The sequence below is a fragment of the Lepus europaeus genome, chromosome 12 (genome assembly GCF_033115175.1).
Source record: "Lepus europaeus isolate LE1 chromosome 12, mLepTim1.pri, whole genome shotgun sequence".
NCBI classification, from domain to species: domain Eukaryota; kingdom Metazoa; phylum Chordata; class Mammalia; order Lagomorpha; family Leporidae; genus Lepus; species Lepus europaeus.
The window spans coordinates 23,335,265-23,479,443 of NC_084838.1; the positions used below are offsets into that span (position 1 = coordinate 23,335,265).

Below are 144,179 nucleotides of genomic sequence, written 5' to 3' on the forward strand. Positions count from 1 at the left end.
GTGCCTCTTTTTCCCTCTCAATTGGCAATTATCCTGTCCCCCACAGGGCTCCAGCCTGGACTCACACCAACTCTTCCACAGCTATATCACCAGGCAGCTTCAGTCTGGTGTCATGTCACTTTCCAGAGCTCACTCTGAGCTGCAGGGGTCCTGTGTTATGTCCATACTTGTGCTACATGTCCACGCTCTCCAGGTAGATCCATAGCATTCCTCTTCCTTCTGTGGAATTTCCACTGAAGTTTTCTCCTTAACTCTTCCCTGAGATTGCACTCTCTCCACCTTTTTTTTTTTTTCTTTCAACTATCTTCCCCTAGCCTAGAGTAGTAAGCTCCCTTCCTATTCCACTGTCTTGGAATTCCCCCGTCTTAGTAGTTAGCAAAAAGCATAGCTGTATTGTCTTTATATTTCCTTTATTTAAAAAGAAACTAACCAAGGTCATAGAGAAAGAAACTTTTCTACATTTTTTAACTTATCACAAGGGGGATACAAAACTCCAGTAGAGAAGAAAATGATAAAATTTTGATTTTATGAACTTATTAATACAAATAAATGTTAGAACAGATTCGGTGTTCAAGCAAAAGATTTATATGACACACCTAAAGAGAATGTATTCCTACAACATAGGAGTAGCTCAACACTTGGAGGTCAAATCACACAATTGCACATATTAACAGAAAAACTGGGGAAAAGCCCACAATCATCTGAAGAGATTAGAAATTCAACATTATTTCCTTATTAATAAAAGCCAAATGGAAGTATATATTTTAACATGATATAAGTGGTTGAAACATGTATTAGAAATTTAAGTAGTTACTATAAAAACTGCTTTATACAAAGTATTAAGAAAAGGGTACACTCAATTAAAAAATTAGACAAATCACAAATTTGTCCCAAAAACATTGAAAGAATGTTCAGTCTTATACTTTTTAAAGAAATATAAGCTACAAAATAAAAATGTTAAGCTATTTTATTGGCAATGAGTAAAATACTAAAATCCTCAACACTGGTGAGATTGAAAGAAATGAACTATCATATCTGGCTGAAAATTACACATGAGGATAAAGTAATTCAGGAAGGTGATTTTTCAATATATTAAAAAGTGCATATACTCTTTGATCTAGAAATATAATTTCTAGAAGTTATATCTAAAGAAATCACTTAAGACAGATTCTTATAAAGTGTAGCAGCAGATGATACATATTTTATTATGCAAAATAGAAATACATAAATGTCCTACAATAGAATAATAGTTATATAAATGATGATAAAATCATACAGTAGAATATTCAACTATCAAAAGTGATGTTGCATATGAATAGTTGATATGGAAATGTTTAATATATATTTATATACATAAATGATATATATTTATATGTGATAAAAGCAAGACTGGAAACAGTGTAAGTATATGATCTTGTTTTTGTTTAGAATTATCTATTTGTCTACCTCCCTATCTGAAAAAGGCTAGGAGAATATCATATTAATGTTAATTATCATTAGCTGGCATTTTCTTCAAAAAAAGGAAACTGTGTACATAGTTTCTCTTTCATGTACAGTACGATAAAAGTTTAATATGCTTTTTATAAACTGTCTTAATAAGAACATGAACACAATGGAAAATGTGTTGTAGACAATTACTGATAAAAAAATTTAAATGACCTAACATCAAGAATATTCATCACCATTAATAATATAAAAAATAAAACTAAACTGAGATTCTCTTTTTCTATGACCAAATAGACAAAGGGTATCTAAAAAGCAGAGAATTAATTATCTATTATAATTAGTGATTCCAGCTATGATAGCTCTTCCATAAGGCAGAGATGGAAACTATATTTCTAGAGATTGTGACAATACATAACAGAAGGCTTGACATTGTGGTTACCCTTTGACCCTGAAAGTTGCTTCCTCAGGATTTCCATAAACAGTGCATAATAGGTATGTGCAAACAGGACAATCATTTCAGTGTTGTTTGTGTGAATGACATTAGGAAAAAATCCCTCCATGTTCAAAAATAAAAGGTTGACTACAATTTTAGTATATCTATAAATTGGATACTATTCAGAAGTTAAATTGGATTTTTAGAATACTTAATGACATGGGTCAGGTCCATCATATGCTATAAAGGGAAAAGAAAATTCTTTTTCTGCTCCATTACAGTACTTGAGATGCACTTTTTTGGTTTCAGTGCTAAATACCCCAGGACTCTTGTTATGTTTGACTTTGACCACTTAGGATGACTTGCTGCTTTCTTAGCGATATCTACCCCAGCAGGTGATAACAGTGGTACTAGAAGAGTCTCTTTCTCATCTCCCTTTTTGAATTCATACAATGATTTTCCACCGGGGAAAATATTTTTAAAAGAACCGGTAAATAATATGTCCATATTCCTGGGGTGTGGAAAGTTAGGATGAGCACTAAGGAAATGAGTTGGGGATCTTAGCTTGAAAATGCAGTTATAACTCAAGAGACAATAAACATGCCACCTATTGGACATTTGGTTAAATTGACACTGCTAAAACATACTCTTTTTTTTTTTCTATTCATTAAAAAGACTTAAGAACATGGTAATGTAACTGATATAGTGTGCTCTTTGAAACTATATGTAAATTACAAATCATCTCCACTTAGTCATTGAGGTTCAGTGGTTTCCTCTATAACATACCAAAACATGACAGCATGCTGGCTAAGAACAAGGCCTTTTCCTGCTAATAATTGAGGGTTTACTGCTCTGTGCGCTTGAGGTCATTACAGAGTCTCTCTGTGTCTGTTCCCTCATCTAAAAAATGGGCATAAAGATAGTTTACAGGATGTTGTGAGGTTTAAGTTAATATTTTTAAGGCCTCAAATATACATGGTAAACTTCCAATAGATGCTAGCTGATATTATTATTTTTAAGATTTATTTATTTGAAAGATTTACACAGAGAAGGAGAAACAGAGAGAGAGAGAGGTCTTCCATCTGATGGTTCACTCCCCAGTTGGCCACAACAACTAGAGCTGTGCTGATCCTAAGCCAGGAGCTTCTTCTGGGTCTCCCATGCGGGTGCAGGGGCCCAAGGACTTGGACCATTTTCTATTGCTTTCCCAGGCCATAGCAGAGAGCTGGGTCAGAAGTGGAGCAGCCAAGACATGAACCGGCACCCACATGGGATGCAGGCACTGCAGGTGGTGGCTTTACCCACTATGCCTCAGGGCTGGCCCTGCTGATACTATAATTTTTGTAATTCCTATATGGGGGAATGGACAGCAGCTCTACTTATTTTGCTTCTCAATCGCCTTACATATTTAATGAAATTGAATGGCTTTCATGATATTGTTCACTCTGTCATTATATTTACATGCATTTCTCTGATTCTTTTGTTCTGGAATCTTCACTACCGCAGTGTTAAAAACACACAGAGATTCCTTGAGTCTGCAGCTATGAGGAAGAGATAGAAACGTAAGGGCGGTTACTGCCTGATTTCTGGGTCTTTCTTTGACAACAACACTTTATCAGCTGGGGAAAGCTGAAGACAACTTTGAGTTTTGTAGAGTGTAAGTGATACACATATGTGAAGCATTTAAAATACACCAAGACATCCTCAGTCAAGTTTGAGACTTGCTGGCGACCCTCCTCAGCTTTTCTGCCTGGTGACCAGTTAACCTTCTGTTTGGGATTCATGCTGCAGCCTTGTTTGTCTCCGGCTCTTGGGGTGACAGCATCCGTTTTGGAGTTGGAATCATGACTTGAAAGCACCGCTCAAGGTCTCACTCCTGTATTCCGTCCTTGTTTATGAATCGGAACCGTGAGCAAGTTCCTTGGTAGCATCCTCATGGTTCATGGCATCTGCTGAGGCCTTGAGGACAAGGTCCGCTGGGCAGGGACAGAGCTGTGGAGATGACGGGAAGCACTTGTCAGCAGGAGGATTCTAGGAAATGAAACTGATGGAATACCAGGGTTGAAGGAGAGGGCAAAGTCTAGGATAATTTCCACATTTGAGTCTTGGCTGCCTAGAGACACTGTGGACAAGGAATAGCAGGTTTTGCAGCAAAGATGCCAGGTTGTTGCAATAGGCGGCTCGGGGGATTTCCAGGAGTGTGTGCCAGCAGGCAGATGAAACTTCTTTCCAGAATGCAGACCATTTCTCCTTGGCTCAAAGTCCTAATGAGTTGGGACTCAAGTAAACCCGCTGTAGAGTAGACTCCTGCTGTCTCTTCCTGTTTGTCAGGAGAATTTGGGTTCCTGCTCTATCAGGAATAAACTATCATTTTAGTTGGACTTCCAAAAAATATATATTATGTGAGGCTCCCCCTGAGAAATCCTAAGCACCAGGAATATGAGTTCCAGAGATTAAAAAAAGTAAGATATAATCAGATGGGTTAATACATCATGTGGAAAGTTGCTAAGCAACACTATATTAATTCTATGGCAAATGAAATTAGCTTCTAAAAGGAAAAAAATGCCCGAATGCACAAAAACATCAATTTTGAAATAACTCAGAGACAGAAGAGCATCTGGTGAAGTCCCATACTGTAGGCCATGATGTAAGAGATTTGGTTGTCTGCGGTAGCAACATTAATGGATGGCAAATTTGAAGCATGTGGCATCAAAATTACATGTAAAAGAAATGGAAATATTTTGCCAAAGGGGTATATGTACATGTGTGTGTGTGTGTGTATGTATCTGCAATGTTATTTCAGAGTTATTTCTGCTAGAGTGTTTATTGTATGTGTGAAATAAATGGGAAAAAATGGGTAAATAATAAAAAAGAAAGACCTGAAAAGAGGAATAAATAAAGATTAAATCAAAGGAAAGACACCAGTAAAAGTTTCAAAGGAAAAGGAATTGATAAGACTCTAAAACATTTTTCAGAAAACCTTTTCCCCCCATAAAACCATAGGAATAAAATAATCAGGTTAAATTCATCACAAGTGCATACAGAAAAAACAAAACTTTCAAAGGAAGGTCAGGAAAGGAAACTAAAAATCGCAGTAAGATGACAGCCATGTTGATCCATCATTTTATTCCTTGGAAACTGTCAACGAAGTGTAACCACAACTTTGTAGAATACACATAAGTATAAAATTATGCATTCAATGCAAAAAAAAATAACAACAAAAAAATAGGATATCCACCTTTGGGTGGTGAGTAAATGAAGATTTTCTCCTTCTCTTTAGCTTTCTGTACTTGATTTAAACGCCATACACGAAGATACGCCACTTTTAGCATGGAAAAGGATCAACTTTATTAAAAACGAGGCTCTGAACCCTATTTTATCTTCAAACTGAGTACATCAGAGTTTCACGCTGCTGCCAGCTACTTCAGGAAGGGAACCGGATGACGCTCCTTCCCGTCCCTCGTGCGTTACAAACCTTTCCACGAGGAAGAAGCGTATCGCCTGTTACCTGACACACTTCCTATGCCTGTGTTTCCAACCACGCATTTCAATGGGCCTGGCTTCCACACCGGTCTGCACCGCTGTTTGTCTTCACTGGGCAACAAACATCAAGCTACTCATGTCCACTGTTTGTCCTCCCTTCTCTGGGTCTTGTTGGGCCTCCGTGGGGGACCCCTGTGGCTCACCGCGTCTGAGAGGAGACGGCAGTGTTTTAGGTCAGCACGCTGGGCCTCAGACCCTCACAGCCCCCTCTGCCCTCTCACACATGCGCTCCAGAATTCGGTGGATGCTGGTGAAACTGGGCCTGTCCGCAGGTAGCCTGCTCCAACACAGACGCATCAGGTTGTACAGCTCCAAGGGGCAGTTCTCAGGGCAGGAGAGGATGTTGCCGTCCCGCACGTAGTAGATGACCTCCTCATGGGCCATCCCATAGTAGGGCTGCAGGCCATAGGAGAAAATCTCCCACAGGACCACACCATAGGCCCACACGTCGGACTCAGTGGTGTAGCGGTTATAGAAGATGGACTCGGGGGGCATCCAGCGGATCGGGATGGCATCATTTTCGTTAGCTTTGTAGTAGTCCGCCGAGTAGATGTTCCTGGAGAGGCCAAAGTCCGCAATTTTCACCACCATGTTCTCACCCACCAGGCAGTTCCTGGTGGCCAAGTCCCGGTGGACGAACTTGCGTTCTGAGAGGTAAGCCATGCCGGCTGCCACCTGCCTGGCGATGCAGAGCTGTTCGGCGCACGAGAGGGGTGGCGGCCCAGGGCTGGAGACGGGAGCCCTCGCGGACAAGTCGCTGTGACTCAGGCTGCACACGGTGTGAGGCGACATGCTGCGCAGGAACTCATTGAGGTCGCCGTAGGCCATGTACTCGAAGAGCAGGCACATAGGCTTCCCCACGGCACACACACCTGCAGACGGAAAGAGCACCTGTTAGCCCTGGGTTCCAGCGTTTCGCAGTGGAAAGAACACTCCTGAAGCCAACGAAGGATCAGCAAACAGGGGGCCCTGTTTCTTTGTTGGCACCATACTGAAAACCTGACCCCATTTCTGTTTGCACGTCTCCAATCTACCTGTGAAAAGCCAGCTCATGTATCACTCTTCCTAGGTCAGCTCAGCTCCCGGCACTTCTAAATCAGATTTTCTTTTATGCTTTAACATGGCATCTTCCCTCCCATTTAATAATCATCCACTTATTGCGATTTCTCCCCAGTGTTTGAACGTTTTAGAAGGAGAGATTATGTTTTATTCTTTGTAGTCCCCACAACTGCCACAGGTCTGGCAAAGCAGATCAGTGGTGATGTTCACTGAGTGAATGTCTGGTTGGACAGTGATGGAATGGCTGTGTTTATGTTTACTTCTCAAAGATCGACCATAGGGAACCAGTATATGAAGTTTGGAAAGAATAACAAAGCCGATGCAAGATTTTTAGATGAAATATTTGTTACTTTAGTAAAACATCTTCATATTTAGATTTTCATGACTGATTTAACTCCACAAAGAAAAAAAATGTTCCTAGAGTCTTGAATTAAATGTTAGGAAAGCATTGGCCAATCTTGAAATCTTGCTATATTTGAAAGGAAAACTAAACTTTGTGCATTAGGTAAGAAGGCCAGAATTCCATATCACCATAAATAAACAGTAAACCTACTAGTTTTCTCTTTAAAAATTACAAGTCCCCATTTAAAATTGAAATAAATCTTGGTTTGTTCATTTGGGGGATAGATTTTTTTTTTAAATTTCAGTGACTTTATTAATTATTATACTTACAAAGTACTAAAGAGAAAATGAAAGAAATGTCTAACGGGTCATACTTAGAAATTTATTTTACAGAATCTTCTTGGATCATCTTTGGTTAACAGGGATTTTGTTTTTAACTGGCTTTACCCTTGTAATGCCAGTTGAATTGACTTAAAAAGAATTCTTATACAGGAGATAAAATAACAACAAATTTTTCTGAGAATTAAAAAAAATTTTGAATTGAGGTTATTAAGTGAAATGTTTATTTTCTTGATACAGAAAATATTGTATGGAAGTTATACTTTATGCTGGCTTTAACAATTGCATATACATGTATATATAATTTTTAATTATATGAGTGTATATTTATATAGAATAGCTCAAAATATTTTACATTTTGTCAGAATTCTAACCTTATTTATAGTTGGGATTTCAAAGTAGATTACAATTCTTAAGGGAAGGACTGTGTTTTCACCCTTATAACCTCAGCCTCATACTTCACATGACTCTTTCAGCCTTCAATATGTGTTGATGGATGGATTTAAGGATGAATGGATGAGTGACTGTCTAGATGGATATAAGAAAAATCTTATGCCTCATGCAAGCCATGTCTTTAAATTCAATTTGCCATCTTCAACAATCCACCTTGCCTCATTGTTCACCATTTTCTCAACTCCAAAATACAGAATAAATATTCTACAGTCTCTTTCCTATTTTACAAGTATGCATATTTCTGTATTTACATCCATTTTCTCCCATTTATGATGATCAAACAATTATATATCAGAATTTCAATACAAGGGAATCAACTTTTTTCAAATACAAACATGTTCAGTAAGTGCCTGGTATCCCAAATGTATAAAAATAAAGCATATTTATTTTATTGGAACTAATTTTATGAGTTTCCCCAATTTTACTTCCACTGCTTTCATCTCTTTCTTTTCATTTTTAAAGATTTATTTATTTATTTATTTATTTGAAAGGTAGAGATAGAGAGAGAGAAGGAGGGAAGAGAGATCTTCCATCTGCTGGTTTACTCCCCAAATGGCTGCAACAGCCAGGGCTGGGCTAAGCTAAAGCCAGGAGCCAGGAGTTTCTTGCAGGTCTCCTGCTTGGGTGCAGAGGCTCAAGTACTTGAGCCATCTTCTCTTGCTTTCCCAGGCCATAGCAGAGAGCTGGACTCAAACCAATGCCCATATGGGATGACAACAGTGAAGGTAGAGGCTTAATGTTCTATGCCACAGTGCCAGTCCCTGTTTTCATCTCTTTCAATTGGTGCATTAACTTCCAAGGAAAGTAGCAGAACTACATTCACATATACTTAAATAAAAAACAGAGCCTGTATTCACAGGATGTTGAAAAGGAATTTAGATATAGCATTTAGCAAATGGTAATATAAGCCTTATTTCTTGTTGAGCAATAAAAATAAGAGAAAATTCTTAGCAGTGACGTATAAACATGCTACCACAGTAATCATAAATTTGCAAATTTTGCATAGTTTGCATTTGAATCAATCCTAGGAATCCAGAGAACTTCCACTTTGACTATGACACTATCGGAATAAGATCAAAGTCAGCGAACTCTAAAGGCTTCCATAGCCATGGCAACTCATGACTAGAGCCTAGGGAGATTACTGACGCCATGAACAGGAGTGTCAAATTGTTAAGTCAGCAACAGGAGTCACTGTGTACTTACACCCCATGTGGGATCTGTCCTTAATGTGTTGTCTAATGTGAAGTGATGCTATAACTAGTACTGAAACAGTATTTTTATACTAAGAATACAGAGTCAACTTTTAAGAAATAAACACAATTCACGAAGAAGAAAATATCTGTTTGGTGCTCATTGCAGATCACTGGCAAAGCATTTTGGTTGTACAAAATTCAAAAAGCAGAAGTACTTACTTCTCTTCAGCATCTCTCTCACTTTAGCACTACACTTTCTAACCCGGTCTGTGAAACACATATCTCAAATCCAATGTGATGGGAGAGACTCGTATTTCCTCATGGATCTTCAGCACTTCCTGTTTTTATTTTCTAGCTCACAATGCTTGGATTAATGTATAAGACAGAGACTCCAAAGTGTGCTTTTGTGAAAGAGGAGTTTGTATTGGTTATAAACATCCATCAAACTGTATATCACTTATATTTAAAGGTTGGGAGAGAAATTAGGGTAGGGTTTTTTTTAATTTTTCAGTTACCAAAATTTGGGGGAGGAGGTGAGCCCAAGAAGAGTTATTTGGAGGAAGAATGTAAAGTAGTAACAAGGTGAGGACAGAATGGGCTCATTGGGTCTGGGGGGCGGGGGGAGGATAGGACGGTAGTCCAGGAGCCCTTGACAAAAACTAGGGTAGGAAAAAATCATGGAGAGGGACAGGTTCTAGAAATTTCACAGAGGACAGAATTCTATAGTGTCAAATCCTGTAAAACATTGATTAGGATGAAATTGGAGAAGTGGCTATTTTATTGAAATAAACTAATACATTTTTCTTGCTTATCTTGAAAAAGTATGCATCTGTTTAATGAACTAATGAATAAATGTATACTGACTATAAACATAAATAAGAAGGGTAGAGGGTCAAAAGCCCAAATCAGACTGCAGTGGGGTGAAGAATGAATAAATGGATGCTTAGGAGTGAGGAAGTGGATGAAATGTGGTTTTGTTTTTGTTTTTTTTTTTTTTTTGACAGGCAGAGTGGATAGTGAGAGAGAGAGACAGAGAGAAAGGTCTTCCTTTGCTGTTGGTTCACCTTCCAATGGCCGCTGCGGCTGGCGCACTGCGGCCAGTGCACCGCGCTGATCTGAAGCCAGGAGCCAGGTGCTTCTCCTGGTCTCCCATGTGGGTGCAGGGCCCAAGCACTTGGGCCATCCTCCACTGCCTTCCCGGGCCACAGCAGAGAGCTGGCCTGGAAAAGGGGCAACCGGGATAGAATCCGGCGCCCCAACCGGGACTAGAACCCGGTGTGCCGGCGCCGCAAGGGGGAGGATTAGCCTGTTGAGCCACGGCGCCGGCCTGAAATGTTTTCATGATAAATTGTTGACTACTGAAAAACTATAATTTATTTATTCAACAAATATTTGTAGAAAGTTACAACAAGTTAAACTATTCAGGACAGTATCATAATTCTTGACTTCAATATTCATATAGATTCTTTCTATTATTTTGACCTCTAACTCCCTTGGTTTCTTTTCTTTGCCCTCTACCTAAATCCAGACACCACTCTTATGGTCATATCCATGAGTTTATGATTCTGTATATTTATATGCCTCCCATAATGCACCTTTCAGTCATCCCACTTGTTCACCTTTTCCTTCTCTTCTGTACTCTGGTTCACTGCTTGCAGCACCCCAGCATCAAAAGTCCTTTGACCCACTGGAACTCCTGATTCATTGATCAAATTTCCATGATCCCTTACTCTCCTCCTGTTCTATGCTCCTTATACAACTTGAGGCCCTTGGTCTACCACCATAATCCCTCCTTGGATACACCCCTCTTTGTCCAAGTTTTGCTTTAACATGTTTGTGACAAAATGTGAATTATTGGGGCTGGCACTGTGGTGTAGTAGGCTAAGACTCCGCATGTGGTGCCGGCATCCCATATGGGTGCCTGCTTGTGTCCCAGCTGCCCCTCTTCTGATCTAGCTCTCTACTGGTAGCCTGGGAAAGCATAGGAAGATGCTCCAAGTGCTTGGGCCCCTTCACCTGTGTGGGGGACACAGAAGAAGCTCCTGGCTTCAGATCAGCACATCTCTGGTTGTTGCGGCCATTTGAGGAGTGAACCAGCAGATGGAAGACCTCTTTCTCTATCTCTCCCTCTCTAATTCTTATTAAATTCTGCCTAATTATTAAATTCCACTCCAAGTTGCTTGGTTGAGGCCTACATAGTCAGATTTGAATGAAAACACAAGCATGCTGCCCACTAAACTTGTGAACTCTAACTTCAAGGGGCCTCTTACTGTGCATGCCAGCCGCATTATATGTCCCTAGTCCATTTCATGCTTCATTTCTCTATACAGCCATTTCTTTTTTCTTTCCCTTCAAATCTGTAACACTAGTCTCAATCTCACTTTCAGATGATGATCCTGACTTCTGCTCCACAGAGAAAATTACATCGACCAAAAGAGATCTTTCATTTCCTATTGGGATCTATGCCCACTCTTTATTGTTACTGTGGCTGATCTGGATATTGTCTTAACAAAGGCTAATCCCTCCTCTGCTGCCTGGGCGCCAACCCCTCTCTTCTCCTCAAAGATGCTGTTTCCCCTTTTGGCTAACTCCCATCATCAGATTTTTCCTTAACTAGGTCATTCCCATTTGTTTATAAATATGCTGTTCCATATTCCCTATGAAAGAGAGTCTCCTTCTCCCCACTTTAGTTCTAGTCACGTTCTCAATACACTTTTACAGCAAAACAAATTGTCCTAATTTTTTTGTCCTCCCATGCTCTTTAGAGCTTACTTCCATTCACACTTGCTCCCAACATTCCTCAGAAACTTCTCTTGCCAGGGTTATCAACGAACCGCCATGTTTCTAAACCCAAGGTCATTGTGCAGTGCTTTTCTTCCTTGACTTACTGCTTGTAACATGCTCACCCTCACCTCTTTGGAACCCTTCACTCGGCTGCCAGAACACTCCACTCTCCTGATTTACCCCTATTGCATCGGTGGGTCTTTTGCAGTCTGTTTTGCTGTTCATCTCCTCATTCCCTCCCTAAATGTTGGAATGTTTCAGGGCTTTGTTCTTGGACTTCTCTTTCCTTTCTTTTTCTACCCTCAGTCATCTTTCCCCCCACCTCATGGACTTAAATCTAATGATCTCAGATGTATGTTTACATGTAGGTCATCTTCCCTGAACTCTAGGCCTCCATTTGTACCTGCCTTCCCTACTTCATCTGGATGTCAAAGAAGTATCTCAGATCAACATATCATAAAATTAACCCCATTGTCTCTAATAAACAAACCTGGTCTTCCAGAGTCTCTTCTAACTCTGTTCTTCCAACAGCACAGTTAGAACCTTTGCTTCCCTTCTTGACTCCTTTCTTGTTTGAACATCTCACAGTAGGTATATCAGCAAATGATTTTGCTCTACCTTCAGATTACACCAATCAGGACCCAATGTTTGCATTATCCCCACTTCCAGCACCCTGGTCCATGCTGCCTTCTCTTTCTTACCATTGCAACATCTGTTTGCTGACTCCTTGCTTTCATTACTTCCCTTCAGACTGTGCTCCAGAAACAGCTAGAAAAGTTCTGAAACAAGGTGATTCCCATCGTTTCAACTGACTTCCTGACTCAGATCCTCTCCTTGCTTCCCATTCTATTAGTCAAAGCCAAACATTTTAATAAGACCTTCAAGGATCTGCCCATCCGCTCCATGACCTCTCTGATCTCATCCATGACCGTCTGCCCCTCTTCCACTCTGCTCCAGCCACTTCATCTCCTTGCTATTCTTCAAGCAACCCTAAAAGCGTTCTTGCCCCAGGACCTTTGGAAATGATTTTAATTCTTCTTGGGTTTTATTTTGTCTAAGATATCCACATTGCGATTCCTTTACCTCTGCCAGGTCTTCATATGCATGTTACATTTTCACTAAAGCCTTCAAAAATTTTAGCTCACATTTCTAAAACATAACTGCTTTGATTTTTTAAAAAATTCTTTAGAATTTAATACCTAGGATACTTTATTTTCATGTTTCATTTTTATTACCTGTCTCCTCTAATAGAAGGTAAGATCTATGCCAACAGGGTTTGTTGAAAGTTTTGTTCACTGCTGTATAATTAGTACACACTAGGTATTTGTCAGTTATTTGTTGAATTGTGAATCTGAATAAATGGGAACACAAAAGTGAACAAAAAAGATATGAATCGCTGCCTTCATGGCATTCTAGCTAGAGAAGAAAGAGGAAAAACCAACAAGTCAATTGCATAGACTAGAAGATCTGATGAATTCTCTGAGGGAGAAGCAGAATCAGTGGTAGGTTCTTTATTCTTGAATTTCTTAAAGATGAGGACATTTTAGACACTTTTATAAACAGGAAAGAGGCAGCAAAGCCCGAAAAGTTGAAGTGATGGCATTTATAGAGGAGTGGGGCAGGCAGTTGGCACAATGGTTATTACACCATGTGGGATGCCTGTATTCCTTATCAGTTTATCTGAGATCCGGTCCCAGCTCTGCTCCCAATTCCAGCTTTCTTATGTGCACCCTGGGAGGCAACCGACAATGGCTCAAGTACTTGGGTCCTGTCACTCATGTGGGAGACCCAGATTGAGATCCAGGCTCTTAGCTGCAGGCATTTGGGGAGTGAACCAGTGTGGAAGATCCATCTGTCTCTCTCTCTTTTTTTTTTCTCTCTACCTTTCAAATAAAAAGGAACGGGCTAGCTGACCTCCTTTCTCTTCACACAAAATAATAAAGAACGTGAATGTCCTATAAGGTGGAGGAGAGGCTAACCTTGGAAAGAAATAGTGATATCTCATAGAACAAGTAATAAAGTAAAGAACATAAATAAGAGAAGTATAAAGGAAAAAAACAAATGTTAAATGGTCTGTTTTCTGATGAACTGAATTTGCTTACTTGCGTTTTCATACCTAAGAGCTTCACGATGTTAGGGTTGTCAAATTCAGCCATGAGGGCCGCCTCCCTCTGAAAGTCGGCCTGCATATCTGCCGAGGCTTCTTCTTTGAGCATCTTTACTGCCACCATGGTGAAAGGTTCATAGGGAAGTAAGCCAGGGGCCCTGGGAGACAAATGTTTTGAGAAACAAACCACAGGTCAGGAACATCAGACACATCTACCTTGTATCCACTTGCATTTGAATACATTCTCCCACTCACACAGCCTCTGCCAGAGGCACAGAACCACAGGAAGTGCACCATACTTAAAACTCTTGGATTCCAGCTCATAAGCATCACAGTGAGGGGCAGGAATTGTGGCACAGTGGGTTGAGCTGACCCTTGGTATACTGGCATCCCATACTGGAGTGCAGGTTTGTGTCCCAGCACCTCCACTTCTACTCTGGCTTCCGGTTAACGCACCCTGGGAGGCAGCAGATGATGGCTCAAGTGCTTGGGCCCCTGCACCCATGTGGGAGACATGGATTGAGTTCTAGGCTCTGGCTTCTGCCTGACCCAGCTCTGGCTGTTATGGGTATTTAGGCAGTGAACCAGTGGATAAAAGATATCTCTTCCTGTCTGTCTCTCTCTCTCTTCCTCTCTATTTCTCTCTCTTTCCCCTTTTCAAATAGATGAAAAATAAAATATACATTTAAAAAAAAATCATTGGATTTCTTTTCAACCTAAATTAAGTTTGGGACTGCATTGTGTATCAATTACAGGGAATCAAAAGCACACAGACCCAAAGGGGATTGCCATTGCCATCCTAATGCCTTATTCTTTGGCCAGAATCCAAATTCCTCAAAGTCAGGGATCATGACTTATTCATGTTTCTGTCTCCCTAGAGCCTCAAATGGTACCTTACATATCAATGGTTTCCAATATGTGTTAGTGTGTTAGATCTTCATTTTCATATAACTTCATACCAGGGTCAATTGTGTCTTGGCCAATAGCACTAAGTCAAAGTGACAACTGGTAATTAAAGCCAAATCCATGGTTTTTGGCCCCGTTATGTGTCTGTGGCATGGAATCCATGCAGAGAAGACATTTTATTCCAATTAACACAAAGGCAGTAAATGGGCTAGTATTGGCCCTAATAAATAATCGTATCTCAAACTCAGTGTTTTCTTTATTTTTGTGGTTTTTTTTCTTTTAAGTGTTGTTATTCAATGAATGTCTATATATGCCAGTTCTTAAATTAAAACACCAGGTAAAAGTAAGCTTTAAATGAAGTGGGGAATAGCAACAGAATATGGAAGAGGCAAATTTGAGAGTTATTTAAAAGCAATGAAAAATTATAATTAAAATATATGAAAAAGTTTTTTCTTTAAAGGAAAAATGATGGAGTTATTACTCATTTCTTATTATTTGAATAATATATAAATAAACATACATTTTGACCCACTATAAATTACTTTTACATGTGATAAATATATTTTCTACATATGCACTCTGTTTCCTGTAATAAGGGAAAATTATTAAGATTTATAGTATAGTATGGAGTACAAATAAGATTCATGTAAAGAATTAACTCATTGGATAATAACTATTACACATAGGATATATACATCAAGCCAATGGTCTGGTAACTATTTGGACAATATGCATTTCAATGGTGAGCATCATTTTTTCATGGGTAATTTTACCTTGCTTGAAAGACCCTTCCAAATGCCCCCTCTCCGATATCTCTCACATATTCAATGTTATTCCTTGGATACTCCAGGCTGAGTAATTTGGGATTCAGAAGGAGTGGCATCCTCTGGTACATGGGGTTGGGATGCAGTCTGTCTAGCAAGAGCTCGGAAGGCAGTGTGGTAAGGGTTACTGCTGCGGATTCTCTGCAGGTAAGACAGGCAAGTTCGTTAATGAGCTCAGGAACAGGCAAGAAGTTTATATTCAAACTGAGATTCCCAAAGACATTGTTTAGGAGTAAACATAACAAATTATACTATGGCAGCCAAAGATCCTTCTGCTTGACAGCAATAAAGTATTTTGTTTGGTCTAGAGTCAAAATGCACATTGCTCAGGAATTTTGTCAGTTTCAAACTGGCAGCCACAATGAGTCTGGGAGGGAAAATGGCTATCAGGAGTAGCCATCCCCCTCCCCTCAGCCCCCTGCCACTTACTGCTTAGATTTTTCTCTGCTGTGGAAAATTAATCTTAGGACATGTGATGCTATGCAAAAAGTCCCTGACATTTTCATAGATTAAAGTGGAGTACTTAATTTTGAAGCAAGGCTGTAGATATGTAGATTGGCAATGTTCATACCCCTAATTTCAATGTCAGAAATGTAGATTTTAAAATATTGCTCTGTGTAATTAGCGTAAAATAAGAGCTCACCTTTTCTTATTCTTCCATTCTTTTCTTCTTCGGCAGCAATAGAGAGTACTTATGGTGAGAAGCACAAATATGGCGAAGCTGGACATGATGGAGATTATTACAGTCATGGAGTAAGTAGGTGAGGCAGAGAAGGAAGAAGAGGAGGAGGAAGGCAAATTTGGAATGTCCACACTTGGCTTTGAGGATGTCATTGATGGGAATGCTGTAAGTAAACAATTATTCTTTTTATTCATTCTCAAACCTTTAAGGAGCTGTGGTTTTATATTCAAGAACCAGTAATTTAATATTAAATTATTTAGGTATTTGGGTCTCCCTGGTTATATATCTATGAAGTCTAATTGTAAGAATCCAACGAGTTCCAGTACAAGTAAAGCCAATTGATGGAATCATAAAGATTTAAAGATAAGAACGAGATAGACAATATTTTTTGCAAGGCAAAATCAGATCCTGGGTTAGTGTTCTTTATACTGCATCATATTGGTTATGACTTGATATCAATCATGGAAATTATTAAATAAAATATTTTCATGTAGTTATATTGAGGATTGTCTAAGGCTAAGCATTGTTTCTTGAAAGCAAGTCTGGATACATTAATATCAGTGTGGAATTCATAACAAAGAACATAAAATAAGGAAAGAAGGGTATATTATTATATAAGGGATATAATTCAACAAAGGTAATACATTAATATCTATATTTCAAATAATATGTTCACACATTTTTAAATTCTGTCTCTATATTAACTTCTACATGTGAGAGAAAACATGGCTTTTGCCTTTTTATGTCTGGCTTATTTCACTTTGTATAATAATCTCCAATTCTACCCACTTTATGGCAAATGTCAAGATTTCATCCCTTTTATGGTTGAATAATAATATTTGTGTATACAGACCACATTTTCGTTATCTATTCAATCACTGATGGACATCTAGGTTGATTCCACATCATTGGTATTCTGAATTGTGCGGTAATAAACCAATAAGTGTGGGAGTACAGGTATCTTTCGTTTGCAAATTAGTACAGCCATTATGAAAAATAGTATCCAAATACTGCAAGAATATCCACCATACGACCCCGCTATCTCTCTTCTGGGAAGATAGCCAAAGGAAATGAACTCAGCAGCTGATGGAGCTGAGCTTTCACGCATGTTTGCTGGCAGCTATCAAACAGAACACAAATAATGGAAAATGAAAAATGAAATACTAGGACACAAGTGAGCAGAATTTAATTCATTTAAAAGTTGGGCTCCTATCAAACTGTAATTTAAAAGGTCAGCACAATAGAAAGACAAGTAAAATCTGCAATCCTGCTGGGAACCGGAAGATTCCATACTCATTTCAGCCCGTACAGGGTGCAAAGTCCTCTGGATAGGCATTCATACAATCGGATTAAAATTCTACTTCAAATCCTCTTAATAGACTGAAGAAAGACAAAAATGTGAATACTAATTATTTTAATAATATAATAAACAGAATGTTTAATAGCTAAGAATGAATTTGTACCCTAAAAGCAGTGAATAAATATCTGGATTTTTCTTTTCAAATATTTGTGGAATTCTGACAGACATGGTATTATGTGAGGCCATACAGATAAATTTTTTTTCTTTCAAATCTGTTATTTCAAAAGCAAAAATTATGCAAATGTATGCTTTGATCAGAATGTAATAATAGGTTAAAAATTCAATACAATATTTTGCACAAAAAATCAGTAACATTTTAATTTAAAAAAAAAAAGGAGTAGCTGTAGCTAGAGATTAGAAAAAAAGTCTCCTAATAGTGTACATAAGATTTGCTAAAATTATGTTCAATGGTGAAGTGATGGTATTACCTCTTTCCTTTAGGTTAAAAAAGAAAGAAATGAACAGGTCATTTATCTCAAGATATTGAACAAGAAGCAATAACTACTGAAAAATAAAAGAAAATAGGTGATAAAGTCACAACCATATTCAAGCAGAAATTAACAAATTAGAATACATATACCACAAATGATAGAATTAAAACCAGACAAATGGTTGTACAAAGTGTTCTAATAAGTATAATTTTCATTTTAAAAATGAGAAAAGGCACAAACATAGAAAATTTTAAAATGACCAGTAAGTTATAACAGATTCAAAGGTTAGAAAAAAAACAAAACATGTAATATCAAACACAGTTACATTTTTAAATCTTTAGGAAGATGATACAACATACTAATTACCAAACTTGAGTAATTAGAAAATATGAATAGCACCACTAGCAGGAAATTAGTTTTAAAAGTCTTTATAGAATTATGAATACATTCGTTCAGTCTTGAAGCAGATAAAATTTTCCCATTTCATAATATGTTCCAGGAAGAGAAAAATCTCGCGATGTTAGCACAAAAGAAAAGTGCATACACAGATTATACAGCATGAATTTAAAAGATCCTAAACGACATACAAGAGGGCTTCAAAAAGCTCATGGGAAATGGAGTTAAAAGATGTTTGCATTGGTGCAAAAGTTTTGCAACCCATGTGTTATTTTCTCATAATATGCATTTTTAACAAACTGAGGACTTCTCTAGGCATCAATTTTGGTTTTTGACACTTAAATAAATGTTTCTTGCAATTGCATGTTCCATAAGCTGCTGGATATGCCCTTGTATTAGTCATTGACTGCAAAATAGTAAGAGAATAATAATGTAATCTAAAGGACTATATTAACGTAACATATTACAAGGTCAAAAGAAAGCCTTTATTGCAGCAGAAGCCTAAAGACATTCGAACTGGGACACTCGTGAAAGCAGACGTGACAGGGATGCTCATGTAAGACACATTAGTTCAGGAGTGGACACAGTGATTACGCCTGCATCATCAAGGGCTAAGCAAGCGGTTATGAAGCCTGCTCTGGCCAACCTGGTTCCTGCTGTAACTCCAGCAGGCATCTGGAACCGAGAGAACATCAGAGCAGCAGTAAACATCTATGCTGGACCAAGGGTACCGCACACCTCATTAGGTGCCACTGCAGTGGGGGATGAAATCACTTCCCAGGGTCCGGGTGCCTTTATGACTGGCTTGTAAGCTGCTCTGATTCTCTTTGGATTTAAATGTCCTTAGGTTTTCTAACCCAAGATGGATGCGGAAGGGAGGCTTAAATTGGAGAGCTATGCTTCGTGCTAATAATCAAGTAGGAGCAATCATGAAAAGAAATGTTTATTTTCTGTATCTGGATTTCACTAAGCAGTTCATTCCTTATATATAGCATGTGAGGGGCTATGATGTAATTTATAAGCTTGGTCATTCAATCTCACTAGTAAATGTAAGACCAATTTTTCTGAAAATATCATAAAATAGAATGTAGAGGCATGTTAAAAGAAACAACCTTAATGACTTAGTAAGATTTATTTGAAAAATGCAAAAGGTTACATATTTTGAACAAAAATTTTACCCTGTGGATCTAAATACTTCTCTCCTTCAGAATTATCTTGTTTTTCCCCAATTATTGCTTTGGATCTATTGCTCTGGTCTTCCCTAGAGCTGTGTCCATGATCTTGTTGGATCCAAATGACCAGTTTGGATCTCTATTGTCTTTGTTTTTCATCTGTTTTCCATTCCTCTCAATTTTATCTCCTTATACGCTTCCTCTGAACACAAGGGGACTTTATTCACTCACGTGTCCATATATTAATGCATTCATTAGATTAGTATTGATTGTTAGGTATCAGAAATACTGTAGGGTACTTGATAAGTCTTTGCTTGTCATGGGAAACGCATTAGTAAACTCATAATTAAAAATAAAATGTAGGCAGTGTTATAAGAGTAGTAAGAACGGGTACTCATGAACCTCCAGGGGTAGCACCAATCAATTTAGGCAGAGAATAAGTAACAGTAAGTTAAATGTAAATAGTGAGTAGCAAAAACCAGTTGAAGGTCTGTGTGTTTGTGTTGTCCCAAAGTCCATTTTAATTAATATGAAGTGAATGATGGCACAGCCCTTGTGAATGGGAACACTGGCCTTATAAAAGATATCTGAGAGAGCTCTGTTTCCCCTCTGCCATGTGAGGTTACAGTGAGAAGACAGACATGTCCATGAGAACCGCTGTGTCTACAGCAATGCCTGCTACAACTCCCGCACCTTGGTCTGTGACTGACTTGCCTCCGGAGTGTGAGAAATAAGTTTTTGTTGCTTATAACACCAGGTGGATGATATTTTGCTTTATAAGCCTGAACAGACTAAGACAAAGGTGTATGTATATGTGTGTGTGTGTGTGTGAGTTGGGGGTGGAGGGAATGGAGTGGAGTCAGGGTGGGAAAAGAGTGTTCTACAGAAAAGCGATAGCATGTATAAAGGTCTGAACCAAGCAATTGTGTTGCTTTCCTAAAAGGGCACTAAAAGTTTGTTGATTGAGTTGGGATGTATCAACAGGTAAGTCTGCAGATGCCACATTTAACTCACAAAAGGACTTGCATGCCAATTTAAATAATTTGGACTTTACCCTGCAGCAAATGCATCAATAGCTTTTTGCACGGAAAAAAAAAAAAATCTCTTGGCTGCAACTCTGACTTCATCGTATAAATATTCCCATCATGGCTGATTTCAGGCTGTTAAAGTCCTGACTATGGAGTCAGAAAGAGTTGTTCAGAATGACAGTATTATGGAGGATTCCCACCATACAGACACCAGAGATAGAAAGAAGATCTAAAAGTTTCTTTCTAGATGGGAACAAATTACTTACAAGAAAAATAACCAGACTCGTATTAAACTACTCATTTCCAAAACCAGAAGCTTCAAAGGAGCAAAATCACATTTGTAGACAAGAAATCTATATCCAGTTAATATATTTTTCAGCTATTCAGGTGAAAGGAAAATTATTAATGATATACAAGGCCTCATGACTCCATCACTCAGTATCTCTTCTAAGGAAATACATTCAGGGACTCTTAATAACAATTCAATCAGAAAGAGATTTTAAAATAAATATGAGGATTCATGGAAAATGGCACTAAAAGATAAGTTTATTTGGTTCAAAAAGCTTCTGAAATCCATGCATAGTTTTTTCCTAATATACATTTTCAAGAGCTTTTGGAAGAGCCCTCATACATATTAAATCTAAAGGGATAATAATGAAATGACTGTGAGTTTTGTCTAATTCTCTAAGAATCAACAGAAAATCATTCTGCATAGAGGCACCTCATAAAATTGGCGAGGTAAACAAGATAAAAGCCTTCACTGGAGGGTCTAAGATCCCTCATGGACTGGGGAAACAAGAGGAATAAATAGAGCACTGTAATCTGTTGAAAGAGTAAGTATCTGGCTTTCAGTTAACAGTGGAGAAGTAATTATCACAAAAAGTAAGGAAATGGAAAAAGAAAAAACGAAAAAGTAAAATGAAGAGAAAATGTAAAGTCAGTTGTTATACAGAATATTAACAGGGCTAAATCCTCCGATTAAATGAAAATGTGTGAGTACAGTAAAACCAGGTATATGTTGTTTATAGGAAAATGAAAATAATACAGATAAAGAGAATCCAGGTAAATGGAAATGCAAAGAAAGAAGAACTACCAATATTAATCCATCAAATTTAAGGTTAAAAGCATGACAATAGGAAGAATGACATTTTATGTTGGTTAATTCAAGAGGATAAAGTGCTATGAATCATTACAGCTCATAGAATATACCTGAAGCCAATTACTGAATGCAAAAGTTATAAAACAGAGAAGAAGAATTTGATAAAAACAATTATGAATTGGGTTCATCTAGTAGAAAATTATGTTAGGAAACAAAATCAAGTCAATCATGTGTGGATAGAAGAACTATTAAGGTCATGTGAGCATTAGCTAGCAAATAAATCAAGCCTTTATCAGAGAAAACAATGACTGCATGGGAATTCCAACCAGATTATAGAATTGTGTTCAATTCTAGACATTCCTGAAGCTTATTTACAACCAGTGAAGGGTAAACATAAAGATAAAGGTTATGGAAGTCAGGATCAAAAAAAGCTGAAAATTAGAGCTTTATAATGTGAAGAGGAGAAACGTATAGGGAATTAGGGTACTTGTCTCCAAGTATTTTAAGGGCTGTCTGATAGGTTGAAGGAGTTGAAGATCAGTTGTTGAAAGTTGTAAGACCAAAATTTATTTCTCTCTAGCTAAAATGTTTAATAACTGGGGAATCTACAGTGGGATGAAGGAATGAATTCAAGTAGGAAAGGGATATGTCTGTCAAAAATGTTGTAGAAAAGATTCTTTCATTGTGGGAGAGTTTAAACAATTGTTAAAGTTGTTTCCAACTCAACATTTACACACACACACACACACATACACACACAGTTTACAATTTCATCTGTGGAAAAAAAATGGTAGCTAATCCTGGAAAAATGAGTTTGGGACATAAAGTATATATTCTTCTAAATTTTGGCCTAATTAAAATCATTATGTAGCTTAGCTGATTTAAAATTTTAACAAAATTTTTGTCAACTGGACTTTCTTAAGAATAATCAATAGTAAGAGACTGCAAAAAGGTATAAGTAGGTATTCTAGAAAGAATCAGTTAAACAATTAGGGGAGCTTTACAGCATTTGAGGTTGGGGACATAAAAGAAATCGTGATAGAGCCACATCAGGTGAAACAGGTAAGAAACCACACTGTGAAGATACAGCCAGAATCAGACAGGTTTGGATTTAAATCCTGGCTCAACCCCTTTTTAGCCAGGTAACTTTAGGCAAGTTATTATTCTCCCCTTCTCAAGCTGACCTGGATGTAACAGGAGGATAGTCTGAGTTCCTGACTTCATGGAGCAGTGGGGGAGAACTGAGAGAGAAGATAAATAACTCAATAATCAGTTGGCCTGGACTTGGGTATATAGTCACTCACTTTCCATGCATGGGGAAAGAAAAAGTGAAAGGAGAAAAAGTCATTGAAAAGGATAGCCTCATTCCAACAATTAAACCAGATTATACGTATTTCCCATAGAAACTTTGAAAGAGGAGAAGACAGACTCACTGCTGTTTCTCTATTAAAATAATTGAAGTCTTACATAAGAAAGGAGTAGGGCAGTGCCTGCTTGGCAGATGGTTAATGTGAATACTAAATGTAAATATAGTGTACAGAAGGCATCCTATATGCAAAAAGATATTTTACTTCCACAAAAGCAGTTACAAAAACCAAAAAGTACTGAAATGCTAGTCTCTGTGTTCAAGTAAGAAGGAAATAATGCAAAGACAAAATGATCTTTAAAAAGTCTTTCATCACTCCTAAATAAACTAGTAATTTCCTTTGGCATTCACTCAGAAATCAGGAGACATAAAGAAATATGTGAGGATGTAGGCCACCCATTGAATTCAGGATGCTGTGCCTGATAATAACACCTTCTTTGCTCAACTAAAGGACTAGCGGCAATTTCTTTAAAAAACACTGCCCTTTAATGCAGTGAACACATGTTCAGCCATTATCTACCACATGTTCAGGTAAAACCACCAGTTTATGACAACTGCTGTTCATTTTCTTACATGTATCAAAGATTTCATAAAACTGTTTTTTTTGTTTTTTTGTTTTTTTGTTTTTTTTTTGGACAGGCAGAGTGGACAGTGAGAGAGAGACACAGAGAGAAAGGTCTTCCTTTGCTGTTGGTTCACCCTCCAATGGCCAGCTGGCGCGCTGTGGCCGGCGCACCGCGCTGATCCGCTGATCTGAAAGCCGGAGCCAGGTGCTTCTCCTGGTCTCCCATGGGGTGCAGGGCCCAAGCACTTGGGCCATCCTCCATTGCCCTCCCTGGCCACAGCAGAGAGCTGGCCTGGAAGAGGGGCAGCCAGGACAGAATCTGGCACCCCAACCGGGACTAGAACCCGGTGTGCCGGCGCCGCAAGGCAAAACTGTTTTTTAAAGACTAGGAAATTCGCTGTTGTAGCTAGTTTGTCCCTTTCAACATTTGTTTATCATCAGTCCTGGCCCAGCCCTGGCCGTTGCAGGAATTGGGGAAGTGAATCTGCTGTTGGAAAATCTTCCTCCCTCTGTCTCTCTCTGTTGCTCTGCCTTTCAAATGAAAATAAATAAAATGGAAACAAAATTTGTTTATCATCAGTATAAAATGCAGAAATGAGGATGCTTTCTAGTGTGCTTTGTTCCTAATTTAGGATTTAAGAGCAGTACCTTCGACACAGTAAATTCTCAATGCATGAATGAATTAGTGGGCAAACAATTGACGGCTAACAAAGATCAGTTATCAATTAAAAGTACAAACTAAATTTTGGAACCTCAAATGACAGAGAATTGACAAATTTCTTTTTCATTCCTTCAGTTTGGTGATAATTATTTGACAGATTCCCAGAATAATAGAGTTTTAGGGTTTTCTGTAACTAGGCGTGTTAAATACCTCCGAGTGAGTCACTTGGAACCAATAGCATTCTTAATTTTAATACTTTAAATCTTTGTCCTTTAAGTGAGCTGGTAAAATTAAGTCCTGGCACTTAGCCAAGTACAGAAGGGATTAGGCCTGGAATATATATCACAGGAAGTCAGTGCGACTTAAGCCTTAGAACACCATACCCGGAGGAAGTTAACAGACATGAAAAACTTTTCTAATATCATCCTGAGGATTTCCGCACTCCGCTGGGTTGAGGCATCTCCTGATACACGTTGGCTTCTAGGGAGCCTTCTGCAACACCCTTCTTGAATTCTGGGATGACCTTTTTAAAAGCATTTGATAATGATCCTATAAATGTTAGCCTGGAAGTTAGCAGTCTTAAAACAAAACACCTCTTTTCCAAAGAAGGAACTATTGTCACAAATGAAGACCATGGTCAGCTCAGTGAAGAAATACGGTATCTGCTTTCATCTATAAACAGACAATACAAGACCATGAATAGAATATTAAAAGGTGATATTACAAATTTGACTTATTTTGTAGACATGTATGGGATAAGACAGGACAACAAAATAGAGGTGGGAGATATTATTTGTGCAATTCATTAGTGTTCTCCATGGCCTAATAAAGCAGTAGTGAGGCTTTCAAAGACCTTCCTTCATGTTCTATCCTAGGTGAGCAGTGTGCAGAGTCCTGGAGAGGGGCCATTCATTTTCTCTGGGACATCATGAAGTAAGAGTGGAAATACGCATGCAGGAATCTAATTACATACACATAAGGTTCCGAGGGCATAAACAAAATTACTTACTTGTTAGGTTTTCTTTTTTATAATCTGAAGGGGAAAGGATAAAAATGTGTTTAAAGTGAGCATCCAGATATCTCATGTATTCTGTGAGAGAGTGCTAAGAAATGCAAGTTCTTGTTCAACTTTTTAATATGCAACTAGAAAACATTCTTTGCATTCAAATGTGAAAGAGCTGCAGCTTTGAAATTAAACCCGCTGTTAGGGATAACAATATAGCTGTTTACAAACGAAGTTCATTAGAGCAACACGCAGCAATTCAGTTTTGTGAGATCAGCATTTTCAAACATGTGGCTTATTTTTGCATGCTTCAAAATCTGCTTCAAGGGCTAAGAAAGAGGACTTTATTCCTTGATTACCACTCTTCGGACAACATATGAGATGTTTCTTAGCCATTCTGCTGCACATTCCAGAAAACACTCCAAGCCCTCATACAATCCCCTATGAAATAACGTCAGATCTCAAGCAGCAGTTAAAAGTGCTATTTTCGATCAAATGGAATACATCTTTATACTAACCTGGGCGATTAGGATAGCATTAGAATTCTGGGATTAGGTATCCAAGATAGAACTCAAAAAAAATATTAGCAATGTCTCGAAAATTAGGAGCTTGAAGTTCACACTCTAGTTTCTTCAAAATAAATTTCTCTTAACCCCAAAGTCTCGCGAGAACTCTATTACCTAAATACGGAAGTCGAGTACAGGCCCTGGCGTCCCAGTGCATGCTGGGAAGCTTGCCGCATTCTGGCTCGGAGAGCAGCTGCATCCCAGATCTGAAGAGTCCTCTGAGGGTCTTTTCCTCCATCGCCAGCCATTCTCTTGCACAGAAGAGCTCCTTTACTGCCACACAGTACTCTCTAAATAGTGTATGGAGAACAAAATTAGATGACTTACGGCACGTGAAAGCCACATTTGCAGCGGAGCTTCGATTCAGTTTCCAAAATATCAACACAGTACATTGTTTTTGCAAAAGCATTTTGTCAAGTTCCTCTTACTGTATGTGAGATTTTATGAAATATAGGCTATTAGTCTGTGTGATGACTGTTTTTTTTTAATACATAATTATTCTATTGTGGAAAAGGATTCTCATAGTTTAAAGATGGATTAGGAATGGCTGCCATGTCTTCTGGCAATTTCATGCCAAAATAACTACAAAGGTACCTAACAATTGCAGAGGAGTTAAAAACACACATAGTTGAAGTCACTCGTCATCGTCAATCAGAATCTAGCCTGGGGGATTTTTCTAGAATCTTGGAACTAATGGACAAGGCTTGAGGAATGGAATCTGTCCCTCTGAAAGCTTTGTCTTTCAAAACAGAGATGCACCAGCTTCCTGGCAGAGGACAGGAGGGCACCTGGGTCCTCACCCAGCCCTTACTCTGGAGAAGGGGAAGCCTGTCCCACAGCCACCTGTGCACCTACCTGGGCATTCCAGGGTAGTCTGTCTGTGAAGAGGAGCCTGTTGTGTCATCAACATGTAATGTTACAAATGAAGGAGCCAAAGAAACACTAATTATACTAGTTGGAATGTTATGAATCACTATTTGTTTGAGTTTGATAGAAAATAGGTCAAATTGCCTATTTTGAAATCTCAATGATTCCAAATGAAGCTAGGTAGTGGGATTCTTAATAAAAGGAAATGAAAGATAATAGCAGAAGTTAAAAATAATAAAAGCTGGTGTCCTCCATTCAATAGCTGAAGTGTTCAGAGAGGAAATTGCATGTGTACAGACATATATGTGTGTGGAGAACCATACAGATGCACACACATGCTACCGTGGTGTCTGAACACCTGCACTCCTGCTTTTCCAGGGGACCAGCATGGGTCGAGTGAGCCTACACAGCATGGAAGAGCTGTGCATATGAATGTTTGGGGTATAAGAGGGGTCATGAGTGCAACAATGGGATTTAGAATTTGGGGACAGCAGCAAGAGAAGGGGGCAGAGGGCAGCTTTTGAGAAGCTGAAGAATGTGAGGCCTGCTGCTTCTGCTGGTCCCACCCCTGCTTGCCCAAGCACGTCATTTTATATTCACAGCACAGTTAAACTGAGGGACGCAAGGAAAAAATATTCCGTATTCCATGTGCAGGAAGCAAATGCTCAGAAAAATGATTAGTTTTATTCTAAATGGAAGAGCACATGAGAGAGTGCTTCGGGGCTTGCTTTATTCTCATTGTCAGGCGTTAAAGTGTAGGCTCTATAACCCAGTTTCTGACAAGGAAAAAAATTCAGGGTGGAATGAAAAGTAGGTTAGTGTGAACAGGGTGGTAACTGGAGACAAGTAGGTTAATGTGAAGATGATAGTTAACTGGGGAAAATAAAGACCACAAAGCGAAGCCAAGAGTAGAAGATTTAATCTTCAGCCAAAATTGGGAAGAAGCGGCACTCTAAGGAGTAAGCAAAGATTCAGTTCCAGCCAACTGATCTTAGTGAATGCAGAAAGAATGGACCAGCAAATGAAAATGAGATCACGTGTGAGCCGAGGGGGAGGGGCAGGGAAGAAACCCAAAGTACAAAAAAATACTGCTTCCCAGCAAGAAAAGCTGAGCACAAACAAAACAGGAAATAATCAAAGGTGAACTGTAAGGAGATATTGTTGAGATGAAAAGAACAATGTTTAAAGCCTACTGTCCAGTATTTTTTATATTGTTTAATATCACTTGAAAGGAAATAATGGCAAGAGATCATCTCCAAGTAAGTTTTACAGAGACTTTCAGTCTCAACAAAGAAGGAAATGATTTTCCTATCATTCGCAAGAGAAAAAAAAAAAAAAAAACAACACTCTTGATAGAGAAGTAGAAGTCAGGACTGCTTTGTGATTCCTCTTCATTATAATACAGTAAACAATTTTTTTTATTAAGTGCATAGCACTTGAGGAGAATTGAGTGTAGCATAAGACTTAAATATTTAGTTAAAACTAAGTATGTAAGATGATGGAAGGCTTATTTTGCATGTAATGTAAAACACACTGATTCCAGACGAATGAGAACAAAGGATGGATGATCAAGAGAGAAATCAAACTTGTTTTCAAGAAAAAGACTTTTTACTAAACGGAGGACAGTGAGAATCAAGGATCAGTAACAGAGTTTATCCAAGTATTTGTTTATACATGATTATGATAGGAAATGTAAAATACTATAATATACTTATACATTATAATATCAAATGTAAAATACTAGTGTTCCTAAATCGGAGCACCTGCAAATAAATAGAATTGAATATTAATAATAATCTAGTTTATATTTCCAAATAAAGTTTCAAGGAGCAGGTGTGGAAGATTCAACACAATCACCCTAACATAATTAGGCCTATCCTGAATACCCCAGTTTTTAAATTGTAACCTTCTCCCCCCCACCCCCACCCCTTGGCCCTCCTGGCCTCCCCTACCATACAGCTCATTTTTTCTTTTCCCATGACATGTCACACCTTCTAAGGGTATATATACATTATTTGTTATGTAATTTAATCTATCCCAAGTGCCTAGAATAGTGCTTGGAGCCCAGTAGATCAATAAATATTTGTTAAATAAGCAAAATTCCTTGTCATTCATGAAAAGGGGCACACATTATCAAATGACTGTTAATAATTAGAAGACCACGGGCAACAGTATGCTTTTTAGAATCTCGTGAGGAGAAGTAGAATGTAGAACAGTTGGGGACCTCTGAACCACACTGAAGGATAAACACAAGCAGAAACTTGTAAAAAAGACATACTAGCCAGGCATAGAAGCACAAAACGAGAACATCTGAAGATCACTCTTACCAGTTATTAGCAAGAAGTTGAATGTTAGTTCAATTTTTATTGGAGCAAAAGCAGAAGTTGTCATAACCGCGAGGAAGTATCTTTAGAAAAACGGTTGTGAAAAAGTTTAATGCTTCAGTATTGAGCTATTGGATCAAGCGAGATTCACTAAAGAGCAGAAGAAATTGGCATCTTAATTACTGATGATAATAATATTTTCATAACATATACAAGTTTTGTATTTTAAGAGACTAAGTTTTTTGCAGTTATCAATTATATGGCAAATTAAAAAGCCTTCATAAAATACAAAAATACAAAAAGTTTTGGATGATGTTTTCTCTCTCCAATGGGAATGAAATATTTGGCTATAAGTGTTTTTAAAAGGAAAACACTTATCAAAATAAAAACCAGAATTAGAAGAAGAAAGCATAACACAAATGACTTAAAAATCTAGGAGAGATTATGCTATTCCAATAAACTTGAGTTCTCAAAGAAAGAGTTTTTTTTAAAATAAAAATAGTAAATTATTTTCAATCTTAAAATCTGTGGCTCATGCATGTAAACTGATCTAAGAAATAAATGTTGGAAAGTTAATGTACACATTTTGTGCTGAAGTACCAAAATAAAATTCAATTTTAATTACTGATAAAAATTCCTGCATTCAAAAACCTTTATTGGGGCTGGCGCCATGGCTCACTTGGTTAATCCTCCGCCTGCAGCGCCAGCATCCCGTATGGGCGCTGGGTTCTAGTCCCGGTTGGTCCTCTTCCAGTCCAGCTCTCTGCTGTGGCCCGGGAGGGCAGTGGAGGATGGCCCAGGTGCTTGGGCCCTGCACCCGCGTGGGAAACCAGGAAGAAAAACCTGGCTCCTGGCTTCGGATTGGCGCAGCACCGACCGTAGCAGCCATTTGGGGAGTGAACCAACGGAAGGAAGACCTTTCTCTCTGTCTCTCTCTCTCACTGTCTACCTCTGCCTGCCAAATAAAAAATAAAAATAAATTAAAAAGCCATTATTGATCTATTTTAGTGGCAAAGATAGATGTGAAGATAGGTCACTCCCAGCCACTGGCTCACTCCTTAAATGGCCAGTGACATTTAGTTGAGATCTCAATCCAGGTTTCCCCTCGCGGGTGGCAAGAATCCAATCGCTTTAGCCATCACCACTTCCTCAAGGGTCTACAATAACAGGAAGTTGGAGTTAGGAGCTGAAGCTGGGAATGGAACTCAAGTACTCATATGTGGGATGCAAGTGTCCTAACTGCTAGACTTAATTCTCAAGAACTCCAAATTTATAAATTTAATTAAAAAAGGAGAGATCCTAACTAAGAAAGAGGCATATATTGTTTATAGACCATATGATCTCTTACACAGGAACTACAAGAATATCAACCATGTATCTAATAGAAACTCTATAAAGTGGTTGATATATCTAAGTATAATAAAATACAATAACTTTGTTATGAATTAGCAATAAACTGTGAACTAATAAAATGGAAATTTTACCCTGTTTGTTGATAAGGAACAATGATTTACAGTTGAAGAATTACTTGATTCAGTAATTAGGAAGTATAGTATCAAACTAAATTAGAATAAGGATTGCCAGATTAGATTCTTTGGAGGTACTTTTGCCTGAATCTGGTATCTGACTTCTTGTTGTTAATGAGTGTGTAAACTTGAGTAATCTGAGATTTCTACAAGTTTCTTTTTGATACTGTAGTTGTCCAAATTAATTGGTTTAGAATTAAACCATACTAGGAGGAGCTTACCCCTCCCCATTCCCTCATGTAACTCTGTTTCCACCTCAGACACACAAATAAGTAAAAGCAACAATAAAGTGAAACAAGCTACTGTTCTGTGCAGCAAAATGATGAATATCAAAAAACAGTGCAGTATGTTTAGTGAAAGAAGTAGAGAGTTAAGCAGTACATCCTGTATGATGCCAAGAGTATGAAATTCAGGAACAAGCAAAACTAATCTAGTCAGAGAAACCATCAGCAGATGCCTCTGGGGAAAATGAGGAATTGGTTAGAGAAAGCGCAGGGGAACTTTATGGGTGGTGAAAAGCATTCCGTGATTTGAGTCTTGATTGGAGTAGTGGTTACAGAGCCATGTGCTGTTGTCAGATCTCTGAACTAGATGCTCAGAAGGGGTGCAGTTTACTGTATATATATTTATACTTCCATATGATGTTTTAAAATCTGATTGAAATGTTCACAAAATTATACAGCTCAACTCCAACATTTAAAAATTCCAAAGAAATTAGTAGTATTTTATTAAAATAAGTAACTAGAATGCCCACATTTTGTGGGCATTCTGACCTAGCGGGACAATTATATTGTAGTTAGTACTCCTGTTTCACAAGAGCAATGGTAATAAAACACAGAGTAATACACTTAGGGAGAAAGCCAGTTACGTGAGGGAGATCGGCAAGCTTTACTAACAGGCTTGAAGCCAGATCTGACTAGAAGGAATGGCATACCTTATGCCTGCATAGGAATGCTCAATGTAATTACAGCAATTCCCCTACAGTAATTCTAAAAACTTAGTATCATTACAATCAGATTCAAAATGGAATTTGCAGTCTAACATTGACAACATTTCAGGTATGTGGGGGTGAGACAATGGGTCTGCTCCGAGGGTAAATAAAAAAATTCAACTTTTTGCAAGGAAAACTTCCTTTCACAATCAGGGTGCACGTTTTCAAACATAGTGACAAAGGCAGATGCTAAAAACCCCACAAGAACGATTGGCCAAAAAATTAAAATAGCAAACTGTTTAAAAAGTGCCAAAAATAGCCGGCGCCGCGGCTCACTAGGCTAATCCTCCGCCTTGCGGCGCCGGCACACCGGGTTCTAGTCCCGGTCGGGGCACCGATCCTGTCCCGGTTGCCCCTCTTCCAGGCCAGCTCTCTGCTGTGGCCAGGGAGTGCAGTGGAGGATGGCCCAAGTGCTTGGGCCCTGCACCCCATGGGAGACCAGGAGAAACACCTGGCTCCTGGCTTCAGATCAGCGCAATGCGCCGGCCGCAGTGCGCAGGCCGCGGCGGCCATTGGAGGGTGAACCAACGGCAAAGGAAGACCTTTCTCTCTGTCTCTCTCTCACTGTCCACTCTGCCTGTCAAAAAAAAAAAAAAAAAAAAAAAAAAAGTGCCAAAAACAAAAACAAAACCTACACAAAATAATGTTTTCTGTTTTAGAGACACATGCAAAGTGCTTATAGATTAAGTAATCTAATGTGTGTGAGGTTCTTCAAAGTCAGCAGTCTGAGGATGGCATTTTGGGGGCCTGTGTAGGCAGGGATGAACTGAGATTCCCTTGGTTGATGAACTGAAAGCTGAGGGAAGGGTACATGCATATTCATTGTTCTATGATCTCTGTTTTTGTACACATATGAACATGTTCATAAAAAATCAATAGCCAATATTTTCAAAAATTAAATAGCCAAAACCAAAAGTTGCCTTCACACTGAGAAAACTAATTTACAAAACAAGTACTAAGCAAGTACTTACAATTTGGTTAGAAAAGAATGAACAATGCAAGGGAAAAAATGAGTAGACTGTAAACAGAAATTTTAAAAAGAAAGACCTAAAATCATCAAGTATATGCAAGATTTCTATACTGTGTATTTTGATTGTTTGCATACATTCTGTTTAAAATTCAGTGAAGTCAGGCGTGTGGGTTTTGTAATCAGAAAACCACAGTGACTACCACAAAAATGAGTAATATATTTATAATCTAATAATCTCTTCTCAGGCTTCTGTCCACAGTATGCAAGTATGATAGCTATTCTAACCCCACTGCATATTACATGGGTAGTGCTATTGGCAGGATTGACCGAATCGAAGGTCACATTCTTTCGCTGGTTTCCCTTTCTATTTTATTATAGCCAAATAAGCACTGCTTTGTAGTTAAAACTTTTTCATTATTAAGCAGTGCCTCTAACAGACAATGTTGGAAAAGACTACCAAGAAGCCCAAGCACCAGAAATTCATGTTACAGAAGTGACAGCAGAGGCAAGATTTCTTCAAATACTTGCCAGGGCGATTGAAACAATCAATATTTTCTGATTTCCAGGAAGATCTAATTTTACTTCCTCTTAACCCCTGTTTTCCCTACTTTTTTTTTTTTTTTTAACGCAATAGCTATGATTTCATTCTTCACTTTCCTGTCCTTCCTTCAATGCTGGAGTCCTTTGAGATTTTTAGATGCACCACATGATCACAATGCCATCATCTTAGGTGAAGCAAAATGCTATCACCCTTGAGGTATGGCCACACCCCAAGTTTGGTATCAAGCTGAGGAACAGAGCACCGTTGGTGCCCTTTCTGTAGTCCTTTTATGCTACACAGAGAGGGCCCTAAAATTATTTCAGGGTACATAGTTCCTGGCTTTATCACAAAAAGGTGAAGATAAGCTGTGTTGATAGTTTTCCTGTAGTTTAAGAGAAAATGTAGGAAGAAGGGTAGCCATGCAGTTTCTAACACAATCCATGCATGGATATACCCTTTATCCCATACAACTCTAGTGTACAGATGAGGAAACTTAAGTTTAGCCACGATCACATACAAAGCAGAGCTAACAGTATCTCAACTGTGTTCTCGCTCAAGAGCCAACTTAGGTTCTGCGTTTTATTTAAGAAGTTAGTAAAGGCAAAGCTACTTCTGTTGAACATGGGTTTATGAATTTTAATGTTTGAAGAATATGGGAGTTTAACAAAATACCTACTCATAACTTACTTTTCCCCCCCCCGAGAGTGTCAGAACTGAGAACATAGGATGAAATGAACTATTTTAAAATAATTTCCTGAAATGCATATCATGTTCTCATTTATTGGTAAATAATGCTGAATCACTTCAAGTAGTATCTGTGTTTTCTTTATCTTGGCTTACTAATGAGGTCCATGTTAGCTTAGTATTTCTCTTTTTATTTGATGAATCATTAAAATTTTAAATCTGATTTTAATATAATTATAAAAATAATAATGGACTATTATACCCTTTATGACATTTTCTAGAAATTCAGAGTGCTTATACTATAGGATATCATTGGCTTTTTACATGGGAGGAATTTTGTCTGAATAATTATAGCTTTTGCCTTAACAATTACATGTCACAACTTCTTTTGAAGACCCTTCCTGACTGCAGACAGCAACAAGGAATTTTCTCATTTACTTATTTTTGATATTTTACCTGCAAATGGGCGTAGGAGTAGGTACTACTCCGGGGTTGCACTCTTGGAAGATGTAGTTGCACAGCAAAGCCTCAGCAGCTGGCCGGCACAGTGGGCTCACTGCTTTCAGTTCATTCCAGGCAGTGTGAACCAGTAGCTCTTGGGCCTCCTCAGGGTCCGCGTAGGAGGTGTTGAAAAAAACAAGAGCATCTTTTGCCAGGACTGTGTTACACACCTCCCCTCTGTACTGGGCGCAGTAGCCTTGGTTATCTTTCTGTGGTTTACTGAAAGAAGCAATGAACAATGTTCCCATCACATGTCAGTTCTTGGCATTCATTCTGAGTTTTTTTTTCAGTTTCCACATCTGCATCACAGAAATAGGAGAAAAGTACTAGCAAATTGGTTGAAGGCTCCATCTGAATATTGTCTTCATTTCCAGCTGCAATTATGTCATCTCATTTAAATTTGCATAAATGTTGATATTGAGCCTTTCATTATCTTCACATAAAGCATTTAAAGTCAGAAAATTTAACAAATAGGAATTTATGGGAAATTTTTAAATTGTTAGGAGACCCCATTAATTACAAATCCTCATTGACTAAGCTTTAAAGCCAAATCTTTAAAATAAGATACAACAGTGACATTGCAGGAAACACATCTGTGCTTAAGAATAATATTTTGCAATATAGAATCGTCCTTTAATTCATATTAGCCTTTTAATAATTAGCTAACTTTAAAAAAAAAGATTTATTTATTTAAAAGTCAGAGAGATTTCTTTTGTCCACTGGTTTACTCCGCAGATGACTTAGATGGCCTGGGCTGGGCCAGGCCAAAGCTAGGAGCCAGGAGCTTCATCCAGGTCTCCCATGCATGTGCAGGGGCCCAAGCACTTGGGCCATCTTCTGCTGCTTTCCCAGGCCATAGCAGAGAGCTGGATCAGTAGAGCAGCCTTATGGGATGCCTGTCAGAGGCAGCAGCTTTACCCACTGTGCCACAACACCAGCCCCTAATTAATTAACATGACTTTTACTCAATCACATCATTTGTGGGAGATTCTCTCAATGAAGGCCTCGTAGAAGCAAACATGAAGGTCCCATGAAAATTTGTATGAGGGGAAAGTGAAAAAATACACAGAGAAATAGTTTATGATCCAGGCCGTTAGTGAACCCAGGCTGTGACAGTTCTGAGAAAGGTACCCACGAGGATGCCATGCTTTAAGATACTGAATAATAACCAGAAATAGCTCAAGCTGATTTGTAAAATGATCTTACATATTGGTATATGAGCTCAACAAAAGAGGATGGAGAAGAGCCTGGGGGGCCTTTTCACTTAGCAGAAGAAATGGCATCGTTTGTGTTTCTCAGCTGAGCGCTACTCATTCAGGTCCTGCAGTTATCTGATAACTCCTGGGGACTGCTGTTCTTCAGTTTTCCATGAATATTAAAAAATAAAACCACAATCATGTTTTTCCCTTAATTATACAGGAAAAATACATTTTGAAAAATGTTGGAAACTAAAAAAAAATACAAAAGAAAAATGAATGAAAATAGACCCAGAGATTAAGATTATTAACGTTAGATGAATAATCCCTCTCTCTGGATCTATACTGCTGCTTTGATAAAAGTCCTAGAAACTCTTGGGAACATCTTCAGTGTGGTTTCATACTATTTAACCCTCACTCAGTTTTGACCATTCACTACATAATGCAAAAGAAAAAAGGAGAAAACAGAATAGGTTTTAATAGCAGGTAGACAATCCTTTTAATTTTTGGTTTTTCTTCCTAATACCTTGATGACCCCTCCCTGGCTTATGAAAATACTTTCATTGTTGGGGGAAAAAAACATAGAAACAAAAAAGTTTATGATTAGTTTTAGTTTTCCGCATCACTGTGACGTTCTCTGGAGCAGTAAGAACTTGGCTTTGGTAGCAGATTGGATTATTTCCACAACCAAGCATATGAATTAAAAAGAATCATACAATGAATAACATATGTTATATATTTAGGAAAGACTTCTAAAAAGTTCATGGAAAAAATAGAATAAAATGATAAATCTATTTTGGTGCAAAAAATCGATATCCATGCATGTGAGAATTGTTTTAAAATCTCATGGAAAATGCATATCATGAAAAAAAAACCATTCATAGATTTAAACAATTTTTGCACCAAAATAGACTTATCTTTTAATTCTGTTTTCTCTGAACTTTTCAAAGTTCCCATATGTATGTAGATATGTATACGTCTATATATGATCTTTATAAATGTTTCTAAGACATCTTTATCTACATCTCTGTATCATTTATCTCATATCATCTAGCTATCTTCTATAGACTGCCTACTTAGTTTCAATGTTTCCACTGCTTCCTTTAAATTTTGCCCTCTTTTGCATAGATTTTAGGCAGTGATCCACTCTTAGAATAGATGGAAGAAAATTGGGCTATTGTGTTCCTCAGCCTCTTCCACCTATCACTTAAAAATTCCAAAAAGGAGCTCAGAGCAGGAACCAGGAGAATGAGATGAACACCAAGAATTCCCACGGGTGTCTCGTGCAGCCTTTTGCAAGCACTGTGCTCCCTCCCCGCCTAGCTGAAGTAGTGCTCATGCATGCAGGTCTCTGGACTGCTGGTGGGGCAATGCCAGGAGCAGCTGGTTCTGTTCTCATAGTGGGCAGAGGTCACAGGGCTCCATCCACAGAATGCTTGTTATTTTACACTGACCTGCCAGACTACCTTCTAAAATTGCTGCTTATTGCTGCCCATGGGGCCAGCTCCTCTCTTGCCTGTCACCAAACTAAACCTAGCTGACCCCTCTTTCTGTAAAGATCCCTTTTTTTTACAGGCAACATTTTACAGGGATGGTTGATCCCAAATCATCCTTTTAGTTTATTTTGTAATAGACACCTGTATATGGTCAAATGGAATATTTACATGATTCTCACTACACTTCTCAGTCCATTACTCTCTTGTTAGCATGTATAAATCACACTCAGTAAAACATCTTTAAAGGCTCTGCTCCAATTTCCATGAAGGGGATGTCTACTCTAGAACACACGGCTTTGTCCAAGGACATACACAGATTGCCATCTGGGTTATGGATCACCCCATTCCTCTAGGGAAACCCCATGCCGTTTCTCACCTGCATCTCTCTCTCAGGGAAGCCCACTGGATAGCTGGACCTCTCCTCCAGTACAGGCAAATCTAGAACAATTGCCTTATCTCTTCTTGAACTTTCCTAACAAAGGCAACCAACAGCTGAGGTTCTATGTCATTTGTAACCTTCAAAGGAAACTGAAAATGTTTTTATTCTTCCATGCCTAATGTCTTTCTATATGATCCATTCTCTAAGGCATAGGTCAGCAAATAAGATCCACAGAGCAAACTGTTGATAAAAATTCTTAGAGCAATACTGAGGTTCAGAAATAAACCAAGAATATTTTATACTCTTTTGAAAGATTAGAATGTGGTCAGTTATGACAAGTCACTATCACAGATGCTTAAAACTAGATTTTCCTTTTTTTTTTTTTGTATTTTTTTTTTGACAGGCAGAGTGGACAGTGAGAGAGAGAGACAGAGAGAAAGGTCTTCCTTTTTGCTGTTGGTTCACCCTCCAATGGCCGCTGTGGCCAGCACGCTGCAGCCAGTGCACTGCGCTGATCTGAAGCCAGGAGCCAGGTGCTTCTCCTGGTCTCCCATGCGGTGCAGGGCCCAAGCACTTGGGCCATCCTCCACTGCACTCCCGGGCCACAGCAGAGAGCTGGCCTGGAAGAGGGGCAACTGGGACAGAATCTGGTGCCCCAACCGGGACTAGAACCCGGTGTGCCGGCGCTGCAGGCAGAGGATTAGCCTATTGAGCTGCGGCGCTGGCCAAAACTAGATTTTCCTTAAAGGTACATCATGATTTTCACTGTTTCTCTGCAATATATTTCCATGTATTTTGTAAGTAATTTTTAAAGTACCTTTTTCTTTATTACCAATGAACAAAATTGTATATATTTATTGTATACAACATAATTTGAATAATCTATACATTGTGGAATGGCTACCTATGCTTTATGTTACATACTTATTTTTATATACTTATTTTTTGTGGTGATTTTAAGTTTTATATATAGTCAGTGAGCTAAGGATGGTTTTAAATTGTTGAAAAGGAAACAAAAGATATTTAATGACAAGTGAAAACTATGTGAAATTTAAACCTCAGGATTTATAATATAAATTTTGTTAGAACAGAACCAGGTTTTCTATTTATGCAGTGTGTGTGGCTGCTTTTGTGCTACAATAACAGAACTGAACAGTTGTAACAGGGATAGTGTGGCCCGCAAAGCCAAGGATATTTAGTATCTCACCCCTTGCAGAAAATGTTTGCTGTCCCGTGTTGTAAAGCACAGATCAAATGTCATTTTTCTCAAACGCCAAAGCCAATGTCCTCACCAAGGAGGATATGACCTCTTCTGAAAAATTTCATGTTTCTTTCAACTAAATTAATACCTACTTCTCATGTAAAATAAAGAGTTGTATAAACAAAGAACATTTTAAGATTTTGCACAATTTGAAAATTAAGCAAATACTTTTCATATTCTATATAACTGTACATATTTCAATCATAATCAGTATATATATATCACTGTAAATACAGTTTTGCAACCAATGTTTTCATTTAGCACATTATAAATGTTTGCCTTTGATACTGGTTAATTTTCAAGATCAGTTTTTGACCATTTGTATCAATTTCCCTCATTGGTAGGGAATAAATATATTGCTCACATGTTTCACTAATAAATCTATCTTGAATATTATTGCTCATAATTCTTACAACGTAGGACAGATTGCTAAAAGTGGACATATTCAGTCAACAGCTATAACCATTTTAAGGTTCATGATTAAAGCTGCAATATATTTTCTAGAAAGATTATAGCAATTTTCTTTCCACCATGAAAAATGGTTTGGGATTATTTTTTAATTAGTGTTTATTTAACCACATGTACTAATGAGTTTAAATTTTTTAACTTGGCTTTAGTTGCACATGAATCACCTGTTTCTGCCCTTTGAATCCATGAGCTTTCTTCCACTATTAAGTTGCCATGTGATTAATTTTCATATATGTGTTTCCTCTAGTAAAATATATATTCCTTTGAGGCCGGGAATATGTATAATTTGGTTTGTTTCTCTACTTTACAATATATAGTGCCAACAACAGAGTAATTACAATAGAGTAATTGACTTAAAAATGCACACACAAGGGTGTGAAGTCGTGCAGATGTTCCTTGGGGTGCCACATCCCACATTAGAATGCCTGGGGCTAAGCGGTGGTACAACTTCAGTTCCAGCTTTTCTGCTAAACCACATCACGGAAGGCAGCAGGTGACGGCTCCCGCTGGGTCCCTGTTATCAGCTTGGGAGACACAGATTGAATTCCAAGATCTTGGTTTGGCTTGGCCTTGCCATGGCTGGTATGGCCAGTTAGGGAGTGAACAGGTGGGTGGGAGAACTCTCTTCTCTGTCTACTGTCTCTGACTCTCTGCCTTTCTAATAAAAAAAAAAAAAATTAAACACACAGGGAGGACAGTTGTGCTGAATTCCATGTGAATGAAAGATGTTGCCTCTTCATTGGTGGCCTGCATTTTATTGTAACATTTACCATTTTCATATTGTATATCCCTTCAGCAGAAATTCGGCTTTATCATAGAATCCTTAAGGGTTAGTACTCTATTAGAACTGTGACAGTCATATAGATCAATAAGTATCCAACATATAAATAAATACATGAAACCTATATGAATTGGGAAAACATTGGGGAGAAACCAAATTTTCTTATGCAATGATTTTTTTTCATTCTATGGAATTTGAATGAATGGCTGGAGTTCTGGATTCTGCTGTATTACTGTAGCCCTTGATTAAGGAGGTCTAGTGTAGCAGTTATGTATTCTGCCTGAATTCAAATGGAGGGTTTGTAGCTTGCTAGTTGTCTCATCTTCAGGACTCTTGGTGTATCAAATTTATCATATAAAAAAACAAACATAATAATAGTTCTCCCTTTAAAGTCACTGAAATGTTAAAATGAGAAAATGATGCTCATAAATGTACTACAAACAGCTGGAGTTGTCATTACTACTATTCCTAATTAATACTTCTGAATTTCAGGTCTATCATTGGTTAAAATTAGAAATAGTTATAGTATTTCATAGTTTTTATGAAAGCCAATTCTAATAATTATTGCCAATGGAACACTGTCAGTTACAAAATGGCTTATTACAAGGTGATACTTTCTCATGTTCATGATAAAACTATGAGGGAGAGGTTGGGGGTCCTTTCTTTGTTCCATTTCCAACTGCATCATTTACTGGCTGTGTAAGCCACTTGAACCTTATGGTTCGAACAAACTTTCTTAGTTTCTTTTCTGTAAAATAGTGATGACAATGACACCTACTTCATAGGGACATCTTGAGGATGTCTTAGCACCATACCTGACATACAAGTACTAAACAGATGTTACCTATATCTCTCTTCATCATCATTATTATCTTGTAAGAGTGTCAAAAGGATTATAAAGTTTCTGAAAGTTTACAGTGCTCAGCAAATAAGAGACAATAAATGGCATGTCAAATAAAAAACACAACAAAGCAATAGATTAGTATAACAGTATCTTACCTCCATTCTATTACAGGTAAAGAAGTTCCCACAGGAAATCAAATTAAAAAAGAAAAGAAAAAAAAAAGTTAGTGCCTTTTCATCTTGTGATTTGACAAGACAGTTTGGTACTGCTAACATCTCAGTTTCTAAAAAAATGTCTCTGCTTCCACTCTCTATCAGATATGGCATTGGCAGGCAGATTTGGAGATTAGGAAAACACTGTCTTCAGGAACTGTCAGTCGTGGGCATCATTATCAGCTCCTTTGCAAACTGAATTGATCATGGAGTTTATCAAGCAAGGCAGCTTCTCAGCTCAGAATTCTTCTCCATTAGCTACCAGGACACTTTGTCTTAAGGCACCAAGATGAGTCAGTGCAAGAAGGGAGATGGTAAAGGATAAATTAGAAAATTGTTATTCTCATAGACTGAGCTGACTTCAAGGGCTTGTAAACTGTGCAGTCAGCAGGATCCTAAGCTCTGAAGGGCCAGTGCTTAGTTTAATGTTCTGCTCTTACTGTCATAAAATACTTAGTATTTTTAAACAAGGGACCTTGCATTTTTATTTTGCAGTGGGCCCTACAAATTTTGTAGCTGGTTATGCCATCCAAGGTGAAAACTCAGGGTTCTGAGGAGACTCCCAGTAGGGATGCTCCATCTCAGACTTTCCCAAGACATGAGAGCCCTTGGAAGGGTGAACTATGGCCAGCATTTCTGCATTATTTCGTCTTATATTTGTATGCAAAATTTGGAACTTCACAATATTTTCCAGGCTATATGGTTTATTTCCTCTTTGTCCTCCAAAATCCCCATTATAAAAGGAAAAAATAAAACTTATGTATGGTCTAAAACCAATTTACTGCATGAGAACTTCTCTGAATGTCAAGGTCCACCTCCTTGAAAAGGTTGTAGATCCATTTTGGCATTTTAAGTATTCCAAAATGAACTCCTCTGAGAATGCAATCTTCCTGAAATACAACAATTTCATATTTCCAATCACTCCCTTTCAAGTTTGGAAGAGTTAGTGACTACAAGGGTCTTGCAGTCTTGAGCTTTTGACTTTTCTGTGTCGTCATGGGCTTTTTATTGAATCAACCTGAAGATGAGACTTAGAAACCAATTTTTTTTCTTTCATAAGGAATGGAGTTTTATTTTGTTTTTGCAAAATGGAAAAGGTAGTAGTATATGGTTATTAATTTGTTAACACATTAGTGGTATTTCCAGAAATTTTTAAAAAATTTTTATCTTTCTTACTATAAATTTATTTGGAAATGATGCATGTTTGATTTTGAAAACCTTATCAATCAGATTTCTTGATAAATAACATGGAATGTGATCAAAATAGGGATCCATTTTTCTTCATTCTAGTGAAATTGTAATAGCTCACCAAACAGTCACTGAGAATGATAATACGGTCAATGCATTACACATAGAAATACACACCTATATAGCAGATTATAGACCCTTACAAAAAAGGAAGCAACAAGAATGTAAGAATAATCAAAGGTTGATTTTTCAGGAAATACATTTTAGTCTAATAAATATTTTTAGCAGAAACATAAAAATATAAGGAAGTAGTCATTTTTCATGAACTAGCTAGAGAGCACTGCAAGTGTTTTATGTTAAATAAAACAGTAAAAAGATACTGTGTCTTTATATATGATAAAAATAAGTGTTAACAATGCAAAAAATAAGTCTGAAACATTTATTTGCATAGCATATTACACAATAATATGCTATGTAATATGATTTATAATTTTTTTCTTTTTTAACCTTTATTTTAAACATTATATGCAGTAATTACACAATAATATGCTATGTAATATGATTTATAATTTTTTTCTTTTTTAACCTTTATTTTAAACATTATATGCAGTAATGAAATGAAATGAAACTAAATAAACTAAGTTTAGGCAAATTGATTTTAAGTGAACTAACTTTGGGTGAATGAGTCTATTATGAATGTATTCATCTCTTCAAAACATTGATATTTTCATTTCAATTATTCATTGCACTGATTCGTCTTGTATTCATTTGATTCTTTTCACCTGTGGTTGGCATGTTCTCAAATAATCATTGGATGTATTTAAATTACACACACACGCACACACACAACTTGACATTTCCTTTAGAATGTCTAGAGGGCACAATCACCCCAACCTTAATTTTAATAAATAGGTTCTGTCACCAGACAAATAACTTTGGTTCTCAATCATCAAATGAAGGTGGGGAGGCACTTCAGTAAGAACAAGAAGAAAGGAGATAAATGATTTCTCTAGATCTTCTAATTTTTTAAAATTCTTTTTTTTTAGTTTTTTATTTTTATTTTTTGACAGGCAGAGTGGACAGTGAGAGAGATAGAGAGAAAGGTCTTCCTTTTTGCCGTTGGTTCACCCTCCAATGGCCGCCGCGGCCGGCGCACCGTGTTGATCCGATGGCAGGAGCCAGGTGCTTCTCCTGGTCTCCCATGGGGTGCAGGGCCCAACTACTTGGGCCATCCTCCATTGCACTCCCTGGCCACAGCAGAGAGCTGGCCTGGAAGAGGGGCAATCGGGACAGAATCTGGTGCCCCAATGACATTACAAAATATCTAAAGTTTTTTTTTTTTTTTTTTTTTTTTAAACTAAGACCCAGAGACTAGCACCCAAAGCCAAGGATTTTGGTTTTATCTTTTAAAAATATTACTGGGGGCCGGTGCTGTGGCTTAACAGGCTAATCCTCTGCCTTGCAGCACTGGCACACCGGGTTCTAGTTCCAGTCGGGGCGCCGGATTCTATCCCGGTTGCCCCTCTTCCAGGCCAGCTCTCTGCTATGGCCCGGGAAGGCAGTGGAGGATGGCCCAAGTCCTTGGGCCCTGCACCCACATGGGAGACCAGGAGAAGCACCTGGCTCCTGGCTTCGGATCAGCGAGATGTGCCTGCCGCAGTGGCCATTGGAGGGTGAACCAACAGCAAAAAGGAAGACCTTTCTCTCTGTCTCTCTCTCTCACTATCCACTCTGCCTGTCAAGGAAAAAAAAAAAAATTACTGGGGCAGATATCTGGTGCAGTGGTTTGTCTGCCACTTGGGATGGCTGCATCCCATATTGGAAAGCCTGAATAAAGTCCTGGCTCCTCTACTTCCATTCCAGCTTCTGTAAAAAAATGATTTACTTATTTGAAAGACATAGAGGGTGAGAGAGGGAAGGAGGGGGGAGGAAGGGAGGGTGAGAGGGATGAGGGAGAGAGGAAGGGAGGGAGGGAGAAAGGGAGAGAGAGAGAATTTTTTTTATCTACTGATTCACTCCCCAAATGGCTTCAATGGCCAGGACCAGGCCAAAGCCAGGAACCAGGAACACCTTCTGGGTCTCCCACATGGGTGGCAGTGGATCAAATACTTGGGCCATCAACTGCTGCTTTCCCACATAGAATAGCAGGGATCCATCAGCTCTTTGATACGGGATGTCAGTGTTGCAAGTGATAGCTCAAACCACTGTGCCACAATGCCAACCCCCCTCCCACCACCAATTCCAGCTTCTTGCTAATGTACATCCCTGGAGACAGCTGACAATGGCTCCAGTCTTGGGACCCTGCCATCTATGTGGGAGGCAAGGATTGAGTACCAGGCTTCTGGCTTCTGCTTTCTGTATGTCCTGAATGTTACAGTTATTTGGGGAGTGAACCAAAGGATGTGGGAGCTTCCTCTGTCTTCCTGTCTCTTTCTCTGCATTTCAAATAAAACTAAAATAAAAAATAAAACAAAACAAATCTTTAAAAAGTAGTGTTACTTTCTGAAAAGAATCACAACCACTCCCATCATTTGGACCATAGAGACATGTGTTTCCCATCAGCCCAATGAACATTAGCAAAGGCAGCTAAGTTACAGGACTGACTACCAGACAAAAGGACCCACAATAGTAAGAAACTGTGGGCTTCCCCAAGAGGAAAATGGGGTCAAGGATTATGGATTAGGAGAGGCTGAACTAGCATGGCACTCCATATTGGGCGCTGTGCAATGTAGAGACCTTTGAGGGATTCTCAAAAGACCTATGTCCTATGACAGAATCAGTGTTCAGTTGTCTGCAACACAGAGGCATTGATAACCCATCGAGGCATTGAAGGCCTTGGGTTTCAGTAGTGATTTGTCATTACTAGATATATGAGTTTGAGCATCTCTTTGAGCTTTGGTCTCCCCATCTGTAAAATGGAGATAATAAAATAAAATTCAAATGTCTATTTCACATTGGTGCTGGAAAGGTCATTTGTGATTTTTAGCATTGTTATTAGAGAAGCAGCAACAGTCAACAGAGAAATGACTAAAATATGTTCTCTTCAGGGAAATGCCTTTGCTTCCTTCTTTGTAAATCATCTTCTCCTTCAACTTGCCAGAGAAACTATAGAAGTGGAGGAAGGATAGATACACTGCTGCAGTCAGCCAAGTTTCTTCCCCTCCTCTCCCTCTCCCTCTCCCTTTTCCCCTTCCCCTTCCCTCCCCCTCCTGCTCTCCCTCCCCCTCCCCTCCTCCTCTCCCTCCCCCTCCTGCTCTCCCTCTCCCTCCCCTCCCCCTGCCCCTCTCCCTCCCCCTCCTGCTCTCCCTCTCCCTCCCCTCCCCCTGCCCCTCCCTCCCCCTCCCGCTCTCCCTCTCCCTCCCCTCCCCCTGCCCCTCCCTCCCCCTCCCCTCCTCCTATGGAGAACTATTGAAACATTTAGTACTAAAGTTGTATTTGAAAATTCCCTCATTTTAAGATGGAAGTCCCAATGGAATAGAGACGAACCAGTGCCAAAGAGAACGTAGCTACAGTACTTGGGAGGGGAGAATGAGCTAAGATAGATTTCTACTTCAAGGGCAAGTAGGAAAAGAAAAACAAAGTTAATTTAAGGGTAAGTGGCAGTTTCTAGACTACTAAGAAAATCGAGGGATGCCCTCTTTCATTGTGCTTCCATGTGTTTATTACAGAAATTTCTCCAAATTCTCTTTTTTTGGGGTTGGTTGGTTGAGGGGAGGGGAAGAAGAGATGGGATAGGGGATAAGGAAGAGGTCCAAGAACCTTGCAATCATAAACAAGCAATCTTATATCAAAATTGGATTATTAAAGATTCCAAAAACTTATGATAGTCACCAATCCTTGTCGTACCTTTAAAACTATCTAGAAAAGTCAATAAAGCTTTGGCCTGCTTCTGAAACATACAGCTGCTCTGAAACAAGAAAGCTCCCTGACCATAAAAGAACACTTACCTTCTGTGTCTAACTGGGGAACATCTGGTAGCAATTTAGTGTGGCTACTGGCTGTTACTCATTAATTCTTTTCCTTTTATTAAAAACAAAAACAAAATACCTTTAATCAACTTAAAGCCAGACAAAGCCACCATGAAATGTCAGGGGATGGTGGATGTTTTGTTGATATGAGCTCGGTCTGCCCACGGTGGGTGAAGCGCTCAGTGGTAAGGGGACACTGTGTTACTGTGGTGTGACCCCAGGCCTGCAAATTTTCTGCAATGCCAGGGGGAAATGAATGTACAGGTTCTCAGACATGAAAAGACCATGTAACAAGATGGAGGGTTAAGTCCCCTGTATCAATTATGATGTGAAATTTAAAGTTCTATTTTTTGCATAACAGAGTAAAACATCAACTCTTGAAATTCAAACACCAAAATTACGTGGTACATTTTGGGGGATAGGAGATTCCAACAGTATACTAGATTTCTCCCTACTGCCCGTTATATACATATACATATACATATATATATATTCTAGATTTAAACTTTTAAAAATTTGTATTTATTTTCACCCCATTTGAAAGCAGAAAGAGAGAGAGAGAAAGAGAGAGAGAGAGAGAGAGAGAGAGAGAGAGAGGCTATCTTCCACAATCTGGAAAACCAGGACTGGGCCAGGCCAGAGCCCAAAGCCTAGAACTGAGCCAGGTCTCCCATGTGGGTAGCAGGAAGCCACACCCTGAGCCATCATCTGCTGCCTACCAAGGTATCCATTAGTAGGAAGCCAGATCAGAAGCAGAAAGCAGGAACTCAGACCCAGTTCCCAGTGGCATCTTAGCTTCTGCGCAAAGCATCCATGTCCTAACTTTTAAATGTAGGTACTAAAAGTCACAGACCTTGTTTAACAAAGGATCATTGCAGAAGGTGGGAGTGTTGCTAGAATGGGGAATGGCTCTCAGTAGAGGGGGGATAATGACCACAGACTCATCTCTGTACCGTAGACTAGATAAGCACAGACAAAACTTTGGACATCACTCCCTGAGAAGGACCTATACGGGAGATGCGAATATATGTTTTCCTCTTCTGAATCCCTGTGTCTATTTTGATGGCCTCTGGCTGGCTCAGGCTACGCTCATTACAGGGATCACGGGCTGTCTTGCTGGTCTCTGCCACAGGGTTGAGGGTTCTGATGACAAAGAGAAGGCATCTTGCCAAATACCTGGCATCCTGGTGAGTTTAAATCACAACTTGAGCCTCTCCCGGTTGTGACTGGAGGGGAAATGCAACTTCCTGGTTGCCAGGGAGAGGTTCCAAAAATTTTTTTTTTTTTCTGATTTCTTTTGATGACTACCAGCAAATGTAAATGACCCGGGAAGAATTATATCACATTTCTCACACAATGCATAGGGATTTAGGGAGACACATGTAAGGGGCTTGAGAAAAGGAAGGTGGATTTTTATTTTTTATTTTTCAGGCGCTAGAAATACCATCAGCTCTTTCCATTTTCAGTATTCCAGCTGGGATAAGTAAATAAACAGATAGAGTAAAGCTTCAAAGTGAAACTCAAGGCATGTGTCTGAGGGGGCAGTGGACTACAGGACATCAGGGGAGGATGGGCTGGCTGAAATGAAAGACGGGAGATTTTGGGGTGGTAAAGCAGTGTTTCCAGAGTGGTAAGGCAAGGAATGATGTCTGACTTGAGCTCTGGACCTCTGGTCAGCCCACTGGAGACCCAAGGAGACAGGGACTTAAGCAGGTGTCACAAGCAGGCCCTACGAGATCTGGGAAGCACAAGACCACGCTCCTTTGAAGTGATCCTGAGTTATAGTGGTTCCAAGATCTCTTTTCACCAAAGTGGCCCAGATTCCTGGAATATCCATGCAGGGAGCACTGAAGTTTTGGAGATGCCCCCTCAATGATCCATGTGGACCTTCCAGAGGCATCTTGTGGGTCTAACCAAAAAGAACCGGTCAAAGAGAGGAAGAAAGAATGGCAGACGCCTCGTGGGGGTTTGGAGGACGTCCTCAGTGGCATTTGTGAGACACTCTTATCAGATCTTCCTGGGAGAATTTTGGGAAAAGTAGAAAATTGTCACATTCCCTAATAATCAGTAATACCCACTAGAAAAACAGTTCCAAGGTTGAACAAAAGGATCTTATAGTGTTTATTAATTAAAGCAAGAAATAATGCTAGATGTGCAGTGGTTTTCCAGATAATAGACATGTTTCTGATTTATCATGTCCACTGTAGACCTTTCCAATGATTTCCTCTTTTTTCCCAAAGTTTTGACTAACGACTCACGCCTTCACTTGAGCTCCAACATTGCACAATGCTATGATTCTATACACTGACAGATTTAGATGTTGCTCATGTAGCTCAGGAGGGGGCAAGTTCCCATGCCCAAGTTACTTCTCTATTGCTGCCTGCTCAGCCTATACCCAAGTTTCCAGATGACTCTGTAGCAGTGATTATAAACACACACTTTCCAGAGTGGTTAAAGTCTCACTTCCGTGGTGTATAGCCTCCCCCCACTTTAAAGCTGACCACCATACCACTGCTGTTTCTAAGGTCCATTGACTAACAAAGTCATTGCTGGTGCCAATCTGCATGACCCTTGCTCTATTGAGGTTAAATGCATCTGTCCTCTTCTCTCTGTATCAATTTATATTGCTGTTCAAACCTTGACTGCTTTTCTAGACTCCTTGAAGAGTCTCCCAACTGCTTGCTGTGCCTCCTCGCCTCTCGGCACCCCGACATCTCTTAGTCTGCTAAAGGATATATCTGACCACAGCACTTGCTTCTTCTAAAATAATTAAATGATTTCCAATTGATGGAAGAATGCATTTAACCTCCTCAGGTTGTTTATAACCTGGCTAGATTCCACATTTAAACCCTTTCTTCCCTTTCTCCATCTCACTCAAGTCTATAATGTTCTGGATTTGCCAACTAACTTGCTATTTTCTGAATATACTTCAGCCTTATTCCTCTCGTCCCCACATGTTGTGTTCATAGGGAACCTCTTTCCCAATGATTCCCTTAAGCTTTCTCCTCTTTTGCTCTGCTCTTGAACTTTGTCCATGCTTCTACAGTAGAACACGGTTTATACCACAGTGTATGTGGCTGAATGACTTCCTTTCTAGACTGGAAGTTCTTGGAAAGCAAAATCTATTTGTCAATTAAGTTTTCATTCATTATTCTACCCAGTACAATGGCCTACATCCTGTGCATTTAATAAATGCTTATAAAAGTGCTTTGTTAACAGTGAAGTGATATGTAAAAAAATAATATTTTATTAGTATTTGTTAACTTGAGTTGAATTTACTTTCAGGAGTCTTGCCCTTCTCTGGGAGAGATGATTTCCCATAGCTGATATGATGTCTCTAGACTCTATACAAAGACATCCTGGGGGAGAAGGCAGAGGGAGCCTTAGTATTGGCGTCTTCTCTTTCCTTCCGAGGCTTAGCTGCCTTGTCCAATGCTGCCTATATAGCTCTCTTTGGCCTCTGTTACCTCATATTAAAAAAATCACAGGTGTTACTTGAAAGTTCCCCATCAGGGAAGATCAAAGAAGTGATACTGTAATAAGAAACAGCCGGCTCTGGGAGCTGGCCCTGGGCACAGGTTGTTCCAGTGCTTGCCTTACATGTCAGGCCAAACACCTCTCTGCTGATCCTTGTGCAATAGGCGCACTATGAATATAACACGCTTGGCACTTCCTGGTAGAGGGATTATTTCAACTCTAGGAATTGCATAAATGTTCTCAGAAGCCTTTGGGGCATTTCAATTTTAAAAATAAATCTTTATAACTTGACACAAATATCCTAGAAATCCATGTGTCAGCCCTTTTCCTCGAAAACACCTGTAAGTCTTGCTGTCACATGCATGAAACAGGAAGGGAAAAAAAAACACAAGGATAATGCTCAAAGGTAAAAACGCCCTCAGGAAACAGACATGCAGGAATTGCCTCCGCTGTGTCAAGCCATCTGCCAACTTTCTCTTCCAGAGCCTTGGGGAGTTTGACACTTTCTGTGATGAAGTCAGAGGAAGGAAGGAAGGAAGGGAGGAAGGGAGGGAGGGAGGGGGGAAGGAAGGAAAGGTAAGAGCAGGAGTAGGGAGAGAAAGGAGATAGGAAAGGAGGGAGAGATTGGGGGATTAGAGGAAGAAGATGAGAGAGGCAGAAATAAACTTGAAGCTGGTACTCATAACTTGGACAAACATTTGAAAATTTCATTTTTGAGGCAGCAAATCAGCTAACATCAACATCTAGGTTGCCTTTGGAGTATTCCCCATGGAGGAGGAAACAGCCCCAAGATTAGGGTAACACATAAAAGAAAAGGGATTTTTTTTCCCCAATGTACCATGTGGCAAACTGCCAACTCTCCCTTACCCCAGAGCAATGCAGCCATGAAGGGCTATCCTACCTGTTATGCTGATGGCGGCTGCAGCCTTTGCAGTACTGAATTTTTCTCCATGTTTATTGGTAGCTATGCAAGTGTAGAGTCCTGGCTTGGTGATAAATAGCTGCAGTCTTGAGTCAATCACTCGGTCTTTCACACTCTCTTGAATGGACCCAGAAGAAACCTGATGGAGTAGGGTGAAATAAAAGAACAAGGTCAAGGCATTCCTAATATACTTCATCAATAGAGCAGAAGGGAATAGCATTAGGATTATGACCAAAAGGCATGTGGTAGATTGCAGAAATAGCAAAAAAAAAAAAAAAAAAAAAAAAGTTCCTTGCATATGCCCATGTCCTTATAATCTGACATTCAGCTCTTCTCTCAAGAGACAGCATCTTCCTCCAGACTTTAAATCTAGATTAACCTTAGTATGTGTTTTAGAATGACTGAGCAGGGACTTGAAAAGTTCTTGCATTTTGTGGTCTGCTTCCTCATTGATCTTGGAGCATGTGGCTTTTTTTCAGCAAACCAGAGATAACCTTCTCAAAGGTAAACATGTCCATTTATCCTCACTGCTGTAAATTGGAGCCAACATCAACCATTAGACATTGCAATAAGGCTATTCTGGACCAACTAGTATGCAGTCAACCTGCCAATCACAGAACTCAGATCAGCCAAGAGCAGGCAATCCTATCCCCAAATCACCAAAGTCATCCAGTTGACCCACAGAGAGATTAAAGCACTAATAAATGGCTATTGTAAAGCCACTAACCATTGGTGGTGATTTTTGATACATCAATAGATAACTATGTAAGATATGAAGATATACTATATGGATTATCCAGGATGTGTCTTCTATGTTCTGAAGATAGAGTCAAATCAGAGGGCTTCAGTCTTCTGGGCGGATTTTCTTAGAACTTTTGGCTGGTTCCTCATGCATGTACACATCAGATGGGTGGTTATCAAGAAAATAGGGACGTGAAGCCAAGTCTGTCAGTAAGGCATGGCATGCATAATGCTGTACTACTCAAATGTCCTTACAGAGCCAGAATGCCAATGCAACGTTAGCCCATAATTGACACTTTCATGTATATAAGTGCTCATTCACTAGTTATCATCGTTCCTTCTCTATAATAAAGACGACTGCCCAAACCATTCTATTAAGTTGCAGAAGTAGAATTTGCATCCTAGTTGGTCTGACACCAAAACCTATGCTTATCATCATTTTGTTCCCTAATCCTTCCCTAGACCTAAATGAGAGAGCAAACAAAGTGTCATTAGAACACAAGAGCAGTAACAACAATAATATGAACCAATCAACCGACCATGAACAAAATAAATGCCTGATAAATGTTGCTAGGGGGTGGCATTCTTTTCAAAAAAATTTGTCATTGTTTGCTTGATCATTATATCATTTCTGATAATCCTCTTAACTAGATAGGAGGGAAATGATGGCAGTTTGAGGAAAATTTGAGAGGAATGTCAATGTCAGTGAAGTAGCCCATGGTATGCCTGGACTTTTTCAAGTGGAACCATGGAGGAGTGGATGTGGGTGGCACGGCTATCTGAGCTCGTCTCCAAAGAGATGTCTGTGTCCACTATTAAGGAGTGAGAGTGAGGATGAGGAATGGGGAGCCAGTTATTTTACTGTTCTGCATGAGAGGATTTTCACATAGACTGGCAAAGACAAGGAAAGCCCTAGGGTGAGATCAGCTTTCTTCCTAGCTGCTAGGTGGCTGCTCTCCACAGCACCATGGACTCTCTGTAGCAATTAAGTAGTTATTAGTGAAAATTTGTTCTATCAGCCTCTTTGCCTTTTTAGTCTCTGCTCTCACTGCTAATCTCAATTGTAAGATAAAAACTGGTGTAAGTGAGTATTAATTTACTTTAACTGGGAAACTTCCCAGGCAAAATAAAATATTATAGCATTTTTCCCAGCTAAGCAGACTGGAGTTTATGAAAAATTAATAAAGCAGATAAAAATACCTTTGAGACATACAGTTAGCTGGGCATTCCAACTGAATCCATCATTATCATATTTATCAAAGAGGTAATGGCTTACGGATATGAGTGTCCCACTTAAGTCAAATGGACTGAACAATTTGAAACATGATTTTGGACTCTCCCTGAATTTTAATACAAAGCAACAATGAGAAAAAAGCTAAACACTCCAAATGTCTATGCTCAATCAATATGCTTTATGCTATTTTATATTTTGTTTATACATGCAATCACTCTAGTTTATGTTATGTGGAGTTTGTAGAGCAGTAGAGCAGTTGTTTTCTTTCTTCAAAAAACTGGGACCTTCCTTCAAGCAGTGGACTGTGTGATGCTTTGGAGACAACTTAGAAACAAGCAGTCCCCCAGAGAGTGCCTAGACTTTCACTATTTTCATGTTCGCACCTAGGAAAGTCATTCCTAAACTCCTCCTCAAGGTCACCGAAAACATCCTTGGAAAGAAAGAGAAGCAACTTTTCCACCTGCCTGACCTCTCTTCTCCTGGACCTCATCCAGGTGTTGAAATCCTTCTACAAAGAGACCAGTAAGTTCCGAGGCTCAGGGCTGGATGACAATGTGGCTCCCAAATGCGTTTCCTCCTGTGTCCAGAGGTCCTGCTTGATTCACTGTGACTCATGCACAGCAGGCCTTGTTAGTCCTAGTTTGAATTTGTTTTTCTTTCTACAAAGATCACCCTGACCAACACTTTAGTATTTTTGATGACCTAAACATAAAAACAACCCTTTGCCCTTTGTTTTGATCTTTTTGCCCTCTAGGTTTATAAGATCAAAGGCACGAGCTTAGATTGTTGCTGTGAGCTTTTACCAAGGTATGTTAAGCAATGGAACACAGTCTGCTTCCTATATTTATACGTTCCGCATCTGAGGATTCAACCAAACTCATATAAAAACAAACAAACAAACAAAAAAAAAAACAAACCAGAAAAAAAATTTCATCTACCCTGAACATATACAGACTTTTTTTCCTTGCCATTCTATTAAACAATACAACATAGTTAAATTGTATGAAGTATTATAGGTAATCTAAAGATGATGTAAACTACATGGGAAGCTGGGCATAAGTTATATGACTACTATGCCACATAAAACAAGGGACTTGAGCATCTGCAGATTTTGGCATTGTAGGAGGTGCCAAATACCCTGAAGATACTGATGGACAACTCTACTTACTTGAGGTGACTGGACCTGGCATTTACAATACATGATTTTCTCCCAAGTCACACAGTCATAATTGACCTAGAGGAGCAGAGTAATAGCTCTCTGCTCTGGGAGAGCGTTCTTTTTCTCTGAGGAAGTGGATATTTTAATTTACTTAACCATAGTAATCACTTCACTATGTGTGTGTGTGTGTATATATATATATATATATATCAAAACATTATGCTGTGTGCTTTAAATATACACAAGAGTAGTACTTTAAACTGTTCTTGGAAAATGTGTATGATGAAAAAGCTATGCATGGATTTCCATTTTTTTGCACCAAAATAAGCTTATGTTTTCATTCCATTTTTTCTGTGACCATTTGCATTATCTTCCATAATAAAAAAAAATAGTAGAATAGGAAGCTCTATCAAATAGGCCTCATAAATTGAACCTGAAATAATATGTCTGACAACTCTTTGTTTTTAAAGAATTTTTTTTTTAATTTATTTGATAGAATTGCAGATAGAGAGAAGGAGAGACAGAGGGAAAGGTCTTGCATCTGCTGGTTCACTCTCCAGAGGGCCTCAATGGTTGGAGCTGGGCCATTCCAAAGCCAGGAGCCAGGAGCTTCTTCGGGTCTCCTAAATGGGTGCAGGCACCCAAGCACTTGGGCCATCCTCCACTGCCTTCCAAGACCATAAGCAGAGAGCTAGACTAGAAGAGAGGCAGCTGGAACATGAACTGTTGCCAATATGGGATGCGAGCACTGTAGGCAGAGGCTTAACCTACTACCCCACAGCGCCAGCCTCTAAAAATTCTTTTCAAGTGATAAAGTAGTGTAGATTTGCAGGATATTTTTATTTTGTGATAATGCTGAGTTGAGCGAATCTGGTAACTTCATGTTTTGACTTTGGCATAAGAAGTCTGCTGTGAGGTATTCTGTCCACGATGGCCATGTCATACAAACAGTTCCAGTTGGCTGGGAACACCTGGTGGAACTGTCAGAGTGGGGCCCAGTAGGGTCCATGTTCATGGAGTTGGAGTAATGTCTGTCAATGCCTCATAGTAAAGTAGATTGAGAGACATATCTCCATTGTTTCTGATTAACACAGCCTTAACTCCTGACTTGTTTCAAATTAACTGTTGAATTATTCATATATAACTTCTTGCATGTAATTAATTTAGTTTACACAGTTGGTAAGATAAGATGATTCTATTTTTTATTTTTTTATTTTATTATTTTTTTTTTTTTTTTGACAGGCAGAGTGGACAGTGAGAGAGAGAGAGACAGAGAGAAAGGTCTTCCCTTGCCGTTGGTTCACCCTCCAATGGCCGCCGCGGTAGCGCGCTGCGGCCGGCGCACCGCGCTGTTCCGATGGCAGGAGCCAGGTGCTTATCCTGGTCTCCCATGGGGTGCAGAGCCCAAACACTTGGGCCATCCTCCACTGCACTCCCTGGCCACAGCAGAGAGCTGGCCTGGAAGAGGGGCAACCGGGACAGGATCGGTGCCCCGAGATAAGATGATTCTAAAGCTATAAACTTTTAACCAAAAATACTGCCTCTTAAAATGTGCATAAAATAGAGATGTCTCCCTGTAAGAAACTTCACAAACACAATCTTCAACATGGAAGATTCAGCTACTTGTTTTATAAGAGTCCTCTAATAAATTAAAATGATCCAACTTTTAAAATAATTAAGAAATTAGAGGCCAATGTTTTGGTTTAATGATTAAGCCCCGGTCTGCAGTGCCGTTGTCCGATATGGGAGCCAGTTCTTGTCCTGGCTGCTCCAGTTCTGATCCAGCTCCCTGCTAATGTGCCCGGGAAAGCAGTGGAGGATGGCCCAAGTTCTTGGAGCTGTGCACCCAGATGGGAGACCTGGAAGAAGCTCCGGGCTCCTGGCTTTAGCCTGGCCCAGCCCTGGCCACTGAGCCTTTTGGGGAGTGACCCAGCGGATGGAAGATTTCGCTCTCTGTCTCTCCTTGTTGCTCTGTAACTCTGCCTTTTAAATAAATATCTTTTAAAAATTATATTTACTGGACAAAGCAAGAGAGCTATGCAAATTTTCTACATTTTTAGTTGAATGTGTAAGTAACAGATCCTGTTGATATAACTTTCAATAAATTTGTTGATAAAAACACAAAGAAAATTTTTAAGTAAGTTCTGCTGTATCTACACCAAGCTACTATTTCCAGTGTTGCCAAACAAAAGGAATATTGCCACTAATTCTGAAGTGCATCTGTGGCTACAAGTTTCTATGGAAATGAATGGCAGTTCCATAGGCAGAAAATAAAAAGTGTCTTAATCTTTGGTCCTGCACTTTGTCTCCAACTGTTCAGGGTTGTAGTGTACTGTCATATTCACATTGGGGTAGAAAAGGAGCACACACAGTTTTTGGAATACCCACTGTTGAACTTAGCAGTACATGGAAAGTGAGCTCTCTAACTCATGGTGAGTGAGAAGCCACAGTTCAAACTGCTTCATTCGGGGCCAAGTTTCTCCTAGTTCTGTATTAGTCTTGGTTGAGCCCCCTCCAAGGCTATCAGAGCTGTGGGCTCCCTCTGTGTTCTCTTCAACAGACTTTCTGGTTTGCTACTTTTACAACATTAAATGCCTGAAATTGCCTTCTTTTCCTGCCATTTGCATCAGCATGGGCAAAGTCATCTCGATTTCGTTTTGGACGTGGGTAGTATTACCAAGAACTTGGCTGCAACATGTGCACACGCTCTTTGAGCATGAGAACTGCGGGTGTACTTTTCTTTCTTCCTGGAGGAAAGTCACTATTAGTTTATTTTATTCCTGTTTTAGAACCTGAGGTGATGGATCTACGTTACACCTACTTTTTGTGAGTCACATGTTGAGTGATTAAATTAGGGGGTTTCAGTGTAGTGACTCCAACTACCCTTTTATTATTTATGAACCTTAACAGAGAATAATCATCTTCCCCCCACTTCTAAAGGATATTTGGAAGGATATTCTAAATACATAGGAGTCTTTTGAAAACACTAATTTTTTTTAAAAAGCATATATCTTTCCATTTTCTTTGTGTCTGCACACAGCTAGACAAATGATTAGATTGTCAGTCTCCTGATTTTTTTTCTCGATATCATATTAACATTGAGTGGCTTAAGAGAACTACAATAGCACCACAAAAGAGCCACGTAGTACATTGCCAAATAGAATGCAATTACAAATGACACTTGAAATTGAACTAAAGCAGTGAAGAAGAGCAGAGGTACCAAGTTGCTTCACAGGAACTTCACAAAATAAAGGCCATATAAGACCTGATGTCATACTGGAAATTATCTTTGGCAGCTGCCTGATATCTGTGTAATTACTGACATGAGAAAAATCAGTGTGTGAATGGTGAATTGACTCTCCTAGAATCACATTCACTAAAGAGGGACCTTTACAACCGAAGTCTCCCAACACTCTATCTCATCCTCATTCTACAATGCCTCACATTGTCATGCTGATAAACTGGCATTCGCTTATTTGTTCACTCTATTTTGGAAGAATATTGGGTAAGCAGTAAATTTCTTACATTTTTTTCATTAATTGAGAGGCAAAGAGACAGTGGGAGAGAAAAAGACAGATAGATCTGCCATTCACTGATTCAGTCCCCTAGTGCTTGCAATTGCCAGGGCCGGACCCAGTCCAAAGTAGAGAGCTAGTTACTGAATCAGGTCACCCACAGGGATGGGGGGGACCCAAGGATGAGCCGTCACCTGCTGCCTTCCAGGGTATATATCATCAGAAAGCTGGAATTAGGAATGGAGATGAGATTTGATTCCACACACTTTGATATGGGATGTGGGTATCCTAACTGGCATCTTAACTGCTATGCCAAATGCCCTCCCCAAAATGAATCAATTTTAACAATAATTTATGAAAACAAAAGTCTTAGTCAAGCATCAGAAATGGAAAAAAAAACAACAAATGTGAAATTGCAATAATAAGTCAATTGCAAGCTTTGTGTGGTGCTCTTGCACTAAAATATTTGTTGCTATTGGGCAGCCACAGAATGGTGTCTTTTTTCTGTCTTACAGCACCCACCAAAATTTCACACATCGACTCTTCTCTCCCCTTCCCGTCTTCCTTTTCCTGAGTATTGTATCCTGGCTCTCATCTTTTAGGACTATAGTCAATCGGGTTTCTTATGACATACTGTGCTGCAGAAGCAAGAGCACAGGTGAGGTGGGGTAGAGTGGGAGTACAGAGCACAGTATGCCTTTTCTGAGGTTCCTTCTTGGAATATTTTATTTTTTAGCTTATTGATGTGTAACTCACAAATGGAAATTGCATGTACACACACATATATAAAGTGTGGATGAATGTATATTTAAAATTTGATGTTTTTGTTATTCATACACATTATTAAATGATCACCATAATCAAGCTAGTTCACTTGTTCATCATCTCACATAATTACCTTTTTATGTAAGTGTGGTAAGAATACTTGTGATCTACCCTATTAGCAAATGTTGAGAATTCATTACAATACTCACTATGCTTACTGTGGTAGACATTAACTCTCCATGTTTATTCATCTCATGTAAATGAAGATTCATACACTTTGACCAACATCTCTCAATATCTTGGGTTGTTATAAAACAGTAAGACTCGCTCCTGCTTGCTCTCTGGCTTCCTGTCCACTATGTGACATCTCCCTCCCACACAGGCTCCCATCACAATGCCATCCACAATGGCCCTCACCAGAAGCCCATTCAATGGGTCCACTTGATTTTGGACTTTCAGCATTCAAAACTGTGAGCTAAATAAACCTCTTTTCTTTATACATTACCCAGACATTGTGTTAGGGCAATAGTAAGCAGGCTAATCCAGGAGGGGTTGCACTATCTGGTAGCTCCAGTGGAAGGAACAAAGGAAGGATAGCAATGTTTAATGGTCTAGGTTCCCAGAATTTGCAGATACAAAGTTTATAGATCTGATTTGGGTTTCTTGTCAGTTCTTTCAATAGGAATTTGAAGGGATTAATTGGACCCCAACAGAAATACTTCCCATCGACTACTACATTGGGAGTTAAGTGGAAGGTTGACAGCCTGAAGAAAATGTATCACTGGTGTCATCTTGGATGTTCCTGAGGAAATGAATGTGTGCAGGAAGGAAAGAGTCATGAATGAGTTCATTAGGGAAAGAGCCAGTGTTAAATACCTGGCAGGCACAGGGATTGCACAGCCAGCTTACAAAAGTGTCAATTAAATAAGAGTTTTCCTGCTCCAAATGCTGCCTCTCCCTTCCTCCCATCCCAACTCTGCTGGAGTCATAAAGAGCAGTGAGGAAGTGTGGGAACAAAGAGAGAGCATGAGCTAAGAAGCTGTGCACAGATTTTTTTTGTGGAAGGCAACCAGCATGACTGCAATAGTCCTAAGAAGGGTAGGTGGTAGAAGTCATGCCTATGAATGTAATTGGTTACTTAGTTAATACTTGGAACTAGACACTTAAAATGACTAAATTAGGATGATGTTAATGATATAAAATCACCTAATAGTGTCCAGGAAAATCACAGAGCCTGCTTGCCAAGAGTGGCAAAACAACTAGTTCTGCTGAATAAATTTTAAATGGCAGAGAAAGCAAGTAGTATTACATGGAAGTCATGTTTACTCAATACCCAAGGTACTGTAGTAATAATAATCTTAGCTCATTTTAATTCTCCTTTTTCCACTTGAAATTCCAAAAGGTAAAATCTAAAATTAAGAAAAACAAATTCATAGAAATATGGAAGAGTAACATAATCAAAGGACTAGACATTTTTATCAGTTTCTAGATTGATAGAAAAATTAATATTAACTACACAACTGAAACCTAACACAAAGGAATAGGTTTACAGAGATGAGAAATTTTCCCTATCAAGTAATGGAAAATCCCAAAATTCCAGGAGCAGAGCTGTTAATGGGGGTGGACTTTGTAGAAGTCATTTAAGTGCTTAAAGAACCTTGGGAGCTGTTATGTATGCATATTGTAACAGGCCTAGGCATCTGCTCATCACCTAGAGGTTGACAGTGAGATTTTCTACTGGAGTTCCCTATGCTGGACAATTATGATGGATATTAGAGCCTGAGAAAAAGTTGACAGATTACATAGACTTCCTCTGTTTCTCCACAAAAATAAGCAAAGAGAACAGAAAACTTGAAGTTTTGAAAAAAACACATTTTTTAAGAAAATGCAGAAAAGAGAAACAGAGTAATTAAAGGTATAGTAGAGGAAATATTTTTGAGTTTCAGAGAAATTTGCATCCCAACTTTTTGACATCATCTCTGTATTCAAGGAAGATAATGTAAACTTGCCAATTGATTCTATAAGACTGGCAAAATATTATTAATAAAATCCAATCATGATAGCTCACTAAAAGAACAAGCTATTCCCATTTTTGAAAACAAATACAATGATTCTGAATAAAAATTAAAACGAACTGAAACAATATAATTGTAGAAACAAAGCAATGTACTCAAGTAATGAGAAAAATGGAAAATGGTTCAACATAATACACTTGAAGGTGAAAATGACATCATTTAAAAGTTGATATAGTTGATGACAGGGCATTTTATTGTCTTTGAAATATATTTATATTAAGAATAACTATTAAGGAAAAGAATAAGTTTTCTTAGCCTCTAGTTGCTTACCAGAAACTAGACACTGAATTCAAACTAGATATAAACAGATAAGTCATCAAAGTCTTTATAATAACAATAATAATTCATGGTAATCTCCTACTCCGGATATTTATAAGCTAGATTATTCAGACAAGCCCTTAATAACAAAATTATGAAAACATATTTTAGAAGGTGTAGCAACTTAGAAGATTGTATTTCTTCTAAGACAATTTTCCAACCCCGGAAAATTTCTAGCCTTCCTTTGTACGGCCTTAAGGAGTGAGGAGATAAATCAAAACTCAGCCCATAAAGATGTGGAAATTAAAACCTTCAATAACTAGATAGCAGGGAGATACTGTTTGACTAGCAAGTGAAATAGCCCTCATGAAGAATTATATAATTACCTGGGATGTCTAAGTAGCATCAAACCTTCAGATTGGTTTAATATGGTCTAACATTAGTGATAGTCCCTGATTCTTAACAGAACCAAGCAAAAATTCTCTCCGGAGGAAAGTATCTTCAATTAGACCTCAAATTAGTTCCAATGAACAGCAAGCAAAGATTACTAGGCTTACAAGGAAATTAAATTCAATGAGCAAGAGTAGGTGGGACAACAGACAACAGAAAAACACCTATACTGGAATCTCATCACACTCAAAAGCCAAAATTGATATAATAAACTACACATGTCTACATGGTCCAAAATTGATATAATAAACTACACATGCTACATGGTCCAAAATTGATATAATAAACTACACATGTCTACATGGTCCAAAATGCCCACACATGTGCCTTACCTTTTTGCTCCCTCCTCTAGCCACATTGGCTTTGCTGTTTCTCTGACATACCAGAGATTCTATCCTTGTCTTCCCCAATTTATCTACTTATCTTATCATCTTATCTTATCTACTTATATTCTCCTCCAGAATGTAAGCTGTCAGTGGAAGACAATGTTGCCTTTTTGTTTGCTCCTATATCCCCATGGCCTGAAGTAGTACCAGAAATCCAGATACTCAATGCTTATTTGTGAATTGAATAAGTAAATTCTGATATGTAAAGTACTTAGGACAAGGCCTTCTTCAAAACAATCATTTGATATTAATCAGCTATTATTACTATTAAAATTAAGAAAAGAATGTTGAACAGTTAGGCATGGATTTTAATTCAGGATTGTGTCTCATTGAGATAGTTTCTAGCAGTGAGTGGATTTTTTTTTCACTGATGAGTTTCATGATAATTATTTTACCGCTGTGAGGAGTTATTACTACTTCTTTTACACAAAGGCATAAAGACCAGATTTGATTTCTTCCTAATCCCTATCATATAAGGAAGCAAGAAAACTTCAATAACTATGGCCGTGTCCTTGTAGGACAGAGATATTGGGAAACTTCAAGAAATGGTACAGGTGGGACCAATGACACAGATCAAGAGGTAGCTACACGTTCAAGGACTGTCCTGAAATTTACCACACATGGCTCTTCCCAGACACGTTCCCGTACACATGACACTCACGGCATTTCCATTTTCCATCCAGCTGATCGTGGGGACGGGGATGCCTGTTGCTGTACAGCGCAAAGTCACAAAGGAACCAAAGGTGACATTGTGGGATTCAGGAGCCCGCAGGATTCTGGCAAAAACTGTTAGAAAGACAGAAATAGTGAGTGATTTTCCTTTAGGGAATGGCCAAGCTATAGTGGTCTTTAAAAATTGCCAATTAGACCATGTTTCCCCTTGTACAATCCTTCGGTGTTTCCCTGTGTCTTAAGCAAAACAGCAAATGCCGTGCCCTGGCCTCCAAGTCCTTTATGCCATGAGCTTTGCACCACTCAAGGGTATGTTGAGCTCGTTCCCATTGAAGGAGACTGCCCATGTAGGAGCCTGCTCCTCAGCCTGGCGCATTCATGCCTCATTTCACACAGTAGGCTTCCTATATCATTCATGTCTCTGTTTAACTGATACTTCCTTACAAGGGTGCTCCTTAATCTCCCAACATTCAGTGTAACCTTCCTCTCATTAACTTTTTCATCATCTTATTTTATTGTCCTTACAGACCTTACCACTTTCTAAAATTATCTTATTTATTTTTTATTTGTCTATTGTTTCCCTTCCCTATTAGATTATGTGAAACTAAAAGGCCTGCCTGCTTCATTCACTGCTGTGTTTAGTACCCACAAGAGTTCCCGAGCAAAGGAAGCCCAGGATAGCATTTTATTAAATTAATGGAACAATTATGCTTTATATCCTCAACTGTGCCATAGTGGGAAGATGTACAGACTCTGTCAAACTTTTCAGAGAATGAAGTGGCACATTGGGCAAAATAAAGGAAAGAGTATTTTATGAAAATCCTGGAATCTAGCAGTCTACAAAAAGTTTGTGGAACATGTTAATACCACGGAGATGCAATGCCATCAAATCCACAGCAAACTGTTTAGTTTCAAATAAATTGCATCAGAGGAAAAAGAGAAGAATGGTCTATTATAGATTAAATGAGATTTAAAAGACACATTACCCAAATACAATGTGTGATTCTGTCCCAATTTAGTCTTAAGTTCATAGTTTATGGACTCAGAATTAAATTGTTGACAACTGACAGAGACTGACTGGCATTCGAGCCACGGTACACCCAGATACTGTTCTTTCCTAATGTTTTATCATCATCAATATCATAATCATCATCATAATAGAAACAGATTATGCATCTTATTTGAGTTCATGTGCATCATTTTGTTGAAATAGCTTTCACGGGTTGGGGCTAAATTTTTTGACTGTTAAGACTGTTGTGTGAACTTCTTATGGGTCCCATTGCCTCTGAGAATCTGAAACAAGTGGTATCAGTATCCTTGACACATTTGGACTTGGATCATTCTAATCTGATAGATGGTAGAAATGTACTCCAATAACATTTACTGCATCCTTAAACTTCAATGAGTCTCTGGCTGAAGATGAGCAAAGTTAAAATTTGGAGAAGAGTGAAATCTAGATTTTTTTTCCTCTTTAATTTATAAGGCAAGAGTTTGAATTTGGGGACTTTAGATTCTTCCTGGAAATTTAGTAATCAGGAAAGGTTTACTTTGTTTTAATTTATAGCTCTCCTCCCCCCTCTTTTGGCTGGGATTAAAATATTCAGAACACCATTTGGGCTTCTTGCAAAATTTGTGATGATGCACATTGCACAACATAGTTAAGCATACTGTGAAGTCATAATAAAATAGACAGGCACGATTATTCTAGAGTACAACATTAATTTAATTAATGAACCACTCTGTCCTATATCATAATCTTGTGGTGGTTCCAGTAGGGCACAGAAAAGTAAATAATGGATTAGACATTACAGGTAGCTCCATGAATGTGAGATGTGTTGATAAACTGCTGATCTCTCCAAAGGGGTTAGATAGACCTTTGGCTAGCCATGAGTTTCACTGTAAAGTGCAGTGGATTAACAAAAATAAAAGACCAGAGATTGAAGAAAAGTCAGTCTCTCTTGCAATTCTTACAGTCTCTACCTGCTGTTTGTTTAATATTGAAAGATAGATTTCAGCCTTTCTGTCTCCCTCCCTTCTCAAAGGAGGTTGCAGATTTCTGGTTTCTGTTTTAAGGTATCCTTATTGTAATGCATTCTGACCCTTGTTGGGTACTTTTCATAGTACTACTGATTTGTTTATTAGTTTGGGGGCACTCTTTCCTCTCGGGATGTAAGAATCACAAGAACAAAGTTTTCCCTGTTTATTAAAATAGTCTCTCTCTCTCTCTCTCTCTCTCTCTCTCTCTCTCTCTCTCTCTCTCCAGAACCCTGCATGATAAATGCATGGGTAGCACTCAAAAACAAATATTTGCTGAGTGAATGAATGAATAAGCGAGTGAGTGACTTCTCTGATAGTCTTGGGGAAGGGATTTGTAAATACACAAATATCTCAGCCTGTCCCTGGACCATCACTCTCCCAGCTATCCTGAATAGGTGTAAGAAGAGTAGAGTGTTGATAGGAAGAAAGGAAGTTCACCAAGTCAGAGCCTCTATATGCTACAAATAGAAGTGAAAGGTGAAAAACTTGGGACATAGTGAGGAAGATGAGGGAAAAGAAGTTATCTTGGTGTAATATGTAGATGGGTAGAAAACTTTATTTTTCAAGGCAGGTTTATTGGTAATAAAAGTGATATATTTTTACCCAATTGTACTTGTTATCAGTCCCAATTAGGGATTGTGAAAGATATTCCAAAACATTTATCAAGCACTGAAAACAGTAGTCAGTTGCAATTAAATATAACTGCCATGCCAAAAACCTCCATGGATAATAATTCACCTGCAATAATAATCTTGGATGTAGCTCAACAGTAGACCACATTATTTTAGTGGCAGTCACAAACTGAACTATATTGTAGGACACTATAATCCAAAAAGCAATGTGATATTTCTCTTATGAAATAAAACACATATTGAAAAATCTCTCTTTTGCATTTTATTTGCATGGAAAAATATGTTTGTGTTATATAAACACACTCCTTAAAAGAGGAAGCATGAAATGACTTAGTAATTCAGAAATTTTATAACAATTTTGACATGGATTTTTAGAGAAAACAAACTATCCAGAGCCTCTTTCTGTACATAATGTTTTAAATTCAAGAGGTGAGAGAGAGAGAGAGAGAGAGAGAGAGAGAGAGCTCTCATCTGCTGATTCACTCCCCAAATGCAATGACTGGGGTTGGGTAAGATGCTGAGCCAGGAATGCAATCTGGCTCTCTCACAAGGGTGGCAAGGACTCAGTTACTGGAGCCATCACTACTGCTTCCTGTGGTGGCATTGACAGCAAGCTGGAATCCGGAGCTGGAGCTGGGAATTGAACTGAGGCGCTGTGATATGCTAAGCACAATGGCCACCTCTCTGTATAGTTTCATGCATCATTCTCCATCCCACGGTGTGCTCTTTCCCACTCATTTTCCTGTGGGCAGGCAAGTCATTGTTCATCTGCAATGTGGAAAATAGACACAAGCAATGTATTTATCCCTGGGCTTCTTCTGGTGGGATTTTATTTGAGAGTTTGGGGCTTTGTTTCTCTTGGGCAGATTTTCAGGACTAACTTTAAGCTGAGAATCCTATAACCAAAACTGGGCTGCAGCAGCCAGCAATCCCAAAGTCCTTATGACATAAACATAGAATATTGTCTCCCTAAACTTCTATCTCTGCCTTCCAAATGAATAAATACAATTTTTTAAAAATTACATTCTCTTAGAGTCTCTAGAATTAAAATCTGACTTACCAAGTGTGAATGATGAAGTAGAGCAATTGAAACTCTCTTACATTGTCCCCAGTATTGAAAAATGATAAAGTTAATTTAGTCTATGCTGACAGTTTTTAAAATTTTGGCCATACAACTGCATTGTGATCCAGCCATATTTATTCAGAAGGAAATGAAGGACTAGTAACTACAATGACTAGCAGCCATGATGTGTGTGTGCACGTGTGTTTCCCAAAGTACTTCAGGATACATAATCAGTTTTATTATTGATGGCCATTTTAAGGGGTAATATGTGTTTAGAAGATAAAAGCCATTATTCACCCTGAAATTGCACTGGTTGTACAGAGGGTATCTCAGGGCATAAGGCACCCAAATTAAGTTCTGAAATTAACAAGCAGTGTGATTTGAGAAGAACTACTCTTTCCTTGGTAAGGGAGCAGGGTTGGGAGATAATTCAGCCTCACCAATGTTTATTTCTGAGGCATTATTTAAAAGAACATGATGAGCTCAACATGTATTTAGTTTTCCCATTTTTAAAAAATTTTCTCTTACTCTTTTCAATTTTATTTTCTGCCTTCCATAAGAGAGGATTTTTAGGTTACATGATTCAAACTACAAGTGACAGGTATAAGAATGAATTGAATCAAGTAAATAAACCTCACTAAAGAAAATCACATAGAACCAGATGAAACGCTTTAACTGGTATTTTGCTATAAGAAACCTGTATTTAAAAAGAGGGAAACATTTCATATACAGCATCCCTAATATGAAAACCTGACCTGTGATACTCAAAATGCTTTGGAATTTCAGATCTGAGATGTTCAACTGATAAAATCTACATAAATTCTTGTATCCTGAAATCTGAAAATCTGAATCTGAAACTGAAAACTGAAACAGTTCTGGTTCCAAACTTTTCAGATAAGGGATGCTCAAGCCTGTGCTTTATTTGAGACACCAGGATAAAGAGATATGGTTTTAAATGATATAGCCTAAGATTAATTCATAGTGTCTAACTATATCACTTGTCAATTTATCAATTTTATCCTCAAAATATCAAAGTTCTGATTAAAAGAGCCCAAAATGCGGGGCTTAACTAGGACCCAAGATATTGTGAGGGGCAACAAGCTCTCATTCTCTACTAGGATTTTCCTCAAACAGCTTTGTTGCTTTCCTATAAACATATTCCCCTAAATATGTATGTCTAAGTGCAGTTAAAATGTAATAATTTAATTTTTACTGATTTGGAACAATTGCTTAATACTGTTTGTTTTGTTGAAATCATAACAATAGAAACCTAAGCTGGCATTTTAATATTTCCCCAAAGATTCTAACTCCTCCCCACTAAAGAGAAGTCTTTTTAGTCAAAATGTAGCTTCCTTTTCCAATCTGTGTGGAATTTCTATGATTATTTATTTCATTTCATTTTGTTTGTATTGCCAGAATTTGGGACAACAAATTTAAACCTTTCTGTTGACTGCATGTGTTCTTAAAACATGTAAATGGTCAAGAAACATTTAAAGAAGCAACCCATCTAATAACACTGTTAAATGCTATGACTTAATATTCCCCACACATTGTTTGTTATTTTTTTTAGCAAAATAAAGACTTTTAGAGTTGTTTGGAAGGCCAACAAAAATAATCAATTGAAAAGAGCCATACATTTACAAAAAAGCATCTCAGAAAGAAAAAAAAAATACCTTTAGTATCTTGGTCAGGTTCACTTTCTTCTATTTATAGAAACAAGACAAAACCCACAAATACAATAAACACAAACAAAACAACACATCATGAAAATGGAAGTCTTTGGCCACAGAAACGTCAATTGTGCAACAAGATTAATTATATTTCTCATTTCAGTAAGAACCAAGTGCAATCCCTGGAAACTACTGACCTTTGGAAAGCAAACTATTTAATGACAGAAGACTTCAAATTATTACGTTTAGTCAGGCAGTCTTATACAGAAAAAAACTACAGCGCACCCAGCAACATAGCTCATCCATGCTTTTTTATTCTAATGTTGACAATCCCCCTTTCTTTCTGGGCAACAGAGCGCCTACTATTCTCATAAATTGTGTTCCCCTCCTCGCCTGACTTCTCTCTTACAGGCCCTGTTGTGAAGTCAGTGATGTTGGATCTGGGATCTCAGCTATCATTTCTATGGCAATGGATTTATGTTGTGGTAAACAGGATTAGGGGGTTTCTGCAAAACAGAGCCTACCACCAACAGAGATCTGAAACTCTGATTCAACATCCTGGAGCTGCCCAGGGAACAGAAGGGCCAATCATTATCTTCTGGGAACCTAGGAGCCAGTCAGCTACAAAGGAAAATGAAAAAAAAAAAAAGTCTAAATGTGGTTAAATTGAGGGTTTATAATTTTTAACAAATCCTAGAAGGTGAGATAACAAAAATCAAATTCATTGTTCCAAAATGTTGATTGTAACCAAACCATATGTAGACCCCACATGGAGTTCTAATTTTCATGCCTCAAGGCTTATTAATGTCACTTTAGACTTTTTTTTTAGAGTTAACATTAAGCCAACTACAATATTTGTTTACAAGTAAAAAATAGTTGTGCTATTCCTAACAGCTTTTAATGATAGGAATACACTTACATATGTCTTCAGATTATGGATATTTTCACACACATTGCTTACTGTCTCATTTAACGCTCACCATGTCTCAGACAGCCCATTTTACAAAAAATATGAGACTGGGGGCCAGCATTCAATATGGGCACTGGTTCTAGTCTCGGCTGCTCCACTTCTAATCCAGTTCTCTCCTATGGCCTGGGAAAGCAGTAGAGGATGGCCCAGGTCCTTGGGCCCCTGCCCCCATGTGGGAGACCAGGAAGAAGTCCCTGGCTCCTGACTTCATATCAGCACAGCTCTGGCAATTGCAGCCACCTGGGAGTGAACCAGTGGATGGAAGTCCTCTCTCTCTTTCTCTGTCTCTGCCTCTCAAATAAATAAATACATCTTTTAAAAAAAAGAATATGAAACAGATATGCTTCCATCGAGTCAACAATTCAACCCCATGTTGAAATAGTGAGTCTCCCACTGCAGCTGTGTGTCATGATGAGAAGGTGTCACTTAGACACCCAGTCCCCTTAAAGTTCAGTGAATTTATGATTTCCCACTTAGATTTTACTGTCTGATCTTTCCCTACCTCTACCAAGCAAGTCAGATGCACATTGTTGTTTTATTTATTTATTTGAAGTATCAAAGGTCAAAGTTTACTCAAACTTTCTGAATTGACTACATTTGTGGTTAAAAGGAAACCTAGAAGCTTTCTATCAAATGTAACTCTAGAGAAAGAAATTGCTTTTAACACTGCCCTGACCCATGCCTGGTAAAGTGCTGGATAAATGGTCATTTCTTCCACACTCAACACTGCTCATCCAGACACTCAGAAATTGCAGAGTTCCTGTTTGCTTCACACCCCTTCATCAGAAGACAGAAATGGAGGTCAATATTTGGGCCAGACTGGGTCTGAAAAAAATTGCATATTATGAGATTGGGCATGTGTTTCTAGCTTCTCAGAAAGTTACACTTATTTCTAAGCTTGTACAAACAATCTCTGCCTACCTCCAGTTAAATAACTGAGGAGTGAATGGGATGACCATAGGGGTCCTATTGGATTATTAACCATCTTTATTCCATGGCTATAATATCTTCAACATTTTATTCCACTAAACTTTTGAAGAGCATAAGTAAGTTTTGAAAATCTTATTCATTGTCATTTTCTCTTCTCTTAAATTATTCTCCCAGGAACACAGAGCAAGTGCAAATCAACTCTGAGCCTCCTTGGAATTTTGCTCCACTGATATTTTTACTGGACTATACTTGAACTGTACTTTGGATCAATTTTGGACATTGCCTATTTTCCTCTGATCTTTTTCTACTTCATTCCTATTGTGGTTTCTATTTTTTTTTATTTTGTTTGATTTGTTTGGGATTAAAACAAGGAAGTTTTTGAAAGAATACTTGATGTTCACCACAGCAGATAAACAGAACAAACTCGAGGTGAAAGAATAACTAAAATCTATTGCTTTCCTAGGAGGATAATTAAACTATTGGAAATTACGCTTTCATGCATAGACTAAAAGTTCTAAAATATATTTTATACATACATATATTTACATGCTTATGCATTAATATACACACATGCACATATATTCACACACATGCACACAAAATTCTGATGATTTTAAATTAGAGAAAATTCTGGAAGGATAATCTATAAAATCTTCTTAAGCTTGAATACATTCATTCATGGTATGAGCTTATTGGTCACTTCAAGGTTAAACTAAAGTCCTAGTTTTTCCACGTATTCTGTTTACCTATTTTCTCTCTTGACTTCTGAACTTGTTGTTTTACCACTCATCAATTTTTAAATATTCTGTTTTGTGTTCTTTATTACAATTTAATTATTAAATTTTCACTTAACATCTTAATGTGTAATGCATTGGTTTTGTCTGCCAAATTGAGTAGTAATCTTCTTTAAGGATCTAGGGTTAGAACCATATTGGAGTTAGTATCATACTTTTGTTGATCCTATTTTCCCTTGAAGTCCCACAGAATCTCTTCTTTGCCAGTGGGATTAGTGATGTACTTTCCTTCCACTCTTTTGAGATTGCCCATAGGACATTAAGAAGAGGGAATCAATGATAGACCTTATTGGAGTAATCTGAGATATTATTTATTCACTTTACTTCAATATCCAAGTTAAATAGTAGTCCGGCATTTCCTTGAATATTTTATTTATGGGAATCTCAGTACCATGATAACATCTAGTTTTGATCAACTCTGTTTAAAGAAAGAAAAAAAGAACGTTCTCTAAATCAAACCAAACCAAAATCAGTTCCATTATGATTATCACCCACTAGACCCATTTCTTACTTCTAGCCACTGGGAAAGAACGGGGAAAATTCATCACATATCTTCATATTTTCAAACTTAATATCCATAACTTACCATCTGATCGCTCACTTTTGTACTTCCCCATTCCTCTTAGCTTGGTAGTCAAAGCTAAAGCTAACACAGAGATAAGTCTAACAAATTCAAAGAACAGCAAGACTTTTTAAAATGCTCTAGGTCTGTGAATTAGAATTTGCAGAAGATTCTATTTCCAGTCATGGAGCTCATAGTCGCTTAGCTCATTGATTCCACTGAAATTCATGACTAGTCAACACTCATTTTTATTTTGGTTCTTATTAATGTTTGTCTCCATAATGGTGATTGTGTCCATGAGATTTTAATTTTCCGAAAGATAAAATGAGATTTTCCTACTCAATTTACTGTATTGATTGAAGGAGGCATTTGGAAGGGAAACCTATTGTTATATTTGTAGCGGGAAATCAGAATTCCCTGATAAAAATAAAAGAAACACATTTAGTAAAATCACACAGGTCATGTAGATGTTGTGTAAAGATACCAAACAAGAGAAGAGGAAGAACTGTGGAGAGGTTGCATTCTTGTGAGCACAGGAGTTGGGAAGCCAAGAAGCGGAGAGGAATTTGGCTACATAGAGTTAAGATCTCAGAGGAGGCTTAAATTTCAGGTTCTCTGTGCTGTGCTGTTTGGCATTGGAACTTCCTCTTTCTCATAATGATGTTATCAGGAGAGGAAATATACACATAGGGGCTGGCATTGGAGCTCTGTAGGTTAAGCCACCGCCTGTGATGCTGGCATCTCCTGTGAGTGCTGGTTCCCTCTAGCTCTCTGCTAATGCACTGGGAAAGCATCAGAAGGTGGTGGGAGTATTTGGACCCTAATACCCACATGGGAGACCCAGATGGAGTCCCAGGCTCCCAGCTTCTGCCTGGCTCTGACCCAGTCATTGTAGCCATTTGGGGAGTCGATGGAAGATTCTCTCTTTCTCTCTTCACCTTTAAAAGACATCGATATATCTTTAAAAAATTATATAAAAATATAAATAAAGAAAACAGAACTTGGAGGTAAAGCCACATCTGATAGGTTTTAAAGGGCTTCTTATATGGGCATTCCAGAGTTTCCAATTATACTTGTCTGTTTCTTATCTCAATGTTCAGGACTAAGTCAATATCAGTAATAGGTTATGTAATGGTCTATAGCATGAGGGTTAAAGGAATAGGCTCTGGATCTAGGCTACCATGTTAGAAATCTTGTGATACAGTTATGATTTTTTAAAGATTTATTATTTATTTGAAGGCGAGAAAGAGAGAGAGAGATCGATCTTCCACTCTTTGGTTCACTCCTCAGATGGCTGCAATAGCCAGCACTGGCCCAGGCCAAAGCCAGGAGTCAGGAGCTTCTTCTAGGTCTCCCACATGGGTACAGAGACCCAAACTCTTGAGCCATCTTCCACTACTTTTCCCAAGTCATTAGCAGGGAGCCAGATCAGAAGTGAAGCAGTTGGGACATGAACCAGTGCCTATTTGGAACCAGAGGCAGCAGCTTTACTCGCTATGCTACAACACCAGCCCTGGTATGGTTAGTTTATAATCAGCTATTTCTGTTAAACAAAAAAGCTGTGAAAATAAATGCGCATGAGAGTGTGTTTTATTTATTTAAGTAGCTTTGGAGTTGATACTCTTGTGTTTTCTAGATGGATTTTAAAAAGTCACCTTTAAACATCAAGACTTTTATATTTTTTTCAATAATAATAATTCTTGGCCGGCGCCGCGGCTCACTAGGCTAATCCTCCACCTGTGGCGCTGGTACTCCGGGTTCTAGTCCCGGTTGGGGCACCGGATTCTGACCCGGTTGCTCCTCTTCCAATCCAGCTCTCTGCTGTGGCCCGGGAAGGTAGTGGAGGATGGCCCAAGTCTTTGGGCCCTGCACCCATGTGGGAGACCAGGAGGAAGCACCTGGCTCCTGGCTTCAGATTGGTGCAGGGCGCCAGCTGTAGCGGCCATTTAGGGGGTGAACCAACGGAAGGAAGACCTTTCTCCCTGTCTCTCTCTCTCTCACTGTCTAACTCTACCTGTCAAAAAAATAATAGTAATAATCCTTGATGATAACATATCCCACTCAGTAGAGTTTATATAGTGATATATAATAATTAGAAAACAGACTGTTCATCAAGATGATGCTATGAATTCACAATTCAGTCCTCAAGCTAGAATAAGTACATAGCAATCCTAGAGAACACACAATTTGTTTTTACCTACAAAAACAAAGTCATGTTAGAAACCAAGAAGAATTCTCACTGTGTAGCAAGTAGGCAGAACATACCAGATAAGCTCGAGCTGCTGAATTCTGGTTCTCTAAACAGGAGGAGGGGCCTGGATTTTGATTTCTCTAGCAGTGTTTCACCCCAGGTGGGGGTTGGAGGCTGAGTGAAACCAAAGGGAAGGGGCGAAGCTTCCTTTTTGTGAAAGGAAGAAGAAAAGTTTGGTGATTATATATTCTGTATTGTACATGGAGTTACATCCAGATTGTGTGTTATGCTTTCAGCTCACTTAGTAACTGGATGTGGGTTGAATCCCAAAACCTTATAGAACAGAGACCCTAAGTTTCCACTCGGCGACAACTTATTTGAAATAAAGAAGTTGAAGGACTCCTAAAGGCAACTCCAAAGACTACTGAAAAAGAATTATTTCAGAGAGAGAATAATAAGATATGCAGCAGCAAATCATAGTTTCAAAGCACATAGGAAAACGAATGCCAAGAAAGGAAATGAATTCAGTAATTGTGGGATTAATTTACTCTGGAAGAGATGAGGTAATGCAAAAAGCAAAGTGAAAGAATCTCAAAAAATAAAGAACTAGCATCTGTTAAAAGAAAAGAACATTAAATTGTGAGATAAATATGCAAAACTGAAATGCAAGTAAGTGTGACAAAAACAATAGAAATACTAGTAATTAAAATTATAATAACAGAATGTAAAAATAAAACCACACAAACACCAACAGATCTGATAAACCCAGGATTGGATGGGATTAAATGTAGAATGAGTGAATCAGAAGATACTTATAAAATTATACAGTCCTTAGACTAGACAGCAAAATAGAGAAAAATGTGAAGGATTAATTAAGAAATTAGAAGTAGAGAACAGAGGGAAGTGCAAAGAGAATATTTCTTTTTTTAAACTTTTATTTAATAAATAAAAATTTCCAAGGTACAACTTTTGGATTATAGCAATTTTTTGCAAAGAGAATATTTCAAAAGATAATGGTTGAGATTTTCCACACCTGAAGAATTGCTTCAGTCCCCAAAGATGTATTAAAGAGGTGACATTCAAAGTTTGAAATTCACCAGAATCACTTAATGAAGCTCAAAAACTATTAAATTCTAGAAAAACGACCTTGATGACTAAATCAGAATTTCCTGCCTGGGGACTGGAGGTCTGTGTTTCTCAGCAGTCCTTGAAAACTTGACCGCCATTTCCAGTGGTCAGTGGACTGTAAACCACAAGGTCGTAAGTACACTGGAGGATTAATAAAAATAATCTGATACTGTTGTGGTTTTAAAATGCATCCACAAAGCCTTCCTTGGAAAAGTGGAGCTTGATTTCTCTCCTTAGAGGTGGGCTAGGCTTGGTGACTCACCAGAATAAGGCAGAAGTGCGGTATGCTTTCTGAGAACAGGTCATAGAAAAACACTGCCCATCCCTCCTTGTCCTCTATGAGATTATCAACTCTGGGGCAAGCAAGGCACCATGTGGCCAGCATGTTCCGTCTGTGGAGGGAGCGCCCAGATAGGGCAAGAGTGTTGCCTTTTCATCAGCCTTGTGAAGACGAACAGTTGAGTTGGATTCTCTGGTCCAGCCAAGCTTCCAGATGAATGAAGAAGTGGTCAACATCTCCACCGCAGATGCAGCCTAGAGAGCAACTCCATGAAGCCGCTCTGGAGTTCCTGACTCCCAGAAACTAGGACGGAATCCTCTGTTGCTGTTCTAAGCCACTAGGTTTCTGTGTCATTTATTACACAGCAATAGATAAGTAGTTGACACTGTGACAAATTATAGTGAAATAGATGAATGACATCAGGAAGAAAAGTCAGGTTCCAGAACATGGAGTGATAGAATGACAGGAAATTTCTCGTCAGTGGATGTCAGACAACATCAGGTAATGGTGAGGAAAATAACTGTCAGCCTAGATGTTAATACTCATCTGAATCATAAAGGGGACATGATTACATTTTCAAACATGCAAATGCAAAGGTGGTTGACTGCCCACAGACCATCACTGCAAGAGCTAATGTATAATATATTCCGAGATAAAAGAAGTAGAAAACAGAAGAAAAAATGACATGAAAAGGGAATGAAGAACACAGAACTTGGTGACATATGTTGGTAGAACTTTTTAACTATGGGCTATGGAACAATTCAGTTTTTTAAGAAAAATAAAATTTTGGATAACACCAAGGAAGAGGAAGAGTTTGAGAGGAGAGGATATTAGATAGGATGACATTAAGGAATGATAAGATTCTTCTCTTATTTGAGAAGACTAGAGAAGTATTAAGTGATTTTAAAGTTTGAACTATAGCATAGTATATATACATATATATATACTATAAAAGTAATTATTAACATATATCATTGTGACCTATAATTTCAAAATCAAAAAAACTTTGTGGAAATGGTAAAGTGGAGAATTAAAGAAATATATTAATCCAGCAGAAAGGGAGTTTAAAAAGAAGCAGAGAAAGAAAGAACATAACATAATAGAAACAAGAATAAAGACTAATGAAACTAAATTCTCAAATATAAAGGACTAAATTTGTCTACTAAAAATAATGTCTTCTAAGTTGGATTATATAAAACAAAAGCTGCCCTATTCTGCTTGCAAAATAGCAGAAAGTTAGGAAAGAAAGGATGGATGGATACCACCAAGCAAAGGGATAGTAAAATACCACACAAAAGAAAAATGTGGTAACAATATTCATAAAAGAAAAGCAGAACTTATAATAAAAAAATTCATAGCGTGAAAGAGGAACATTGCCCAGAGGTAAGGAAATACAGTCCCCAATGGAGGAGCTATAATACAATTTAACATTTAGGCATTTAGCAATATAGTTCCAAAAATGTAAGACCAAAACTGATGGAATTAAGAAGACACATTTTTCAAAGCCACCGACATAATGCTGAATTTTCTGCATAGAAACTTATGGACAGTTCATTGTCATTGACAATGTGAAGTACAAATGACCTATTAAAATCACCTATATAAATGACCTCGTTAAATGATCTATTTCAGGGGGAGGGTCATAATTTTTTCAAACCTAAATAAAGGAGAAAAGTAAGTATTGCTTCTATTCTTGCCTGTAATTCTAAATGAAATTTAATTTTCTGGCACGGTATAAATTTATTGAAATAGAAAATTAAAATGAAAAGTTTATAAATGCTTCAAAGTAAAAAGTTATGTTTCTCAGCTTGAGCTGCTCTTGCTTCTAAATTTCAAATATAAATTTCCTGAAATTTGCATTATTTTGTGAGAACTCATTTGGTGACAGCACCAGAAATTAAGATGACTTGTGAAAATGTCTTGGAAGCAAGAAGTGTATATTAAGAAGAAATGAAAAAATCATGCCATCTATATAAAACACTGTGGTTTTTGCCTTTTAAAATAGTTTTTCCCTGAACATTGTCTTGTTGTATTTTCATATGTCATTTATTATAAGTTTGCTTACAATCAGTATCTTATGGAAATCTATGACTATCTGTTCTATGACAACACCACTTTTGAGGACAAACTCAGGAATTAGAAAATCAAAATCTGTTAAGAGGGTGGATAGTGTCCTGTCCTTACGTACAACCAGTGCACTTGCAATAACTCAGGTGCAGGCCTGGATTTTAATCCTCACTTCATTGCTTACTACCTGTTCGGACACGATTGTTGCTTAACTGCTCTGAACTTCAGTTTATTCCTCTAGAAAATGTGCTTATTAACTCCTAGCCCCTGAAATTGTGGAGAAGATGAAATGACATGACTCAAATACGGCAGTGACTATAGCTCCTAACACACAGCTAGGAAGGAATAGGGGCCAGTTTTGAAGCTGGATCTTCTAGGTCTTTTTTTTTTTCCAGAGTTATTTTGATCTCTAGGATACCTTCTGACTCATCGAAGCAGTTCCTTTAATGACTTCAAAGGAAATCGTTCTATTTTATTGTATTTTTTCATCTCAACCGGCCTTAGCTAATGCATCCTGGATATAGATCATGTTGAGTATTCCTTTCATAGGTGTTAAAAATATGGGCTTAACTCCATTCTTAGATGAAATAATTTTGAAAGGAAAAGATTTTTCATGCTTAGATAGATAAATTCATTCTTTAAATTCTGTTATTTAAAAACATGGATGCTGATCTAGGTACATTACTTAGATCTGTATTTAACCAGACGATTTGTCTCAACTGATCATACCTTAAGAATTATTGAGTTGGAAATGCATGTTAGAATACAAGCCATACAAAGAGCAAAAGGGTGATATTGTCTTATATCATACAACTTTTTTTTTTTTAAAAAAAATGGCCCAAGGTGGTAGAGATCTAATCATATTGAGTCTCTGTTGCACTTTGTTTCTGAACAAATTCTTCCTTAGTTTTCCAATCGTTAAAAGAAAATCTGGCCATATAATAATGGCAGACCTACATAAATACCTGGTTTCTCTTTCCTGACTCTTGGTAGCTAAAGCGAAGAAACTCAATCCTGGTGCGCTGCTACTGTTTACATCTCTGGCTCCTTGGAAGCAGAGCATGCATGAGGCAGTTTACCCACTGTGGCTTCATCTCTGAAGCAATCAAAATGCAAACTCCTTCAGAAAACAGTCACATCCTCCTCAAAACCAGCTTCTCCCTCCTCTGAGTCCTCCAAGAACAGCTGCCTGCCTCCGTGATACCATGCGTCTCTGAAGTGGCTTGGGTTGGGAACATTTCTGTGGCCCTTGAGATAATAATGTTTCTCTAGCTTGTAAATATGGATGGTGACTAAAGAGGATGAGCAAGAAATATTTACCAAGTAAATCAGACAGGAGCCATACGAAGTTCACTTGGTTGAATTTCAGGCTTAGATGTAGATAGAGCAACGATTGAGAATATTTTTGGCAAACTGACATAGAAAATATGTTAGAAGCTTAATCATCAGCCAATAAAAAAGCTGGATTTCAGTTCTTCATTCTTGAAAAAAATGCTGGGGCCAGCATTGTGGCACAGCAGGTTAGCTGGTGCCTGTGTTGCCAGCATCCCATGTGGGTGCCAGTTCAAGTTCTGGCTGCTCCACTTCTAATCCAGCTCTCTGCTAATGCACCTGGGAAAGCAGCAGAGGACAACCCAAGTACTTGGGCCCTTGCCACCCACACAACAGACCCGGATGAAGTTCCTGGCTTTGGCCTGGCCTAGCTCTTGCTGTTACAATTATTTTGGGGAGTGAGCCAGCAGATGGAAGATCTCCCTCTCTCTGTCTCTCCTGCTTTCTCAGTAATTCTGCCTTTCAATTAACTAAAACTAAATCTTTTTTAAATGCTGAACTGCATAATAGACAGAAATGATTCTTAGTTTACCTTTTTATTTTTTCTTATTTTTTTAAAGATTATTTATTTGAAAGGCAGAGTTACAGAGAGGCAGAGGCAGAGAGAGAGAGAGAGAGAGAGAGAGAGAGAGAAAGAGAGAGAGAGATTTTCCTTCCTCTGGTTCACTTTCCAGATGGCCGTAACGGCTGGAGCTGTGCTGATCTGAATGCAGGAGCCAGGAGCTTACTCCAGGTCTCCCACTTGGGTGCAGGGGCCCAAGGACTTGGTCCATCTTCTACTGCTTTCCCAGGCCATAGCAGAGAGCTTGACCGGAAGTAGAGCAGCCAGAACTCGAACCAGTGTCCATATGGGATGCCAACACTGCAGGCGGTGGCTTTACTCGCTATGCCAGAGTGCGGGCCCCAGTTTACCTTTTTAAAACATTCTTTAATCCTCTGCCTTGCAGCACCGGCACACCGGGTTCTAGTCCCGGTCGGGGCACCAGATTCTGTCCCGGTTGCCCCTCTTCCAGGCCAGCTCTCTGCTGTGACCCGGGAGTGCAGTGGAGGATGGCCCAGGTCCTTGGGCCCTGCACCCCATGGAAGACCAGGAGAAGCACCTGCTCCTGCCTTAGGATCAGCGTGGTGCGCTGGCCGCAGTGCGCCGGCGGCGGCAGCCATTGGAGGGTGAACCAAGGGCAAAAGGAAGACCTTTCTCTCTGTCTCTCTCTCTCACTGTCCACTCTGCCTGTCAAAAATTTTTTTAAAAAATTCTTATTTCACAATAGTTTTGATTTATAAAAGAGTAGCAAAATAGTATAGGTTTCCATGTACTGTTCCCTAAATGCTGACGTTTTGTATAACCACAGTACCTTGATCAAAACCTCCAGTTTACTTTTAAATAACATTGTGATCTAAGTTCAGGAAGATTTCTGCCCTCTGACAGCAGTAAAATAAGCTGAAGTCTATTAAGAATAAGAATTCTGCTTTTCTAACCAGAAATTTTAACTGGAAAAAGAAATGAGAGCCATAACATCATAGTGTCCTGGTTGCCTAAGTGGCTTGGGTTGCAAACATTTCTGTGGTCTATTCTATGAAATTTCAGATGCATTAGGCAATAAGCTTGCAACTGTAAGTCCCCATATTGCCAAGATCATAGATACGAGTCACTTAAAGACTATGCCCCAGAGATTATATCACAGAAGACATCTCAGTGTTATCCTGTGAGTCAAATCAGAGTTCATTCTGATTTTCAAAGCCCTTGTATTGGATACTATCCCAGACTCTTTAGTCCTTCTTTTTACTGTCTGGTTAGGAGTCAGGATCAAGCTGTGTTGGTATGAAAACATCAGTCTTTTTTGCCTGTTTTCTTTTTCACTGTCATGTCATCGCACCATGAGCTGTTCTTCAACACTCAGAGCTTTAGAGAACTTCTCTGAAGCTTCCCTGCCCCTTCGTTGCCTTCTGCTTCCTGTCTATGTATCCCGCACAAACTTGTATCACTGTAAACATATTATACTGTGATCATTGTTACTACTTGTTTACATATCTATCTTCCTTACTAAGTGTGAAAAAAATTAAGAAATGACCAAGCCTTATTTTTCCTCTGTATTCTTAGGAGTTATCTCATGACATGGGACACAGCAGGAACTCAATAAATGAACAAATTTGGAGCCATCCTAACATGTATGTCCTACTAACTGTAGGAAAGCTAATTTTTTTTTTTTGACAGGCAGAGTGGACAGTGAGAGAGAGAGAGACAAAGAGAAAGGTCTTCCTTTTGCCATTGGTTCACCCTCCAATGGCCGCTGCGGCCAGCGCACCACGCTGATCCGAAGGCAGGAGCAGGTGCTTCTCCTGGTCTCCCATGGGGTGCAGGGCCCAAGCACTTGGGCCATCCTCCACTGCACTCCCTGGCCACAGCAGAGAGCTGGCCTGGAAGAGGGGCAACCGGGACAGGATTGGTGCCCCGACCGGGACTAGAACCCGGTGTGCCGGCGCCGCAAGGTGGAGGATTAACCTAGTGAGCCGCGGCACTGGCCTAGGAAAGCTAATTTTATCCTTAAGTTGTTAGTAGTCACATGGAACACAGGGAGCCCAAGTAGGAATCCTGAAGTCTATGTTTTTCAAAGTGTGGTTTGATGATGAGTGACCTCCACTAAGGATTATTTGTGCTGTTAAAAGTCACTGCCACGGACTTATTGAGTCTGAATCTCCAGGAAATGCATCCTGAAGCTACACGATTTAATAAGATCTGCAAATGCTTCTGATGGGCATCGATATTTGAGAATCACTGGCAGGTAAATTTCCACTAGTCTGTCAACTTAGATATTTTCGTATCTTTCCATAGAGATCTTGAGGTGGGTATAATCAATGATATGTCTATAAATTAAACATGATAATATTAGTATCAGGGAGAAGGTGTAACAGCTATTAAGACTAAGCTTCAGGCCGGCGCCATGGCTTAACAGGTTAATCCTCCGCCTTGCGGTGCCGGCACACTGGGTTCTAGTCCCGGTCGGGGCGCCGCTTGCCCCTCTTCCAGGCCAGCTCTCTGCTATGGCCCGGGAAGGCAGTGGAGGATGGCCCAAGTCCTTGGGCCCTGCACCCCATGCGAGACCAGGAGAAGCACCTGGCTCCTGGCTTCAGATCAGTGAGATGTGCCGGCCGCAGCGGCCATTGGAGGGTGAACCAACAGCAAAAAGGAAGACCTTTCTCTCTGTCTCTCTCTCTCTCACTATCCACTCTGCCTGTCAAAAAAAAAAAAAAAAAAAGACTAAGCTTCAAACTGGTTTCTAAGATACATGACAGGAGTGGCAAAAAAATAAAGTAAAAGAAAATAAAGTACAGTATTCACTATAGGGAGGTAGAAGTGCCCATGTATCAGGAAAAGCTATTTATGGTCCATAGGCACAAAGTCTTTAAGCAGTTTCTCACTTGGGATCTACGTGGTGGCAGTGACTCACAGAATGAATGATCTCTATTTTCAACAAGATTCCTGGCAGATGGCAATTCCTGTACTGAATAAAATATGCTGGAAGCTCAGGATATGTGCTAGAACTGCCTCTACTTCCATGTTGTCGTACTATTTTGTTTTGTTTTGGACACATTAACTCCAATAGTGTCTTTCCAATTTGCCAATAAAGGCAAATCTTCATATAGCTCCTTAGATAAGCTTCCTGTGTCCCTTGTCGTAGTGGGGCCAAGCTAAAGTTGTAATCTCTCACAAGTGTCAGGAATGCAGGTACAGACCATTGCTGATTGAGGGTAGATTTATGTTCTTTGGAAACCAGATGAGCAGTTGGTAATGTTGACGACATTCTGCTCATGAAATGTGAGAAGCATACTCAGCAGAATTCTCTGGAGATGTATCCAGCTTTACAACAATGTAAACAGCGGACAACAATACCGACAGCAGCCAAAGAGCTACTGTGTAGACACTGTGTACAGGCACAGCCCAGTTTAAGAACTCAGTCCATGAAATAATATTGCCCCATTTCACAAACGAGGCAGTCAGCTTACTGAGGCCAAGGAAACTACCCCACCACACACAACTAGTAAGTGTCAGGGTCAGGTTAACACCCAGGTCTATAGATGGTGCTAAAACATGGTACTCTCCAGGGTACTGACCCACACGACAAAAATACAAATAATAATAATAATAATAATAATAATAAAGGAGTCAAAACATCTGAGCTCCTTTGCTAACTTGGGTAAAGTAATGATCTTTCTGGCCTTAGATTTCCCTATCAGCCAAACAAGGGATTAAACAGTATGACTTCTCAGTCCCGTAACAGATTTAGGATCCATGTCTACTCTTCTGATAGGAATAGATGTCATAAAGACAAACTCTATTTTAAATAAAAACTTGAAAAATTTGCCATGGGCCTGTATCGCTTCTACCTCACAGATGAAGAGGACAAATGGAAGAAAAAGCTGCACTTAGCTTCATGAGGGCTTAAGTCACTGCTTCTGCTCCACAGAGGTCAAGTCAGCTCTGGACAGAACATCAACATCTATTGTTTGACTGCTTCCTTGTGTCGTTCGTTCCTAAAAGAGCTAGAAGTATTTCCTTTAATTTATCCTCCCTACAAATTATGAGATCGATAGTATTATCAATCTCTTTGTACAGATGGGAAAGCAAGCACAGAGACTAAGTAACCCACCAGGGACTTGAACTCGGGAAGTTTTCTCTAAGTCCAAAGCCCATGCAGTTTTCTCAAGAGACTAGAGCCCAGGTTATTAATTGTTGTATTATGTTCCCTACAAAATCCATGGCTTGCATAGTTTATCATTCATGGAACTAAATATACTAATTAAAACCTCAAGGCCAGTGCTGTGGCTCAATAGGCTAATCCTCCACCTGTGGCGACAGCACACCTGGTTGTAGTCCCGGTCGGGGCGCCAGATTCTGTCCTGGTTGCCCCTCTTCCAGGCCAGCTCTCTGCTGTGGCCTGGGAGGGCAGTGGAGTATGGCCCAAGTGATTGGGCCCTGCACCCACATGGGAGACCAGGAGAAGCACCTGGCTCCTGGCTTCAGATCAGCGCGGTGCGCCAGCCACAGCGGCCATTGGAGGGTGAACCAACAGTAAAGGAAGACATTTCTCTCTGTCTCTCTCTCTCTTTCACTGTCGACTCTGCCTGTCCTGTCCAAACAAAACTAAACAAAACAAAAAACAACCTCAAATTCATGTATTTGATATCTGAAGGAAATAACTGAGAGTAAAATTGTTCAGACTCCATATTGCCATTGAATTCTAATAACTTTCTAAGACATATTTGCATGAATCAAGAGAATTACATTCTGGGAGCTGGCAGGGGGTTAAGCCACTGCTTGCAATGCTGGCAGTCCATATTGGAATGCTAGTTCAAGTCCCAGCTGCTCTGCTTATGATCTAGCTTCCTGCTAATGCACCGGGAAAGGCAGTAGAGGATGGCTCAAGTGTTTGAGACCCTGCCACCCACTTGGGAAACCAGGATAGTGATTCTAGGCTCCAGGCTTTGGCCTGGCCCAGACCTGGCTGTCATGACCATTTGGGGAGTCCTCTTTTTTTTTTTTTAAAAAAAAGATTTATTTTATTTATTTGAAAGACAGAGTTACAGAGAGAGGTAGAGACAAAGACAGAGGTCTTCCATCCTCTGGTTCAGTGCCCAGATGGCTGCAACGGCTGGAGCTATGCCAATCCAAAGCCAGCAGCCAGGAGCTTCTTCCCGGTCCCCCAAGTGGGTGCAGGGGCCCAAGGACTTGGGCCATCTTCTGCTATCCCAGACCATTGCAGAGAGCTGGATTGGAAGAGGAGCAGCTGGGACTAGAACTGGTGCCCATATGGGATGCCGGCGTTTCATGCCAGGGAGTTAACCCACTGCACCACAGCACCAGCTCCAGGGAGTCCTCCTCTTTTTCGTTCTCCTTCTCTTTTTCTTTCTCTCCCTGTCACTCTGCCTTTCAAGTTATATATATATATATATATATATATATATATATATATAATTTTTATATATATATATAATTTATATTTTGAAGTTAAGCTCAGTGAAGGCATGGCTATCTCTGCCTCATATAGTGCCTGAAACATTGCTCAATGCATTTTTTTGGATGAATTAATGCATTAAAAAGAGGGAAATTTTCCTCTTCTGGGTATGTATGTGTGAACTTGTGCTTCTTGTCTTAAAAACCTGAAATTAAAAACTTACTGCAGTTAGAGTACACGTATTTCAGGTCTCAGTAAGTTTTCACTTCAAATAATGTAATACCAACATTTTACTAAATACTTTATTTTAAAGCACATTTCCTTCAACACTGCAAATTAGTGACACCTGTCATTTGACTTGAAGCCTTCTCTGTGTGGTGTTATAACTATTATATAACATTTTTTACATTAGGGACTTAGTGACAAATTTTCAACTAAAGGAGCACCTTGGCACTCTTTCCTAAAAGCTCTACAAAACTCTTTAGATGAAACCACAACAGAACATCACCTAAAGTCAAAATCAATGGGTCAAACTCTTCTTTTAGAACATGCACCCTATGAAGTCATGCAGATTTAATTTTCCCAGTGGTAGCCTCCAGGGATACCGAAAGGTTATGATTTTTTCCTTTGGTTTCGTTTTTAAATACACAATGTATTCATGACAGCAAATCAAACCTGTTAGTGGCATCAAACGAGTGAGATTGATGCCCAAAACAGGACCACTGCAAATTTATTAAAAGTGCAATCGCTGAGGGCACAGCACACGTTGGGGTTTTAAATACCTCTCTCTGTGGCATTTGTCATATTAAGAGCTGCAGCATAAACAGAGGAAAAAGCAAATCAAACGTGGTGTAAACATTACATGATCTCTTCCGCTTTTGTAGATGCACCAAGGGAATCTGATCTGTAGGAAGCAGGGCAGCCAGAAGCCTAACCTTTTGAAAACAGAGCTGATCTCTTACAGTCATCTCTAATGACATCTGCCTCGGGGACCCAACCTATAGGAATTGCAGTTTGTTTTGATCTTTTGGAATCCTATTTGTCTTGTAGACGGCATACCGCTGCAAAATAAGGTCCTTAGGAAAAAAGCTCCGAATAGATGTGGTCAGTCCTAAGGGTGCGCCGGTAAGGCTTCTCATGCTGAAAGGTGTCTCCAGTCAGGTACCCTGACAAGCCATGGGGACACACACACTGAAGCCACCTCAATTTTCCATGTGGCTTGTCCTTCTGTCCCAATTCCCGAGTACCTTTCCCACGTGTTGACACAAAATGGTGCTTTTCAAAGCCCCGTGAAGATGCAGAGTTGTTTAAACATTGGGGAAGTGTATAATAACCCTCTACGCAGGAGGATTCTGATCTTGTTCTTGTTCTGCTGTAGACCCCCTGCTCTCTGGACCCTCCTTCCTCTGCTAGACTCTCTCCGTACTTTGTACTGAAGCCAAGTTGCCTCTTCCCATTGCGGGTGATTGAGAACTCTCTCTTCATTCCAGCTGCACTCTCCACTCTTTTTCTTCATGGTTTAAAACTCCAAGGGCAAGCCGGCGCCGTGGCTCAGTAGGCTAATCCTCCGCCTTGCGGCGCCGGCACACCGGGTTCTAGTCCCGGTCGGGGCACCGATCCTGTCCCGGTTGCCCCTCTTCCAGGCCAGCTCTCTGCTGTGGCCAGGGAGTGCAGTGGAGGATGGCCCAGGTCCTTGGGCCCTGCACCCCATGGGAGACCAGGAGAAGCACCTGGCTCCTGCCATCGGATCAGCATGGTGCGCTGGCCGCAGTGCGCCTACCATGGCGGCCATTGGATGGTGAACCAATGGCAAAAGGAAGACCTTTCTCTCTGTCTCTCTCTCTCTCTCACTATCCACTCTGCCTGTCAAAAAAAAAAAAAAAAAAACTCCAAGGGCAGGCAAGGTAATAAGAGGAAATGCAATCAGCAGGGAGCCTAATGTACTCTATTAATTTGTCTCTCCACTACTCTGCATTCAATCAGTTTCCATCCACAAAGTAGGATTCATCTGAATGTAAAATTCGCCACATATAATAAGATCTAATTCAGTCTCAAATAAATAAATCTTTTTATCACACTTAAGTCAAAGACTGAAGGGGAGGCAAGAAAACAATTAACATTACTTGAAAGATTTATGTCTGTGGCATAGTGTTCACATCCATGTGTGTGTGTGTGTGTGTGTGTGTATGCCTCTGGTCAAGAACAGATATCCAAAAAAAGAATCACATACTTTAGAGGTTGTCCAAAGCAACCACTATAGCAATCTCCCCTTGAAAACGCCAGTACTGCCATTCAAATCAGCACTTGGCCTTGACCCGTCCCTCTGTGGGTCTTCCTGGGCTTGCGAGGTACTCAGGAGGAAACAGTTTCAGTTATAGAAAGGAAGCCATGAGGATCATTTCTTGGCTATACACCATGTCTAAGGCACAAATGTGAAGCAAACAAGACTACCTATTAGAAAAAAAATTCCTGCTATATGGCCCTGAAAAGTCTTTATTTCTGCTTGCAACCTAACAAATTTAATTTCAGCAAACTGAATTTTCTGAAGGCAAAGGACCACACAAAATCATCTTACTGATAATGATATTTTCATTTCTGTGAGCAACTAAAGAAAGAAAATAATCCCACATAGAAGAAATAGTTCTAGTTAAAAATGTAGAAAACTTATGAATCAATATAGTTGACTTATCTTCTTTGTTTTATTGTTGAAGTCATATATTTATTCTCATTTCTGGAAACAGCTAAGGAATGATCTTAACTAAGGAGGAAAAAGCCACAAACGAGGTGTGATTAACTGCTATTGGCACCTATAAGATAACTCAATTTCAGAGACACTACAAAAAAGAAACAAAAAAAAATCATAAGAAACTAATGACCATGAGATGCCACCCAGATATGGTAAAACATGAAAAGATTAGCACCTTAGAATTTATAAAATGTGAAACGGAGACCTCTCGTGATAGCAGACAAAAAAAACGCTCACACCTTGCCATGGAACCTATCCTAAAGCCCACTGTTATACAGGTACCTAAGACAGGTCTAACCTTTCCAAAGGAAGAGTCTCTACAGGTGTGAGATGGACAGCATGTGTCTGCATTTCAGATGACTGTGGAGTTTGGGAAACAAAGTAGACTTCCTTGCCAACATCAAATCATGTGTTTGTGTGGTTCTCACAGAGCAGGGCATCCCTTTTCTATAGGGATTTACCTTGCTTTCACTTTTGTGTTTGTGCTATAAATCAGTAACACCCAGTGAGGTGTGGGAAATGTTCATTGAGAAATCAGAACCCAAAGTGAGTTTTCATTCTGGATCCTACAAACCACTATGAATTGACAAACTCCAGATTTTTGTGCGTCAGTAAACAAGGAGAGCCAAATGAACAGCTGATGCATCAGCAGCTGCCATCCTCTGATGGTCACCTTACTCCATCTAGGCGACTCCATGGACTTCCTCTCGCAGCACGCATGCTACTGCCCTGAGGAATTCCTTCCTTTCCTAGGGAAATGACATGTTCTAGGTTGCACCCATCAGATCTCCACCACCCACATTCCTTACCCAAAAGTGACCTAATCAACAATTGTTTCTGAGAAAACTTTTAACCTTCCCTGAGTTTGTCTTAGAGAAGAAAAGAGCAGCAGAAGTGCTAAATTAACATCAGACCAATGAACAGAAAGGTTCATGTTACTTTATCACAATTGTATAATACTTGGAAGCTTATACTCATATAGTAGTTCTTTCCAATTAGAAAATTCTCTTTATAAAAGTTCAAAAAGTGGGGCTGCTCCTGTGGCGTAGCAGGTAAAGCCACCATCTGCAGTGCTGGCATCCGATATGGGCGCTAGTTTGGGTCCTGGCTGCTCCGCTTCCCATCCGGCTCTCTGCTATGGCCTGGGAAAGCAGTGGAAGATGCCCAAGTCCTTGGACCCCTACACCTGCTATAGTTTTTAAAATGTTCCAAAAAATATAGAGCTACATAAAATATAAATGCATATTATGAAGAAACTATGACCGGCCTTCAAAATCTTTTTGCACCAAAATAAATTTATCCTTTGCTTCCATTTTTTGGCAATCATTTTGAAGTACCCTTGTACATTTTATTCTTATACAACTGAGTCAGCCTTTCTGTGTTACTAGCAGGAAGACTTTCTTATTATCTCTATGGGATATGGCTGGAGCTATACTGTTTCATCCCAGGTTAAAATATTGGAATATTTGGTAATTGGATATTAAAGTCAAAATATATTTGGTACAATAAGATTGCATGATTTATCACTTCAATGTCTCTCTTTCAAGGTTCTCAATTCATTTATACAGTTTTCTGCTGCACAAAAATTCAATACTTATGCTTTACCTTTGAAATAAGCTTTCTACCTTTCATGAACCTGTACCTGCACAAGAGTAATACCAAGGACAAAACCATGCAATCATAGAGATTGTTGAATGCCATACTCATGGTCCTGTTTGTGACCAAAACCTCAATGCTACCCACTCTCCCCTCCCTGACACACACAATTCTACTTTACTTGTGAGTCATCTCTCCCATCCCATAGCTATTTTAAAACCTTTCCATTCTCTTCTTCCTCACCCCCCTCCCTTGGTCCCCTTACAAAAGTATTTTCAGAAGATAACATTACTTTCCTCTTGTTAGAAGAAATAGAAACCATGAGAACAGAGCTTTCTCAAATTCCACCCACCAAACTTATGAATGGATTTATATTAAAAAATGCCCACTTTCTTCCTTCTCCCTGTTGCAAGGAAGTCCTCTCTTCCTGTGTAATGAGAGGTGCCATATAATTTATATTGAAAGCCTGGATAGTTATAAAAGTAGAAGAGGGACTCTATTAATAATTATTGCAGGACAACAGGTGTAATCCAGAGCTGTCCTGGGAAAACCGGGACATGTGGTCACCCTCTGTATAAAGTTAATGCTTCCCTTGAATCTCTGAGTACAACCCTGTGCCTTCTTAAGCACCACATTCCCCTGACTACTTTCCCCCTCTCTTGTATGTTCTAATTTCCCTTATCATTAACACGTTTTAATACTTTCAATATTTGATAATAATTCAATCTTTTTGAAAGAGAAATCTTGCCAAACAATACTACCTACATGCCATGCATACCACCAGCTACTGTTCCCTTTTTTGACTCCTCCCCTTTCTCTGCCACATTTGTTGAAAAATTTGCCTCTCTCTCTTCCCCCCCATCTCTCCCCCCACGTATAACTCTGTTCTTCATTTACAGAGTTCTAGCATCTTCTCTCACTGCCATTCTGATACTACTCCTAACAATGCACACAGGACTATCTTGTTCTTTAGTAGAGCACACACTATTCAGTCTTACTCAGTTTCTTAGACTCTGCTATCTCTTTACTCTTGTATAAGTCAGCTACCCACTTTGTTCCTCAGTTTCCTGAAATGGCATAATATAGAACCTTCTTCATAGATTGTCCTTGGGGTTAAAAAACATAATCTGCCTCACACATTTAGCTTTATATGTTAGCCATCCATTGCTCAACCTTTTAGGAAGACATCCTTGCTGGACCATGCTTGAGTTAGATGTTTCTATCAGTGACTCCATATATGGTGTTTACAACTTTTTAAGACAAGATAGAAGGGTAGAATATCTCCACACAGCCATTCCAGAGATCCAGCAGCCTGAGGATGACAATCTAATAGGGAACTTTTTTTTTTTTTATCTCTGTGTGGTAGGGCATTTCTTTCATATTTGTTTTGACAGCTAATATTAGTTAATACATTGTATCCAATCCATGGCCTTCCATGTTTGGACTAATAGAGGCTGTCAATGGCATAGCCATACTGTTCTCTGGCATGCCCATCTGTGATAAGAATAGCCCAGCATCAAGTAGTATTATGGAGTTCCAATTCTATATAACCACTGCATAAATTCTTTGTGCAGTGACTACATGGTGCATATTTATGTTCATGTATCCTAACTGATCATGGGCCAGCCTCACCTTCAACCCTCACTACTCCCAAGTTACCAAGAATTTGCAGGTACTTTCTGGGGTTCTTCTAGTCATTTCTCTATTGCTTTTTCACCTGCTCTGCATTATAGGTTGAGCTGACCTTTCCAAACTATAAGAAAATAAATGACTATTGTAATCTACTTAATTTATAGCAATTTGTTTTGGCATCCCTAGCAAACTAATCATACAATCAAGTTCTGTTGCACTTTGCCAAAAATACTGAAAATTCTAGTATCTCAAGTGCTATTTCAAGTATCCATTTTGTTATATTTAATTAATGTATAGAATTTGCAATAAAATAGATTATCTGGGTAATGTCCATTGTGGCTTGATCTTAGGGAGTTTCACAAATAATTTATTCTAATACATTAATAAATATTAGGGATAGTTCACTTTAAAAAAACTTAATAGGGCAAATTTGCATTATAACTTGACAATGCCTCAACTCACTTTTCAAGTGGAAATCAGTTTTTCAGAGCTTCCAAAGCCAAAACTGATTTGTTGCTAATATTATGTTCTAATACTAATAATAATGACAGTAGATACCATTTATTAAATGCTTATTATGTGTCAGCAACTATGCTAAGCATGTCACATATTTTTGCTATTATTAACAGGGACTAGAATTGGAGTAGAAATAAACATGTGTGCTAAAATGATCATCTTACCTACTAGTAGAGTAATTTTAAATGGTATTATGAACCCCAGCAAGTTTATAAAACCTCTAGAATGTATTAACTGTTACAGCAATAGCAATGCCAATGCTGTGGCATAGCAGGTAAAGTTACCGCCTGCAGTGCCAGCATCCCATATGGGCACCAGTTCAAGTCCCAGCTGCTCCACTTCTGATCCTGCTCTCTGCTATGGCCTGGGAAAGAAATGGAAGATGCCCCAAGTCCTTGGGCCCCTGCCACCTGCATGGGAGACCCAGAAAAAGCTCCCAGCTCCTGGCTTCAAATCAGCTCAGCTCCTACCATTGTGGCCAGTGGAGGAGTGAACTAGTGGATAGAAGACCTCTCTTTCTCTTTCTCTCTCTGTCTCTCTGCCTCTGCCTCTCTGTAAATCTGCCTTTCAAATAAAAATAAATATTTTTTAAAAAGCAATAAGTATGACCATTTAAATATTTGGAAAAAAAGAAGATAGTATTCAGTATTACCGATAGCCATGATATCATATCAAATGGCAAGAAAAGACCATTGTGTATTGGATTCTAACTAATTGAAATTGGTCATAATGTTCTCTAGGTCAAAATTAAAGTGATTTGTTTAAATATCTATGAAGATAGTAATCTAAATGATCAGTTTTATGTATTATATTTCAGAGGGCTTATATTTACATTTAATGTCTTAATTTCTTCATGTAATTTAAACAAATAGGTAGCATTAATTCTTCATCATACCACAGACAATTCAGGGAAATACTGAGTCTGAGCAGGTCTTCAATGTGCACTAACAAATGTCCTAGTGTATTTGTATGTTTATTTAATTTTCACAGAATAATTCATATCAACTAATTGTTTCATACTGGGCTTTAAGTAGCATGGATATTTTATAAGACATTAAATTATAATAACTATACTGAAAACATATTTTCATATTCTGAAAACCACTATTTTCACCACCTCATGCTCTTCTATAAGGAGTTAATTGGAATTTTATGCACAATTGATGCAATCGTAAAATAAAAATGTTTCCTGAAGTAGAAGCCAATGTGGAAAAGAAGACCTTGAAGGCTGCGAGAGGTAGATTCATACTAAGAAATAAAGAGAATCTTAAAGAAGATAATAGAAAGCTGTATGAGTGAGAAGGAAAAGTTTCAGCCTAAGAAAAGTAAGATGGAATGAAGAGAGATATGGGAACATTGAAGCTGCTCCTGGTTGAGCTATGATTTGTGTCAGTGTGCAATAGTAAAATGCTCTATCAATCAAGTGAGAGAAAAGTAGAAAAATATTTGATAATTTTTATAATCAGCATTATTGTATGCAAAAGACTAGATATTGCTAAACACTTTCAACACCTAAGTCATTAAATGCAACAAACCCCTCTTTACAGATGAAAACACTGAGAGCCAGAGATGTTAATTCTACAACTTGTAACAAGAAGAGCTGGGACGGTTTTGCCCTCAGCTCACTCACCTAACTTGTGTGCTGGTAGTTCCTATTTTTAAATAAAATATGATGCAATTAGTGATCGAGAAAGATCCAACGAACAAGTGAATAGAACACCTAGAGCTGTTTGGATTCTGATTTCTCAGCGAAGACCTCTCACAGCAAGTTGTTGAATTAGTGGCTTTTTAAAACATAAAAACATTTTGACAATATAATTCCAGAACTTTGACCTTGAATCATTTTGGTTAGACATTTTGAGTCTATTATTTTGTACTCTTTATGCCAGAATACAATATGAAAACAGTTACTCTTTGCCCTTTTTATGCCTTTTAAAAAGTTAGTCTATATGTGAAAAACATAAAAATTAGTGTCTCCAAATTTATTAATGAGGGGGAATCATCCAAGTAGAAGCTCTAAAATGGTATCTGATTATTTCAATATTAGTGAATTTATTCTTTTGATCAAAATTACCAGTGATTGTGGGTAATAGATGGAATATGACCTTTCATACTAATGAAAATGTCTTTCTTTTCTCTTTTCTGCTCTCATGACTTTGCCCCTATGGCCTAATATCCTGCATAGCTGAGGGATTAGGGTCCCCATAGCTCAAGCTGAAGTACAGTCTACACAGTGAAATGCGGTTCCCTCTGATCACACTGTCATGGGGACGATTGTGCCTGCTTACCCTCCACTTCCAGCTTCACCAGTTTGGAATACGCTGTCCCAAGGCTGTTTTTTGCCACACAGCGATACTGTCCTGCATCTTCTTTTTGTACATTGTGTATCCTTAAGCTCCCAGATTCAAGAACTGCAATGCGAGAATTTTCCTGCCAGAGATAGGGACATGAATTTGAAAACATCCATGGCTCTCTCAAGGATACATTCACCATATTTTATCAAGTTGTCTGTTATCATCAAAAGCTTCAGCTTTTACTATGGAATTTATGACATACAACACAATATTAAGTGGGACAGTACAAAATTATCAAATTCAACTTTCACAGTGATCCCATGATGAATAGATTACTTTTTATTTTGTTTCATATGAGGACTTAAGATCCTAAAAGTCAAACCCAACTCTGCTTGAATAAAAGCAGTGCCTTTTGACTAATTTAGTTGCTATAAACCCTATGTGGTATTATATATATTCTTTCAAATTTTTTGATTCTTTGGAGTTAAAATATTACATTTACCTTCTCTTTTTGCACCTTAACTTTAGTAACACACATAGAGCCACACTTTGTTTTTCATTGTAGGAAATGCATTGAGATGTATAACAAAAGGAAATAAGGAGAATTACATAGATTATAATTTAGAAATTGACTTTATCAGTTTTATTTGAAACAAAACAAACCTACTAAGTTTAGTATCTTATTTCAATTAATTGACCTATGTATCAACACTATATTTTCCCCATGGAATATGCTGGACATAATAAGAAATAAAATATACTCTGTAGTCTCCTTTTGGGTGACACAAAGATAGAAAGAGACAATTATGGAGCAGGATTATAATTTATCAGTAAATGTGGGGAAAAGATACAAACCAGCACAAAATGAGCATATGAAGAATCGATTTTTAAATCAATTCTCTTCCCAACTGAGATCAGAGTGTTTGCTACCAGTCTTCAGTCTTGTTCTACCTTCTCTCCAGTGTTCTCATTTCTTTTCTTACAAACCTCATTTCTCTCCCTCTTGCCAGAAACTGTCAGTTCTAAAACCTAGATTTTAGTCTTACTCAATTTACCTCCTATGTTTTAAATATTCAGTGTTTAAAAAAATGAATTATTATTCAACTAAGTGACAAACAAAAAAGGGCTCTACTCTGGCTTGGGATTTTTATTTTTCCCCTTTTGCATCCCTAATACTACTGGGTCCTATCAGTTTTTTTCTAGCTAGTCCCAATTGGAATGCCCTACAGTTTACATTTGGGGAATAGATATATTTAAGTTTGCCTAAAAGTATATGGAAAAACATTTAAATTAATACATTAATTAATTAAAAATAAAACTTTTTAAATGCCTCATTCTTCAAGGGATAGTTTTATTTTAAAATGTTTACTGTACATGTGTTAACATCACAATTACTTACCCTGAGAGCATTGTCTCCCTTGATCCACGACACTGAGGGCTTGGGGTTGCCCATTGTAGTACATGGTAGAACTGCTTTTAATCCCTCTATTATTTTTACATTTATGGGAGGACGAGTTATTTTAGGTTCTGAAGGAAAATAAAAATAAAAAAATTAAAAAGGCATATTAAACCTGGAGTTCCAGACTTTCTATTTAATTCTAAATATCCACTTTACAAATAATTGTGAGCGTATTATGAAAGTCACATAATGCAAATACTTCAGTAGATATCACATAGACATCAACTTTTCAAGCTTAAGGTTTCTCTTTTACTAAAATCTTATTTGCAAAACACAAAGCTATGAAATGTATTAGGAATATAAACCTAGCACAGAGAACGTAGAAAATCTCTCACACACTGAAAAAAAAAAAAAAAAAAAGAATCGATGATTTCCTCCAGTGTAACAGTGTTAAAACATAAGAAACAGTGATAAAAGACAACTCAATAACCTAATGGATGAAGATCGCAGGAAATCTTAGATTCCACTAATTTTTATGGTGCTGGTATGCATGTTTATATTATTTTTCCCATCAGGGACGTGGTGCCAGAGAAGAGAATGTTTTCTTTATTACAGGTTTAGCAGTTTGCAAGTGTCAGTTGCTTGCAGTACAGAAGGTCATGAGATTTGAGGATGATGACAAGGGAACATTTGATGACACAAGGAGAGAGAAGTGAGTGAAATCCCAAAAGGGAGTCAATAAAAGGGAGACCAAGGAGAAATCACGGACAGAAGAATGTTAGCACGTTGGGGTGGTGAATGTGGGGGTAAGGAAGTAAGAGTGGCTTTGACACTCTTCTTAGCTAAGAAAGGGGAGGCAGGAATTTTGTGCTTTCCACTTGGAGCAAATCTTGAGTATGGGAAACTGTTTTCTTTATCTGACAAGGCTGGATGAATAAGTGTCCATGGCCAGAGGGTAACATGCTGGAGCTTAATATTTTAAACTATAAGATCACAAAAATATATAAATATAAGGCTATTTCCAAGTGATGGCAAGGTCAAGGGTGGGTCATTGGTCAGGTGGTCTGATAGAGTTAAAGGTAAACATCACCAGATTTGTGGAAGCCAAGGACTTGTGAGGATGAAGTTACTAGTGTTTCAATTTCCTGGCTGTCAGAATCTTTTAGGATGATGGCAGGAGTAGGGACAGATAAAAATATAATGGGTCTGGAATCAAAGTTTTTGATTAATACCGGGGAGTGCTTAACAGTGAGTAGTGGACATAATGAATAGAGAAAAGAATGAGAAGAGTGGCCTATGCCCTCATGAGAGAGGATTTTTCCAGGAGTACAATATATTATGTCTTAAAAGTGGCAATGAGGGCTAGGAGATTACCCATGGGTACTTGCTAACCCTGCAGGACATGAGCTGGGGAAAAAGTGAATAGCCTACAGTTAAGCAGAAAGTTACTCAGAGTGATGTGGTTGCTGGCTTTGTAAATGGAAATGGAGGAAGGGAGCCAGGAATGTAGGTGGTCTCTAGGCAGCACATTTCATCAGTCTGAAATAAGGCAAAAGGGTAGAAGTGTCTTCAAAGAGGTTAGTGACAAGAAGTGACTTTGATTGCCATGGAAAGGCATAAGGTAAAGATTTTAGAGGGAGACTCCCCAGTGAACAAAGTCTAGGTACAGAAAATAACAGAGCTGTGTGAAGGCAAGAAAGTGGCAGAGGACAGACAACCCAAGGCTTGCCTTAGGACGGTGGTTGATGGCAGGAATAAGAGGTGTGGAATTAAATGATCTCAAGGTTGGGCTTTGAACTTGTTGGTCTTGGTATTGAACTTCCATGTCTGAGAGAGACTCTACTTGCTGACTGTTTCAAAGTGTGGCAAGCCAACTTTAAAGTCAATAAATGGTCCCCTTTCCTACTCACTCATCTTCACTTGCAGAGCGCCACAACTCTCAGCTGCTCCTCCCACACCGTTGTTGGCTGTGCAGCAATAAATGCCATCATCACTGTCTTCCACACTCAGGATGGTGAGAAGCTGCCCATTCTCCCGAATGCTGTACCGGGTGTCAAAGAGCCTGCAGGTCACAGAGGAAAATGGGACATTAGTGCGTCAGCTGATTTTTCAGCTCTGACTAACTGAGCAGACCAATGACTAGCCAATGAGGAGGTAGAACAAAGGTGAGAGGTAATTTGAGTGAGTTCTAAATAATAGAAAAACTACTTTGGAATAAAAGCTTACATTTTATTCTAGTCTTTCCTAGTGTCCAATAAACAAAGTCCTTTGAAAATGCTTTCAAAGAGAGATGTCTATTTTAAGACCAAATATGAGGTTTACTTTATTCAGGAAAGTATATCAGAACAAAGACATATACGTCTTCTCTGTACTTACTAGGAAGTACTAACTAGATATTGTACATCCACGCATGTACATGTGATGAGCATAAATGAGTAAATATTTATAGAAGTAGCTAGCATTAAATTTATTATTCATTCTTTTTGGATACTTATTGAGGACTTAATATGTCAGGTGGAGTTCTAGTTACTTGAATACATAATAAAGCAACTTCAAAGTATAAAATATATGCATTACGAATGTTATCTATTTAACTACATGCATATTGTTCACTGTGAAGAGAATTCTGGAAGCAGAAATTTGAGGGGAGGCATCAACATAAAAGTGAGTTGGGTTCTTTTTAACCAAATAAGAGTTATGTTTGTCAAATGTGTGTAGTAAGCAGAACAATGGTCCCCAAAAGACCCATAACTTTATCCACAGAACCTAGGACTGTATTACTTTACATAGCAAGATGGATTCTCCCTGTATTAAGAATATTAAAATGGAATATTCTGAATTATCAAGATGTAATGATAAAGAGCCTTAAAAGATGAACCATGGAGGTATATAACATAGAAGGTGTGACAACACAGGAAAGGTCAGAGTGATGCAATTTTTAGCTTTGTAATGGAGGAAACAGGTGGCCTCAGAAGATAAAAAAATAATAAATTAGGTTTTCTTCCCTGTAGCTTCTAGAAGGAACTAACTCAGCATTGCTAACACTGGGATTTTACCCAGCACAATGTATTTCATATGTATGCATGACCTTCAGAACTATAAGATAATACATGTATGTTATATTAAGGCACTAAATTTATAATAATTTGTTATAATAATGGTAGGCAATAAATACAAATTTTGGTACTTGAAGTGTGATGCTGCTAAAACTAAAATGTAAGAAAAATGTAGATGTGGCTTTGCATTTGGGGAAAGGATAGAAACAGGAGAAATAGCAGAAGCATGCTAGAAAAAAATCTAGATTTTCTTGAAGAGAGTGCTAGTAGGAATATACATGGTATTGGCTCTGCTACTGAGGACCCAGAAGTAGGTGAAAAGTATGGTAGAGAAAATCTACATCTCAGAGAATTCCTGGATTACTATGAACAGATTGTTGGTAGGAATATGAAATTTTAAAGCACTATCTGTGTGGGCTCGGATGGAGAGAAGAGCATGTTAGTGGAATGTAAAGGAAAGGGTATCTTTGCAACTGGTGGCAGAATGCTTAGTTGAATGGCATCCTGCATTACATGGAAAGCAAAGCCTGTAAGTAATGAACTCCAATATTTAGCTGAGGAAATTTCCAAGCAAAATGTTGAAGTTGTAGCCTCGTTTCCTTTGCCGCTTTTAGTGACATTCAAGAGGAAAAGACTATTGAGGACAGAACTGCTAAGCAAAAAAGGAAAAAGGAACCAGGACTTGATGGTTTGTGAAATTCTCAGTCTATCCAAATTGCAATAGATGCTAAAAACTGTCCCAAATATTTTACTATGGTCTGTGAGCCTTCTTTCCCCAGAACTTCTGGGCCAGCTTGCCTGATAAGAGTACTTGAAGGCTAAGGCAGTATGATTAACACCCCACATCACAACATGTATGATAGAAGGAAACACTAAGCATCGGTCAGAGGTTAGAGAAATGAAAGGTGACATTTCTCTGCATGCAAGTTCATGGGTACCAGTTGAAGCACTGTGTATAGACCGAATGTTTAGATCCCCTCCCCCCGCTCCCTAATTCACATGCTGAAATCTAATTCCCAATGTGATGATATTTGAAAGTGGAGCTCTGGGAGGTGATTAGGTCCCCAGGTAGAGACATCATGAGTGGGATTCATGCCCTTATAAAAGAGGCCCAAGGGACTTGACCACATCCCCCATGTGGGGACACAAAAAAATATGGCTGTCCATAAACCAGGATGTGGGCCCTCATCAGACACTGAAATTACTGGCTCCTCAAACTTGCAGTTTACAGCCTACTTGCATTGCTTATAAGTTACCCAATTCATGATATTTTGTTGTAACAGCTTAAACAGGTAAGAGGGCTTTGAACCTTAATCCATAATCTATCACCAGCTAGAGAGCCCAGGGGTCCATTTGTCATAGGCTTTTTGGAATATTTTTGATAGCTATTATAATGATGAAAATATAACATAATATTTATCTTCCAAGTAGGAATTTTACCTGTTTGAAAGGGTAACTCAGTGTATATTGTGAATTCCTTCTACATTTCAGAAGGTCCAAGGTGGCTTAGCAGTCAAATTCTCAGACATCATACTTCACTTTTTTGGGATATTATCAGGTTTCTCTTTGATTCCCACCATGTCTTGGAGTATGCACTCTCAGACTTAGGATATCACAATATTTAGTAATTATTATGAAGCGTCTTCTACTTTCTGATCTGGGGGCTTCCCCATCTTCCTCATATCAATAAGCCATGAAATAGCCCTAAAATTTTTTGTGTCAATTGAGTCACTACTTTGCCTTAGAAAATTCTCTTAAGCTCACTGAACTTCAGACTTTATGTTTATACAATGAGGAAATTTGCATTTTACATATTCTTGAAGGTAGACTTTAATACTAGCAAGACTTGTGAGTGTAATTCCTTATCAGAAACATCAGGATACTTACTTGATGAGAATTTTATTTCTAGTCCAGGAAATCTCAGGTTGAGGGTAGGATTCCACTGCACACATGAAAGTAGCCACCTCTTCAACCAAGGCATCCACCGTTTCAAGAGGAGTAGTGATGACAGGAGCTGAAAGGAGGGGAGAAATCAAAACAGAACATTCTAGAATGGCATTTACTAGCCCTTCCTTAAGCATACAGAAGCCATCACATACCTGAATGAGAATTATATTACCCCAGCAAAGAAATTTGCCAAAAAGGAAGCAAGATTTTATAAGGAGAATGTTGTTTCCATTTCTAGACCAGATATTGGAGAAACAAAAGAAAAAGCTCTCAAGAGATCAGGGTTTATTTTATAAGAGTAGAGGTTAATCCAGGTTTTGTGGGGCCTGAAGTTATGCCATTTGGGTGTGCTCTTTAAAGAAAAAAATGTAGAAAAACAAAATTTTTGTGCTACTGCAACACCAATCAACATGAAAAGGAGTGAGTCTGAAGGGAAGTTAGAGTGGAAAAAGATAGCAAGTTTAACAATTGCTAGTTAAGAACATATGTTGTTCTAGGGCAAGTGTTTGGCACAGTGGGTAAGCTGTTGCATGAGGTGCTCTTATCCCATATCAGAATGCCTGGATTTTAGTCCCGGCTCCATTTCCTATACCAGTTTCCTACTAATGTGCACCTTGAGAGGAAGTAGATAACAGCTCACATATTTGGGTCCTTGCCACCCATATGGGAAATCTGCATTAAGTTCTAGGCTCCTGGTTTTGATCTGGCCCAGCCTGGGATGTTATGGACATTAAGGGATTGAACCAGCAGACAGGAGATACCTCTTTTTGTTCATCTGTATCTCTGCATTTCAAATAAAATGAAAATAAGCATACTGTATTTTAAATAAAAACATTTCCTCCCAAATTTTATAACAACATATGTTCATACAAACACATTGCTAAAGCCCTCTGAGGCTTAGCGGGTGCCTGCAAATGGGAGACTCTGAAGCTTAAGCTTGATCAGATTTATAGAGAATTCACTCAGGAATCGAGTCAAATAGGAAGAGACTCAGTAATACAAAGGAAAACCACACAAGCATAAAATAAGCAGAGGATCTTAAGAGACATTTCTCCAGAGTAGATAAACAAATGTCAACAAGCAAGTCAAAAGCTGCTCAGCATCATTTGCCATGAAGGAAATGCAAAGCCAAACCTGAACACATCATGCACACCCACTTGGGTAGCTGTACTGAAAATCAAGGCAGTAAATGGTGTGGTTGTGGAGACGGTGAAACTGTGGGCGATGCTGGTGGGAACGTAACATGCTGTACTGGTGGTTCTTCAAAAGTTAAGCAGAAACATTGTATGGCCCAACAATTCCACTTCCGGTAGACATTTGAAAAAACTGAAATTTAGACTCTTTGGAAATCAGTTGAGATACAGAAAACAAGTCTAGAATGTCAGTTTTGTGTGACATTTGACTTTTTGATATTGGCTTGCCAAGTTGATTGAGAACCTGCTGTGTGTACTCTGGCCTCAGAATCAGCCCTTAAGCCATTCAGATCCTGCTAAAAAGCCCATGAGAGTTTCTCAGGCATGGAAAGCCAAGACACTGTGGAAGAAAAAAAATGACCTAAATGAAAGATCTCTGTGAGTGAGATCCCAGCAGAAAGAACGGGCCATCAAAGAAGGAGGTACCTTTCTCTGAAGGAAGGAGAGAACTTCCACTTTGACTATGGCCTTGTCTAAATAACTCAAGAGGTTTCCACAGTCTTGGCAGTCCATGACAAGAGCCTTGGGTGATTGCTGATGTAATAAATAAGAGTGTCAATTGTTAAATCAACAATGGGAGTCACTGTGCATTTACTCCCCATGTGGGATCTCTGTCCTTAATGTGCTATACAATAAGAATTAACGGTAAAACTAGTACTCAAACAGTATTTTATACTTTGTGTATCTGTGTGGATGCAGTCTGTTGAAATCTACTTAGTATATACTATATTGATCTTCTGTATATAAAGATAATTGAAAATGAATCTTGATGAAGAATGGGATGAGAGAGGGAGTGAGAGATGGGATGGTTGTGAGTGGGAGGGAGGTTATGGGGGAAAAAGCCGCTATAATCCAAAAGTTGTACTTTTGAAATGTATATTTATTAAATAAAAGTTAAAAAAATAAAAAAGAACCTGCTGTGTGTCATCCTTTATACTTCTCATTTGCTATTTCATGCACTTATCACAACAAACATAAAGATAGATACTATTAGTATTACCATTTATAGGTGAGGAATAGAGGCTAAGGATATTTAAATAACTTGTTTGAACATCACAAAAATAGGAAGTTATGAAGCTGAACTTCAGAGTTAAAGTTGGCTTAAAGTCTTGTAAGATATACTATATTTTCAGTACTGGTTATGCTTAGTGAAAAAAGAGACATAACAATATCAATTTCTATTTGTATATCTGAAGTACATGAAAATTGTAAAATAAATAAAATTTAAAAAATAAAAATAAAAACACAATTTCTACCAGCAGATATAGTTGGTTAAGTCTTCTTTAAAATATTCCAAAATGATCCAAAGCCACTTTCAAATTTTTACTGACACAATGAAGTAGTTGTATTGAATGATATTTGTTGACTCAGCAGATTATCTCTTGTTTGCTTTCATTCCCCTACGCAGCTTTCATCTCAGCCAGAGCCTGTTTAAAGTAGGGCATTATTTCTTCTCTCACTCCAAAGACCACATGAATAATGAATACATGAAAACAGAACACAACACTTTTCTGGACCCAGAGAGAAGCCTAAATGCGATACTAGCCTCTTGGAGAGAGGGCTGTGATATTGCCCTTCCTTTGTATTTCTGGGTTGTAGCACAGGGCCATTGACATTGCAACTTCTAATAGAATAGTTGCTGATTGACAAGACCAAATGATAGGGTACACAAAGAAATGAGGTGTATTTGCTCCTATCTGTTTTAGTACAATGAGGACTCAAACTTGGAAAATAATCATGTGTCTGTAATGTCATGAATGCAGTATTTTGTTGAATGAGAAAACACACGGGAAATGTCATAAATCCACAAAGTAAATATTAGTATTGCTCATCATTTGACATATTTTAGGATATGAAACATTTATTTAACAGGAGGTATAATAAATAGTTATTTTTGTTGCATTTCTTTGTAGCTTGTAAGATTTATTGCTAATGAAGCTTAATAACCATGTATTAAAGCCTATCATTGATTCTTTGCAACAGAACATACACTGTGGATCCTTGCCTGTTTTATTTGTTAGCATTTCTGAAATGGCTTCCCCTAAAAGCATTTCCTTGGGTGAAGATGTGGTCTCATAGAGAATCATACAAAACAGGCATACAGTAGACCCACCTTATTTAAGGGAAATACATTCTAAGACCCCCAGTGGATGCCTAAAGCCTCAGATAATACTGAACGCTAAATACCATCATTTTCCTTAACACACATATCTATGATAAAGCTTAATTTATAAATTAGACACAGTAAGAGAAACAATGGCTTTAGGGTTATTATTAAGTAAAATAACTTGATCACTTGCACTATGACAGTTTGTTCAATAATTAAGGTTCTACTTAAGTCACTAACAGGCAGGTAGCACATAAGCATAGATATTTGAACAAAGATAATTTACATCCCAGATGGGATACAGCAGGACAGCATAAGATTTCATCATGCCATGCAGAGCCGCATACAATTTAACTCATACTATTTTTTTTTAATTATTTCTAGTGATTTCCTTTTACTGTTTTCAGACCCCAGATAACTGCAGGTAACTGAAACATTGGAAAGCTAACTGAAGATAAGGATGACTAGAGTTACTTGGGAATGATCATTACCCCAAACATTGCCAGTCCTTCACATAACACATAACTGTGTATGTTGAGCACTGGTAGGCACATCTTCATTATATTAGGAAAGCAAGACTCACAGATGCTATGTATTTTCCCTAAGGATGCACAAAAGATGCTGGGAACTTGAATCTTGATCTCAGCATTCTCTTGCAAGCCTTAAATGTCATTTTATATTTTCTTCATTATCAAGCCTATATCCGATGGTGTGTGGCCATAAAACCCCTACTCCTTTTCTCTCCAGTTCTTGAGCTGCACTGACCTTGGAAAGCATCAATCGCGAATTGTTTGAACCATCTGTCCTTGCTCCCCCTAAGTTCATATAGCACTGCTGGTACAGCTGTTCAGGTCAGGGCGACTGTAAAGCTGTAGTCCCCAGCCCAGGTCCCCTTCTTATCCCTCCCCAGTCACTCTCCCCCAGTGACCTCAAGTCCTAGTTCACTTAGAAGTTGCCTACTTGATCCTTGGGAATGAGAAAGAGAAGGGAAAAATCTTGATGTTTCTGCTCTTTCTGTTCTCTAGGCCAATTATATTTAAAACAGCTGTGTTTCCCTAAACATGCTGTGAGTAAGTCTTTCAATGCACGTCAATCTAAAACACTCATCCAGGACTCGCTGTCCTTGATTTTGGTGACAGCTGTGCCCGCGCTGACTTAGTCATATGTCCAGTCCGTGGATCCCATCCACACACATAGGACTGAAAAGAGAAGGTTACTCAACTATATCTAAAGATAAATCACTTAGTCTGTACAATGTCTAGGTATGGCAGAAATGGGGATAGTTTTGAAAGCAGGGTTTTGGCAGAGTCCTTTGTGCAAATCCAATGTTGTTCATCTGAACTCTTACACGCCTGCACAATTTAATACTACACCACATACTTCATCCTCCCTGATAAAGCATTAAGTGTTATTGAAGTGTGTGGTTCTGGCAACTCTTCAACAAAACATTCACTACTTTCATACATAACAATTTGTAATATTCTCCCACTTGGTGTTATGAAATTGAACTCATTGTCAAAAGAATCACTAGTTAAAATGATTGAGAAAGAGTATGACTCCCCCCCTTATCTTTGAAACATCAGGAATCTCAAACTAAAACAAGAAACTATTAATTCTTCAAAGTTAAGAATTACTTTTATTGAGGAAAGATAGGCGGATTTGGAAAGAACTCCCTAAATACCCTTGCACTATTTTAAATGTGTCTGTTTATTTGGTCATATGTACCTGGGTAGTTTCCTTGATTTTTCCATGATAAAGGATTTAGGAAAAAATGTGCCATCTATAATACTCCTTTTCTTACTATATATTGCCAAAAATAGAGAAAATAACTCTAATAGTTTGGGAAGACATTTTTGTTGCTTTCATCAGTATTAAAATATTAACGTGTTTGATATTCTTCCCTACCAATATTTCCCACACACTTTAATCTTTGGAATTTTTAGGTTGTGTTTTCATGAAATTATTTATACTTGGGACTAGCGTGCATAGTAAAAGGATGTTTGTTGTCCTAGGGATGGTGTTTTGGGGGAAGGTTGCTGCTAAGCCTATCCTCATTTAGATTTTATAATAAACAGTGTTGCTAAAGACAAACATTGTTCTAATTTTTTATTTTAAAAATTCAAGCATAGCAGTAATTAATATAAGAAACAAAAATGGATTGATGATCTGATTTCTTTACTTAAAAACTAGTATATTTGCCTTTACTACTTCTCTGCCACTCTACTTAGAAATTTTTGAAATATAGATAATGTGCATCTGAATTAGGGCTTTATCTGTATAGTTTGGAAACGGAAAATCATATCTTTCTAGTGTGAACATTAGAAGTCATTCCTGTAGGGAGGTTTTAGGTTTGTGTGTGTGTGTGTGTGTGTGTACCAAATGCTGATTTGGATTATCAAAATCAATTGCCCTGCTCCTTATAGGAGTGAGTTTAATAAATCTTCACATTTTGCCATATCACTTTCATGTAACTAGACAATTCAGAATAACACAAGCAAGACTTTTGACAACTGATAAGCCTAAACATCCAAGTGCTGCCTTGCCGGACATCCGTTGTATGATCAGGAAGTATTAAAATCTTCTGAAGTCAATATGAATATCTTTCTGGCTATTATTAGCCATTTGAAAATGTCTAGATTCCCTTTAATCTAAACATACCTCACAGTATTGGTTGGCAATTAAACATTGAAATACATGTGGATATGCCAGTCCATTCAGGCAGATGGAAAAACAAGAAGAAACAAATTTTTAAAAAACCTACGAAATCAAACTTTCGAAAGGAGGAAAGCTATATATTATCTGCATGTGAACCTTGACCTTGTGGTTCAAGAAATTTTTGGGAACCACAAGATCTAAAAACACATTTGTTATTTAGATACAGATACTACCTTCACTTACCTCCATAATACAAATCTTTTCAGTACTTTGATAAAGTAATATAAAGAGCAAATCATTAGTATGCATTCTAAAACACAGAACTCTAGTGTAATAATTGAATTTAAAGCTCTTTAATTGATATCATTCAATCTGCTTTTTAATGTCTTTTAAAACAAAATTTTTGGCAAAGCCTTTGGTTACCTTGCAAATCAAGTATTTTCCTGTCTTTCTGACTTGAAACACACTAGTCTCTGTTTCATAATACACTGGCCAGAAACCATATCACTGTGGACATTCTTGCTACTGCAACAGGTGTTTGTCAGTTTCTTAAGTTGCTTTCCTTTCCCCCTGAGGTGGTGTTATTTCCGGTACATTCCAGAGGCTCTGAAAAAAACTTCTGCAGTCTCTTAGCAAGCCAAATCATGACTCTAGCCTTAAAGTTATTGAGAGCCCATTGTCTTTAGTTGTATAATATATATGGGAAAATGGTCTGTGTCCTTTTGTATTTATGATCTTCAGCAACTACAATATTAAGACTTTAGTGAAACAGAAAGTGGAAATGATTTTTTGTATAGAAGCGTAGTCTGGGTGACTGGGAGTGCAGTGAATTATATTCCTGGCAGGTCTGATGTGAAAGGTTTTCATCAGCCATTTAGACCACCCTGAAGTTGGACACGCACACAAGCAAAACAGACTCTGATAACTTGCAGTCCACCTGCTAATGTTTCCCTGAGAAGTAAGGCTGCGCGTGCACTGTTTGGCCAATGATTTTGTTACAGAATTTAGCAGGGAAATGTCAGTAGAGGGGAGACCATGCAGCAGTTGCTTAAGCATATAGTTAACTCCCTCTCCCTACATTCCAGGACCCTTCACTCAGTCAAACCCAAGCACACCATACAATAAATGAGCTGTGATGGGAGCACACACACACTTTAGAACTGGGACAACGCAACAAGCACATCACTCAGACCAACCTTTTGGAAGTTTCTCCGTCCCACTGAAGGCAACCAGAGCGAGAATATGTACCAGTGGAATGTTGACGAGCTCTCTCATGGTTGATCCAGGCTCAGGCAGGAGAACAACACAAGGAAAATGCCCCCGCAGTTTACATTTTACAGCATGGTTTGTCACAATAGGGTCGTCTGCTAATGACTGTTTGTGTCAGCGGCTCCACAGGCTCTAAGTATAATCAGGAATTCTCAGACTTGGCTGTAATGATGGACGTGGCCAGCTGGTGAGTATCCACTTAGGCCAGTAATGCAAGTGGAGGGCTGGAGGAACAAGGGAAAGAAAATCTCTTTAGAATCCCTTTTAAGACAGTGACAGAAGGACAATACCAGATGTCTTTTGCAACCACTGCTGTATTATTCCCTGTAGTGGGAATTTCTTGAGTTTCTGATTCAGCCCACTGCCTCCCTGGCACTCAAACCAGAAACCTGGGTCTCTCTGATTTTGACTTTTCCCTGCTTCTCACCCCACCCTCCAAATCTAACCCATCCTAATTCCTACAGATTTTATGAACTAAATAGTCCTCTAGTTCTTCTCCTTTTATTCAGACTGCCCTCATGCTGTCCCAACTTCCTCCCCCAGGCATTCATCTTTTCTAAGTGGTAGTCATAGCTCCTGTATTTTCTCCTCGTCTTGTGTCTTATCAGGTTGTACTCTCTTTCAGACAGCCCCTTGTACTCAGAGGCCTCCAGTAGTTGCTCATCACACACACACACACACACACATCTCCTTAAAATCTCCTTAATATGGCATTGGAGGCTTTACTGAAATTTATCTGCCTTGTTAGCATCATATTTTACAATCTTCTTTTTCCTCTCCCGTGTTTTTTTAACTATTTTTCTCTTAAGTCATTTTTCTTTTTCTAATTAGTGATAGGAGTTTTTAATCCTCTAGATGTAATCATTTGTTGCATGTCTGTTATATATTTTGCAAATATTTTCTAGGTAAAACATGCGTACTATCTAGCTATAGTATTGGGTCAGGGCTCTTGGAGACCTCCATGCTTCACTAACAAGAAATGATGTGTAAACCATTTTAATCCTGCCTTAGCAGATATTATATCTATCCTCTGGGATCCCTTGCTATTCAAATTTACAAATTCCTTTTTTGTTTTTGGAATTGGATTGGCTGTTATAAGCTTCACTAAATTACAATCAAAATATTCCTAATAATATGATTTTACTAGAAGAGATACAGACCTGATCAATTTCTTGCCCTGAAAATACCTTGTGAATGCCACATATTTTATGGTAAATTCTGACGTTAGCAGGATGGGCAGGGTGGCTACGTGTCATTTCCCCTACATAGCACTAGTAAAGCCGAGGGGTCTTGGAATCTCAGTGACTGCAGATTTGTAAGCCAAAGTCCAGCTCAGGATCAGTGCCAACCATCAATGAGAGGAAGCCCAAGGTGCACCACTCAAATGACCTCTTTTTTCAAGGCTATTGGGAGGAGGATTTATGAGCAAATGGTCTTCTCTCTCATCTTTTCCCAGCTCCAAGAATATAGGGCAAACATGGATACTACCCATTTTGAATCTAACAGGAAAAGTACCCTCTAGTCCTGTGACCCCAGGAGATTATCCTCTATATCAAACTTTACTATGACCTTGGTCTCAGGATATTAGCAGCTCTGTGCATATTGAGGGCAAAACAAAAACTGTTTCAAGAGAAAAATCAAGCCAAAATTTGTGAGAGAATACAGGTTCAAAATGAATCAGATATTTGGATGAATGGAAAATAAAATGTGATATGTACATACAATGGAATATTATTCATCTTTTTAAAAGAAGGAAATCCCATCATAAAACACAACTTGGACAAACCTTAAGGACATTGTGCTAAATAAAATAAGCCAATCACAAGTGGACAAGTATTGCTTAGTTCCACCTGTATGAGGCATGGAAAGTTGTCAAACTCAGAGAATCAGAAGGTAAAATGTGGCTGGCTACAAGGGTTGGGAATGACGGGCCATTGGGGAAGTGTTCAATGGTAAGAGTTTCATTTTTGCAAGATGAAAAAGATCTAGAGCTTTGTTGTACAGCAATGTGCAACAGTTAGCATTACTGTATACCTAAAAATGATTAATGCATTAAATTTTATAGTATATGTGTTTGTTTGTTGAGAGAGAGAGAGAAAGGGAGAACTCTTTTATCCATTGTTCACTCCCAATGCTTGCAACAGCCAGGGCTGGGCCAGACCAAAGCCAGAAGCCAGGAACTGCATCAGGGTCTCCCATGTGGTTTCAGGGAACAGCTGCTTGAGCCATCATCTGATGTGTCTAAGGACTGTTATTAGCAGGGAAATGAATTGGAAGTAGAGTAGCAGGGATTCGAACCAGGCACTCTGATTTGGAATGCAAGAGTCCCATGCAGCAGCTTAAACCCACCCTAGTTGTGTGTTTTTTACTCCAATTAAAAAAGTAAATTAATCTATCATCAGAAAATGGAAGCCAATGCAATAGCAAAGCTTTGGCACTCCACAGATCCCAGTGTGTGGCAACTGGAGACTGTCAGCCAGCTACACTCCCTGCAGCAAGTTCTTGGAACCCAATATACAATGACTTTGTATACTATGCTACAAACAAATACATTCCTTATGTTCATAAGATCCCTCAGCCACAGATTGTAGAGACTGGACGCCAGCTAGTTAATTGACTCCTTCTGTGGCTTGTTGAGAACACTTGGTGCTGATGGCACTTCAATAACATATTTGAATGCCGGTTAAGATTGCTTTCCTGCCCCTGGTATCTCTGCTGGCTAAGATTTCTGGGAAGTAGGCTCATTACTCAGGTAGCTCATTTTGGACCACACTGAATTTTGACTATGGCTTTGTCTAAATAAGGTCAGAGTTTGTGAACTCAAGAGGTTTCCATAGCCTTGGCAGCTTATGACAAGAACCTCGGGTGATTATTGACGTCATAAATAAGAGTGTCAATTGTTAAATCAACAACAGGACTCACTGCGCACTTTCTCCCCAGTGGAAAGAACGGGCCATCAAAGAAGGAGGTACCTTTCTCTGAAGGGAGGAGAGAACTTCCACTTTGACTATGGCCTTGTCTAAATAAGACCGGAGTTGGCAAACTCAAAAGGCTTCCATAGCCTTGGCAACCCATGACAAGAGCCTCGAGTGATTACTGATGCCATAAACAAGAGTGTCAATTGTTAAGTCAACAACAGGACTCACTGTGCACTTACTCCCCATGTAGGATCTCTGTCCTTAATGTGTTGTACAAAGTAAATCAATGCTATAACTACTTTACACTTTGTGTTTCTGTGTGGGTGCAAACTGTTGAAATCTTTACTTAATATATACTAAATTGATCTTCTGTATATAAAGATAATTGAAAATGAATCTTGATGAAGAATGGAACGGGAGAGGGAGCGGGAGATGGAAGGGTTGCAGATGGGAGGGAAGTTATGGGGAGGGGGGAAAGCCACTGTAATCTAAAAGTTGTACTTTGGAAATTTATATTTATTAAATAAAAGTTAAAAAGAAGAAAGTAGGTTATCAAAAAAAGTTTTAAAAAGAAAGAAGGAGGAAGAAGGGAGGGAAGAAGTAAAGTATCTTTATTAGAAACATATCTATGAAATACATAAGATCTGTTGTCTTTATATTAATAAATAAAAAAGCAAAAAGTCAAGAATGTGATTTGGAAAAAAAATATCATGTGTGTCTCAGTAGGAGTTTCATTTTATGAGCAATGCACAGCCATAGGAGTATAGATTGCAACTGAAGCTACAAAAGCAAATAATATAATCTAAGAGAAGAGGATGAAAGACCAAAGGTAATGAGCTAGAAGAAGTGGCTGACAAGGAGTAGCTAGAGAGACAGAAAAATTAAAGCATTGCAAATGTGAAGAGAAGGGAAGACAGCAATTCCAGAAAAAGAGTCCTTCCCAGGTATACATTGAGTGTGATGAGAGGGCCTAAAAAAGGGAAACTGAAAGAATTTTGTTAATTTTAGCAATCCACAAGTCATTTATGACTTTGGCAAAGGGAAGTGTGAGGGAATGATGGTATATGTGTTGAGAAACCAGAGTAGTAGAGATTGAAGGATGAATATAAGATAAAGAAATGTGTTGACCTGTGGCAAAAAAATGTCCTACATGAATGATCTTTATGAGTGAGACCCCAGTGGAAAGAAGGGGCCATCAAAGAAAGAGGTACCTTTCTCTGAAGGGAGGAGAAAACATCCACTTTGGTTATGGCCTTCTCTAAATACTGATGGAGTGTGTGGTCACAAAAGATTTCCCTAGTCTTGGAAGCTCATGGCAAGAGCCTCAGGTGATCACTGATGTCATAAATAAGAGTGTTCATTGTTAAATTAACAACAGGAGTCACTGTGCACTTACTCCACATTCAGGACCTCTGTCCTTCATGAGTTGTTCTATGAGAATTAACTGAAAACTTGTTCTCAAACTGTACTTTTTATGGTGTGTGTGTGTGTGCACGCAAACTGTTGAAATCTTAGTATAGATTCCATCTTCTGTATATAAAGTTAATTAAAAATGAATCAGTGAAGAATGGGATGGGAGAGGGAGTAGGATGTGGTGGGAGGGAGTGAGGGTGGGAGGGTGGGTAAGGGGGAAAGAACTACTATATTCCTAAAGTTGTACCTATGAAATTTGCATTCATTAAATAAAAGCTTTAAAAAAAAGAAATGTGTTGAGAAACCAGAGTGGTATAGATTGAGGAATGATTATGAGATAAAGAAATGGGGATAAGAAGGAGTATGATTCTGTTCAGAAGACTGAGTATGAATGACATGAGAAGTATTTTTCAAAAATTTATCTTGGAGGTATGCTGTGTAGGACCCTGTATAGAGTGTGAGTTTAAAGATAAAGGAAAGAGAAGATAGTTCCAGGTTTGAGGGACAGCAGGAGCATCAGGGGTCTGGAGCATGGTATCTTGTAATAGAAGATGATAAGTAAAACATGAGAAGAGAAATCTGTAGACAGGATAGCAAGAGGTTTATTGAGCCCTCATCTGATGTCTTCTATTTTCCCTCTACAGTGGAAGGTGAGGTTTAGAAGATCAAGGCAGTCATCAGGGAGAGTAAGAGATTTAAGAATTCAAGAGAGCACACAATGAGGTCTTGGTTAAAAGTTATGCTGATACTCAAATTCCCTCCAGCACTTTTTTTTCCTCCAGCACCTCATAGCTTCCCAATGACAGATGTTGAACTGTTAGATTTATTTGGGGGCTTAGGAGGGAAAGGGTGTTAGTGATATATTAGTCCAAGGAAGCAGCATTCCAGAAGAGACAATGAAACATGATACTAGGAAGGAAAGTGGTTTTATTGAGAATAGAGTTAGAACAGCTGAGGACACTGATGGGACAAAGAGGGTAGGAAAATGGGAACATGGACTGTAATGAGAATGGTTCAGAAATGTGGGTGGATTTAAAGTAGTTTAGGGCAGTACTCTGGCCTCAGAATCAGCCCTTAAGGCATTTAGATCCCACTAAAAAGCCCATGAGAGTTTCTCAGGCATGGAAAGCCAAGACACTGTGGAAGAAAAAAAATGACCTAAATGAAAGATCTCTGTGAGTGAGATCCCAGTGGAAAGAACAGGCCATTAAAGAAGGAGGTACTTTTCTCTGAAGGGAGGAGAGAACTTCCACTTTGACTATGGCTTTGTCTAAATAAGGTCAGAGTTTGTGAACTCAAGAGGTCTTGGCAGCTCATGACAAGAGCCTCGGGTGATTACTGATGCCATAAACAAGAGTGTCAATTGTTAAGTCAACAACAGGACTTACTGTGCACATATTCCCATGTAGGATCTCTGTCCTGAATGTGTTGTTCAGTGTGAATTAACAGTAAAACTACTACTCAAACAGTACTCTATACTTTGTGTGTCTTTGTGGGTGCAAACTGTTGAAATCTTTACTTAGTATATACTAAATTGATCTTCTGTATAAAGATAATTGAAAATGAATCTTGATGAAGAATGGGATGGGAGAGGGAGTGGGAGATGGGATGGTTGTGGGTGGGAGGGAGGTTATGGGGGAAAAAGCCGCTATAAAGCGAAAGTTGTACTTTCGAAATTTATATTTATTAAATAAAAGTTTTTTTAAAAGCAGTTTAGGGGTCAGTTTTGGGAATACAGATCTGGGGCCATCTTGGTTCAATGTAGTTAATTCATTTCTCAGAATAGAAAGCAATCCGGGGCCATTGTTACTGTTTATTAAGTGCAAGGAGGTTGTAATGGTGTGTTTGGAGAGATTTCAAATAAAATGGAAAGAATCAAAAGGATTTGACAATAAAGTCAAAATGAATGCAGAATTTTCAATGGAAAGTAGAAATGAGAGAATTTAGTTATATGTTAGCAAGAACTTTCAAAAGGAAAGTTGCCTACCAAAATGGACCAGTTTGTATCCTCTCTATCTTGGGCTGATATTGAGGTCCCAGAAGGAAAGGGATGGCCCACTTTAATAGAATTAGGAGGACATGCAAAGGTGCCAGTTGAACAGAAACCACAAATATTAGTGTAGACTATGTGAGCCACTAACTGTTGATCTTTATTATCTCTAGGCCTGCAAACAGAAGGAACAGAAAAAGAGTTACTGGAAACCACAGGCAGGGATGATCGTATTGTAGAGAGCTTCCTAAAAGGAGTTAAGACCTTTGGTTAAGGGATCCCACCAACTCCAGGGGACACCTTTGATTTCTGGCAAATTCCCACCATTGGCCATCACCAACAGTAAATTAGAGACAAGAAAGCATAATTATAGAGTTAATTGAAATCAATTCCCACAGTCACAGAGCAGGGGAAGAAGGATGGAGGGTGCGTCAGGTGTCACCCTCATTGGCTTCTTTCTTTTCAAAGCACAGATGACACATGGGTACTCCTACTCAGGGCAATAATTACCTTTTAAATAATCCAGTCAAATGGCACAGTTTGACTCACCTCCCTACTTGTTTCTAAAGACCGATTATACTATACTTTTCTAGTATACTATCCCTTGACTCATTGAAGTACATGCTCAGTACTCTAATGTGTTACAGAGGCTTTTGCACACTATGGAACAAAACTATTCTCTGAGACCTCTAACCTGTTGGTCATATCCCTGAATTCAACACTTCTTCCTGACTCTTCCAGCCCCTCTGCCTCAGCTATAGCCTCTCCGCCTCCCACTTCTCCCCCTCCTCTCAAATAAAATGTTAAATGATAATCTGGGGCGCCGGTTGCTCCTCTTCCAGGCCAGCTCTCTGCTGTGGCCAGGGAGTGCAGTGGAGGATGGCCCAAGTGCTTGGGCCCTGCACCCGCATGGGAGACCAGGAGAAGCACCTGGCTCCTGTCTTCGGATCAGCGCGGTGCGCCGGCCGCAGCGCACCATTGGAGGGTGAACCAACGTCAAAGGAAGACCTTTCTCTCTGTCTCTCTCTCTTACTGTCCACTCTGCCTGTCAATAATAATAATAATAATAATAATAAATGTTAAATGATAATCTGATAACCTTCTGGAAAATTCTAAGACAGCTAAGGTTGGAAGACCCTGAGGCTCTCACATTTGACTTAGATTGAGGGAGGATGCCCTCACTCTGTCTGTAAGATACACTGTTTGCATTAACCACCTTCTGGAGAAAGCTGCAATGCTGTTGGTATTTTTGCTGGCTTCACGTACCTTGCTTCACACTGCTGCCACAGGCTGTTCAGACATTCTGTGCTGCTCCAGAGGGATTTTTAAGTAATTTAAAAATGATGACAACCACAAATGGATTAATCCTAAAAAGTATTGTAAGGGAGGCATTGTCTTCCACTGTGAATCTTTTTTAAATTCAGTATTTAAACCACACTCTACATTTGCCCAAGTTTTGGTAGAAGTTGGTTTCCTACTCTTTACAAAAGCCGATAAAAGCAAATATTTATGAGGTACTTCCTCCAAAAAGTTCATGGAGAATAGAATGAAAAGATAAATTTATTTTGGAGCAAACATTTTTGAAATCCACACATCATTTTTTATAATATATATTTCCATGAACTTTCTTAAAACCTCTTGGCATCTTCTGAACCCTGATAATTGGGTATAGACAGTGCCTCTCAGCTCAGACAATCAGATGCCTTTGCGGTAACTCTGGGTTTGTGACAAATGACACACAAAGAAGATGAAAGTTAGGATTTATTCCAGCAGTGTTGGCATCAAGTGTTCAGTGGCGACAGTGCCAACAGTACACAGCCATGGCAGTGCCTTCAGCAGTATCCAGTGTCCAGTGATGGCATTGTCAGTGGCTGTGCCCAGGGTCCGGCAGCAAAGCTCTGTCACCCTGACCAGGCTGTTCCTCTGCTGAGATCTTGGCTATAGTTCTAGATACCTGACTGTCCTTTTTTTCTGTCTGGCTCTCTAGTGTTTCCAAAGATTTCATAAGCACTCCAGATCCTTCCAATAAATTCCTTTCCTCCTAGATTAACCAGAGCCATTCTCTGTCCATTGCAATAGTAAGTGTGTATCTTGCAAACAAAAATACTAAGGCTGTAAAAAGCTAAGAATTATGCCCCAAGTCTTAAACTAGTAAATGGTGGTAAATTGTTTAAACTTTTTTTTTAAAGATTTATTTATTCATTTGAAAGAGTTACACAGAGAGAGAAGGAGAGGCAGAGAGAGAGAGAGAGAAAGAGAGAGAGAGAGGGGTCTTCCATCCGATGGTTCACTCCCCAATTGGCTGCAATGGTCAGATCTGCACCAATCCAAAGCCAGGAGCCTGAAGCTTCTTCTGGGTCTCCCACGTGGGTGCAGGGGCCTGAGGACTTGGGCCATCTTCTACTGCTATCCCAGGCCATAGCAGAGAGCTGGATTGGAAGTGGAGCACCCAGGACTTGAACTGGTGCCCATATGGGATGCTGGTGCTGCAGGTGATGGCTTTACCCTCTACAACACAATGCCAGCCCCAGTGGTAGATTTTTAAAAGATCTATCTGACTTCTGAGTGTGATTGGTTTTTCCTTGTCATGCTCTGTATCAACGTTGCAGTTGTAGACTTCATATTATAGGGGGATGTCTTAGATTTTATTTATTTGAGAGGTAGAGTTACAGACAGTTAGGGGGAGAGACAGAGAGAAAGTTCTTCCCTTCTGCTGGTTTACTCCCCAAATGGCTGCAATGGTCAGAGCTGAGCCAATCTGAAATCAGGAGCCAGGAGCAGCACCCAAGCACTTGGGCCATCTTCTACTGCCTTCCCAGGCCATAGCAGAGAGCTGGATCGGAAGAGGAGCATTCAGGACTAGAGTCAGTGCCTATACTGGCTGCTGGTGCCACAGGCAGAGGATTAACCTATTGTGCCATAGTGCCATCTCCTTTAGTTGTGTGTCTTAATGGCCTTGTAAGTCTAGAGGTTAAACTAGTCAAGATCTGTGGTAGTCTGATCTTTTTCTCTAGGGTGCTCAACTGAGAAATCATGAAAATGCCAAACACAGTAGAAAATAATATGGGGATAAAAATGCTACCAAGGATCACAGTGGACAAGGTCTGCCACGTATGGACAAATCATGCAGACCTCGTTACAAAGTGATGTGACCAGTCTTGGCAAGCAGTCAGGCTTAAAGAGCTCAGGTAGCACGTCCAGATTGTATAGAGAGGTCTGCTGATCTGATCAGTTAGTGTTCAGGTGGCACTTTGCCTAATAAACTTGAGAAGCCCTCTCTCCATTGCCCCTTCCTCACTTCTCTCTCTGCTTCAGTGGAAGGCCTCATTGGCAGATCCCTAATAGAGCTCCCTGCTAGTCATTTCTCTACACCAGTGTCAGGAGCTCTAATGTATACGTTTTGCCACATCACTGTCATTGGAATATGCTTGGAATATTTTACAACATCCTATGGGTTTTGTATAAAATCTTCCACATACCCTAGCATACATGCTGCCACTTGCTCCTCTTCCCTCTTTTTCTCATCTTCCCTCCCTCACACTCTTTATTCTAGGCACAACTATAGTTCTTTGAGATTACTATATTATTTCTGGCTTCCACGACTTCATGAATTCCTTCCTGCTAGAATGCCATTCCATTGTTAGTTTTTAGACAACTACTTCTGTCCTTTGAGGTTGTACCTACATCTTAGCTTTCCATTTCATGCCTCTGTCCAAGTGGGACAGAGGCTCTCCTTGGAATTCTCTGGGACTTCTACTCTGTCACCATCTCTCTTAACCTACAATCTGCTGTACAGGGGAATTCTTACCTGTTCACATGTCTATTTGTCTCTCTGTCCACAAGAATACAAGTTTATTGGAGGCTGGTTTGTATGTCTTTTATTTCCACATTTTCTACGCCTAGCAGAGTTTTGGATGTATTGTTGCATTAGAGGCCAATTCCATGATGAAAGAGTGAATAAATAAAATTATATTTACTATTCTCCCTAGGAATTTTCATCCTTGGAAATGAGTTCTTTTAATGAAGGAGTAAAATCATTACAAGAGTCACGCAGAATTACATTCTGTAGCTTAGGGAAAGGGTTGTTTGAGGGTGCACTCCACTTCTTTCACGGAGTGAAAGAAGGACTGGAGTTGGACAGTGCTAGATATCTGAGACCTATGCTTTTGGTTAGAAGAGAGGAAATTATTTATGTTGGCACCACAGCTCATGGCGGGGGCGGGGGGTGGACAGTGGACAGGAATTCTGTGTAGACTCTGTGTACAGGAAGAGCGGATGTGACTTGAGCCTTCCACACACTTTATCATTTGGGGCTCTGAGAGCAGCAGTAGGCTATATCCTCTCCTGGTTCCTATGGCTGGAACCTGAGTGCTCTGTAAACCTGCCTTCTGTGTCTTCTCTCGTCTGCCTCTCTCAGTCCTAAGCCTCACCTAGAATTCCCTAAGGTATTTTGGAGAGACACAGAACACACTGAAGCTCTACCAGCAACCGGTATGACAAATTCAACCCCATTTCTCTCCTGTCTCTTTCTCCCTTCTTCCTTATAAAAACTGGAGTATTTAACACTCTTACCACATGTTCTTTAAAAAAGTTAAGTATGTTTTAGAGCACTGTGGGAGAAATAGAAAACACTGGGCTCTCTCCCCTCCAAAGGAAACACCCCACGTAAGGAGCTTTATTTCTCCATTGAGTCCCAGCCATCAATGCTGTTTCTACTTTGGACCATGGCTTAGAGTGGTACAGTTCAACGCAGCGCAGCAGGTCATTGCTAGGCACTATGCCAGGCACCAGAATCCAAAAACCAGTGACAACTGCATTCACTAGGCCATGCGGCCATGTGCAGCGAGAAGTTCTTGGCAAGACGTGGAGCACTACAGAAGGAGAGCAGTCCTCACAAAGCCTGCCCCAACAGTCGTGGTGTGTGGTAGGCAGCCTCTAGATGGCTCCCACATGGAATGCCCTTGTGTAATACTTTCTCCTTGAATGTAGGTTGGACATAATGACTCACTTCCAATGAATAGAACACAAAGAAGTACACCATTACATCACTTCAGAAATTAAGTTATTTTTAAAAATTGCTGATATGAAGTGGGCATTTCATCTAGCAGTTAAGATGCCCAGGTCCCATGTAGAGTTCCTGGGTTCAATTTCTGCCTCTGGCTCCTGACTCTAACTTTTTGATAATGCATAACCCTGGGAAACAGCCGTGATGGCTCAAGTAATTGGGTTCCTGCCACTTATGTGGGAGATCTGGATTGAGTTCCCAGCTTCCAGATTCTCCCATGGCCTGGCTCTGGTTTTTGCAAGCATTTGTGGAGTGAATCAACATATGGGAATTCTCTCTTTCTGGTTATCTGTCTGTGTCTGTCTTTCCGTCTACCTTTCCAAGACACAAACAAGCAAAAAATACCCTGCTACTTCCATTTGGGATGTTAGAACCATAGTACTCAGTGAGGCAGAAGGAAAAATCAAAAATGATGCCAGATTTCTGGATTGAATGACTAAATATATGTGTTAGAAGTACTAATAGGTGGAAGATAAGAAAAGGTGAGGTAAAAAAAAATCACTGGATTTGGATATTAAGTTTGGGATATCTATGTGGCTTCCAAACCGAAATGTCTGTTAAGCAGGTTGGATAGAAGTCTAGAGTTCAATAAAGTTTGAGAATTGCCAGCAGTTTAATGTTGTTTAACCATGGTATTCAGACAGGAGAAAATGAGGGCTCAAGATTGAGCCTTCCATAATAACAACTTTTAGAGGCTGCATTGAGAAAAAACAAGTTAATAAAGCAAAAGATAGTGAGAAACAATTTCCAAGGACATTGGGGGAAATCTAGGTGTGTGCATTCTTTGGGAAGGAGGAGAAAAAAATTCCTCAAGAGGGAGGGAGTGATCCGCTGGGTCAAACCCTGCTGAGAGGGGGAGGGAATTAAGGAATGGGAAGTTCTCGGCCTGATCTAGTCCCATGGGTGATTTTGACAGGAGCAGTTCTTGCAGATTTAAAAGTTAGCAGAGCTCAAAAAGCACAATGCAATAGGCAGCATTTCACATGGCACGTCTCAAGCTCTCTGCATCTGTTAACTGAAGTTTGATCTGACTTGATTTCTGGAATTTTCATTTTGGAAACTAAAAACACAATGTATTCAAACTAACAACACATTCAAAGTAGCTTTGCAAATTGCTTCCTCAAATTACTTGCCCTCTTTCTTGCCAGGTGGTCAGAAGATCAAAACAGCAACAACAACACCAAAAACTAAGCACAGTGAAGTCTTTCTTCTCTTTACCTGGGAATAATTGCTATTTGCATACACTGATTATGAAAATGCTTCAACATATTATTGAATCCAGTAGTATCATCTGCTGTCATTATGTATAGCGTACAGCACACTTGCGGTGACTCTACAGTGTAATAAGGGTTCTGGACTGCAGAATGTTAATATCTAGATGATATGAAAATGAATTGTCCAGTTTTGAAAAATATACTGCTTTGGGGAAAGAGAATCCTTCAGTTTAGGCCCCCAATGGTTCAGCAGCTTAGCAGCACGACATAATGTTAGGAAACCTGCATTGCACAACTGAATCAGTATGACGTGGTCAACTTATTCATAGTCTATTTTTGTGACAATTTCTTAGAGCTGATGCAAGGATTAATAAATGTGGTCTATGCATAGCTCTGATGCTCTTGGGAGATTTAATTTAATAAAAATATAAACCCACAGATAAGACTTATTTTTGTAATGTCCTGGTAATCACTGGGATTAGGGCAGGCAAACCAGCCATGCTTTTGGCCCTGTTTCAAAGCCTGAGTGTGTGGCCTATGGACTACACTGGAGGCTGCTTTTGGTTAGCCCAAGGCAGTAGCCAGATTAAACTGTGTTGAGTAGGAACGTCATGGGGATTTTGAGCTGTGATTTACACAGGCATCTGTGTGTTATTATAATGTGTACCCAAGGAGGCATTTTCTGTGGCTTTCCATCTTTGTGAGTGAAGTAACGCTGATATGTTTCTGTGCCAACAAACAAGTGATATGGTTGTTGTATCTTTCTGGATTCAGAAATACTAGCAGGCTATAATAAGCTGATGTGAATTTTAGGACTCTTTGCTCTCTTATATTTTCTTTATAAAAATCTTTTCTTATTATAGCTGTTCTATGTAAAAACAATAATAAGAAAGCAAGCATAAAATATTGAGGAAAATAATAACAGTTACTTAACAGTACTGCTAAGACTTTAGAAAACAAATATTCACCATATATATGTATTTAACATCTTTTTAATATTATATGCATAGAAAATATATGCATTTGAAGTATACTCCATATGATTTTGTGTACATTTCTACCATTACTGATTATAAATTTTATTCTAATATATAGATATAATCTATTTAATTATTCACCCATTAAAGTTACTCCCAATTTCTAATTGTTAAGAATAAAATGTATCTCACCTACTCTTTATGTGATTTGCTAATTGTGGACTTCAGGTAAATGTAGAAATACAGTCACCAAAGCCTGAATATTTATGAGGCCCTTAATTTGTTTCCAAATTTCCTTCTAGATATTTTCACCAATGTGTACTCTAACATTATCATTTTAAAACTACCCATGATAAATTTATTGGTTTAAAACATATCCTGATTTATTTTAGGTTAATGTGAAATTTAATTTTTTGCAATGCGTGTATTTTCTATTAACACTTCTTTTTATATAAATTTTGTGAGTTTTTCTTAGTTTATTTTTCCTCTAGGATATTTTTCTCCTTATTTCATGTTTAAGATCTCTTATATACTAAGAACTTTTCATATTATATACTCTGGCAATTTTTTTCTCATTTGTTTTATTTGCTTCTTATGACTGAACCAGTTCTAGTATACTGCCGAGCATATATTAAGTACTCAGTAAGTGTTGGATTAATAAACCAGGAACTAAGACTCATGAAAACCAAGCATATTTTTCCTTATAACATATAATATATAAAGTGTTTTGTCACATAGTATTTGTTAGTAAAACCTTTAACATGATATAAAGCAAACTAATACCATGATTTCCTTTATGGCTAAAGAATTGTACATAATTGTTATGCTCTTATTTTTTTTTCTTTCTAAATTTTATGATTTGAATATTGTTGAGTAGAATCTGTTGTTATAGGGATGTCCCTCCTAAGAACTTGGAAATAAGCATGATACATTTTCCATCAGAGTTAAGTTCTGAAGTCTATGTATGATAGATCAGTACACAGACATAAAACATCAGGAAAAGAAAGGAAAGTGGAGTCCAAATGGAAGGGCTGAGATATAGCCCATGTTAGTACATTCATGTATTTAAAGAGTTCTGCTTAACTAAGGAAACTGAAATATCGTCAGTAGTACCCATCCAAGTAATATCCCAAGAAAATTGAGTTTCAGCAATCAGGCTTTCAATTATTCTTAGAACTATCCTGTGTAAGATGATGTTAACAGCTAGCTCTGGGCCAGGCACTGTTCTAAATATATTATGCCTTTAATGTATTTAATTGTCATTAGAATGTTGGGAGGCAGGTGCTGTCTTTATGCTGTGCTCATTCTACAGGTAAGAGAACTAATTTTGTAATTTGCTCAAGATCCCATAGATATGAAGAGGTAGAATCGTGATTTCAGTCAAGGAAGGCTGAATTCAGCACCTCTGCTCTTGGCCACTACTCCACACATTCATTTATTCATTCAACAAATGTGAACTGGATGGTTGTAGATGTCCTGACGCTGTGCTATGTGCTGAGAATCTAGGGAGATTCAAAAGAAGCATGATACTTGCTCTTCTGAGGCTTATATTTTAGAAGTAGACAGGACTTAAATCAATCGATAAATACAGGAGCACTGACCAAGTTAAGAGATGTAAAAGGAAATTATGGGGTGCTCCACAGTGTATAGCAGGGGGCCTTTCTTAGGTGGGAAGACCAAAAAAGGTCTCTAAGGATGTGATAATTAAGCTAAGATTAAATAGATTGCTAGAAGTTAGTGAAGAATGGAGAAAGAAGTACTAGGCATGGGAAGAGCAGGGCGGAATGTTTCTAATTCTGTTGACACAATCCCATAATGCAATGGATTTATTTACATCAATGCCATTAAAATTAATTTCTCTGCACCCCCTTGTTCTGAGGTTGTATTCACTAAAATCTTCTAAGTTGGTTTCACTTAGAGTTTGACAAGTAGAATGCACTGATGGTGCAGACTTTCAGTGTCTTGGGGATTGTGGAAGTCCTTTCCACTTGTTGTTCACATTTACACTAGTCTCCAGGATGTTCTCTTCCTGTTACTAAGTTTGTCAGTTTCAGACCCTAAACTTTCAAACCAAAGCACCAGATCCTCCAAGGGAGTGACCTGGATTCTAAGTTGAGTTCCTACCCAGCTCCAGCCCACCTTCCCTTTAGACTATTCAAACACTTACGTCCTATCTTGCTCCATCTGTAAAGTTTGAGAAATCAGTAATATTTGGCAAAGTGGAAAAAAAAGTGAATGCTTTAAAAAACTAGATTGAGTGGCATGTGATTCATGATTATTTTGATGAATTTTTACTGAAAAGAAAGTCCATCTGGAAGACACTCTGAATGAAATCATGTTTTGAATATTTAGGGAATAAAACAGACACCATCTTGTCTTAGCAGTCATGTGCTGAGTGAGTAATGCTGGTATTCTTTTACGAGACTGTTTTAGTATAAAACTGTAGTAAACTCTGCTGGTAAGTGTTTCCCCACTACAAGCATGGAAACGAGACTTACTCATAATATTTATTTCTTCTCCCGAGTGCCTTTGCAGACCTGAAACATCTGAACTAACAAAAGCCCTCCAACTTCTAATATGACACAGCTGCTCTGAGGATTGCGTGCGTGCATGTGTGTGTGTGCCATGGGAGGGGATTTCCTTGTATTTATTCATTTATGTGCCCTCTGGAGAAGGGGCAAGTTCAGTCCAACTGGAATCCAAAGTGTTTTTTTTTTTTTTTCTGGGCATTTGTTAGATGTAAAGAGTTGGCTCATGTCTAAAGCATCTTCCAGGCAGTGTGCAGCTGAGGGCCATAAAAGATGAGATTGTGTATTGTTTCGGAACAGTGATGCGAATGGGTGGCATTTTCACAGTGAACAATTCGTTTTTCTACCAATGTAGAATAGCATATTTATCACAAAGAATTGGGAATTACACAGAAACAGCTATCAAGAGATATATTTGCATGGTCATTGTCCATTAGTAATGATTTAAAATCAACAAGTTAATATCCGACACATACACTACTCTTTTGGCAGAGTAGGAACAAAAATGGTTATCAGCTCCATCCATCAGTCCCTTCTTTATTCTTCACCTTTGTCTACACAAATTGGTCAAAGAGAAAAGGAGATCTCCTTCAGAAAAACAAAATTTATTTATTTTGATTAAATCTGAAAGTCAGATGCTATATCAAGTGAGGAGGGTGGTGAGAAAGAGAGAGAGGGAGGATCTGTCATCAACTGGCTCTCACCCCCAAATGCTGGCAACAGCTGGGGCTGAACCAGACCAAAGCCAGGAGCCTGGAATTCAGGTTTCTCATGTAGGAGGCAAGAGCCCAAGGACATAAGCCATCACCTGCTGCTTCCCTGGGTGCACATTAGCAGGAAGCTGGAATGTGAAGCAGAAGTGGAACTTGAACCCAGACACTTTGATATGGGAAGCAGGTGACCCAAGCAGTCCCTCACCTCAGAAAACATTAAATGTTACCCACTTAGGAAACATCCAGAAACTCTAAGAAAAACTTTTCTTCTTCTTCTCTTTTGTGTGTATTTTCCAAACCTGTTAAAGAGGCGAGTTTAGATTCCTGTGGAGACAGAGCATGGCATGCATGGGAGGCTATAAGAGCAGTCTGAGATGACCCCCAGAAGTTAATGAAACAACTACATTCACAAAAGAAACTAGAGAACTACTACCAAATCCTAGGATTTCCATTAATTACCGATAGAATAACGCAAATGAGACATGTTTAAAGAAGGTTGGTAGGCTGACTTGCAAATTGCTTGCCTTCAAAAGCAGTGCTCTTCAAAAATTAAGAAGAGATTATATGTGCTATAAATGCCATATGTTTACATGATCTAGGGTTTGACTTTGAAATGGGCCATCAAATCATAGGACAACCCTCTAATCAGATGGTCCTGACCAGGACGTTGAGCCTTGAATGAGTCAAGCAGAAGCAAAAGGGGATTTAGAATCCTTCCATGGTCATGGTCACAGCAGCAGCAGTATGGGCAGCTATGCTGGTGGCAGCAGGTCAGAGCACACCTGCTCCTGGGACATCACCTGGACGACAGAGCCTCTTGCTTCACGTTCCTTATTTCCATCCATCTTTGAGTCTGATACTCTAGTCCTCCTGTTTTGATTTGTGAGCTTTACAATATCCTTCTAGCAATGGTTTTAGTATAAATTAGTCAGAGCTGATACTAATTGTTGACATCAGATATGAAAGATAAATTATTTTCAAAAACAACTTGCCTCATGAAGAAGTATAGTAGCACTATCTCGTGGGCATTTAGAGAAATAAACACAGAAAACAGATCTAAAACTGAAAGTTTCTTGCCATAACCCATGAAGGTTAAAAACTGGGATCCCCCTCCCACAAAAGCGATGTCCCAGTGGCTGATGCTCAGCCACGCTGTGTTATTTATGTCTGTCCTGATGGGCATCTTGCTACCCATAAACAGATCTCATCGATCACAGCTGCTCTCCCAAAATACTCGTTGGTATGAAACACCTTCTGCATGTGTAGCTGAGGCTGTATTCCCCTCACCTGATTGAAAATCCTAGTTTGAACCGTTTTCATCATCGTGACTTAAATAGTAAGCCATGTGTTATACCTCACAGCTGAATCAGGTTAAAAATGTGACCGAATTAATTGTGTGGTACAAGAAGGTCTAAATTTTATGGTTGAATAGAAGCCAATTGTATCTGTCACAAACGGGTGTCATAAAAGATTTAGCAAGACCTTCTCATGGCTCAAAGAGAGACTTGCCTGATTTACGATTTCTTGATAGCACTTAACATTTTATTTGGACTTAGAGATAATTCTAGACACATCAATCAAACAAGCTGTTTTCAAATCTTCCTTCTCAGCTGTTCCTGGTGCCAGATTGTCTAACAAATAGAGGCATAAACAGATGTAATTTGTGGCTGGTGAAGACCATTCTCTGTCATGCAATAGGCCAGCTGGTGATACAATGCACAAGACAGTCCACAGCCTGACTTGCATCAGAGGCTTCTCACCCCTCGTGTACACAAGCAATGTTAAATGTCACGCTTAAACAAAACAACAAGAGAGGATTACAGAAAATTAAAACATTTGCTTACAAACTTGGTAGCTGATACTTTATTCTGACATGAATTCCATGATCAAATCTTGCAAAGTAGAAATCTCATGATCAAAATAAATATGATCATTTGAAGAAAGGGACTTTGGCAAAAAATATCAATAGGGTATATAATTGATGGCACAGACACAAGATAATATGTTTACATGCACGTACACACATATATGAGGGTACTTCAAAGAGTAAAAATTGATCTAAAGATTATTTTGGCACAAAAGAATTTCAATATCCATGCATAATTTTTCCCACAATGAAATCTTCCATTAAGTTTTTAAGACCCCCTCAGGTAGATATGTTCATGTATATATGTAACATATACTTGTGCATATATAAAAATATTGACATATGCACACATACAATCTACCTATTTGGCATGTAATGATGTCATCACCACCTTGTGAACAACAGATCACTCTATAGGAAAGCTATAGAGTATAACATTATATGGAAATAATTTTTCAGAATGTAAGAATATTGCATTTGAGCAATTACCAAGTTTTAAAATATAAGAACAGAATTTACTTAAATAGTACTGTTTACACACATGTATCTATGTAGCAGGAGGAAGCAAAGTACAAATGTTAAGAACTTTCAGAGGTAGAATTAATTTTGTGCATTGATTTTATATCCTGCTTCTTTGCCAAACTCTTCTATGAGTTCCAATAGTCTCTTAGTAGAGTTCTTTGGATCCCCCAAATAAAGAATCATATCGTCAGCAAAGAGGGATAGTTTGACTTCTCCCTTCCCAATTTGTATCCCTTTAATTTCTTTTTCTTGCCTGATGGCTCTGGATAAGACTTCCAGAAGTATATTGAATAGCAGTGGTGAGAGTGGGCATCCCTGTCTGGTACCAGATCCCAGTGGAAATGCTTCTAACTTTTCCCCATTCAATTGGATGCTGGCTGTGGGTTTTTCATATATTGCTTTGAGTGTATTGAGAATGTTCCTTCTATACCCATTTTGCTTAGAGTTTTCATCATGAAAGGGTGTTGAATTTTATTGAATGCTTTCTCTGCATCTATTGAGAGAATCATATGGTTTTTCTTCTGCAGTCTGTTAATGTGCTGTATCACATTGATTGATTTGCGAACATTGAACCATCCCTGCATACCAGGGATAAATCCCACCTGGTCTGGGTGGATGATTTTTCTGATGTGTTATTGTATTCTATTGGCGAGAATTTTATTGAAGATTTTTCTATCTATGTTCATCAGGGATATTGGTCTGTAATTTTCTTTCAATGCTGCATCTCTCTCTGGCTTAGGGATTAAAGTGATGCTGGCTTCATAGAAAGAATTTGGGAGGATTCCCTCCCTTTCAATTATTTTGAATAACTTGAGGAGAATTGGAGTTAGTTCTTCTTTAAATGTCTGGTAGAATTCAGCAGTGAATCCATCTGGTCCTGGGCTTTTCTTGTTGGGAGGGCCTTTATTACTGTTTCAATTTCTGTCTCAGATATGGGTCTGTTTAGGTTTTCTATGACTTCCTGGTTCAATTTAGGTAGATTGCATGTGTCTAGGAATCTATCCATTTCTGATAGATTTTCCTGTTTGCTGGCATACAACTCTTTGTAGTAATTTCTGATGATTCTTTTTATTTCTGTGATGTCTGTTGTTATGTTTCCTTTTTCATCTCTGATTTTATTGATTTGGGTCTTTTCTTTTTTTAGTTAGTTGGGCCAATGATGTGTCAATTTTGTTTATTTTTTCAAAAAACCAGCTCCTTGTTTGTCTGATTTTTTCTAATTTTTTTTTATTCAATCCTGTTGATTTCTTCTCTGATTTTAATTATTTCTCTTCTCCTACTAGATTTGGGTCTGGATAGCTGCAGATTTTCTAGATCCTTGAGATGTATTGAAAGCTCATTTATTTGGTTCCTTTCCAGTTTCTTGATGTAGGCACCTATTGCTATAAACTTTCCTCTTAACATTGCTTTTGCTGTATCCCATAGGTTTTTGTATGTTGTGCTGTTATCCTCATTTACTTCCAGAAAGTTTTTGATTTCTCTTTTGATTTCTTCTATGACCCAGTGTTCATTCAGGATCATGTTGTTCAATCTCCATGTGTTTGCATATGCTCTAGGGATTCCTGAGTTGCTAATTTCCAACTTCATTCCCCTATGGTCTAAGAAGCTGCATTGTATGATTCTAATTCTTTTGAATTTGCTGAGACTTGCTTTATAGCCTAGTATGTGGTCAATCCTAGAGAAGGTTCCATGTACTGCTGAGAAGAATGTAAAGTCTTTATGTGTAGGATGAAAAGTTCTGCAGATATCTGTTAGATCCATTTGGGCAATAGTGTCGTTTAAATCTACTGTCTCCTTGTTGATCGTCTGTCCTGTTGATCTGTCTATTTCTGAGAGTGGAGTATTGAAGTCCCCAGTACTATTATATTGGAGTCTAAGTCTCCCTTTAAGCCCCTTAACAAATCTTTTATATAAAAGATATGTATATGCCCTGTAATTAGGTGCATGTACATTGATAATCGTTATATCTTCCTGCTAAATTGATCCCTTAATCATTATATAGTGCCCCTCTTTGTCTTTCTTAACAGTTTTTGTACTGGTACAGAAACAGATGGATAGAACAATGGAACAGAATAGAAACACCAGAAATCAAACCAAACATCTACAGCCAACTTATATTTGATCAAGGATCTAAAACCAATTCCTGGAGCAAGGACAGTCTATTCAACAAATGGTGCTGGGAAAACTGGATCTCCACATGCAGAAGCATGAAGCAAAACCCCTACGTTATACCTTATACAAAAATCCACTCAACAAGGATTAAAGATCGAAATCTACAACTCGACACCATCAAATTATTAGAGAACATTGGAGAAACCCTGCAAGATATAGGCACAGGCAAAGACTTCTTGGAAAAGACCCCAGAGGCACAGGCAGTCAAAGCCAAAATGAACAATTGGGATTGCATCAAATTGAGAAGTTTCTGTACTGCAAAAGAAACAGTCAGGAAAGTGAAGAGGCAACTGACAGAATGGGAAAAATAGTTGCAAACTATGCTACAGATAAAGGATTAATAACCAGAATCTACAAAGAGATCAAGAAACTCCACAACATCAAAACAAACAACCCACTTGAGAGATGGGCCAAGGACTTCAGTAGACATTTTTCGGAAGAGGAAATCCAAATAGCCAACATGAAAAAATGTTCAGGATCACTAACAATCAGGGAAATGCAAATCAAAACCACAATAAGGTTTCACCTCACCCCGGTGAGAATGGCTCACATTCAGAAATCTACCAACAACAGATGCTGGAGAGGATGTGGGGAAAAAGGGACACTAACCCACTGTTGGTGGCAATGCAAACTGGTTAAGCCACTATGGAAGTCTGTCTGGAGATTCCTCAGAAACCTGAACATAACCCTACCATACAACCCAGCCATCCCACTCCTTGGAATTTACCCAAAGGAAATTAAATTGGCAAACAAAAAAGCTGTCTGCACATTAATGTTTATTGCAGCTCAATTCACAATAGCTAAGACCTGGAATCAACCCAAATGCCCATCAACAGTAGACTAGATAAAGAAATTATGGGACATGTACTCTATAGAATACTATACAGCAGTCAAAAACAATGAAATCCGGTCATTTGCAACAAAATGGAGGAATCTGGAAAACAGCATTCTGAGTGAATTAAGCCAGTCCCAAAGGGACAAATATCATATGTTCTCCCTGATCGGTGACAACTATCCAACCACAAAAAAGGAAACCTGTTGAAGTGAAAGGAACACTATGAGAAACAGTGACTTGATCAGCCTGTGTCCTGACTGTTGATGTACAGTGCAATACTTTATCCATTATAATATTTTTTTTGTTCTAATTAATACTATTGATTGAACTCTGTAATTAACACACATTTATTCTTAGGTGTTGAAATTTAAATGAAAAGTGATTCCTGTTAAATATAATAGTGGGAATAAGAGAGGGAGGAGATGTACAATTTGGGACATGCTCAATCGGACTTGCCCCAAATGGTAGAGTTAGAAATGTGCCAGGGGATTCCAATACAATCTCATCAAGGTTGTATGTACCAATGCCATCTCACTAGTCCTAGTGATCAATTTCAGTTCACAATTGATCACACTGATAGGTCTAAGAATCAAAGAGATCACATAAACAAGACTAGTGCCTGCTAATACTAACTGATAGAATAAAAAAGGGAGAGAACTATCCAACATGGGAAGCGGGATACACAGCAGACTCATAGAATGGCAGATGTCCTAAATAGCACTTTGGCCTCAGAATCAGCCCTTAAGCCATTCAGATCTGGCTAAAGAGCCCATGAGAGTATTTTAGGCATGGAAAGCCAAGACACTCTGGCAAAAAAAAACAAAACAAAAACAAAACAAAACAAAAACCCTAAATGAAAGATCTCTGCAAGTGAGATCGCAGTAGAAAGAATGGCCCATCAAAGGAGGAGGTACCTTTCTCTGAAGGGAGAAGAGAACTTCCACTTTGACTATTACCTTGTCTAAATAAGATCGAAGTCCGCGAACTCAAAAGGCTTCCATAGCCTTGGCAACTCATGACTAGAGCCTAGGGAGATTTCTGACGCCATAAACAAGAGTGTGAAATTGTTAACAACAGGAGTCACTGTGTACTTACTCCTCATGTGGGATCTCTGTCCTTAATGTGTTGTCCAATGTGAATTAATGCTATAACTAGTACTCAAACAGTATTTTACACTTTATGTTATGTGTGGGTGCAAACTGATGAAATCGTTACTTAATACATACTAAATTGATCTTCTGTATATAAAGATAATTGAAAATGAAAAAAAAAGAACTTTCAGAGGTAGAATTAGAAAAGAATGTTTCTTTATACTTTTTTGATTCCCTAAATTATTCACTATGACAATGTATTAATTTTAAATTAATATATGCTTATGCAAGTTATACATATTTGTATATAATTTTTAAATTTACATTTAGTTGTATAGCTATGCTCCTAACACTCTTCAGACAATTCCACAAATTATTCATGTGCCCATCAGTTCTTACTTAAGGGGGCTTTAAAAGGTTCATAAGGAAATGGAATTAAGTTTTATTTTTCCATGAATGCTGTGAAGCTGCCTTCTGTTATAACATTATGTTGACTTATGAATATTGACTGATTTTTATGCTAAAATACTGCTTTCTTTTTCAAAAAAGGTACAGAGTAGGAAAGGTTTTGAGGATTTCTATATCAAAAGGCTGTTTATTGAAGGTTCCACTTACAAAAGATAATGGATTGAGAGTAGACTTTTCTTCACTGTTGTCTGACATTTGACAAGTTTGAATCTGATCTAAGTTTTGTGCCATAAATTTCTCTGTCTTCTTTTGGCTTTGCTTATTATCATGAAAACTGGAGAAATACTGGATCCATTTGTCACTAGTTTAACCTCTGAGACGGAGGGTTGTTTTAATCTTCAGGTCAAGGTCTCCTGGAATCTGAGAACTCTGTAGTCACCCCTGGTGGAAACACAGGCTGTGTATTCTCTCCATCAGGTCACACAATGCTTGGGTTGGTTGGCAGAGCTAGGATTTGTGACACTGCAGGTGAAATTATAAATATTCACCCTGATTAGTTTAAAAACTGTTACACACCCCATGAGTGATGACTCCAAACCCTACATTAGCTTTCCTCCAAACCCTGTTGAATTTTCATCATTTGAAGATTGTTTTAGTCAAAGACTCAGTGGACTCAAAAATGAAGATTACTGAATTCCAGCTATCACAGAGCGCTGCTCTGCAGAACAATCTCCTGATACCATGAATGTAATTCTAGGCAATTGGGTTACATTGATTTTACTGTTTCAACACAGCTGCTTCTTCTTAGTAGAGGGATCTTGTATTTTTCTGTAAGCCATAGCAGCAAAGGTCAAATTAGGACTATTTATCAAGGAATATGTAAAGATTCTCTGTTTTCAACTCCAGCAGCCCAGAAGGCATCAGACCTTGTGCAGAATCTATCACAGTCATTGGAAATCCCCAGGGAAAGTGGGAGGGTGGGGGACTGAACTCAAACTCATAACTGAGTAGAACTTCTATTATTTTACTTTCATCTACTATTATTTTACTTTCCTGCACCAATCTCTTCCATGAGGCATTCCACTGAACATTCTACCTTATAGCATTTATATTATGGAATCTAGACCTCCCACCCCCAGATCAACTATATGGGATGACATGTGTCTGTGATTCATGAGGTTGTGATTTGAAGGAAGCCATTGAAGAAAGTAGGAAATATTGTGAGGAAAACGTGTAAAGCTACAGACAAGATCAAGCTTTTCAGCCACTTTAGAAGCATCTATTAATGGATATACTAATAGATATAGGAGTGCTAATCGAGGAGTACACCAAATAGGAGGGTCAAAATCAATGTATACTTTGACATAAACAGAGATAACTGAAACAGGGCAATAAGATTTTTAAAAATTGAAATGCAAAAATCATACTGAAGATATAAATTGTAAGCTTTAGTGTGTCAAATAATATACCAAAATATAGAAGAAAACAAGCAGAAGTAAAAAGAAACATAATTTTGTTAGTGATTTTAGCATCCCTTCTCCATTAGAAATCAAATAATCAGAATATTTATAGTATTATATAGAGAATCTGAGAATATAGCATAACTGCAGGGTTTATATGCTCTATTGTACAAATATAGACTAATCCTTTTCATAGCCCCTATTAAAAGACATTTGTTAAAATATATCATAAAACAGTTCTCAAAGAATTTATAAAGAAAAAACAGATATATGCCTTCTGAGGTAAAATAATACTCTCCTAAATGATATGTAGATCAATGGAATTCAGATACTTAGGACCATCTTTTTGTTAAAAAAAAGTTTATTTATTTAAAACTCAGAGTTACAGAGGGAGAGGAAGAGAGAGAGAGAGAGAGGGACTCTTTTATCCTCTGGGTCACTCCCCAAATGGCCACAGTGACCAGGGCTGGGCCAGGCTGAAGCCAGGTGCCCGGAACTCCATCTGGATCTCCCATGTGGGTGGCAGGGGTCCAAGCACTTGGGCCATCTTCTGCTGCTTTCCCAGGCGCATTAACAGAAAGCTGGAGTGGAAGTAGAACTGCTGGGACATAAACCAGAGCCCATATGAGATGCTGGCATCATGGGTGGTGATTTTACCAATTATGCCACAGTGCCAGCTTCCTTAGGATAATCATTATGGAAGTGCTCATAGAGAAGTTATTAATTATTCTGTTTTAAAGGGTTAAAAGACATGAATATGAAATTCACATAAATCAAATAGATCATAAGCTTATAAGAATATTTGAAAAGATTTAATCAAAGACATATAATTTAAAAGATATTTGGTACCTATTTTGAGACAAATGATTTTTAATATAACATCTACTATGTTATATGTAATATGTTACATATGTAAGTCATAGGAAAAAGAAAAGTGTCAGCTTTCATGTTTTCTTGGAACCAATTTGAAAATAATATATGGGTCTTTAAAAAGCTCATGTGACATGCTTGTTTTGAAAAAATCATATATGAATTTCAATATTATCTTGCACCAAACAGTTCTACAGACTTTTTGAAGTATCATTGTAGTTTAAAAATGATTTTAATACAAAAGTTGTACAACTAGGGCATCCTTTTGAGACAGTTAGATATGTAACCTATAACTTACATTTTAGATACCAGAATGTTCATGACAGTGTTATTTATGAGGGTAAGATATTGGAAATAACCTAAATTTCCTACAACAGATCATTCATTAAGTTAGGTATATTATTACAATCATAAAAAATTATGTTGCTGAGAAAGACTTAGTGACATATCAATTTGCTTAATACATCATTCATTTTTAAAATCCTATTAGTAATCTCTTGTAGGCTATCTTCCATTTTTGAGAATATTAAAATGGGTGTGCACTAAAATGTTAAGTTATTTCATCTGCAGTTATGAATCACTTTAAATTCCTACGATCTACATGTGCAATGAAAATAGTGACGATTAACCATTTTTTAAAATTATGTCTCCAGTTTTTAATAGATCTAAGAACTGGTTCTTTAAGTTAGCAGTGCCATCTGCTGATCATCTTGGGAGTGTTTATTCAGAACAACAACAAATGTTCAGAATCTAGGGAAGTCAGTGTTCATCAAAACCAATCAAATGAGATATTTAAGAAAAGTAGAACATATAGGGAGAAATCTCGTGAATTTCACTTAATTTCCCTAGTGTATGTATGGTGGGATTAAAATACTTTCCATAATCTGAACACAGACTCCATCATTTCTTATCCCTTCATTTGACAGTATACTCTCCTTATCTTCAACTTATAGTCATTCCTTTTCATATAAATCATGAAAGAATTTGAGTTCTAATCAAGTATATGTGTCAGCCAGCAAATTGTAATGAGCATTCATCCCAGGCTCAAGATAAAGTGAAATACCTTCATAAACAAATAATAAATGGGGAGATAAGTCAGGTTAGGTATTATTCTATTCTAACAATATATGAAGTGCATTGAATCTGTTCGCTTTGTATTAACATCACATTAACATGACAGTTGTACTAATTATCATGCATTTGCTGTGACCCTGAAGATATGATGTATTAATAAATTCCTTAAATTAAAAAAGTTGCAGTAACAAATGTGGGAAAATTGTTTAGGATATGGGAGTGGACAAAGATTATGTTAATGGACCTCTTTCACATGGCAGGGTGAGTATCTGACACAAAAATATGTCTAATAGCTTACTATGGAACAGATGACATCATAATATAGCCTCTATTTTTCATTTTGTCTACAAGGATGTAAGTGAAAGATTGGTTTCAATGTCGTCTGCATTCCAGATACATTATGTTTACAATAATTCCCAAATCTATCTATCTTGTCAAAGCAAGTAGTGCAGGAGGATAGGATGTCTTTCCAGTGGATCCACGACCCATGGTCATCCGGTGCTTCACCTTTGTGATACCATCTGTAACTGTACTTGGGGCCCAATCAACGTTTCTTTAATTATCTTTTTTTTAAATTTTTTATTTATTTATTTTTTGACAGGCAGAGTTAGACAGTGAGAGAGAGAGAGACAGAGAGAAAGGTCTTCCTTCCGTTGGTTCACTCCCCAAATGGCTGCTACAGCCGGCGCGCTGCACTGATCTGAAGCCAGGAGCCAGGTGCTTCTCCTGGTCTCCCATGCAGGTGCAGGGCCCAAGCACTTGGGCCATCCTCCACTGCTTTCCCAGGCCATAGCAGAGAGCTGGACTGGAAGAGAAGCAACCGGGACTAGAACCTGGGGTGCCAGCACTGCAGGCGGAGGATTAGCCTAGTGAGCCGTGGCGCCGGCTCTCTCTAATTATCTTTAAATTCATCTTTGACTTTGCAAAAATTTAAAAACAGTATTTACTCACTTGCAGTCTCCTTGCTACCGTCTCATGTTCCCAAATATGCTTAGCAGGGGTTCTGGTGTCTCAACAGCAAATTCTCTTTAAGCACAGACCGAGTGACTTAACGTGTTTAATTTACCTCAGTACTCTTTCCGTGTCTATAGAAGTCTGCATCTTCTAAGAATGGTGTTTTTTTTTTTTTTTTAATTTTCAGCTGAATATTTTTTCACTGATAGAGAAGACAAAGTTTGCCTGGATCAAGGGATTTTCCCTTGTTATTAATAGTACACAACAATGGCAAACAAAGGCCTGCTCCGTGTGTGTGTGCTACAGTCAAGTTTATTGTGAAGCATCTTGCGCAGGTCTGTGAGACTGATTTTAAAACTACATATCGTTTTCAATCAAGTTGCTAATATATTAAAATAGTACCACTTAAAAATAAAATCGGGGTGAGGGGAGGGGTGCTGTGGCACAGTAGGTTAATCCTCCGCCTGCAGTGCTGGCATCCCATATGGGCACCGGTTCGAGTCCTGGCTGCTCCTCTTCCGATCCAGCTCTCTGCTATGGCCTGGGAAAGCAGTAGAAGATGGCCCAAGTCCTTGGGCCCCCGCACCCATGTGGGAGACCCAGAGGAAGCTCCTGGTTTCAGAAGGGCTCCGCTCCAGCCATTGCAGCCATTTGGGGAGTGAACCAGCAGAAGGGAAGACCTTTCTCTCTGTCTCTCACTCTCACTGTCTGTAACTCTACCTCTCAAATAAATAAATAAAATCTTTAAAAATAAATAAGTAAAATCGGGAATTTGGGGGAAGCCATAGCAATAGTGGTGGTGAAAATTCAAATCTCCAGCATCTCAAATATACTAAGTAAAACTCCTGCCTTCAGCATAATGACTTCTATTGGTGGAGAATGTTCATTCAAACTTCACTCTACCTGTCAAATCAGCCAAATGCAAAAACACCGCCAAAACCTCTCTCTACCACTCATGTGAGAGAGTGTATGGAAAGCAAATGCAGTCCAGGAAAACCTGAATGAAAGAGAGATGAAGGGACTGACAGTGGGCCTGCAACTGATCTAGAAATCACTTCCCAGAAAGAAAATCAATCTGTGGTCCCAAAACACTAACGGGGTACTGACCTCATGGAAACAACCCAAGGTGATATTGAAAGAGTGAGTCTTTGGAAGAGACAAGGGTTGAAAAGATACAAGAGTCACCATCTAGAAATCCACAGAGAATGAGCAAAACAGCAACAGAAGGAAATACAAGATCCTGGAAGACAAAGGGAAGTAAAAGTGTCAAAGAACACACACTCATTCTCCCCATATCCTGAAGAAAAACAAAAGCCATCTACCAAAAAAGCTATACTTTTTGATATGGCACATGAAGGCAAGTTTGAATAGGCATCTTGTGTACATGAATTCCTGTTCAAGAAAACAGAAATTAAAAACAAAGCAGTTCATCTGAGGAAAGTTTTCCCCAAGCAGAAGAAACCGAAAGCAGAAATAATCTATAATACAAAATTCCAAGCTAAATTAAATATTCTGAAAGAAGCTTTTGGGAAAATGGAAAAAATAAACACCTTGCATCCAAGATTCAAAAATCAACAATGGAAAAAATGAGGGAGTTGATTTAATTCGGGGGGGGGAATTATTTAAGAAATAAAGGCTAAATTATAGGGTACTTGACCTTTCTCTGAAGGGAGGAGAGAACTTCCACTTTGACTATGACCTTGTCAAAATAAGATCAAAGTCGGCGAGCTCAGGGGGCTTCCATGGCCTTGGCAACTCATGATTAGGGCCTGGGGAGATTGCTGACGTCTTAAACAAGAGTGTCAATTTGTTAAGTCAACAACAGGAGTCACTGTGCACTTACTCCTCATGTAGGATCTCTGTCCTTAATGTGTAGTTCAATGTGAATTAATGCTATGACTAGTGCTCAAACAGTATTTTGCACTTTGTGTTCTGTGTGGGGGCAAACTGATGAAATCTGTACTTAATATATACTAAATTGATTTTCTGTATATAAAGATAATTGAAAATGAATCTTGATGTGAATGAAATGGGAGAGGGATCGAGAAATGGGAGGGTTGTGGGTGGGAGGGAAGTTATGGGGGTGGGGTAAAGCCATTGTAATCCATAAACTGTACTTTGGAAATTTACATCTACTAAATAAAAGTTAAAAAGAAATTATAGGGTACCTGAAAACCAACAGACAAATGAAAGTTTAGTAAAACAAAATGAATAAAGGTAGGAAAATCAAAGAATAAAAAGCATAAAATAAGGAAGATATTTTTTGAAAAAGGTAAAAGAGAAGTAGTTGAAATGGTATCATTGAAAAGAAGAACTAATTGGGGCTGATGCTGTGGTGCAGTGGGTTAATGTGCTGGCCTGAAGCACCAGCATCCCATATGGGCACTGGTTCGAGACCCAGCCGCTTCACTTCTGATCCAGCTCTCTGCTATGGCCTGGGAAAGCAGTTGAAGATGGCCCAAGTCCTTGGGCCCCTGCACCCACGTGGGAGACCCAGAAGAAGCTCCTGGCTCCTGGCTTTGGATCAGCGCAGCTCTGGCCATTGAGGCCAATTGGGGAGTGAACCATTGGATGGAAGACCTCTCTCTCTCTCTCTCTGCCTCTCCTCCCTCTGTGTAGCTGTGACTTTCAAATAAATAAATCTTAAAAAAAAAAAAAAAAGGAAGAAAGAAAGAAAAGAACTAATTTCTATATGATTGGAGTTTCAAAAAGAGACAAATTAAATAATAAAACCAATATTCAAAATTATAATCTGGGCCGGCGCCGCGGCTCACTAGGCTAATCCTCCGCCTTGCGGCGCCGGCACACGGGGTTCTAGTCCCGGTCGGGGCACCGATCCTGTCCCGGTTGCCCCTCTTCCAGGCCAGCTCTCTGCTGTGGCCAGGGAGTGCAGTGGAGGATGGCCCAAGTCCTTGGGCCCTGCACCCCATGGGAGACCAGGAGAAACACCTGGCTCCTGCCATCGGATCAGCGCGGTGCGCCGGCCGCAGCGCGCCTACCATGGCGGCCATTGGAGGGTGAACCAACGGCAAAAGGAAGACCTTTCTCTCTGTCTCTCTCTCACTGTCCACTCTGCCTGTCAAAAAAAAAAAAATTATAATCTAAGCAACCCTTTTAGAAATAAAGAAGAGCTCTTTTTATACATTGAAAGGACCCAGCAGGTACTGGTGAAAACTGATCACAATGACTAACCTGTAACAGCCTCACAAAACCATGAGACTACAAAAATAAAGAAATGGTCCCTCACAACCAATATGTTAAAAAATCACACAAGTTACAAGAACCAGAAAATTAAAGTAGCACCAAATTTCTCAGAAAACACCAATGTGGAGTAGAAAGTACAGCCTCAACGGGGCAGCATTTTCAAAAAAACTCAAGTAAAAGATTTGTGAACCATTTTATAAAGTTGTCTTTGAGATGTCAGTGTTCAAATATTCACAAGATCAGTAAATTCTTCACTTCAGTCTATGTGTATCTTTACATGTGAAGTGAGTTTCCTGTAGGCAGCATGTAGTTGGGTCTTGTTTTTTGTTGTTGTTTTCTTTTGTTTTTTAATTCATTCAGCCAACCTGTATCTTTTGACCAAAGAATTTAAATCATTTACATTCAAGATTAATATTGATAGATTACAACTCCTGACAAAGTATTTTGCAGCCATTTTGAAATATATAATGTGTTATTGTTAACTATGTTCACCCTATTGTGCAATAGCAATCAAGGAAACTCTTATATATTGTTTCTAGGAATGTACATTATCGTGAACAATATGGAGGTTACTTAAAATTAAAAATAGAACTACCCCATTAGACAGCAATCCCACTACTGGGTAAAAAGAAGATATTAAAAACTTCTTGGAAAATGGAATTAGAAGATAAATATATTTTGGCACCAAAATGTTTTAAATCCATGCACTTTCAAAAATTATATGCATTTTTACAAATATATGAAGATCCTGTCTTTTACCCAAAGGAAATGAAATCTGTGTCAAAAAGGCATCTGCACTCTCATTTATTATTGTTCATCATAGCTGAGATATGCAATCAATTGAAATGTTCATAAGCAGATGAGTGGATAAAGAAAATGTGGTACATATGCATAATGGACTATATTCATTCATAAAAAAATGATAGAAATCCTTTAATCTGTGACAACACTGATGGAACAGGTGGTCATGACATTAAGTGAAATAAGCCAGTTACAGAAAGACAAATACCACATGATTTTACTCACATGCTGACTCTAAAACAGTTGATCAGATGCAAGTTGAGAGTAGAATAGAGATTACTGGAGCCTGAGTAGAGTAGAGAGTGGAAAGGTTGGGGTCAGCAGGGCTACCGTATATACTTGGCTAGGATTAAGTTTTGATTTTCTCTTTTGAAGTCCTTTGGAATTAAGCTTATGAACCACTGGAGGGCAGCAGAGACAAGATTTTTAGCACAAACTTTAGCTACCACACACTGACTTGTTCATTTAACACATAATGACACAACGCCCATTATGTGCAATGCCTTTTCTTTACTGGATTGGAATCTGTATCATTTTACCTAGTATAATCGAGAGCTCAAAAATACACAGAATTTTAAAACTAACAAGAAGCACAAGACATATCTACTAAGTTGTCTTGAATATCATTGTCTCTTTCTGCTCCTTCCCATGTTTAAAAATGTTTATTGGTTTTCTTTTTGACCTGCTCATTCTCATAGTATGACAATATAGGAAAGAAAAATGAAAAGAAAATTCAACGATAGATAAAGTTTAGCATTTTAATAGAATTCTTTCCAATTGAATATGCTGAGATGTTGGTTTATTGAGTTTATAGATTTGATCTTACAACCTACAGAGATAGCTTAAAGTTATGCAATAGCATTAGAGTGCTATATACATATTAGCAATTATTTAAATAAATTTTATTTAGGAATAATTTGTAGAAGTTTAGTACTGTTTATATATTACTGTGCAAGATGGCCAAAACAACTTATCCAGACAAATACAATTCTCATTCTTTTACTGAACATATTCATTTCTCCTTGTACTTCTCTCAAAATAAGGAAAAAAATTTAAGTGAATTTTTGAGTTGCTTTGTATTTGGATCCATCATAGTACATCCAAGAAAGAGGCCACATGATCTCCACAAAATAATTGATGCATTACTGATTTTAGTACAAAACAGTATAATAGTACATTAGAATTAAAATATTGTGTGGAGCAAAAGAATATGATTAAGTGTGTGTATTTACAATCCAATATTTTAGTTCAGATAGTCAAATATTGAAGTGAAAGTTTACCCTCCTTGACCTCAGGATAACATAGGAAAAACAGATTAGAGTAGGAAATACTGGAAGGAGGAAGTTCACCTACTTCTGTGAAGATGATGGATGTGTTTTGTTTTTCAAATGATAAGAAAATCATTCACTCACAGAAACTATTATAGAGTTGAGACATAGCAGGTACTGGATCAATATGGAAGGGATGAATGTTATAAACAACTCAACACCCGTATTTGGACATTCCTAAAGAGATAACTGGCCTACTGCTATTCCTTCTACCACAATTTCAAGAGCGTCTTAATACCTTTTATTTACACTTCAAAATCAATGACTTAGAGCTGTAGATATTGAAGAAGTTAAGTCACGTAATCTTTCAAGACTGCTGTCAAGATTTGAAAAGACTGATTTTTATCCAAGTGTATACTTTGATTTTATAGAGGGAGGATCCATTTACCTTATCATGTCCTTTATACTGGCAGTATTGCCTCGGTCTGCCAACTTCCCTTGGAAAATTTGTTTTGGTAACCCAGTTCTGTATGAAATGTTTGCTTATCCATGAAACGTATGAGACTACATGGAAATTTATTACATTTTATAGTTTAGATTAAACACATAGATCTGCATATTGTGAAGGGAAATGATTGCGTAGATAGTGCACAGTAAGCATACAGTACAGCTTCCTCATACACAGTGTAGCCAGAGGGAAAATCAGAAAGGAAATGTCTGATTATAACATCAATGCAGCTCTGTGTTTCTGGAATAATTCATCTGCTGCTGCTTAAGGAGCAAGCCGAGAAGAATGGAAATTCTTCCAACTTATTTTCTTTAAGAAACTTCCATGGAAGTATTTCAAATCTTCCGAATCTGGAAATAAAGATTTCTAAAGCTTTCCATAGTAGTATAGGAGCAGATGGTCCTAAAGAATTTTTAAAGATGGAAGGAAATCATGAAAACAAAAGGCAGTAAATCAAAGAAATGTTTGAGTCATTTATAATCATTCATATTTAAGTTTGATCATTTGATATCTGAGTCGTTCACTTAAAACTGCTTAAATATGCCTTGTCAAATTTTTCTTTTGGATTGCAAGTTAGTTGTAATAGGTTGTCAAAAATAGAAAAGCTAAATTTAGTAAACACATTTCTTAGATAATTTTTAAAGATAAAAATAATAATTTTTACAAGTAATTATCAAAAACACCATATCTCCAAGAGATAGATGGCTTGAATAAATGTGTAAATGTATTAACATTTATAAGGCAAAAGTTAGAAAACATGAAATCTTTTGTATTTTATAATTAAATCATCTCGGACATTCCAATGATTTAATCACATGAATCTCTAGATAGATAGATCGATCTCTGTGTGAAAATACTGCAAAAATATTTTTAAATTTATATAAAGGAAACAATTTTCACATGTTACATACATTCAGATTTAAGAATATAAGGATACTTCCCATCCAACACTCTCTGAATCTTACTCTCCCTCCTCCTCCTTTCCCATTCTACCTCCAATTTTTCCAATAACATATTTCTAATCCAGTTCCCAACAAAGCTTTACACTCCACTAAACAAAGAAATCCATAAGCAGTAAGTAGAAAACTACTGTTTCTCAAGAATTTAGACAAGGGCTATAAACAATAATCAAATCTCAAAATGTAATTTTCACTCATATATGACATACTTTTGTACTCTGTATATTAGTTACCACAAATCAGGGAAACATGATATTTGTCTTTTAGAACCTAGCCAAACCCAAAATTAGCAGGAGGAGAGAAATGATTGAAATTAGAAAAGAAATGAACAAAATTGAAACAAAAATTACAAAAGATCAGTAAAGTGAAGAGCTGTTTTTTTGAAAAAATAAACAAAATCAATACACCATTGGCGCAACTTACCAAAAAAAAAAGAGGGAGAAGACCCAAACGAATAAAATCAGAGATGAAAAAGGAAACATAATAACAGATACCACAGAAATAAGAAGAATCTTCAGGAATTACTACAAGCAGCTACATATCAACAAATTAGAAAATCTAGAAGAAATGGAAAGATTCTTGAACACATACAATCTGCCAAAATTGAGTCATAAAGACAAAGAATACCCAAACAGATCAATAACCAAGATTGAGACTGAATCAGTAATAAAGACCCTCCCAACAAAGAAAAGCCCAGGACCAGATGGCCTCACTGCTGAATTGTACCAGGATTTTTTTTTTTAAATAGAGTGAGAGATTTATTTTTTTTTAATTTATTTTTTACTTGACAGAGTTACACAGAGAGAGGAGAGGCAGAGAGAGAGAGAGAGAGAGAGGGAGAGAGAGAGAGAGGTCTTCCATCCACTGGTTCACTCCCCAGTTGGCTGCAACAGCCAGAGCTTCACCAATCCAAAGTCAGGAGCCAGGAGCCTCTTCCGGGTCTCCCATGCAGGTGCAGAGGACCAAGGTCTTGGGGCATCTTCTACTGCTTTCCCAGGCCATAGCAGAGAGCTAGATCAGAAGTGGAGCAGCTAGGACTTGAATGGCACCCATATGGGATGCCAGCATTGGCTTTATCCACTAAACCACAGCACCAGCCCCCCTCTACCAGACTTTTAAAATAGAACTAATTCTGGCCGGTGCGCGGCTCACTAGGCTAATCCTCCACCTGCGGCGCTGGCACTCCAGGTTCTAGTCCAGGATGAGGCACTGGCTCTGTCCCAGTTGCTCCTCTTCCAGCCCAGCTCTCTGCTGTGGCCTGGGAAGGCAGTGGAGGATGGCCCAAGTGCTTGGGCCCTGCGCCTGCATGGGAGGAAGTACCTGGCTCCTGGCTTCGGCACAGCGCACCAGCCGTAGCAGCCACTTGGGGGTGAACCAATCGAAGGAAGACCTTTCTCTCTGTCTCTCTTCTCTCACTGTCTAACTGCCTGTCACAAAAAAAAAAAAAAAAAAAAAAAAAAAAAAAAGTAGAACTAATTCTAATACTTCTCAAGCTACTCAAAACCATTGAAAGGAAGGGAATCCTCCCAAGTTCTTTCTATGAGGACAGGATCACCTTAATTCCTAAGCCACAAAAAGATACAACAGAGAAAGAGACCTGTAGACCAATATTTCTCATAAACATAGACGCAAAAAATCCTCAAAAAATACTAGCCAATTGAAACAAACAACACATCAGAAAGATCATTCACCCAGACCGTGTGGGATTTATCCCTGGCTTGCAGGGATTGTTCAACATTCACAAATCAATAATTGTGATACATCATATTAACAAACTGAAGGACAAAAACTGTATGATTATCTCAATAGAGGCAGAGAAAGCATTTGATAAATGTAACATCCTTTCATGATTACAACCTTAAGCAAATTGGGTATTCAAGCAACATTCCTCAGCCCAATCAAGGCAATTTATGACAAACCCACATCCAGCATCTGGGGAAAAGATGCCAGACAAAGATGCCTACTCTCACCATTGCTATTCAATATAGTCCTGAAAGTTTTAGCTAGAGCCATTAGGCAAGAAAAAGATATCAAAGGAATACAAATTAGAAAGGAGGAGGTCAAATTATCCCTATTTGTAGATGACATGATTTTTTTTAAGTCATTTATTAAACTTTTATTTAATGAATATAAATTTCCAAAGTACAGTTTATGGATTACAATGACTTCCCCCCTCCCATAACTTCCCTCCCACCCTCAACCCTCCCCTTTCCCGCTCCCTCTCCCCTTCCATTCACATCAAGATTCATTTTCAATTCTCTTTATATACAGAAGATCAGTTTAGTATATATTAAATAAAGATTTCAACAGTTTGCCCCCATATAGCAACACAAAGTGAAAAAATACTGTTGGAGTACTAGTTATAGCATTAAATAACAGTGTACAGCACATTAAAGACAGAGATCCTACATAATATTTTTTAAAAATTAATTAATTTTCTATGCCATTTCCAATTTAATACCAGGTTTTTTTTTAATTTCCAATTATCTTTATATACAGAAGATCGATTCTGTATATAATTAGTAAGGATTTCATCAGTTTGCACCCACACAGAAACACAAAGTGTAAAAATACTGTTTCAGTACTAGTTATAGCATCACTGCACATTAGACAACACATTAAGGACAGATCCCACATGAGATGTAAGTACACAGGGACTCCTGTTGCTGACTTAACAATTTGACACTCTTGTTTATGGCGTCAGTAATCTCCCTAGGCTCTAGTCATGAGTTGCCAGGGCTATGGAAGCCTTTAGAGTTCGCTGACTTAGATGACATGATTCTATACATAGAGGAACCAAAAGGCTCCACTAAGAGACCACTGGAACTATAAAAGAGTTTCATTAAGTGCTAGGATACAAATTACTACAGAAAAATCAATAGTTTTTATATGCACAGACAATGCTATGACTGAGAAAGGACTTCTAAGATCAATCCTATTCACAATAGCTACAGAAAAAATTAAATACATTGGAATACATTTAACCAAGAGGATAAAAGATCTCTATGATAAAAATTATAAAATATTCAAGAAAAAATAGAAGACACAAAAAATGGAACAGTCTTCCATGTTGTGGAATTAATATCTTCAAAATGTCCATACTACCAAAAGCAATTTGCTGATTCAATGTGATCCCAATCAAAATACCAATGACATTCTTCTCAAATCTTGAAAAAAATGCTGAAATTCATATGGAAGCATAAGAGATCCCAAATAGCTAAAGCAACCTTATACAACAGAAACAAAGCTGGAGACATATCACAATACCAGATTTTAAGACATATTCATGGCAGTATATTATTCTTAACAATTTGACAATTTGTAAAATGAAGTTTAACAAAATTACATTTGTTGCAACACTGTTACACACAGGCATTTTTCTTTTTTTCTCTTTTTCTTTTTTAATTTTAGCTCCCACATATATGGGAGTACATGCTGTATTGTTTTTGTGTCTGGCTTATTTCACTCAACATGATATCCTCCAGTTGCAATCATTGTGATGTAAGTGATACAATTTTATTCTTTTCTGTAGCTAACTAATAGGCCTATAGATATAGTTAAAGATATAGATATACCCATTTTCTTTATCCATTCATCTGATGATAGACACCTTAGTTCCCATTAGCTATTATGAACAGTCCTGCTATAAACATAGCAGTATAGGCATCTTTGATACAATGTGTTTATGCCTTTTTGGGTATATACCCAGTAGTGGGATTGCTGGATCATATGGCAGATCTAT

At 38.5% G+C, this 144,179-nt stretch overlaps 1 protein-coding gene across 5 annotated transcripts; it reads right to left on the reverse strand.

Annotated features, from left to right (window-relative positions):
• Window positions 1-5,611: 5,611 nt before the first annotated feature.
• Window positions 5,612-105,632, reverse strand: MUSK (muscle associated receptor tyrosine kinase). Of its 5 annotated transcripts, none has more exons than XM_062206939.1 (15): window positions 105,554-105,632; window positions 98,343-98,469; window positions 95,310-95,461; window positions 93,400-93,527; window positions 91,995-92,136; window positions 61,599-61,723; window positions 50,334-50,493; window positions 40,743-40,749; window positions 34,118-34,381; window positions 25,873-26,048; window positions 25,199-25,222; window positions 16,073-16,274; window positions 15,379-15,570; window positions 13,709-13,857; window positions 5,612-6,294 (listed from the first exon to the last, which is right to left on the reverse strand). In XM_062206939.1, exons 1-15 carry the CDS (start codon window positions 105,630-105,632, stop codon window positions 5,612-5,614), a joined length of 2,610 nt encoding a protein of 869 aa, XP_062062923.1. The 5 variants fall into 5 exon arrangements, with proteins under 5 accessions (XP_062062923.1, XP_062062922.1, XP_062062924.1 ...); XM_062206938.1 differs by lacking the exon at window positions 25,199-25,222 and adding an exon at window positions 67,015-67,044; XM_062206940.1 differs by lacking the exon at window positions 25,199-25,222.
• Window positions 105,633-144,179: the final 38,547 nt, after the last annotated feature.

What these genes read in the sequence shown, in the direction of transcription:
- MUSK (XM_062206938.1), bottom strand. Translation starts at nt 105,632, where the DNA reads ATGAGAGAGCTCGTCAACATTCCACTGGTACATATTCTCGCTCTGGTT. An exon ending in GGATGGAAAATGGAAATGCC is followed by an intron (nt 50,494 to 61,598) that starts GTGAGTGTCATG and finishes CTACTCCATCAG; the next exon opens with GTTTCTTCTGGGTCCATTCA. An exon ending in ACTCCTACGCCCATTTGCAG is followed by an intron (nt 26,049 to 34,117) that starts GTAAAATATCAA and finishes TACACTATTTAG; the next exon opens with AGAGTACTGTGTGGCAGTAA.